This window comes from Apodemus sylvaticus, chromosome 3 (assembly GCF_947179515.1).
Source record: "Apodemus sylvaticus chromosome 3, mApoSyl1.1, whole genome shotgun sequence".
Lineage (NCBI taxonomy): Eukaryota > Metazoa > Chordata > Mammalia > Rodentia > Muridae > Apodemus > Apodemus sylvaticus.
In genome coordinates, this window is record NC_067474.1 from 118564554 (window position 1) to 118708732 (window position 144179).

At 41.9% G+C, this 144179-nt stretch overlaps 1 protein-coding gene across 3 annotated transcripts; it reads left to right on the forward strand.

Annotated features, from left to right (window-relative positions):
- Positions 1-13300: 13300 nt before the first annotated feature.
- Oma1 (OMA1 zinc metallopeptidase) lies at positions 13301-66079 on the forward strand. 3 transcript variants are annotated; one of them, XM_052176877.1, is made up of 10 exons: positions 13301-13376; positions 17658-18152; positions 20445-20673; positions 23444-23617; positions 23725-23832; positions 27203-27331; positions 29554-29628; positions 54318-54467; positions 59196-59299; positions 65636-65723. In XM_052176877.1, exons 2-9 carry the CDS (start codon positions 17677-17679, stop codon positions 59250-59252), a joined length of 1398 nt encoding a protein of 465 aa, XP_052032837.1. In that variant the 5' UTR covers positions 13301-13376; positions 17658-17676; the 3' UTR covers positions 59253-59299; positions 65636-65723. The 3 variants fall into 3 exon arrangements, with proteins under 3 accessions (XP_052032837.1, XP_052032835.1, XP_052032836.1); XM_052176875.1 differs by lacking the exon at positions 59196-59299 and having other exon boundaries at positions 65636-66079; XM_052176876.1 differs by lacking the exon at positions 59196-59299 and having other exon boundaries at positions 13335-13363; positions 65636-66079.
- Positions 66080-144179: the final 78100 nt, after the last annotated feature.

Below are 144179 nucleotides of genomic sequence, written 5' to 3' on the forward strand. Positions count from 1 at the left end.
CCAGCTAGTCCAATAGTAGTTATCTACCAATGGGAAATCCAATAATGCAGTAGGTGTTCAGTCCCCAAGGCTGGATGCTTCAGCTCATCTTCAGTATACACCATAATCTTGGAGACATGGGCTCTCATGTTATGAAGCAATGAACTTGCGGGTGAGATCAAGAGCAAGCAGGCAGAAAGCACCCAGCCTCTTGGGCTTTAGTTAATTCCAGATGTAGTCAAGCTTGACAACCAAGAATAGCTATCACAGTGCCCATGGCCTCTTTACATCTAGATGATACCACAGAGAACCATCCCTACTCTGGGAATCAGGCTGTAGACAGAGGGGGAGGTTACAGGTGTGTTGTGAAGGCTGACTCCATTGCCTGCAGCATCTGGACCTGGACACTTGCGGTTTCATCTGTTGCTTCCACCAGGGTTCATGAGTCTTGATCTGTCTGCCCTTCAGGGCCATCCCCTGGCAGGACCAAGGATTCAAAGGCTAGCTCTAATGGCATCAGAGATAAAAGTAAAGGGCAAAATAGCAGCAAAATAGACCCTAGCACTGTTCAGGGTCTGGATCTCCTGGGTTGTCCAGCTCTGGAGAGCAAGGGGCACAAATCAGGAGGGCAATGGATTCTCACTCCTCTCACCATTCTGATTAATTTTACTCTGCAATCCTCACTCTCCTCACCATTCTGATTAATTTTGCTCTGAACTCCTCACTCCTGTTTTGTGTGCCCTCGGAGAAAAGCAGAGGATCTAGGAGGAAACTAGAAGGTATGTGGATGAACTATTTGGCTCAAGTCCCTATGACTATCTGTCTGCACTACAGGCTCTCCCAAGCCAGAAACTCCCTGAGTAGGTGGGATTCTCACATCCCAGCAGGAACGCACAGATGTAGGATGAAGAAGGGATAGAAAAGTTATACTCATCACAGGGATGGAAAAGTTATACTCATCACAGGGATGGAAAAGTTATACTGAGAATTTTGCTAACAATGGTCAGGAAGGTTACATAGGCAAAGACAGAAAATCCTGCCCTATTTCTGAAAATTTCAGAAAGTTCACCAGCCTGAACTTCCGTCTAAGTATCAGGCTCTCCTGAGCTAACATTTCATCCATCACTTGGCTTCTGCCTGACATCCATAGAAAATTCAGTTGGGACCAAATCATTGTATTTGTCCATGGGTCAGAGTCTTCTCTGATAAACCTGAGAGGTGGAAGGACAGAGGCCAGACCTACTGACATGCAAATGCCAGGGCATTGCACTAACTAACAGGTGACTGTAACTAACAGCCTCCAGCTTATGTCCTGTAAGTAGTGTTGCGGAACCCATACACTAGAGAGCTCCTTGTTCTTATTTCCAAAGCAGGAAGGGGCCAACGACCAATTGAGGGTACCCAAGGAAATAGAGTGCCAGGAAACCAGAAAGGCAGCCTTATAGATCTCCCAAGATTTAACCTTGTTCCCCACAAAGAATAGAGATAAAATATTTCTTCTTTGTTTGACAAATATACTCTAATCTAATGAAATTGTGTCCTCTCTGCTCATGGTAACTATTCTCCAGCAATTATGAATCATTCTGTGCCGAAGACAACATGGATAAAACTTCATCTATTTCTAACGTTTTTCAAAATAACTGATTAGCAAATCTTGTGGCCATTTCATTTTTAATTTGTGTAATAAAATTACTATTTTGTCATGCTGGATTAAAGTCTCTCTCTCTCTCTCTCTCTCTCTCTCTCTGTGTGTGTGTGTGTGTGTGTGTGTGTATGAATGAAAGTGATTGGGGGATAGAGTAAAAGGCCTGAAACTTTTATAAACTTAGGCACTCTTAGCTTTCTAAAATCTTTCAAAATGGGGTCTATCAATAAGCTTTATGAAATCTTAATATCCTTAAATGCTACTTGTTTATTCAGAACATTCATCGAACTATAAGTGTTTAAAAATATTTTTAAAAATTGTTGTTAGGGGCTGGAGAGATGGCTCAGGGGTTAAGAGCATTGACTGCTCTTCAAGAGGTCCTGAGTTCAATTCCCAGCAACTACATGGTGGCTCACAACCATCTGTAATGAGATCGGATGCCCTCTTCTGGTGTGTCTGAAGACAGCTACAGTGTACTCATATACATAAAATAAATAAATAAATCTTAAAAAAAAATTGTTGTTAGTTATGCATGTGTACATGAATGGCCATAAAGACCAGAGGTGTCAGACAGACAACCTCCGGGATGTCCATTGTGAGTGTTGGGAATTGAATTTGGGTCCTATGTAAAAGCAGTTTGTGCTAGTAACATTGAGCCATCTCTCCAGCTCCATAATATGAAAGTTTTGCTAAGCAATAACAGATAGCATTAGCAGCATAATTTTGATAGGAATGTTCTCTCAAAATAGGCTCTAGAAAGAAACTAGATTTTTATTTCATTTAGGTGACAGAAAAACAAGAATATGTAAAACTGCTTTATGCTAATAAAATAACCCTAAGAAATGTACATTAAAATACTTTCATTAGATTAACAGTGACAGATTTTTCCAATAATATTCCTAATTTGTAAATGATAATTGTGAGATTTTTATTAATGCTGTAGCATACATGAAATGATGGATATATATGATTGTCAAATAACTTTATGATGATTTTTTCTTTGTATAATGAAAGTTACAGACAATAGGATCCCACTCAATTTCAAATAATGGATCTGGAATTTTAGAACAAAAATCCCCAGGGCTAGGCAGAAGCTAGATAAGCTTTTCTGTATGTGAAGGGAAAGAGTTGTGTTACGAGAGAGAGAGAGAGAGAGAGAGAGAGAGAGAGAGAGAGAGAGAGAGAGAGAGAGAGAGATTGAGAGAGAAAGACAGATAGAGACAGAGAGAGCCCTAACATCTTCAAGTCTAGGATAATTGTTAACTCGCAATTGTGATCTTAAGGCATAAGACTTATTGCCGATCTGCCTGAGCTGTCCTCTTTTAACAAAAGCCCAACGTTTTCAAGGATCTCCTCTTGTCTGATTTAAATCTAGAAAACCAGGTAGTTATTTTAAAGCTACGCTGTTGATGCCTGCCCACCATGTTAAGCACCAGAAGTAATCAGGTTAGGTGCAGTGTCTCTATGACCCAAAGCCTTCCACTTCATTTATATGAAGAGTCGTGGCTTTGGAAGTCCAGATATTGGATTAAGGATTGTGTAATGCTATTGAGAAAGTAATCAGATAACGGTCTAATTTAACATTGACAAATGAGGGGCTGGAGAGATGGCTCAGCAGTTAAGAACACTGGCTGCTCTTCCGGAGGACCCTGGTTCAATTCCTAACACCCACGTGGAAGCTTACAACTGTTTGCATATCTAGTTCCTGGACCCCTAATGTTGTCTGCAGGAACCAGGCATGTACACAGTACACATACACACATGCAGAGAAAAAGCCCATACAGATAAAAAGTAAGAGATTTTTAAAAACCTGACAAATAATAGATGTGAACAAAAGCTTCGAAGTCTTTGGTTCTTAAGTCTGTTCTTATGCCTGGTGTGGTGGTCTGAAAATGGCTCCCATAGACTCACAGAGAGTGGCACTAATGGAGGTGTGGTCTGTTGGAGTGGGTGTGGCCTGTTGAATGATGGATGTCACTGGGGATGGGCTTTGAGCTTTCCAAAGCTCAAGCCAGGCCTAGTAGCTCACTTTTTCTGTGCCTACCAATCTGGATGTAGAACGCTTAGCTACCTCTCCAGCACTGTGCCTTCCTATAAGCTGCCATGATGATAAGGGACCAAATCTCCGAAACTGTAAGCCAGTCCCAGTTAAATGCTTTCCTTTATAAGAGTTGCCTTGCTCACGGTGTCTCTTCACAGCAATAGGCACCCTAACAAAGACACATGGCTATGTGTTTGTATGTGTTGTCCTTCTGTGCTCACACTTACAAGTGAGCAGTCATGTCATACTACTTAGACCCAATTTCAAATAATGGATCTGGAATTTTATAACAAAAATCCCCAGCCCTGGCAGCTCCACAAGCTAAGACTCTCAGTTCCATTATGCCAATTAAGGAGACAATAATAACAAGGGACAGAGAAATAAATGTAATCAATGTGGGCATGATGGGGGTGGGAATACAGAGGTTTTATGATCCTCAGGTCTGTCTTTGGAATATGACAAGAAATTTACTTAATTACTTATTTGTTTATTTATTTTAAAATAAGTTACCCTAAAACCTAGTGATATTAAATAAGTTACCTGTTAAGTCTCAGGGTTCTATGGATTTCCTTAATGTTGTCCCTGAACTCTTTTTGTCGTGGAAAGTATACTGCAACACCATTAGGTTCCCAGAAATTAGTGAAAGTTCTTGTCTATAGCGTCAGCTCTTCTTCATGTATCCCATAAGCACTCAACGGACTTGTCTAGCATCCATCTACAACATCTCAAGATAGCAATGCTAAATGATGAAGGTAGAACCAGTTTGTGGTGGTGCACACCTTTAATCCCAGCACTGGGGAGGCAAAGGAGGGTGGATCTCTGTAGGAGGAATGGTGATGATCACCTATATGTAAACTTTGGGAGCTGTCCACTGGCAAAGGGATCTCTTACAGGAGGACCTAATTGAGGACTGCCCGAGAGACCAAGGATTGATGCAGACAATGCCAGCCAATTGGAACTGATGTTTAGAAGAGATGCTTTCTTGGGACCAATGGGGCGTGGGTGGAGGGTATTAAAGGAGCTTGCAACAGCTGTCGGATGAGCTTGCTGCAATGTTTCTCACCTGCTCCTGGAGTCTGTGTCACTGATTCTGAGGGTCAGCAGCAGCAAATAGTCCAGGGCACAGGCAGCAGATCTCCATGAATTTGAGGCCAGCCTGGTTTAAGCAAGTTCCAGAACAGTTAAGGATATATAGGAAACTCTGTCTTCAAAAAACAAAGCAAAACAACAAAAAAAGATGAAGGTGGAAACTGTAAGAGTTCTTCAGGCCAAACTCCAGAATAACCAATACCTCTGCCATACTCTGTCAGCTAAAACAAATAGCAAGGCCAACATGAAGTCACTGTCCTGACAGAACTGACTGGACCTCTGCAAGTAAGTAGCAGTGGCAGCCAGTGCAAAGAGATTTGGCTGGCAGGACATGACTGTGAAGGGAAGATGTTAAGATGTTTTTGTGTTAAGATGTCATTTGTGATAGTTTGACTTTGTATCTTTGGATTAATCTGACATGGATTTTAAATTTAAGAAGGAGGACATGGACAGCTACTGATTCAAAATATATTTTTGTTAAAAAGAAATATATTTTGTTCTCTTCAGAATGCAGGTGATATGGAGGGGCAAATAGACCAGTACATGGGGAAGGGGTGGGAAGAGAAGACAGGAAGATGTGGAGAAATGGATAATTAACATTAGGATACTTGAAAAATATGGAAACCTGGACAAATTTCTTAAATATGTGCTTAAATGGAGTTACCCAACACTGGAAATTTTCTTTCCAAAGTCACAAGTTGCCAAATAAGCCACTCTACTAGTACGGGGTATTCTCCTTGAGTGGTTGGACTTGGGACGCCCAGAGATCCCGCAAGTACATTGACATTGCTCTTGGTTTCTCACCAGAACTTGATGATAAGACCCTATTGCAAAAGATATCACATGTTTTGATGACAAAACTTGGAGAAATCAAACTGCATTGACCTAGAAATCCTTTCCTGTTGGTTACCTTTCATAGTCCTGGACTGCTGGGGGGAGAGAAGCCACCAACAATCTTGTGTGGCAAGTGGACCATGCCACCCGACAGAAGAACTGGTAAGGTTGAAGGAGGTTCAAAAACCCCAGGAAAGCTCATCACTGAGAACAGCAGGCAAGGAACCAGCTCCCAGCCAGGTTCTACCTGTCCTGGAACACATGACCATAACACCCTACTGAGAGGACCATTGCGTAGCATTAAAAATCTGGAGTTCTCCATGTGAATGAGGAATCTAGATAGGTACAAGTGTTCACCCATTGATCTTCCCTTCCTGGGCATTCCTTCCTGCAAAAGGCATTTAATCCTAGTTCACCCTGAGTAAGATGTATGCATTTGCATCTGCCTTAACAATCAAGCAGTTTGGACAACCAAGGACCAGCCTCCTTCATCAAGGATTGTCTCCTTCATTAAGGATCACAGGGGACTTGGGGGGGGGCTTCATTGTAAATAGCAGTGCCTAAATCTCTCAGAGAAGGCCTTCTCTCTTCCAGCCCCTCTGTACTCTCAGCACTCACTTAGAACCAGGCTCTCAAATACTCGAGGTCCCCAGTGGTGTCTGGGTTCACAGGAGATTGAGAACTGCAGCGTCCGTCCCAGACCGCCTCGTTTCTCTTTCAGGGAAACACCAAACACAGGCTGGGACCCCTATCATGCATAGGCTGTGTTCTGCCTCCTCTGAGCGGCTTGTTGGTGATACTCCCAGCACACAGCAGTAAGTCAGACTCACAGCCCAACACAATCTTACCCAGGTATGAGTCTGAAAGGCATAATAATGACCAGCCATGTGTACGACAGTGGCATGAATGTCATGGGGGCAACCAGTCTGATTGGATTTAAGGTCTATTGTACAGAAGAAAAGTCATGCCTCATACTATAAGCCTAACTGAAAAACCGGCTAAAGCGCTCATAGGCTCTAAAGGTGAACCTACCATTAATTGACATGCTATCAAACTGTCTTCTAATTACATTTCTCTAAACCTATAGATTAGGGCATCTGTCACTTCTAACCAGAGACGTGCCTGTGAGGTAGCCACCCACCTGGTTAAGACTCAATCTTGTTGCCTTTTTCTCCATTCTACTCTCCTGCCTCAATTCCCCACTGAGAGCTTCTAATGAAGCTAAAGGATGGTGAGTAGTGCTCTATAACTTCTTCCATTCTGATAAGTGGACCACAGAGCATCTTATTTTATTCGCCAGGGGAAGACAAGGCTTTGGATGACGTGTTGCTGGGACACCTGCATCATAGGAAGTTTGTTTGAAACGTTCACATATTAAAAGACGCACATGTCACAGATATTTTAAAGGGTCTAAGAAGCATTCACATCATCATAGCAAAAATTGTTCCATGAGAGGCAAGAACCAAGAAAGCCATGATTATTATTGCCCCAGAAGCCATCTTTGTCTGGCTTGTTCTGGGGATGAAATTCCTTGGATTCCTGGTGGGAAGAGGCATACTGAGGGTTATGTAATTGAGAATATGAAAAATCTGGGATAGAATAAGGAAAGGTAGTAATCATGAAATACCAAAAGTGCCCCCCAAAAGAGTAAGAAAACCAAAATGAGTGCCACGAACGGTCCCAGCCAGGAACTATCAGATCCAAGGGGGAACTCTGGATATCTGGAGAGGAACAGGTTCCAGCGAGTGACAAACAGACACAACCACAGAGGCAGTTTGAATCTGAATGTATTATTCTGGGCATCCCCTAGTCCAGTCAAGTTAACATCTCAAATTACGCATCACATTCATCTGTCAAAGCTTCGGTTTTCTCGGGCAGTACAGGGTGTTTGCCCATCATCCGGTTGGCCAATTGGTGCATGTGGTTAAACTGCTTCTTCATTGTGGCCCCTGCTGTCATCCTAGCCCGGGAGCTGGGGAAGGACAGCTCCTGCGCCTAGCCTCTCCAGCGAAAATGGCGGCATTGCAGAGCTTGGGAAGCCACCTAGGTCGTGCTATCCTCCCAAGAGCACCTCCACCTAGTCCATCTACTGCATTCTTCTCTGTGCCATGCCCAGGGCCGCTTTAGGCATCCGGTGTCCAGCTCCGGCTGCAGCCCCCTAGCCCCAGCCCGTAAACTAACTAGGGAGTATCTGTGAGTAAAAAGTATGAACTGTATCCTGAGTCACACCTGGATAAGCTAAAAATGTTTTTGTCAAAGACTCCCTAAGTGGGGTCTGTCAAAGTCTTTAACAGACATTGGATCTTTCTATCCAGGTAAGCCTGGGTGGAGACAGCCTGTCTGCTTAACAAACAAGGTCAAGAGTTAAAGGTGGAACAGGATTAGCTTGTTTATGGATGTCCCTGAGGTATCTAATTCAGTTGCAAATTAGCAACTCAGAAGCCTGGCCTCTGGGGTGGGGGAGGTAGCTTTGAGCTATGCACCAACTCAAATGTAAATTCTTTCTAATTTGCCCAACACCCACCAGTTTGGCAAGGACCTCTTATAAGGTTCCTCAAATGTAAATATCTTCTAATCTGAGCCTATTGCCCAAATCCACCAGTCTGGCTGGGACTTAGTATTAGGGTTGAATAACAAAAGGAACCTATAATTTTAGGATTCCTGGAAAATTCTACTGCCTGCTATTAATGCTTTTTATACCATATCTGGAGCCATATTTCATATATATCCTGTTGGGAGGTAAATATAATTACATAAACAATTGGAACAAAGCATTGCAGAATTTTTTGGCTACAAGATGGATTCGTTTACATCTTAATTTGTTTGGTTTTTCTAGGTCCTGGTTACTAGGAAGGAGGAGAGTTTTAGAAGTATAGTAAACTGCCAAGTGAGATTTTCGGCTTCTAAATAGAGGTGTTCCGCAAAATCCCAGGAGACATTTCTCGCCTCAGCCTGTAAAATTTTGTTTTGCAGGTTTCACTGTGGCCACTGCAGCAAATGAGAGGTGAAAAATACCGATCAATTTATAAAATAGGGTCCATCTTTGTATTTAAGAGGTTAAGACATCCTTTGTAAGACCCCCCAAAATTGAAAGTGCCCCAGCACCCCATGCCTCAGAAGGCGACACCCATATCACTCACGAGAAATGGTTTTGATGAAATAGCATGAGTATTTCTTCTATTCCAGAGCTCTGGGGTCCACAGCCGTACACTGCACAAGGGTAGAGGACTGTGGGACCATGTGCAACTGAAGTCAGGGGTATTTAAAGGGGGAAAATCACAAGACAAGGGTTGGAGGACACAATTCACAAGGCAGGGGGTGGAGGGCAAAATTTGTACGGAATGGGGAAGTACAGAATGAGGAAGTCAGGCAATAGCTTATGCCTTAAGGAAGGTTAGAGATTATCTGGAGCAAATGTCCTTGGGCATTGTATAGTTAAACTTTGGAACTAGAACTGGGTGGGCTATCTTTCTCAAGCTGAAAGCAGAAAAACAAGTTACTCTGTGCTGGGCTAGTTGTTTAGAGGTCTAAAAACATTGAGTTGGGGGTCTCTTACCTTTTGTTCCCTCAGAGGAAAAAAATGAATGGTTTTTAGCCTTTTGTTTCTATAGTCAGTCATGTCTTTAAGACTATGAGACTGTAACATTCAAAAGGGTAAGATTAGGTCTTTTGGGGGTCTTTTAATCTAGGTAGGACAGGTCTTTATTCACCCTGAGAAGTTGTCACAAACATCAGAAGATAGTTATAACTTTGACAAGACTCACCTATTAGCATTACTTTGGCTGCTATTTATTTCTAAACATCCTAAGTAGTACAGATTCTAATAGCCACACGTTATAGATCTGATCTGAAGAAGTAAGCTATGGGTCTGAATGATCCCTAACTTTTAGGTGAGGATTCCCAATGTTGTGCTTTGTTATAGGACCATGTATGGGACAATTCCCAAGCTGAGATCAACAACAATAAGTCTCTTTGTTCGGGGATATTTTATCCAACATTTCATGGATACATAGAAATATGAATGAACATACACGTTCATTTAATAAGGACTTAAGGGTTATTGATTCAGGCAGAGAACAAAGCCCTGATATTGGAAGAAAAATAACATTATTGACTGCTACGTCAAGAGTTACCCAAGGTCTACCATGGCTTGAGTGGGTGTTTTGTCAGGGTACCTCAGGCAGAATCAGTCTGTAATAGCAGCCGTCACTGAAGCTGAAGGCCCACTCTCCCTTTGGAAACCTGTGCTCTGTTCAGAGTACAGATTTTGTCAGACGTGAATGGGGACTTGTACATCATACCCCTTCCTCTAACATTCAGAAAATATCACCAAAGAGGAGGTGGGAGGATTGTACAAGTCAGAGGTCAGAGCAGACTAGAACAGTATCATCTAAATATGACAGGACTACTGTATTTACAGCAGCTGTAGGAGCCTACGTAAGACTTGCAGAAGGTCAAAGCCAGTCAATGGTCTTGCATGGAGTGGCAAGGGCTCAGATGAAGACCACTGACTCTGCATGGGAGCTATTAATGGCTGCTACTAGAGAAGGGAGAGACAGGTTTTATTTTTTCAGGGTAAGTGGAGGATGTTCCCTGGTAGGCCAGTCACTCATTGGGTTGCTCCCGCCCCATATGTACATATGGCCCACATTTATTAAACTCAGTGGATTACTGAAAAAAAAAGAGGGCATGAAATTGTGAAGGGAATATGGGGGTGGGATCTTGGATGAGTTTGGAGGGAAATGGAGGTGAATATAATATACATTATGGGCATATATGAAATTCTCAAATAACAAATCTTATAAAAAACAAAACCACCACCACCACCACCAACAACAACAAAATAGAGCTGAAGTCCTTTAAGAAAGATAAGCTTATGAAAGTGACCAATGTCAGGGCTGGAGAGATGGCACTGGTTAAGAGCACTGCTGCTCTTTCAGAAAGGCCCTGAGTTCAATTCCAAGCAACCACGTAGTAATTCACAGTTGATGCCTTCTTCCAGTGTGCAGACTTACACGTGTACAAAACACTTAGATAAGGAAATAAATATTGATAAAAGGGAAGTGACCAATATTAGATAAAGACTGGACCCTCATGTTCATCCATGACCAAGATCTACATGTGAGAAACGCAGCATGTAGCCGGGTGGTGGTGGCGCATGCCTGTAATCCCAGCACTCTGGGGGGCAGAGGCAGGCAGATTTCTGAGTTCAAGGCCAGCCTGGTCTACAGAGTGAACTCCAGGACATCCAGGGCAACACAGAGAAACCCTGTCTCAAAAAAACCAAATCCAAAAAAAAAAAAAAAAAAAAAAAAAAAAGAAAGAAACAAAAAAGAAAAAAAAAAAAGAAACACAGCATGTCTAACATATAAATGAAGCAGTTGGCAGGCTCATAAAATATTGCAACCAGGCATCACTGAGCTTCTGACCTGTCTGAGTCTCTCCCCTCTTTCTTGTTCTCCAGTTTTTTCCTTAATAAATCGCCCCTGTTTCTATTACTCACCATACATCTCTGGTTTAGTTCCTTGTTCTGGGACACATGAACCTAGAAATCCCAGAACATGCTCTCTGGTGTTCTATACTCACTGCTAACACTCAAGAGGTCTGATCATGACACAGATGCCACAGTCATTTATGCCCTACAAGTAACCCCTGTAATGACACTGGCCTACAAAAAAAGACTTGAGTGGAATAATTTTGCTTGTCTGTGATGGTCCTCACCATCCAAGAGGAGGCCCAGAATTGGACACCTCAGGAAAAGGCAGGTGTGATGGTTTGTATATGCTTGGCCAGGGAGTGGCACTATTTAGTGGTATGGCCTTTTTGGAGTAGGCATGTCACTGTGGGCGTGGTCTTAAGACCCCACCCCCAACCCTAGTTGTCTGGAAGTCAGTATTCTTCTGCCTGTAGCCTTCAGGAAGATGTAGAACTCTCAGCTTTTCCTGTACCATGCATGCCTGCCTGGATGCTGGCATGTTCCCACCTTGATAATAATGGACTGAACCTCTGAACCTGTAAGCCGGCCCCAGTTAAGTCTGTATAAGACTTGCCTTGGTCCTGGTGTCTGTTCACGGCAGTAAAACTCCAACTAAGATACCAGGCAATAACCTATAACTAAACTTGGTTCAAAGTTACCTTTTTTTTTTTTGTTTTAACCAAACTTTAAAATGCCAAATCAGGTCAACGTTGTTTGGTTCTTTGTTTTGAGGCATGGTTTACACACCCTTAGTTTGCCTGGAGCTTGCCTATGTAGTTATGCCTGGCCTTGAATTTGCTAAGTAGCCTTATCTGGCTTTGAATTTGCAGGCATATTCCTGCTCCAGTCTCCCGTGAGCTGGGACTAGAAGGGTGTGTATCATTATACCCAGAAAATATCACTATCTTTAAATGAATTTAAGTATTGGTAGGTTACTACTAATTATAGCATGCTGAATGCTTGCCCCAATCTCCTTCCCTTCCTTTTGGCTTTCTCTATCTAAGTTCTCATCTTATTTTTGTTGTGTTTTTTAGTTTTTGAGACAGAGTCTTACTCTGTAAATCATGCTGTCCTAGGATTGACCATGTTTTGAATTCAACATCACCTTCCGGTCTCAGCCTCTTAAATGGTGGGATTAAAGATACAAACCACCATGCCTCCTTTGAGTTTTAAAATGTTAAAGTTCTTTCCAAAGTTCTGTTTCCCAACTTCTATGTTCTCTTAACCCAACTACTCCTTTCCTCAATGGTATCAAAAGTCCGAGTCATCTCTTCCTTGCTGGTGATTCCTAGAGTTCTAGTCCCAGCTCCCATTGGCTTGTTGAACCATTTTCACTCTTATGACAGCTTATAAATATTTCCACAGCCCAGCTAGCAGATGTGACGAATTGAATAAGCCTGAACCTTCAGTGTAGCCATGCTCTGTCCACCTTTTCAAGCACTACTTCCTGATGTCTTCATTGCAGTAACTGTATGATATTGAACCACCATGAAGTGTCTGTCATACATGAGATAAATATTTATTGAATACATGAATAATATTTTTATCTTTGATGTGTCTCCTAGCGAGTCTATTAGAAAACCAGAATAATTCATATATTCACAAAGCATCAGTTTTTGGCTGTGATGGCTAGCTGCAGATCCCATGGAATCATGTCTACCAGTATCCACACTCCTTTGCAAAACATTCCCACAATGAAATCTGGTCTTAGGTCACTCCAGGAACTGTTAGCATGAATACTGTTGACTACTTAAAGTTTGGTGTCCTAAAGCGATCATGTTGAAACAGACTTTCGTATTTAGTCTTATTTTTATGTGCCCTTTTCACTCTAGGACTGAGGGATGATTGCCAATAAGTAATTGGAATGCTAGAATTAATGTTATACCTACAATCAAAACCATCAGCTCAGTGTAGCTTCAAATCAAGACATCTTATTTCTCTAGCATATCCTGGAATCGCTTTCTTTTTGGGCAGAACTGGTGTAGAAACTACAACTGGCACGGTTTTGCCTAGATCCAACACAGCCATGCCAAGAACCAAGGGAGTGTGTAGTTCCTGGCAGGTAGCTTAAACTTGGGCTATCCTCCTCCAACCACACGGGGGCGCGACGGCGCCACAGTCCGCACAGCCGCGGCTGACCAGGAACCGCTCTGGGATTGGGGAAGCCAACTAGCTCTCACAAGGGCGGGGCAAAAGGCGCCCGGGAGGTCCCAAGGGCAGGAAGTGAGGAGGCGGGGCTTGGAGAAGGTGTGCGTCTGCGCGAAGCCGGCTGCGGGATCCCGCTCGGGCTGCGGCTAGAGTGCGCGCTCACGGTGACGGCTCGGCGTTCTTCCAGAGCGGGGCGGGGAGGGCGGAGATGGGGAGCGGGGCCCGGGGCGTTCGGGGACCGCGGTGGGCGTGGGCCGTGCCGGAAGAGCGCGTACGGCCCGGCGGGTAGAGCTTTCTGGAAGTTTGCCTCCCGCCTCGGGTGGTGGGTTCCTCCTGAGCAGCGCTTCCTCCAGGCGTCGCGGGCCTGGACTGCGCGCGTCTCCCCTCCGCCTCGGCGCTCGTCCTTGTGCAGGGAGACACTTGCTCTCCCGCCCCAGCTCGCAGCGTCAGCGCGGTCGGAGCAGTTGGTTTCCTCAAAAACTTGTATTTAAGGACCACTTCTTATATTATTTACATACCGCCTGAGGTGTGACGGGGAGCAACTGTGCTGGGGCAAACCCCCGTCAGAAAGTCCCAGGAGATGAAAATCCCACTTTTGGAATTTAGTCGCCTCCTAGCGACTCTTAAGGTTTTGGAGCTCTCCTAAAAGGATTTAACTCCCTAGCCAAGATGCAGGGGTGCTGTGTGACATTTGGAAACTTGAGAGCCAACCCTGATAACTTACTTTTTTTTTTTTTTTTAAGAAGCCGTCCATCATGTGTACTTAGCTTGAATGATTATTTTAAAGTGCATGTCCTATTTTTGCCAGTCTGACAGCTGTTTCCATAGAAACTAGAGAAGAAATAGTAATTTTCAGTACGAGTTGTTAAAATGTCTTCTAGCCATCAGCTGTGAGTGCCAGTGAGCGCGCACGCACCACTTGCTCATTCTGAGATGGCACTTGAAGAACTAAGGGTTTGGAATGTTCTTAGAGGCTAGCAATCCAAATTGCTTAATTTTCTCACATTAATTTCCTAATTCCTCAAGTGTGCCAGCTAGGTTTGTTGGCCTGCCACAGTTCTTTGAAGAGCACACGTCAGCCCCTAGTCCTTTCTTAGGTGCTGTGTAGTGTAGTGACTGGCTCTTTGGAAATGTAGAAACAGATTTCTTTCTCCATTTAAAACAACAACAACAACAACGTTTTAAGGATGAATTAGTGATTACAGATTAACAATTACTGTCCTTGTTCTGGATGGCACTTGATTGTCAGTGGTGGAAATGATAACGATTTTAATTATGTGTCTAGTGTTTGGAGCTTTTGTTTTTACCTTCTATTGATAGACTGGAGTGAGCAGTTTCCTCATGAGCAGCTCTGAGCAGTGTGAATAGAGCGCGTGGGCCTTGGATGAGAGTTTATTTTCTGAGGGGGCTGTCTATAATAGATGTTCTGTAGTTTTGCAGTGGATGAAGGAGGCTTGGAGAAGGTGCCTGTGGGACTGGGAAGCTGGAAGCAACATTAGAAAGTTTATCGAAAGCCTCACAGAAAACCAGTGGAAATTATGGAAGAGTTTGCTTGGCTTAGGAGTCACAAAGTAACATACCCTGCAAACATTCAAATTGCCCAGACAGAGGAGATACTGGATCCCTCAGAAGCACCATTCTGCCCCCTAAACCACACGCAGGCCTTTTCTAAGGTTTACATCTGTATCTATTAGTGTGTTTTGTCTTTTCTAAATTTACAGAGCGGGCAGGCATTTTTTTTTGTTTGTTTTTTTTTTTGTTTTTTTGTCTTTTCTTGACTTTATATCTGCTACACAGAGTGGCATCCAACTTGTAGCATTCACTCATATAATGCATTAATGAATCAATGAGTAAAACAATCCTGAACCGATGAGATATGTGAATGTTTGGTTAAAGATAATCAAGTTTTATTAATTTGGTTGGCAACATTTTAAAATAGGTAAATTTTTGTTTTTTGTTTTTTGTTTTTTGTTTTTTTTGGTTTTTGTTTTGGTTTTTTTGAGAAAGGGTTTCTTTCTGTAGCCTTGGTTGTCTTGGAACTTCCTCTGTAGACCAGGCTGGCCTCGAACTCACAGGGATCCCCACTAGCTTTTGACTCCTAAGTGTTGGATGCCCCATCGATGCACCATTACCGCCCACCTGGTTGGATTTGCCTTTCTTAAGGATTGCTTTAGGTTCATTGGCGGAGGGGTTGGTAGTGGACTAAAGTGAGATAGTTAGAATGTAGTGATATCTACAACTCAGGGTCCCAGAACCAGGGTGGTCTGTGGTAGTAAGGAGAAAGATCAGTGGGACTGATTTAATGGGGTCTTTGATCTTTTGGATGTTAAAAATCCTAGGGCTAATTCAGTATAGTTTAGAATGTAGTCTGTAGAAGATTGGGAAGTTCGTGTAGGGGGATCCCTCAAATTGTTTCATGACAATTTAACATAGAAATATTAACTCACACTTGAACTTTTACAGCTGCCTACCATGAAAATGTCTTTGAGATCATTTATTTGTAAGATTTCTCTTCTGGGTGAAGAGAAGGAATTACTTTAGAGAGCTTACGAAACCCAGTCAGATGTGGAAAGCACAGTATGGTCTCAGAAACATGAAGGCCTTCAGGTTGCTTATGCATGAATTGGTTCTCAGTCTGTCTCAGCCCCGTCCCCTTCCTCTGCCCCCCACCCCCCACCCCACGCGCCTTTGCTTCCTCTTGCCCTCCCTGTGGTCTCTTACATATCATAGGTATATTCCATTATTCTTTCAGTGCAAACATGTGTGGAGCTTTTCCTCACAAGTCTAGCTTGCATGCCCATTGTTTGCTGCAGCACCAACTGTATATAGGCTCTACATACACGTCTTTATATTCATATGCTGGCTACGGCTTAATGTGAGATTTTCTCTGAGGTAGGTGTCTATTGCTGCCTTGAGAACAATGCCATTAGGGACTAACATGACCTCCTGGCCCATTTCCTAAGTTGAGGTCATGGCCCTGGAGAAGTGTCAAAGCTTTACAACAGTAAATCATCAGATTTGAAGGAAAGAAAATGTATTCATGTTTCTTTTAGGTTTCATTTCTAGTACAAGGGCTTAAATATACTTACCTATGTGAAACAATTCATTTTCTTTTTGTCTTTCTCCTACCCAATGGCATAAGAACAACTTTTGCCTTGTGTAACCAGCTAGCTCACTGCTTTAACACATGGAATAGAGTTATAATAACAACTCGAATATCCTTGTCTGCTAATACTGCCATTTGTATTAGTTAGGAGTCAGCTTCCTTTGATTAATATTTCTTCTCCCTGAGAATCTCATTTTCTGCTTGGTAATTTTAAATTGAGAATTATATGTTACTAAATTTTTGATTCTTGAGGTTTTTGGGTTTGTTTTTCTTTGTTTTTTGTTTTTGTTTGTTTTTTTGTTAAGAAATTCTAAGATGTGGCTCTTAGATGCAGCTCAATCATTTAGAGCACTGTCTTACCAAGTTGGCTCCTATCTGAAAGCTGAGAGGGTGCTTGCTGGGTGTTTGTTTTAGTCTTTGTTACTGGGGTTAGAGCAGCTCTCACATCCGTGCTGGAGTGCTGGACTCTTTGGAGTTCCACCCAATTTCTGTGAATTACAAATGAGAACCTTTCCCTCTTAGATCAAAGGGAGCAGATACAGAACCCTGCCCTGTGTATTGTGCCCAGAAATTCTGGTTCTTTCCAAGCCTCAGGGGGCTTTCTTCCCTGTGTGACCAGCTAGTACTCTGCAGAGTAGGGAGGGGCCTGCACAGACCTTGAGTTCTCTCTTTTGGGTTGTGTTCCCTTCTGCCCATAGCTGTAAATGCCTGTTCTAGGTGTGTCTAGCTTCCCACCTTCAGTTTAGGGCAGTTAGAGGCTTAGTCGTTCTCTTGTGTGTGGTTTGGAAACTCCCCAGGCAGTTCTCTGGGGCAGTTGTAGGTTGAGTCTTGTTTGCCGTCATTCAGTCCTTGATTGCCTACCCCCAAGTGTGTGGAAATCCTCATTTTATGCGTTCCCTTTAAAAGTCAATTTTAGGTGGTATTAAAGTCTCTCTCTCTACATCCTGATTCTAATCAAATGCCCCATGGGTTTATTGGAATGAGTAAATTAAAAATCTTAAAGATAACATTTTTTTTGAGTTAGGCTTTTCTATCCCATTATACTCCTCTTTCTGTCAACTGATACACATTTGTTGTTTTATCGAAGCTATTTCTTATTCCACCAAATGATTTTCTGATCAAATAGAGTCCCTGCAACTAAAATAAAATGTTTTTTCTTTAAATGAAGTGAAAAAATGCAAGCGTTGAAAATAAGCAGTGCGTTGTGGGCGGTGGCAACAGAAGCCCAGGCACTCACCCTGAGATGTTCAGCACGTGCTTCTTAACCATTACCTTCCAAGTCTGTAAATGCGTGTTCCCACAGGTGTTTATATCTTATTTGTGTGTGTGTGTGTTCTAGAGAACCAAGCAAAAGTAAGATGAGCCTCCTTTATGGACTGCAGTCTGCCAGGAGAAATCCATTTCTCACCGGAGTGAATAACCTGGCCAACAGGAGACAGTGGATCCCCCCAGCAAGCTGTCCACTTGCACCAAGACCCAGAGCAGTGAATGCATATTGGGGACTAAACACAGTCAGTCACTATCATTCAGTGACCTTACTGTCTGGAAACTTTCATTTCCGTAGGCCTCTCAATAACAAAAGATCAAGATGCCTCTCAAGTGCCCAAAACATGGAAATGGGGCTGCTTACTTACAGATGTACTGTGCAGGGTGATTCTTTTCGAAGACAAGTGGCTGGTGTTCCTGGGCTTGCAGCCTCCTGTTCCCAGAACTGTCCTGCTCTAAGAAAGGCCCAGAGTTTCCACACATCTGCACGGGCTCAGGCTGCCCCAGTCCCTCTCTTGCTGCTCATTCTGAAACCAGTGCAAAAGCTCCTTGCTATCATCGTGGGCAGGTAAATATACTTTGGGAGGAAAACAATGTTTGTTAAAGTTCTTGAAATTTTATGTTCACATTTGTATCAACTTATAAGAATTTTTAATAATTAAACTTGAGTATTTGTAAAACTACTTTTAAGGAAACCTTTCTCTATGCCATATTCAGCTCAAAATTTGAGTTTCTAAAGGTAAATTCTATCAGTCTTATGTGTATGATTTTAATAATCTTGAAATAATTTACTGCAAATTTATTGTACAGAAATTTGATCTTTACATTTTTGTCGGTTGAGATATCCCTAAAAGATTTCACATTTCTAATTATAGGGATAATGGGAAATGTTGACAACGGTTTGTGTAACAACAGCACTTAAGAACCTTGCCTTTTGATTTTGTGGAATTTTAGGCAGTCAACATGAAATGAAGGACGCCATTCATATAATTAGGGGCTCAGCCTTAGCCACATTAATAAAGTTTATCCCACCATTCTGGTTTCAGAGGATTTTTGTTACATTGCTCTTGGTAGTCCTTTATAACTGCATTTTATATCGAAGTGGCTGTTTCTCAACCTTTTTTCCTTATTTCATGAAGGGTGAAGAAAGCAAATCTGTCTCTTCATAAAGTTTTGTTTTGTTTGCTAAATATACTGACCCTCCTTGTCATCTGCTTCCTTCCATACTAGCAACCCAGTCTACTTGTATCAAATCCAAGAATTTTTCTGTAATATATTTAATTCTCTATGTTTGATGTTGACAGAAAATAGGTATCTACATTGGATGCTCAGTAACAGATGCATCCTCATTTGTAGGGATGATCACTTTGTGAGTTCTATTCCTATAAAATTGTTTGATTTTGCTGTTGAGTTTACCATTATAAATTTCCTCTTACAATATATTATACATATGTTACAGGTAAGTAGTAATGCTGTAAACATAATAGGAAAGGAGTATACTTCATTGTTTTATGGCCCTTCTGGTTCAGTCACTTTCTCTAAGGCATTTCACCCACGTCCCTGTATTAGACAGTCTCTAACACCGTGATGAAATACTTGAGATAATAAGGGAGCAAAGCTTTATTTAGGTTGATGCGTTCTGGGGTCTTGGTCCAAGGTGGCATAGACTGGGCTCACTCAGTGCATGATATGGGAATGCTGGTCCAGAGGAGACTTGTCCATTTCATGATGGTCAGGAAGGCAAAGACAGAAGCAGGTAGGGACTGGGCTTCTAATAGCCCCTCCAAGGACAGCTCTCCAGTGGCCCAACATTCTCTTACTAGTCCTGTTTCCCGTGGGTAATGCCACTTCTAGTAGTGCCACAGGCCAAGGGCCAAGCCTTTGATATTGAATACATAGACTTTTGGTAGATACTTCCAAAGATAGCAGGGACTTAGTAAAATTGTAACTTCACAAAATTGTTTTGTCTAATGAATTCTTGTCAAGGGAGATTTCTCATGTGTGTGTGTATGTGTGTATGATAAATTTTATTAAGACCTAAAAAAATGTATGCATAAGAAATATTTTGTCCTGCTGTTCAAAACATTGTTTTGTCAAAATGTTTGTGTACCTAGCCTGGCACTTGAGAGTACTACTGTCTACTACTGCCAGCTAGCAAACCCTCCCTGATGGCATCTGTAACAGCACCCATTTCATGCCTCTGATGCTTCTGATCTTCACCCCCTCCTACTCCCCCTAGATGATAGTGGAGCTGCTGTTTCTGTCTGAGCAGTGCTGCTTACTGAGGGTCCGTGCTGAGGGAGTGCCTCCTGTTCCTTGCTGGAGCACTGAGGGGCAGTGGGAAAGGCACAGTTTATCCTTATGATGCCAGGATGCTTGTCTGAGGACTTCATCCTTGCTAAGTGGTCAGTCTCAGGAATGGCTTTCCCCTACTACTGGGTTTTCCTCTTGCTACCTCTGAGGCCTTGGCTAGGTTGTTCTCTGTAACAAGGTGTTAGAAAGAGCAAATGAGGTGACACGTGCATTATGATTAGAACAGCACTTAACATATAGTAAATAGTAAGTGTTATTTGTAGGAGTTATAACAGCACTGTTCCTCATTCTTGCGATTGCCTTCACACTAGCTGAAGTGGGAAATTCAAGTGAGCTTAGGATTGTTAATTATAATTTTGTAGAGTTGATGACTTTCAATCCTCCAGCTAAGAATTTTCTAAGTTAGAAAGCTATGTGCGCAGAGAAATGTGCAAGAGAAGCATAACGGTAGAAGGGGTTGGTGACGTAAAATCCTAGCACATGGTCTTGAGTTTTAGTGAGGTGTGAACATGCATTTACCAGACAGGCCATTTCTGATTTGTCACAGGGGCATAAGGAAATGGTGGCAAGCACTTCCCCCTAACAAGAAGGAGCTCTTTAAAGAGAGCGTGAAGAAGAACAAGTGGAGGCTGCTCCTTGCTCTGACTGCATTTGGACTGCTGTTTGTAGTGTTTTATTTCACTCACCTGGAAGTGAGCCCTGTCACTGGAAGGAGCAAACTACTGTTGGTGGGCAAAGAGCACTTCAGACTCCTGTCAGACCTGGAATATGAAGTCGTAAGTAGGAAGAACTGTCCGTAACTACACTGCGCAAGCTAGCACGCAGAGTAGGAAGCTTTCTTAAATACGGAAGATGCATTGCTTTTGATTTTAGTTTTTGACACAGCATTAGTTATTTTCTCGAAGGTCTCATACTTGGGAAAGGTGTTTGCAGTGTCCTCCCAGGCAGCCAGCTCCTGCAGCTCAAGTTTGTGCTTCGCGGTGCCCCCGCTCAGGAACGCCTTCCTTGATGCTCAGGCTGGATCAGACTGTGACTCAGTCAGGCAGAGCTGAGAGCTGGACTTCTGTGACCCTGTTCATCTTTGGCAGGACTGTGGTTGGGTCCTAGCTTTTCTTCCCTTTGTTTTCTTTACATTATGGAACTTTCCATGGTCTGTGTCCCTCTCCCTTTTTAGGCTAAGCTCCGTGGGGCCAACATCTTTGTTGGTTTGTTTATTCTAGGATCTAACACCATGCAAACTAGTGCTTAGTTTTTATCGAAGGCGTAAACACACTAAGAATTTTTATACCTTGAAAGTCAGTACAAGTTAGTTGTTTCCCAAGCATCAGTTTTGACTGAAATTTTATTGTATTTCCTGCCATTTTTTTTCTTCTTAAAACAGAGTTTTGCAGTGTAGTCTGGGGTTGGCCCTCAACCTGTGGCCCTTAAGCCTCCTAAGCGATAAGCTCTATGGTATGTGTACCCATAATCACTTGTTTTCTGACTACAAAATAGTGGTGGGATTCAGAAATCTCAGCTCATGATGTATAGTAACTCAGGGAGAGACAGTATACAGTGTGTTCTCGTGTATCCTCAAGGATGGGACCATCATCGTATTTTAGTATTTACCACGTACAGGGAAGCGCTGGATGCCATTATTGACTAGGTAACGGCTTCAGGTCTTCATATGCTTGTATACAAATGCACACATGAACTTATCAAAGCAAGTTATTAATAGCAATGACTTTTTTGCTATAAATGTTAATCTTAGCTAAGATAATAATAGTCTCTTAGAAGAATACAAACAAATTTAAACTATGTATTAGAATTTAGTTTTAATAGGAAGATAGATTTGAGAAAAACATTTTGGCAAGATTGGAACAAACCTTGTAAAAAATTTTAATTATCTTCTATTCAGATAGTTTAAAATTTAAAATACAAGCATATATGAATGGATTTGCATATATAAGTGTGCTGTATATATACATATGGATCTGTATGCATATATAAGTGTGTTCATGTGAATAGACATTTATTTTTACTGCTTAATTTATTGGCCTGTGAATTTAAACATTCTTATAGAGCTGTTATAAAGTACTCTAATTACATAGGGTGCAAACTAGTGTGTTGTTAACTTGACACAAGCTAGAATCATCTGAGAGGTGGGAGCCTCAACTGAGAAAATGCCTGTATAAGATTGGCCTGTACATAGGCAGGGTGGGGCATTAATTAATGCTTGAAGTGCAAGGTCCCTGCTCATTGTAAGCGTGCTGCCCTTGGGTAGGTGGTCCTAGGGTATATAAGAAAACAAACTAGCAAGCCCTGGAGAACATAAGAGCATTCTTCCATGGTTTCTGTTTCAGGCTCTGCTTCCAAGTGCTTGCCTAGAGTTCCTTTGATGATGGTCTGTGGACTGAGAGTTGTAAGCTGGAATAATCCTTTTTCTCCCCAAGTGCCTTTTGGTTGTGGTGCCTATCACAGCAATAGATACCAAACTAAGATACAGATAAGAGTCTCTTGATTGTTTTAGAAGAGTTAATAGAGGGCCTTTGTTTATAACTGTTAAATTAGTCTTTAAAAATGATAATTGATGTAGTCTTTAGGTTCATATTCTATGAAGTCATATATTTTAATGCATCTTAAAAAGGTTATCAACTTGATTTGAATGTTAAACTATATATTTTATGAAAATTAAGTATTTGTAGACTATCCTTAATTTTCTCAGTATATATGAGAGAATCTCTCATAAAAAGCTCAGAAAAACTGTTTCCATGTAAGAGATGTCCAGCATTATGAGAGGAAGTGATTTGTTTATTTAAATTAGCATTATGTGAGGAAGTGATTTGTTTATTAACTCTGAGATTTTAGTGATTTTCTTTCAGTCTGTGTGGATCAAACACTTTAGAATTAGTGAGATATTGTCCCTTTCTATAAAAGCTTAAGTCTGTATTATGAATAGGGTATTCTTCATTTAGTGGATTATAAAAGTAATTAATTTTCTTTGACCCACCCACTCTCCCTCCCTCCCTCCCTCCCTCCCTCCCTCCCTCCCTCCCTCCCTCCCTCCCTCCGTCCCTCCATCCTGGTTACTGGTCTCCAGTGTTTGGATCACAAGGATGTCTAAGCACACTGGTCGTATGTAGTGTTGAGGATCGAACTGTGTTCTTGTACATGCTGTGAGAGTGAGTGAGCACTCTACCAATTGAGTTACAGTTTTTTTTTTTATATGAAAATTTTAAGATGAGATCTAGGCAGCTTTGTTTTCTGAAGTTCTTAGGAAAGTAGAAATAGTTCAGCATTTTACTTGCATATAGATTAATAGAACAGAATAAAACTTGGATTTAATCATGTTTATATAAAAATTATAATTTATTCCTCTGTGAGAAACCATACTGCTTTTCCATGAATAATTCAAATTACAGAAATTTGAGTGTTTAATATATGTAAATTTTTGCACAATTCAAGATTAAAATACTCAATACTCATCAGATACCCCTCCATGAGGCAGCATAAGCATTTTGTAGTGAAAAATCTCTTAAATAATACTTTTTTAAAAAAATATTCTAGTGGATGGAAGAATTTAAAAATGATCTGCTGCCTGAGAGAGACCCCCGGTACCTGACTGTTAAAGAAGTGGTTTGTCATCTGACACGGTGCAATCAAGACATCCCAGGAATCTCTGAGATCAACTGGGTGATTCATGTGGTCAATTCCCCAGTTGTCAATGCCTTTGTGCTTCCAGTAAGTAAATTCTTTATATACAGTTTTTTTTTCTTCTTTTTTGTTGCTAGCTTGAGTGTCCTTAGGTTTTACTGTGGGCTAATTGCTTGTATTCTCCTTATGTGCAGAATGGGCAAGTGTTTGTTTTCACTGGGCTTTTGAACAGTGTGACTGACATGCACCAACTCTCCTTCCTCCTGGGCCATGAGATTGCACATGCGATCCTGGGGCATGCCGTGAGTACCCATGATTTGCAGCTGTCGAGTGTTGCTTTGATATTAGCAAGTGGAATCCTTTAAGGAACACAGTCTTTTCTTCTCCTTTGAATTTTTTCTTCTTCTTTTAATGATGGACTGTAATTGCCTTATTCTGTACCTGAAAAAACGTGATTAGCTTATTTTGAGACTTTCTGCAGTCTTTAGTATATGATCCTGAATAATTAGTGTTTCTCTAAAATACTGTTTTTATCGCCTGTCTCTTTTGCTAAAAAGTAATTAGTTTCAGCCTCTAATTATTTCACTTTAAGTTTTAAATTTCCATAATTATTAACATACTTATAAACTAGTCAGAAAATTAATTGTTGAAAAGTGATACTACTATTTAAGTGGTAAATCAGTTTTGTTCTTACAATTTTCAAATGATGGCTTGGAATATTGTTGAAAGATGCCTGAATGATATGCAATATAGATTTAATGTGGAACAGTAATGACATGGCAAGAGTAGTTTACAAAACTTTATGTAATATGTTCCTTCTCATTCATAGCTTTAACTTATAGGTATGTATTTGTCATCCCTGGTTTTTAATATTAGGAAACTAACATCTGAAAAGACATAGGTCTTTAATAAAGATGTAAAAACGGATGTATTTTTGTACTCATTTTTGATTGCTATTCATTAAAAATATGAATGACTCTTTTCTGCATGTCACTTGAGATAAATATATTTTTTATTTTTTAATCAGAACATGCAGGTAAATATTTGTGAAGGGATTACTACATGCTAAATAATAAATGCAAACACTATTAACTTCAAATGAAAACTATAGTATTTATTATTAATCTTCCTCAAAGTCTTTTAAAATTCTACCTATTCCTTAGAGGAATAAAAGTGAGGTGGGCCACTGTTGGTTTATTTTGAAGCATCTCTGATTTCTTGTAATCTACTGGAAAAAGAAATGTTTCCTAAATAGATACAAGAATAAATCTAAGCTATAGAAATATCATCATTGTACTGTGTTCTAACTTCACTCACATAATGGTGTTATAAGGCATCAGTGATCTATTAATGAGTGACCCAGAGACTTTCTCTTTGTTTAACAAGCGTGGGCCCAAGATTGCTTTCTCCACTTCTTTCCCTGTGCGCATGCATGCATGTGTGCATGCGTGCGTGAGAGAGATCTATAGAGAGACCTATCTGTCCCTGTTACCTGTATGTGTTTGACTCTGTGCTTGTGTCTCTGTTTATGCCTGTCCATAACAAAGGACTTGGTTTGTATTGAACAATACAGAAAACACAGTAATCTTTAAACAGAAATCAATGGGTTCGCAAGAAGAGGTGACGTTAATGACCCGCAGTAGCAAGCACCCAGTGCTGCAATCAGGTGCTCCCATCCTATATCTGCATGTTGCTTTCAACATTTATAGGGCATATTTTGTTTAAGGATGCTTTCAACCTGTTGGCTGTTTTCAGCAAATGATCACCACAACACACACACACACACACACACACACACACACACACACACACACATTATTCTGGGTTTGGCATGGAAAGTAACAATTTAAGATTAAAGCTATACGTTAGTTTAGATTGTAAAAGCTGTATGCATTTTAAATTCAAGGCATAGTAAGTTTGGTTATATTGCTTATTTTTTAAAGGTAGATTAAACTTACACAGTAGGACAGCAGGTTAAGTACATAGTGTAGTGTTAAATGATCTTAAGGCATATTCTTTTATCAATTTGACTGTGAGATCTAGAAAAGTTCATTCTCCTTGGGGTCAAGAGATTAGCTTTGGCTGTTGTAGCTTTAAAAGGTGTTACCATACTGCTGACTTGATTTCTGGCATCCAGCCTGTGCCTGCTGTCAGTGGAAGGCCACCACTGCCATCACACAAGGTGGCAGTCTGTGAGGGAGGCAGGGAGCAACTTTAATGGAAAGCAGTTAACATTGCGATGACAAAGGGCTCATTGATCAATGCAGTGTTTTCTCTTTTGGAAATCCTAGTTTTGATTAAATCAGCTCTTACGCTGCTTCCTCTTTCTATAAATATACAGGTTTAAAATATTACTAGGCCAGGTGTTATAGCCATGCCTTTAATCCCAGCACTTAAGGAGGCAGAAGCAGGGAGATATACGTAAGTTAGAGTCCTGCCTGGTCTATAAATCAATTTCCAGGATAGCCAGGGCTACACAGAGAAATCCTGTCTCAAACAAACAAGCAAACAAAAAACCAGAACCAAAAAGTTTCTATTTTTGAAGGCTAATAGCAGTTATACTCTAAATAACTCAAAGCAAGGCATTTCTCTTCATAAACACTTTGTCATTTTGACTTCAGTCTTCTGTGGTAAAACAGTTCAATAATTATTTTACAGCTAACAGCTGTTTCTGTGTGATAGTTGGTTCTGTGAAAGGTTATATTGATAAGTCTGGTTTTGGTGTGCGGTGACTAAGCCCATGCATTTACCTTGTACAGACATTATTGTGCAGAATGCACTTTTTTACGTAGATCTTTACTGCTTAGTGCTGTGATTCTGCCTGAAACTCACAGAACTCAGCTCTCAGTGAGAAATACGAAACTTACAGAATCAAAAACTTGTATCAATGTATTATGCTTTTGTGTATTAAGTCATAAACCCAAAACACTTTTATGTAAAGTAAATTTGAAATCCTTTCTGATTTTTCATGTGTTAGGTGTATATATGTGTGTGTGTGTGTGTGTGTGTGTGTGGTTTTATGTAACAGTATAAATGCAATGAATACTTTTATTTGATTTGTAGAATATAGTGTTTGCATTAGATACCAAAATAGGCTTGTCTTGGATTTTTGTTCCTTTTAGTAATTAATAGCTGCATGGATTGGGACAATCATAAAATTCCCATTTCCATTATCTATGAGATGAGGTTTATTGAACCAGAAAAATTTTTGTATCTGCGAATATAAGAAACTATAGTTTATTGTCACTGTCTTTGACGATGAATAATTAGTTTGGCAAAAGTAGTAAAATGTCATAAGGGCATAAATGGCTCATAATGTGTAAGCAAAGAAAAGGGACTTTCCAGGAAATGGCTTGGACATGAGGGGAGAAATTTGGGTCTTTGGTTGCTGATATGGCTCACCAAGTAACCATGATGGCCCCGAGCCTGACAGATCTCTGGTCTCACACGTGGAAGCAGAGAACTTACTCTCACAAGTTGTCCTCTGACCTCTTTGTACTGTAGCATACCCATGTCCAAATACATGTACCACAAAAATACATATAATAATCTTTTTTAAAAAATTGCTCTTGGCTTGTGTTGGCCAGTTTAATATGATTAAATAGTGTTTAGAAAGTATAAATATTGTCTCCATTTACTAATTGTGGTTGTCATTATGTTGACTATTCTTAGGCAGAAAAGGCTAGCTTGGTTCATTTGCTGGATTTCCTTGGTATGATTTTTCTCACAATGATTTGGGCCATTTGTCCACGAGATAGCTTGGCAGTTCTGGGCCAGTGGATACAGTCAAAGTTACAGAAGGTAAGTCTGAGGTGGTGTGTGGTGAACATGCCACACTGTTCATGTAAAGCAGTATGTGTCCGAATTTGAAGTCTTTCCTAGTCAACAGTACTGAATTTAGTGTCTGTTTTACTCTTATAGGTGCTGTTCCCTTCTGCCATTTAATTAAGAAATACTACATTTGTGCAGTGATTTTTTTAAGGATTGATTAAAAGAGCTAGAGCTCCAACTTTGGAATAATAATTATTATTTTCTTAATTCATAGTTGTTGATATTACAGAAAGAAAACCTAGTCACTGCTCCATCTCTTTGTTCTGTCACTGTACTGTCAGTGGAGTTGATGGAGTTTCCCTTTATGTACAAGTAGATGCTTTTTAAAATAATAGAATCACAAGAGGTGATGATGACAAGGGCGATGTAGTCGTTTTTCTCTTGAAATTCTAAATGAGCCCCACCTCGTGAGCATGATTTTTCTATTTAATAATTTAAACTGAAGATAAACCAGGGATTCCTTTAGTGTGGATTCTTTTCTCCTGAACTGAGGCCCTCAGTGACTGTTGTCAGGAGATGCCTTTTTCTTTGCAAGCCCTGCTCATCAGGCTGTGGGAGCAGAGAGGGATGCTGGCAGCGCTGCACTGTGGAGTGGGAATTGCTCCTATTCCTTGCCATTCCCTTAGTTGCCGTGGCGACTGGATTATTATTGCTGTGTGGCTTTGTCCTGGTATTACAGGCTGCTCTCTTGCGTATACAGCCTCTACTCAGTAGATGCCCGTGGTTCTTGTTCTCCACAGTGTCTTGATGGCTCAGTGGTTTAGAGCCTGTGTTCTTCTTGCAGAGGACCTGGGTTCAGTTTGGTTCCCAGAACCCATATGACCATCTGGAGGCAGAGGATTATATGCCATCTTGACTTTCTTGTGTACCAGACATAATCACGGTATACTTACATGCAGGCAAAATCACTTATATGCATAAGATAAAATAAACCCGAAAGTAATAATTTAGATGAATGCCTGGGTGAGCTGCCATAGCGGTGCACATCTATAGTCCCAGCTGCCTGAGAAGCTAAGGCAGGAAGGAGGTTTGCTTGAGTTCATGAATTTGAGACAGCATGACCTTAAATGCCAAACACTTACAATTATGTTCAAGAGTTCAAAATCCACCTAGTCACCCACCTGCCCACCCATCCACCTGCTCACTCACCCCTCCTCCATTTACTCACTCACTCACACGGGATTGAGAGCCACTTTTTAAAAACATTTTGCATAGTACCTGGCACAAAGTAAGAACTCAGCTAATAGGGATGATTCTTTTTATTCTTGGCTCATGGATTACTCTGTACAGATTGCGGAGTTTGTTACTGTTCTTAGCCTCATTTTGCATATCCCCTTATGAGTTCTGTTGAAGCTGATGCTTTATTGTGTTAGCACGTTCAGTGGCACACTCAGCCTGCTCGCTGAGCGCTGACACTGCCATGCAGTGCTTCAGCTTACACAGATGTACTGAGCGGGAAGGACGTCATGTTCTGTGCTCACATACTGTGAACGGAGGTGCAGGTTGCTTGTATCCATAATGAGTATGTTGCTGGGTTTGAAAAGTTGCTCAGTGGATAAATAGCTCCTTTTTCAAAAGTTCTGCTTATTGATCCATCTCCTACAAAGTTTTAGTACTTACTGCAAATTAAAATTTAATTGGAAAACATACTCATAAATATAAGTAATTAGGAAAATTGAAGTTAGGATAGCTTTGTTTTAAAAAATTGAAGTCAGAAGAAAATTTTATTTTCCTAACTAAATCAATATTTAGAAAAGGAAATGAAGATAATTCATCACAGAAGAGCCTCTGCTCTGTGGTTAGTTTCCTGCTAGTGTTACTGGCTCTCATACACCTATATTTTCTTGATTTCCCTTTAGAGTTGTGAGATTAACGTTTCTTGGCAATAGTGAAGCTTGCACCAGTGTGTGCACTTAGGCAGAACTCTGTTCAGCCATGGAGACTATGAGTAGAAAAGGAAAGAAGCTAATGGCAGCCCAGGCTGTCAGGGAAGGCACGTGCCTCCCGTTCCCGATTGTCATGTTTAAAGTATGAGTCCATTGCAGAAATTTACACACATTTACATTTTATACTTGAGAGGACAGAGATTTCATACTAAATTTTTAGTGAAATTAATTTAACATTCATTTTTAAGTTCCTTTGATCATGAAATGAATTTGCTTAATTGAGTTTTCTATCCTGTTTCGTTTTAGTATATGTTTGATAGACCATACAGTAGAACATTGGAGGCTGAAGCTGACAAAATTGGACTACAGCTGGCTGCAAAGGTAAAGTGATTAGTAACTGGAAATACAGTGTTCCTGTTGTATTATATGTCAACATCCAATTGACAATAACGTGTGCTGTCTTAACATTCGGCAATGTTTGGTACAAGTGCAGGCCAAACATTAAGACATGTACTGTGTTGACTCATCTTTATAATACTATAACAAAATGCTGGATGTAGCTCAGGTATAATAAGAAGAGGTTTGTCCACAGGTGTGGAGATTCAGAGGCATGCTGATTGCCTGTGTTGGCTCAGCTGTAAGAATAGGAGAGGGTGGCACATGGCAAGACCGTGTGTAGAAGCAAATCAGTTACATCCAGACAAAGGGAGAGAAAAAGAGATTACAGTCACAGAGGTACAGTCTCCTTTCAAGGCATGTCCTCATAAGCAATCTCTTACTTAGCTCTACTTTTAATGGGTCTGCCATTTCCCATAGCACCATGTTGGGACTAGGCCTTTAATCACAATGGACCTTTAGGGGTTACTTAAATTTCACCAAGCCATAGTACTTTTTATGTAATTTTCATAAATCTATAATATTTGAAGATTGTATCTCTTAAAGGAATGGATGAATAACTGAAAATATTCATCAAATCTCTTCTTCATAGGAGGCTATAATTGGTACTATATATTAAGTCCTTTTTTTCAATAATTTAGTTTTGTATTCACTTACATCCCATTGCAGCCCCATTCTTCCTCTCCTCCCAGTCCCTCCCTTACAGATTCCTCTCCCCACTACCCTCTTCCCTTCTCCTCAGAGAAGGGGAAGCCCCCCTTAGGTACCACAGTACTCTGGGACTTCTAGTCCCAGGAGGACTAAGCACATTCTCTCCCTCTGATGTCCAACTAGGCAGTCCAGTTAGGGGAAGGGGATTCAGTGGCAGGCAGCAGAGTCAGAACAGCTCCTGCTCCAATTGTTAGGGGACCTTCATGATTACCAAGCTGCGCATCTGCAACAAATGTGTAGGGGAACTAGATCCAGTCCACATATGCTCTTTGGTTGGTAGTTCAGTCTCTAATGATCCCCAAGGGCCCAGGCTAATCGACTCTGTAGGCGTTCTTGTAGTGTTTTTGACCTCTCAGGTTTGTTCAATTCTATCCCCCACTCTTCCACAAGACTCCCTGAGCTCCCCTTGATGTTTGACTATAGGTCTCTCTGTATCTGTTTCCGTCCAATGCTGGATGAAACCTCTCAGGAGACAGTTACTCTCAGCTCCTGCCTGTAAGTATAGCAGAATATCATTAATAGTGTCAGGAGCTGGTTTCTCACATGGGATGGGTCTCAAGTTCAGCAGTCATTGGTTGGCTGTTTGTTCAGTTTCTGTTCCATCTTTATCCCTGCATGTCTTGTAGGCAAGACAAATTTTGGGTTAAAGGTTTTGTGTGTGGAAAAATTCTGTTTTCTCTGTGAACAGCTAATGAACTCAGCCCCTGTAAAACCTGTAATTCAATACCTGTAATTCCAGTACCTTGGAGGTGGAGGCAGGAGGAAAAAAGTTCATGCTAGCCTGAGCTACATTAGACCCTGTCTCAAAATTTTGCATGTATGAAACTTCCCTCCACTGGAAGTCATTTTTGGCTATAGGAGGTGATCACTTCAGACTCTCTTTTCATGCCTGTAGGAATCTCTCTCCCCAAAGCCTTCTGGTCCCAGGCCTCCAGCTAGTCCCAGAGATGCTACCACTGATATTCATTCTCCAAGCCCTCTTCCACACCTCAACATTGCCAAACTCAGTCTGTGAGACCACAGTCACCCTGATACCTAAACCACACAAAGACTCAATGACAAAAGAAAATTTCAGATCAATTTCTCTTATGAACATTGATGCAAAAATACTCAACAAAATACTTGCGAACTGATTCCAAGAACACATGAAAAAGAACATCCACCATAATCAAGTAGGCTTTATTCCAAGGATGCAGACATTATTCAGTATATGAAAATCCAATTATGTAATAAACCATATAAACAACTGAAAGGAAAGGATCACAAGATCATCTCATTAGACGCTAAAAAAGCCTTTGATATAGTTCAATACCCCTTCATGGCAAAAGTCTTGGAGAGATCAGGGATACAAGGTACATACCTAAACATAATAAAGGCGATAGCTAAAATCAAATTAAATGGAGAAAAACTTAAAGCAACTCCACTAAAATCAGGGATAAGACAAGGCTGCCCATTCCCTATCTCTTTAATATAGTACTTGAAGTTCTATTTAGAGCAATAAGACAACCAAAGGAGATCAAGGGGATACAAACTAGAAAGGAAGAAGTCAAAGTATCACTATTCACAGATGATGTGATAGTATATATAAGTGACCTCACAGAAATCTACCAGAGAACTCCTACAGCCGATAAATACCTTCAGCAAAGTGGCTGGATATAAAATTAATTCAGATCAGTAGCCCTTCTATATACAAGTGATAAATGGGCTGAGAAAGAAATTAGAGAGAGAATACCTTTCATAACAGGTCAAGTCATATAAACTCCCTTGGTGTAACTTTAACCAAGCGAGTGAAAGACATGGCGTGAACTGCATGACAAGACTTCAAGACTCGGAAGAAATTGAGGAAGATATTAGAAGATGGAAAGATCTCCCCTGCTCATGGATTGGTAGGTAGGATTAATATAGTGAAAATGGCCATCTTAGCAAAAACAAAATGCCATTCCCATCAATATTCCAACATGATTCTTTACAGACCTTGAAAGAGCAATTCTCAACTTCATATGGAAAAACAAAAAACCCAGGATAGCTAAAACAATCCTGTACAATAAAAGAACTTCTGGAGTTGTCACCATCCCTGATTCAAGCTATATATATATATATATACACCATAGAGCAATACTATAAAAACCACATGGCATTGGCATAAAAACAGACAGGTTGATCAATGGAATAAAATCAAAGACCCAGAAATAAGCCTACACACCGTTGGACACTTGATATTTGACAAAGAAGATGAAACCATATAACAGAGAAAGGGAAGATTCTTTAGTCAAAGTCTTAATCTTTATTAGAAATAATTCTTTTGCATGTATGAAATTTTTAGTTATAGAAATGAAGTATGCAAATTAAAACTTTAAAAAGATAATAGATATGTAATGTCTTCAGCCCTTTTTACTCTGTGTCCCTTCTGGGATGCCAGTGCTGCCTCTGTTCTGCAACCCTTGTTTCTGGAGCCTAAGGGGTTTTGAGAGAACAGGTCCATGTGTAGCTGTTTTCCCTCACTTGGAGAAGGTTAGACCTATTGTCCCTGTGCTGAGCATCTGAGTGTCTGCTACTGGGATGGGCTCTGGAGAGCAAGCAAGGTCTCGTGGAGCAGCTCTCTGTGAGCTCCAGAAATGGCTCTCGGGCTTCACAGGCTGAACGTTGTTTCTCTGTTGGAAGGATCCTTCCTATCTAGTTATTATTTTAACCACTTATGAGAGCTAAGTTATCAGTAGTAGTAGAACATTTTTTAAATGAGTAAAACTATAGTTTATATAGTAAATTAAAAAAACATTTGGCCTTTTGAGTTTCCAGTAGTTTTAATTATTAAAACTCACTATTTAAACTTCTCATTGTGAATATTAATGGATTTGGCTCTGTAAATAATATTACATATTTACAAAAGTTAAGTGTTTTTTAGTGTGTTAAGTAGGATCAAGTGAAGTATCAGGCTGCATCCATTAAGGAATTACCAAGTAAGGGACAAAAAGCCAGTATGTATGGGCTACTACTTTGAATGCACTGATCTGTCAAGTTTCCCTGTAAGCATGTTTAGTGCTGTGGTTAACAAAGTTTGATTTACCTTAATAAATTGCTTCTGTTTTATTTCTAAGAAACTTCATTATATTAGTTATTTTGTGTCACAAATAGAAGTGAACCATGTAATTCTGTTTTCTCTGAGAACATCTAATGAACTCAGCCCCTATAAAACCTGTAATTCAATACCTGTAATTCCAGTACCTTGGAGGTGGAGGCAGGAGGAAAAAGTTCATGCTAGCCTGAGCTACATTAGACCCTGTCTCAAAAAAGTTACTTTTGTCATAATAGTTGATTGCCACTTTGGAGATTTGCTCCCTTGTGACTAGTCATTCATCCACAGCCCATGATCCTTGTAGCTTTGTAATAGAGTTGGTACTATTGCCATAGCTCTGTTCTTTTCTTTTCTTTTTTTTTTTTTTTGAGTATGTATGATAAAGGTTTTATTAGTTTTTTTTTTTTTAACTGTTAAAAGAAATGGTATCGTCCTCAGCTGGTAGACATATCTGCTTTTGATTGTGTTTGACACAGTTTTCCTAACTTAGAGAGCAGTTATTTCCTGGACTTTATTCATGGAATGTTTAGTTTTATTAGGTAGTAAGTATTAATATGTTTTGAGCACTATCATGGGTTGTGACTGAAATATGTGTAGTTCTATGAAATATGTTCTCTAAAAAAAGAATAGTAATATTGTTGATGATGATAATCAAATAGATTATTTGTTCTTTTTTCTTTTTATTAAACTAATAAAATTTATTTTAAAATATACAACTCAGTATTGATATATTTTTAAGTCATCAAAATAATTTATAATAGCAAAATGCCTCTTAAATATACATGATATCTTCTGAAACTAAAAGTAATATCCACTCAACCAGTTTTTAAAATATATTTGGAATATTAAACATGATAGAAGTAGAAAAAAATCACTTATGAAGTCCTCAATGAAAGGAAATTGTAACAAGTTCCTGATTAGACAGAAACCAGTCCATCTCCAAGTGAGAATACCCAGCGTAATTGTAGCTTCATAGAATGAATTAGGTAGTGTTCCTTCTGTTTCTATTTTGTGGAATAGTTTGAAGAGTATTGGTGTTAGGTCTTCTTTGAAGGTCTAATAGAATTCTGCACTAAACCTATCTGGTCCTGGGCTTTTTTTGGTTGGGAGATTTTTTTTTCCCCCAAGACAGGAAAAAAATATTTTCCTCTGTATAGCCCTGGCTGCCCTGGAACTCACTCTGTAGACCAGGCTGGCCTTGAATTCAGAAATTCGCCCACTTCTGCCTCCCAAATGCTAGGATTAAAGGCGTGAGCCACCACCACCTGGCTGGTTGAGTGATTTTTAATGACTGCTTCTATTTGTTTAGGGGTTAAGGGACTGTTTAGATCTGATCCCGATTTATCTGTTTATCTGATCCTGATTTAACTTTGGCACCTGGTATCTGTCTAGAAATTTGTTCATTTCATCCCAGTTTTCCAGTTTTGTTGAGTATAGGCTTTTGTAGTAGGATCTGATGATTTGAATTTCCTCAGTTTCTGTTGTTATATCTCCTTTTTCATTTCTGATTTTGTTAATTTGAATACTATCTCTGTGCCCTCTGATTAGTCTGTCTAAGGGTTTATCTTGTTGATTTTCTCAAAGAACCAGCTCCTCGTTTTGTTGATTCTTTGTATAGTTCTTTTTGTTTTTACTTGGTTGATTTCAGGTTTTGTTGATTCTTTGTATAGTTCTTTTTGTTTCTACTTGGTTGATTTCAGCCCTGAGTTTGGTTATTTCCTGCTGTCTACTCCTCTTGGGTGTATTTGCTTCTTTTTGTTCTAGAGCTTTCAGGTGTACTGTCAAGCTGCTAAGGTATGCTCTCTCCAGTTTCTTTTTGAAGGCACTCAGAGCTATGAGTGTTTTGAACTTGGTTTTGTATATAAGGATTATACATATTTTGTCTGATTTATTGTTTGATGTTAAGATATAGTCATTTAAAAGATAACTTTCTTGCCTATAGAAATATAATTGACTTATGTTGACTACCTGTCTACCTTCTTCCCTCCTGCCATCCTCTCTTCCTTCTCAATCAGTGTTTCTCCATCTTATTATTAGTGTAATTTCCAGATCAATAAGCACAAGCTGACAGCAGGCAACTTTGTCTTCCCTATCTTATAAAGAGGAAATGTCTGCTTTTTTTCTTAGCTCTCATGGTTCTTGTAAGCTCTCTTGGAGGCTTCATTAGCTACTCTTCTGTTGCTGTGATAAACCATGATGACCAAGGCAGAAGGAATGGTGTATTTGGCTTATGGATTCAGAGAGAAAGGAGCCCAGCATTGCAGGGAAGCTTGCTAATGAGCAGCAGGCGTGGCATGGGCAGGACCCAAGAGAGTTACCAGGAATAGCTCCAGGCTTTTAATCTTAGAGCCCCCAGTGACACACTTTGTCTAGCAAGGCTGCAGTACCCAAACCTCCTTATACATGGGTCCCAGTTACAGAACTCAGGTCTTGAGTCTTGGCACCAAGGGCCTTTACTTACTGAGACATCTTGCCAGCCCATGGTTTTGGTTTTCTGAAATAGAGCCTCAGGCCATTCATGTCGGCCTCAAACTTCCTATGTGGCCAAAGTTATCCTTGGACTCTTGGCCCTCCTATCTCTATCTCCTGACTGTGTAAATCTCCTGTGTGCAAATGCCTGATATTCCTTATTCAAACCACCCTAGGGCCCATCAGATTGAATAGTCAGCCTTAAGTTCCTCATGGTTTGGGAAATGTTTTTTAATTATGAAAGAATATTGTATCTTGTCACATGCATTTGTTGAATTTATTGAGATGGTTATGTTATTCTCTTTTAATCTGTTAATGTGGAAAATTATATTTTTTTTAAATTAAGCTAACTGTATTAGTCAGGGTTCTCTAGAGTCACAGAACTATGGGTAGTCTCTATGTAGTTAGGGAATTTGTCAATGACTTACAGCTTGTAGTCCAACTCCAACAATGGTCAGCAGCAGCTATGGATGGAAGTTCAAGGATCTAGCAGTTGCTCAGTCCCTCGAGGCAAGCAGGCAAGGAAGAGTGAGAGTCTTCTTCCAATGTCCTTATGTAGTTCTCCAGCAGAGGGTGCAGTGTGGCCCAGATTAAAGGTGTGTGTGTGTCGTTCCCCCCCCCCCCCCTTTAATTCCAGATGACCTTGAACTCAGAGATCTCCTTGTCTCTTAATCTTCTGGAATTCATAGCCACTATGCTTTAAGATCTCCATGCCAAGATCTAGGTCAGAAACTTGTATCTCTGAGCCTCCAGATTAGGATCATAGGTGAGCCTTCCCATTCTTGATTGTAGTTCATTCTAGATATAGTCAAGTTGGCAACCAGGAATAGCCACTACAGCTAACCCTGTTTTTTTTTTTTTTTTTTTTAAGATTTATTTATTATTATATATAAGTACACTGTAGCTGTCTTCAGACACCAGATGAGGGTGTCAGATCTCATGGATGGTTGTGAGCAACCATGTGGGTGCTGGGATTTGAACTCAGGACCTTTGGAAGAGCAGTTGGTGCTCTTTTTTTTTTTTTAATTTATTGATAAATTTTTTACATTTCAAATGATTTCCCCTTTTCTGGACCCCTACTCCCTGAAAGTCCCATCAGTCCCCTTCCCTCCCCCTGTTTTCCCACCCAACCCTTCCCACTTCCCTGTTCTGATTTTGCTCTATACTGCTTCACTGAGTCTTTCCAGAAGAAGGGGCCACTTCTCCTTTCTTCCTGTACCTAATTTGATGTGTGGATTATGTTTTGGGTATTCCAGTTTTCTAGGTTAATATCCACTTATTAGTGAGTGCATACCATGATTCATCCTTTGAGTCTGGGTTACCTCACTTAGTATGATATTCTCCAGCTCCATCCATTTGCCTAAGAATTTCATGAATTCATTGTTTCTAATGGCTGAATAGTACTCCATTGTGTATATATACCACATTTTTTGCATCCACTCTTCTGTTGAGGGATACCTGGGTTCTTTCCAACTTTTGGCAATTATAAATAGGGCTGTTATGAACATAGTGGAACATGTATCCTTATTACATGCTGGGGAATCTATTGGGTATATGCCCAGGAGTGGTATAGCAGGATCTTCTGGAAGTGAGGTGCCCAGTTTTCGGAGGAACCGCGAGACTGATTTCCAGAGTGGTTGTACCAATTTGCAACCCCACCAGCGGTGGAGGAGTGTTCCTTTTTCTCCACACCCTCTCCAACACCTGCTGTCTCCTGAAGTTTTAATCTTAGCCATTCTGACTGGTGTAAGGTGAAATCTCAGGGTTGTTTTGATTTGCATTTCCCTAATGACTAATGAAGTTGAGCATTTTTTAAGATGTTTCTCCGCCATCCGAAGTTCTTCAGGTGAGAATTCTTTGTTTAACTCTGTACCCCATTTTTTAATAGGGTTGTTTGGTTTTCTGGAGTCTAACTTCTTGAGTTCTTTATATATATTGGATATTAGCCCTCTATCTGATGTAGGATTGGTGAAGATCTTTTCCCAATTTGTTAGTTGCCGATTTGTCCTATTCATGGTATCCTTTGCCTTACAGAAACTTTGTAATTTTATGAGGTCCCATTTGTCAATTCTTGATCTTAGAGTATACGCTATTGGTGTTCTGTTCAGAAACTTTTTCCCTGTACCGATGTCCTCAAGGGTCTTCCCTAGTTTCTTTTCTATTAGCTTCAGAGTGTCTGGCTTTATGTGGAGGTCCTTGATCCATTTGGATTTGAGCTTAGTACAAGGAGACAAGGATGGATCAATTCACATTCTTCTGCATGCTGACCTCCAGTTGAACCAGCACCATTTGTTGAAAGGGCTATCTTTTTTCCATTGGATGTTTTCAGCCCCTTTGTCCAGAATCAAGTGGCCATAGGTGTGTGGGTTCATTTCTGGATCTTCAATCCTGTTCCATTGATCTGCCTGCCTGTCAGTGTACCAATACCATGCAGTTTTTAACACTATTGCTCCGTAGTATTGCTTGAGGTCAGGGATACTGATTCCCCCAGAATTTCTTTTGTTGCTGAGAATAGTTTTAGCTATCCTGGGTTTTTTGTTATTCCAGATGAATTTGAGAATTGCTCTTTCTAACTCTTTGAAGAATTGAGTTGGGATTTTGATGGGTATTGCATTGAATCTGTATATTGCTTTTGGCAAAATGGCCATTTTAACTATATTGATCCTGCCGATCCATGAGCATGGGAGGCTTTCCCATTTTTTGAGGTCTTCTTCCATTTCCTTCTTCAGAGTCTTGAAGTTCTTGTCGTACAGATCTTTCACACGTTTGGTAAGAGTCACCCCAAGGTACTTTATACTGTTTGTGGCTATTGTGAAGGGGGTCATTTCCCTAATTTCTTTCTCAGCCTGCTTATCCTTTGAGTATAGGAAGGCCACTTATTTGCTTGAGTTGGTTTTATAATCTACCACTCTGCTGAAGTTGTTTATCAGCTGTAGGAGTTCTCTAGTGGAGTTTTTTGGGTCACTTAGGTAGACTATCATGTCATCTGCAAATAATGATAGTTTGACTTCTTCCTTTCCAATTTGTATCCCTTTGACCTCCTTATGTTGTCTAATTGCCCTAGCTAGTACCTCAAGTACAATATTGAAAAGATAAGGAGAAAGTGGGCAGCCCTGTCTAGTCCCTGATTTTAGTGGGATTGCTTCAAGTTTCTCTCCATTTGTTTTGATGCTGGCTACCGGTTTGCTGTATATTGCTTTAATGATGTTTAGGTATGGGCCTTGAATTCCTGTTCTTTCCAAGACTTTAAGCATGAAAGGATGCTCAATTTTGTCAAATGCTTTTTCAGCATCCAATGAAATGACCATGTGGTTTTTTTCTTTGAGTTTGTTTATGTAGTGGATTGCATTGACGGATTTCCATATATTGAACCAACCCTGCATCCCTGGGATAAAGCCTACTTGATCATGGTGGATGATCGTTTTGATGTGTTCTTGGATTCGGTTGGCAAGAATTTTATTGAGTATTTTTGCATCGATGTTCATAAGGGAGCTTGGTCTGAAGTTTTCTTTCTTTGTTGGAGCTTTGTGTGGTTTTGGTATCAGTGTTATTGTGGCTTCGTAGGAGGAATTGGGTAGGGTTCCTTCTGTTTGTATTTTGTGGAATAGTTTGAAGAGTATTGGTTTTAGGTCTTCTTTGAAGGTCTGATAAAATTCTGCACTGAAACCATCTGGTCCTGTGCTTTTTTTTCGTTGGAAGACTTTCTATGACCCCTTCTATTTCTTTAAGGGTTATGGGACTGTTTAGATGATCTATTTGGTCCTGATTTAATTTTGGTATTTGGTATCTGTCTAGGAAATTGTCCATTTCCTCCAGATTCTCCAGTTGTGTTGAGTATAGGCTTTTGTAGTAGGAACTGATGATTTTTTGGATTTCCTCAGTTTCTGTTGTAATATCTCCCTTTTCGTTTCTAATTTTGTTAATTTGGATGCTTTCTCTGTGCCCTTTGGTCAGTCTGGCTAAGGGTTTATCTATCTTGTTGATTTTCTCAAAGAACCAGCTCCTGGACTCGTTGATTCTTTGTATGGTTCTCTTTGTTTCCACTTGATTGATTTCAGTTCTGAGTTTGATGATTTCCTGTCTTCTACTCCTCCTGGGTGAAATAGCTTCTTTTTGTTCCAGGGCTTTTAGGTGTGTCATTAAGCTGCTAGTATATGCTCTCTCCATTTTCTTTTTGGAGGAACTTAGGGCTATGAGTTTTCCTCTTAGCACTGCTTTCATTGTGTCCCAAAGATTTGGGTATGTTGTGCCTTCATTTTCATTAAATTCTAAAAAGTCTCTGATTTCTTTCTTTATTTCTTCTTTGGCCAAGGTGTCATTGAGTAGAGTATTGTTCAGCCTCCATGTGTATGTGGGCTTTCTGTTGTTTTTGTTGCTATTGAAAACCACTCTTACACCATAGTGATCTGGTAGGAGGCATGGGATTAGTTCGATCTTCTTGTATTTGCTGAGGTCTGTCTTGTGACCAATTATATGGTCGATTTTGGAGAAGGTATGATGAGGTGCTGAGAAAAAGGTATATTCTTTTGCTTTAGGGTGAAATGTTCTATAAATATCAGTCAAATCCAATTGGTCCAAAGCTTCAATTAGTTTTACTGTGTCCCTGTTTAGTTTCTGTTTTCCTGATCGGTTCATTGAGGAGAGTGGAGTGTTGAAGTCCCCCACAATTATTGTGTTAGGTGCAATGTGTGCTTTGAGCTTTAGTAAAGTTTCTTTTACGAATGAGGTTGCCCTTGCATTTGGCGCATAGATGTTCAGAATTGAAAGTTCTTCTTGGTGGATTTTTCCTTTGACCAGCAAGAAGTGTCCCTCAGTGTCTCTTTTGATGATTTTAAGTTGAAAGTCAATTTTATCTGATATTAGAATGGCTACTCTGGCTTGTTTCCGGAGACCATTGGCTTATAAAATTGTCTTCCAGCCTTTTACTCTAAGGTAGTTTTTGTCTTTGACATTTAGGTGTGTTTCCTGTATGCAGCAAAATGTAGGGTCCTGTTTCCTTATCCAGTCTGTTACTCTGTGTCTTTTTATTGAGGAATTGAGTCCATTGATGTTAAGAGATATTAAGGAATAGAGATTATTACTTCCTGTCATTTTTGATGTTATTTTTATATTTGAGTGATTATCTTCTTTTGGGTTTGATAAAGGAAGGTTACTATCTTACTTTTTCCAGGGTGTAGTTTCCCTCCTTGTATTGGAGTTTTCCTCCTATTATTCTTTGTAGAGCTGGGTTTGTAGAAAGATATTGTGTAAATTTGGTTTTGCCATGGAATGTCTTGGTTTCTCCATCTGTTGTGATTGAGAGTTTTGCTGGGTATAGTAGTCTTGGCTGACATTTGTGTTCTCTTAGAGTCTGCATGAGATCTGCCCAGGATCTTCTAGCTTTCATGGTCTCTGGTGAGAAGTCTGGTGTGATTCTGATAGGTCTTCCTTTATATGTTACTTGGCCTTTTTCTCTTACTGCCTTTAATATTCTTTCTTTGTTTAGTGCATTTGGGGTTTTAATTATTATGTGGCGAGAAGTATTTCTGCTCAGATCCAGTCTGTTTGGAGTTCTGTAGGCTTCATGTATATTCATAGGCATTTCTCTCTTTAAGTTGGGAAAGTTTTCTTCCATAATTTTGTTGAAGATATTTGCTGGCCCTTTCAGTTGTAAATCTTCACTCTCATCTATACCTATAATCCTTAGGTTTGGTCTTCTCATTGTATCCTGGATTTCCTGGATGTTCTGGGATACAAGCTTTTTGCATTTTGCATTTTCTTTGACTGTTGAGTCAATGGTTTCTATGGTATCTTCGGCATCTGAAATGCTTTCTTCCATCTCTTGTATTCTGTTGTTTATATTTGCATCTATGGCCCCTGATTTCTTCTCAAGGTTTTCTATCTCCAAAGTTGTCTCCCTTTGTGATTTCTTAGTTGTTTCTACTTCTGTTTTTAGATCCAGGATGGTTTTGCTCAGTTCCATCATTTGTTTGTTTGTGTTTTCCTGTAATTCTTTAAGAGATTTTTGTGTTTCCTCTTTCATGACTTCTGCCTCTTGACTCAAGTTCTCCTGCATTTCTTTAATTTTTTTTTTTTTTTTTTTTTTTTTTTTTTTTTTTGCGTTTCTTCTTTATTGGCTTCTATCTCTTGGGCCTTATTCTCCTGCATTTCTTTAAGTGATTTTTGTGTTTCCATTATACGGGTTTCTAGCTTATTCATGTTCCCCTGTATTTCTTTAAGAGATTCATTTATGTCCTTTTTGTGTTCTTCTAGCAGCATCATGATCAGTGATTTTAAATCCAAATCTTGTTTCTCTGGTGTGTTGGCATAACCAGGACTTGCTGATGATGTTGGAGAGTTTGGTTCAGATGCTGCCATATTGCCTAGATTTCTGTTAGTAGTGTTCCTGCGTTTGCCCTTTGCCATCTTGTTCTCTGGAGTTAGTTGGTCTTGTTCCTGGCTGGTGTTTGGGCCTCTTGAGGGGCTCTTGGGCTATTACTGCAACACTATATGGCTGGGTTTCCCCTGTAGCAGATTGCTGATGTGCTGTCCTCCTCTTGGGTGCCCTTGCAGCTCTAGTGTGCTTTGCCCCAGATTGTGTCTGTGACCCAGATGGTGCCCATTTGCACCTTCAGGGAGTGCTGATGGTGTATGCTGCCAGTACCTTTTCTGCGTGCTGATCACTCTGCTGGGTAGCCGATCTCCCAACCGGGCCGCACAGGTTAGACATGTGGCGGACAAGCAGCCAGTGGTGGGAATGGGTGATTCCTGTTTGGTTTCAGAGTGTATTTTTACATACAAAAGCAGACCTGACCTCCAGATTCTCCCAACCTTTCTCAGTCCTGTCATGCCCTGCCCCCAACCCCAGAACTTTCCAGCCCAGGGGCTGGGCTGCCTTTCCTTAGGAGCTCTTCCCTTTATAATCCAGGCTCTGTCTTTGTTGTCTCCTCTTTTCTCTCTGCATGCACACCCTTTTCTCTCTTCCCCTTCCCTCCTGTTCCCACCCCTTTTTTCCATGGTGACTTACCTGGCCTTGGTCGAGTGAACTTGCTTACCCAAGAGCAGCTTCCTAGTAAACCTGCCTTTGATATAATCTAATCTGGTTTAAATTGGTTCATTTCACCCATGGCAGAGAAATAACCTATCTTTTCCAAGAAAGAGTGAGGAAGCCCAAATGTGGGAGAAGCATTTAACAAAAGTGTTAAAAAGCATACTTAAAGAGAGAAAGAAGAAAAGAAATTATGCTTTTCTGAATAGATTGGAAAAGCAGGCAGATTTGCAAAGCCACTGGATGAGGATAAGAATTCTCCTTAAAGGAACAATTATTCTGCTTATCTCTTTAACAAAGTGAGCCTACCTTTTTAGGGGTGATCCTTTGGCCAGGTGACTGAGCTGGGCCAACTGGAAGGAGGAACTTTTGTCTTGGTATTTTCCATGACTGTTGCAGGGGGTAGACTGTTTTTCTGGTTCTGTTGACTCAAGCCACAGTCAGATTTTAGCAATCTATGTGCACGTGCTGTCTCAACAGTTTTCTTTAGTAGGGGTATTGCTTCTATCACCACACTGCTTCCTGGAAACGGTCTTAGGTCTAGCCACTGCATCTTAGGCATTCATATATTGTTATGCATCAGGGGCATATATGGGTCACAAAGGTGAATTAGGGAATGTGGAAAAAAAATCAAAGTCGAGTTTTCAAATTAGCTTTAGTCCAAAGTGTAGCGAGAACTTAAAGGTCAGTGGATGCTAAACAGTTTTTCAGAAAAATCATCCCACAACCTTACCAGCTTCCTGTTTCTCCTCTTCATGCTAGAAGCCAGTGCGGGATCTGAGTTGAGGCAGCCTTAGTCCTGTTCTCTTGAGTGTAAGCATCCTGCATTAGCTTTTTGTCTTCCATCTGTGAACCCAGCGTGGTCATTGCTCCAGGAGCAGGGAGACACCTTGGGAACGGTTAATCTTATTTCTTCTATAGTTTTTCAGTGTTAAATTCTCTTCTGGCTTCTGGCTAATTTATAGTTTCCTATAATTGTTGAATAATAGCTACTCCTAATCAAGTTTTAAAGTTCTTCTCTGTTGTAATACTTGTGTGACCATCATCACTTCCTTTTCCATTTCTAAAAGCTGATATGGTTCTGAAGAATATATCTATGGGACACAGGTGTTTCTCTCCATTGGTTGGTGATGGCCTCTGGGCACTTTATAATTTAACCATCCTCTTTGAGATGCTACCCTTGCCGTCCGTTATTCACGATTGCTAAACTCACATTTTTGTCTTTTCTGTTGTTTGATGCAAACTCTCTACTTACTGTTTTCTTTGTATTTACTGTTCTGATTGTAGCTGGGTAATTTTCATCTGTTTGATAAATTCTCATTGATTACATTTTAGGATAAAACTGTTGCTCCATTGTTTTTCTCTTCTGTGTGTGATTACTTATTTTAGAGTGTCACCACCCTCTTCCCTTCCCTTTTGTTTTTGTAGTTTCTATGCTTGTCACACGAATGCTTTCTGTTTTAGCTCACTAATTGTATTCTCATATTCTTATCTATATCCATTCTATATTAAACTCACAAAATGCACTTTGTCGTGGGTGTCTTTATCCAGCAGAGTGCTGCTGTCTAGGACAGCCCCCTCCCCCAGCCCTGTCCCCAATGGTGTGTACTGCTGTTTTCTCCTCTAGACCTTGTCTCAGGAACAGCAGTCCTAAGCTTTATCTTCTGTTCTCATAGCACCGTCTCTATTTGTTTGGGGGTTGCTCTTTCTTTAACTTTTAAAATTTCTCTTTAAGAGTGTGCAGATGGTTTGGTGAACCTGTGCTGTCCTTGGATCTGTCTCCCTTGTCTGTTTTTGACCCTCAGTCTTCACCATTATGAGTTACAGACAAACACTATGCAGAGTAGACACCAGCTAACCCCTTTTCTTAGTTACCTCACTCCTGCATTCTCCATAAGCTTCCACAGTACGCAGTTTGGGAAGCTTACATGGAGGATGCAAGCTGTGCATGTTCATCATTGCCGGTTTCCTAATCAGCAGTAACAGAGGACAAAGTTCCTCCAGTGAGCCAGGCTCCAGGTCTTAGAATCAGTGCTAGGCATTCTTCCTCCCCAACAAACACTTTTGCTCTATTTTTACTGTCCCTCTTGTCCCCATGTTATTACCATTAATACATATTTGGATCACTTCTAGGAATTACTAATATTGTAAATAATTTTGGAAAAGACATTGTATTCATATATCCTTAAGCTCCATGAGTTTTCCCCTCCCTCCTCATTTCTTTCCTTCCTTTCTCTCTCATGGTTGCATTTTCCAAAGCGTACTAAATGTGTTGTGCAGTGTGAGACTTCCAGTTGTGATAATATGGTCTGTTTATGTCAAGCACAAAGAAATGTTGCTACAGATGTTAAATCTGTCTTTGTTATGAAACACTCAGGATGAAAAATGCCATCTCTAAAGTACAAGTATTTATTTCCTGTCAAAGAGAGAAGCAGTACGAAAGCTCCGGATACAGTATTTATACTGCTTTTATTCTGTGAAAGCATCCTTTGAGATAATGGCACCTCCAGCTCCAGGTACTGCTTCTCTGTCAGTCCTGCACTTGGTGCTTCAGCTGTGCTGCCTGCTCCTACTCTATGAAGTGCTTACTGCTGTCATCATCTGCTCCTCTTTGCAAGTGAAGGACGTGAAGCCCACACAGGTTGTGTTAGCTTCTTTGTAAAAAATACAATGGTAAAAGTTGTGATTCAAACAGCAATGGGATAGAGATTTGTTTATTTTTACCTATTCATTATGGAAACATGTATTCTGTTATGAGCTACAGTAGTCTGTTTTCTAGTTGCTGTGATTAGGTAGCCACCTAAGAGAGAGAGTTACGGGGCTTTTGGCTTATGGTTCGAGAGCATACAGTCGTGGTGGATAGGTAGGAACATGAGGCAGTTGATCTTGTTGTGTCCTCAGGCAGGAAGCAGACAGTGGATAGCAAGTGAGGCCAGGCTATAAAACCTCAATGTGCACACCTAATGACCTCCTTCTTTTAGTGATACCTTACTTCCTAAAGACTTCCTACTCTTCCCAGTCAGCACCACTAGCTGGAGACCAGTGTTTAAACATACACTTGGACTACAGTCTAAACTTTATACTGTTACCCTGTGTTTAGTTTTAGGCACTGGTGCTGTGGAGGAGCCAATGACATCAAGCAACTAGAGTCCTGACATCAGTATGGCAGCTGAGCTAGATCACCCACCTTTGGGACTCTGCTGTGCTGGGTAGCTGTGTAATCATGAACACAGTAGTTACTTTTACTTTTCTGCAGCAGCAGTTTTTCCCACCTGGTGATGGTGCTTGGACATTTCTCATTCAGTCAATGCAATTCAAATTCCTAGAGCACTAGGCGTCTACTTGGGCATGTCCCCAGTCAGCAAGGATCCCAGACGGAGGTATTCAGTACTGAATCCTGGAGGTTTACCTACCTATTTCTGATACCTTTTTCTGACAAACATTCCATTTTGTATTCAGTTGCTGTTTTAAATGCCTACAATCTGTTGTCATTCTTGCTCACTTAAGATTTGCATCTATCTTTCACCAAGTCCTGGCAGTTCCATGTATGAAATGAAATATGTCTCAGCATGTTTCCATGTCCAATGTTAGCATCTTTTACCAGAACGAACTTCTGCAACTTCGTGATAGCTTTCACTGACTGCATTCCAACTCCCTCTCACTCCACACCCCACCCAGCTACCTGACGCAGGTCTGGCAGGCCAGCATTGGCCTCTGGACTTGTATACAGCATCTGGGTTGACCGATGGCTTTTGTTTTCTTTTGACATTCCAGCAGTCTTACCCAGTCCTGCATGGCTGCCGTCCTCTACTACATGTTTTTCATTTGTTAACTGAACATGTATTTGTTGTATGCCTTGGTGTCAGCCAGGGAATTGGAAGTCACAATGTTAGCAGGACAGAGATATAACTGATTAATAATTTTAACAAAGTTTGGGGCATTGCGGTAAAGACATACAGACAGATTCCTCCCATGAAAGAATGAAGTAGAATGATAGGCCTTGTGTCTATGTTTGAATGACTGACAGCCCAGGAAGGGACTGAGAAGTGTTTAGAGCAGAGCTCCTTGAGATGAGTAGGGATTATCCTCGTGTGGTGCTGGAGGAGGTCTCAGGGAAGACTTGGGACAAAAAAGTTTGTTTAAAGGTGAGGAATACAAGGCCTGCTCTGGAATTGAAATCTCTCTGTGGCTAAAATATAGACAATTCAGGAGTGTCCATGGCAAGATGGGAAGGGAAAGGTAGGCCGAGACTTCGGTAGTGGTCTTAAGGACTAAGCCTTGACTGAGCTCATGGATGGAGACTGGGTATCACAGAGAGCTTGGAACTTTGATTTCCTACATGTTACATAGACCACAGGCATGTAGGTCACTTAACCTCTCTGTCCTGTCTGATGTTCCTGCTTGCACTGTTATCCTTGGTATCTTGGTCTTGATTCCTCTTGTGATGTGTACCCCGCCCATACCCTGTACCTGTTGGATGGTTACTGACCAGATGCTTTTGTGTATGTGTAGTTTCAGGTGCCTCACACTGTGAGAGAAGAAAGTCTCTGAGTTGAGCTAACTTCCCAGCCCTGGCCTGAAGTTCCCAACCCAGTGCCAATCTATGATTAGATTTGTCCATAACTATGATTTGTAGCTTAGCTTCCTTCATCGCCCACCTGTAAGAGAGCATATGTGCTAACCCAGGGACAGACACCCACACCCTGCATAGTGTGCCTGGCTGCTGTAAGTTGTCATTACATTCTGCATGGGACTTGTGAGTGTAATTAAGGGGAACGTTCTGTGAGGGATATGTTGCCCTCATGTGTTACCCCATGGGACTCATGAGCTTTGGAGGCCAAGGAGCAAACAGAACATACAAAGTTCCCTAAGTGCCTCATAAGCAATTTCCCAAAGCAGTAGCTCTGTCTCCTTAAGATTCTTTCTGCTTCTGCTCCACCACTGTGAAGACGTCAGTCAGTTTTACATGCTTACATTTTTATAGTTTACATTTTTATTTGGGAGATCTGTGAGTTATCATTATAAAAATGATCAGAATGCTTAATGTAGAATTAGTGATTAACTTGTAAGTCTACTATGGACTGAGCATAGAATGAGTGGTTCAAATCAGCTGGGCAAAAGATCTTTGTTTGATTCTTTTGATATGTATATTCATTCTCATTGTGAGGAAATTCTGACACTTGGCAGTCATTTGTAGAAATGACTCTATTTTTTAATTTCACAAGCAACCAAACCATCTATATTCATTTTTGAGTATCTGTACTGAAATCTAAAAAAAGAAAGCTAATTTTCTTTTAATGCTTCTAAATTGGGGGCAGGCTCCTTGGAGGGCATTATGTATGATTGCTTTTGATTATTACGGAGACTGGGAAGGTGTGGATGTGTTATTTGTTCAGTGGGTGGGAGGTAAGGATGATAAATACACTAGAGTGGTTTGAGAGACCTCCCTGGAAGAGATTGTCCAGCCCCAGAGCTGCTATGGACCCTTCTGGAAGCTTGCTGTTTTCTGCAAGTGACCCGAAATAGCTGTGCTCATAGCACCATCTAGTGAAGAAACTGGGTAACAGCAGAATCTCCTTTATCATAGAAATAAGAGCCCAAACTTAAAATTCCTGTAAAACAGTACATTATAGAACCATAAGCATTGGGACTAGGGAGGAAAACTGGAGCTAATTTAACTCAACTTCTCCTTTTACAGGCAGGGAAACTAGAGTCCAAAGTGGTGACGTGATTTATCTAATAGCATATTTGGTTAGTAACAAGACTCCTGGCCCTTGTCTTCCAGGTTAGTACTGAGTCTCATCACAGCGAACTGTCTTTGTGTTGTACTTGGATGAGTGTCTAGGTTCTTAGATTATCATTCAGGAACGAATAAACAGCAAATGAAAAAGTCTCGTTCCATAGACATGTTATATAGTAACTTGACAACACATACATTGTGCTCAGAGAATGAGTATTAATTTGATTTTTAATTGTTGGATTTGCATTGAGTACTGAGTCTTATGAAAAAACTACAAGAGACAAACGTTTCATTTAGGACTTTACCAGCTGTACCGACCGAAGAACCAGCACAGTGGCAGTCAGAAGATACAGAACGATTGGGCAAGGACTTGGAGTTATTGAACCATGAAATAACAACCCATTTCTCTTCTGTGTTGGCACACACTAATTGTTATTAATAAATACAATTTTCTATTGACAAATACTGAGAACGATTCAGCTGCAAGTATTTATATCACATTTGATTGTAAAAGAGCAGTTTTAAATTATTGCCTGGAAAAACTTGTTAAAGAACAAGTGACTTACAGAAGAAGATTGACTGTAGCAGGAGATGCAATAGGACAAGCTGATGTGTGCAGATGAAGGGAGCTGGCTTCCGGGAGATGCTGAGGACAGTGCAGGTGTGCCTTCAGTGCTGGGACACCTGAGCCCATGCACAGAGAAGGAACTGACTCGCTGTTGAAGACTGTGCAGGTGACACTGGCCATGGTGTTCAGTTAGTCTCAGTAATATTTACGTGTTGGGCCATGTCCTGAGTGGGTTATGTGTAGTAATTCCTGTACTCTTCGTTTCAGCCATTAAGGTACAGGTACTTTTATCTTCTTGGTTTTACAAATGAAACTGACTGACAGAAGTTAAGTGACACAGTGCATCTCTCACTGATGGGACGATTCTCCCTGTTCCAAGAGGATGTGCATTCCTGTGGGATGCAGGACTTCTTTCTAAGCTACTGGAAACAGCTTTTGTCTTCCATAGCATCACCTCTAAAAGAATGCCTATTCTTATACCTGTTTTGTTCCCTTTAAATATCACAGCATTCTTAGTGTATTTTCCCAGATCTTGGCCCTTCTGTAATAGTCCTTTGTACTACTGTCTCAGATTATTGACTTGCCTCCAACATGTCTGTCTGGAAAACAGGATGCTAGAACATCTGGTTCAGATGCACAATGCTACCAGCATTCAGAAAAGACTCAGAACTGTTCATCTTGGCTTTTCCTCTTGAGGGGATGGTGGCTAAGAGGAGTTGTGTTCAGGAGGCTAATGAGTAGAGTTACAAAGTTCAGAGCCCCTTTCAGTTCGTACGTGGTAGTGAGCATTTTGGGCATAGGTAGGATAGAGGTAGCATCAGCTTGGTCTTTCTCTAGTATGTTGGCGTTGGGAAATGTACAGGTTTTAAAGATAGTTCTTATAGTACTATATGCCTTATGGATATCATATCCTGTTGTTTATAATCAAATAGAAGAAATTCATTGTCAATTAATGTCTTTTACTGTATATTCATTAAAATTGTTAATATACTATGGACTTAACTAGATCCTTCATTATTTATGAATTTATAACACTGTCTCTTATGACTATACATAGCATCTTGTAATTATCATAGGCTCCTGGCTACCCAGGAAAGGTGGACAGAAACACTGCTCTGGGTTCTGGACTGGCTGCTTTTCATCCTGATGATCTGCAGCATTAAGTTTCAGAGGGTGAATCTGGTGGCCTTGGAGACTGAATTGTTGGTCCAGGGCACTAACTGGCTTCTGATTATTGGAGTTCAGATTGTGGCTCAGTCCCTCACTCTCCTCATCTGCTCTGTAAACTGATGTAAAATAGCATTACTCATCACCTAAAGTTGTTATGAAGACTGATGGAGTTAGCATAGTTAAAACTTGTAGTCTACTTATAGTTCACTGTTAATCAAATAAGTAGACGGGATTTCAGTCCCATGTCTTACTAGTTGTAAACCCTGTGGTCTTGACACTCCTCTAATTCTGCAGCCTTCTAGAACACATTACCCATCAACATCTGCCCTATGTTTCCTGGGACTTGTGATCAGCACCGGCTCTGTTTGAATAAGGAAAGGTAGTCTAGAAAGAGCCTTAGCTTTTCTTCAGATGCTCCTACAAACTTGGTAAATGGCTTCTCTTTTATTAGATAGTAATTTTAAAAAAGATTTTTATGAGCCACACACTTTTAAACCAGCACTTGGAGGCATAGACAGACAAAGCTCTCTAAGTCCAACCCCAGTCTGGTATATGGGCAAGTTCCTGGTCAGCCAGGATACATAGAGAGATCCTGTCTTTTTTAAAAAAGATTTTATTTGGTTTTATTTTGTTTTTGTTTGTTTGGGTTTTTTGTTTGTTTGTTTTTTGCTTTTTGTTTTTGTTTGTTTGAGACAAGGTTTCTTTGCATAGCACTGGCTGTCCTGGAACTCACTCTGTAGATCAGGCTGGCCTCTAACTCAGAAATCCCCCTGCCTCTGCCTCCCAAGCGCTGGGATTAAAGGCGTGCGGCACCACCGCCCAGCTTGTTTTTATTTTGTATATGTAACTTTTGCCTGTGTGTTCTCTATGCACCATGTCTGTGCAGTGCCCACACTGTTCAGAAGAGGGCACTGGATTCCCTGGAACTGGAATTGCGAGTAGTTTTGAGCCACCTTTTAGGTGGTGGGAATCGAACCTGAATCCTTTGTAAGAGCAACAAGTACTCTTAACCACCAAGCCATCTCTAGCCCATTAGGTTTGTTTGTTTATGTATCTGTTGTGCCTTTATTCATGCATGTTCTATGGTGCACATGTGGAGGTCAGAGAAGCCCTTGTAGGCATCAGTTCTCTTCTACCACACAATCTCTGGGGATTAAATTTACTTTATCAGGCTTGGTGACAAGTGCCTTCAGCCACTGAGCCTTCTTGCTGCTCCCTTCTCCTTTTTTTGTGGTAAAAATAACATAAGATCTGTTCAATTATACATTTAAATGTGTAATACAGAATGACTTCTGGGAACAGTGTCAGAGCAAGTATCTAGAACCTACTGTCCAGTGAACAGTGAACAGTGGCTTCTCATCTCCTCCTGCTGTGTCCCTCATCACAGCACTGCCCTGTCTGGGTTTACCTATTGTAGATGCCTCATGTACGTTGAGTTGGTACTGTTTATTCTGTACCCAGTTCATTTTTCTTAGCCTGGTATCTTCAGTGTTTATTCTGCTGTTGCAAGTGGCTTTGTTTTACGTATAGCACTGATTTGACTTTTGTTTCATATTATTACTTAACAGCTATATTTGATTTCGTATTTCAGTCTAAGTGATTTCCTTTGCAATTCCTGTAAGGTGAGGCTAGTGGTTGTGAACCCTTTTGCCTTTGAGACTGTCTTACTGTGTCTCCTTTCTACCTCATATGTGGTATTAGGTGCATGCCACTATACCCTAGTTGTTCTATAGCTTCCGTTTGTATGAGAAAGTTTTCATTTCTTCCTCATTTATGAAAGCACTGTAGGAAAAAAGCCTTTTAGTTGGCAATTATTTCATTTATCACTTGAATACGTTGTCATCTCTCTTTCTTTGCTGGGTTTCTGCTGAGAAATCTTCTGATAGGCAGTGTGGAAACAGCCTTTTAAAGAGCAATGTTTGTTCTCCTTTGGGTTGAATTTGACTGGTAACAGCTGTACTTCCCGTCCTCGAGTGATGACATCTGAAAGTTTCCAGCATCATTTTCTTAAATTCTTTTTCTAGTCCTTCTTTGTCTTCCTACACCTTCTATAATATGCATGTTTGCCCTCTCGGTGATGGCCCGTGGTTCACACAGGTGTCCTTTCTCAGCAGGTTTGTTCCTGTGGATAGTTTTGAATGTTGTCTTTTACCATACTCTCTTTGTCCCAGAAGAATAACCATCGAAGATTGTTGTTGAGTTTTCTAGTTTAGTTATTGTATTTTTATTTTCTAATTTTCTTTTTAAATTATCTTTGTATGCTAGACTTTTTTTTAAAAATTGTTAGCTCGATTTTACTTTTATTTTTTATTATTTACTGAACTTACTTATCAGTGTATCCTAAATTCAATTGTGAATCATTTTGTAGATCTTTATTTATTTGGGGTCCATTATTGTAATCTATCAAGTTTCTTTTCAAAGTACTATGGTATTCTTTGTTTGTTTGTTCTTTTTTTTCTTAACATAGGGTCTTATGTAGCTCAGGCTAGCCTCAAATTCAGTGTGTACCTAAGGATGACCTTGAGCTTCCTACCCTCCTGTGTCAGCTTCCCATGATACAGGATTGCAGGGATGGCCACTGTGTCCAGCTGTGAGCTGCTGGAGGTCACATCAGGCCTGCAGCTCTCTTGTGGCTGAGCTACAATCCCAGCCCATGATGCTCTTGGTCGTGGGTATACTTGCATCTCTCTGTCGATGTCTGGGTTTCGAGAAGCGATGATGTCTGTGTTTCTGAGAAGCATCCTCTCCTGGCTTTTTCAGTATTTTTTTTTTTTTAATGTACTCTGAGGGTCAGCTAGTGACAAACACAGTGGGTGAAGCTGTTTTTAGTTTGAAATACTTTTGTTAAGCACTGGGATAATTTTTTTCTCTCGTTCTACATATTAAATGTCTAGTTCTACATATTAAATATTGCCTTCAGTTATGTTACTTAGATTGAACAGGTTAATAGTTTACTTGTCTTTTTGTTAGCATTTGCAAGAAAATTGAACAGACTTCAAAAAAACCCCTCTAAGTCCTCTTATGGAGGATTTAAAAATAATTATTAGAAATACTTTAATATAGTTCAGAATTAAATCTTTACTTCCTTCCCACCTCAGACACTTGAGTTAGACATCCAGGACAGCTCCTGTTAACAGTTCTGAAGTAGCCTTCCACAGTGCTCTGTGTACTTACATGTATGTGTAACATGTGTCTGTGAGTTAATGATGGAATTATGTCCCCTTCTCTACTAGATCCATAGGCATCCTTTAAAAATAGTTTGTTTTGAATGGGCTAACTGTATATTTTTTTCTCTTGCATGTAGTTGAGAAAATTGGACAGCTTGATACACACTAAGTATTTTCTTCACCTTTATTAAAATCTTCCCAATAGCATCATTAAGTATAAAATTTCTTTAGTGAAGTTTAATAATAGATTATTTTTTGATAGAAACATTAATTTATATGGAAGATTTCCCCCTTAATACATGTTTTTAATGTCAACTGGCTTATTGAAAATGTTTGCAGGGTGGAGGTCAGGGTGTTGGGCTTCTGTCGCTGAAGTGCAGTTTGTTTGAGCTTCACTTTTCTCCTCCTTCTGCTTTGCAGGACTGGGATCAAAGCCAGGGCCTAGTGTGCTAGGTGCGTGTTGCTCCACTGCTGAGGAGCTTAATTCCCAGATTGAGGTTTTATTCTTTTAAGTAGTGAACATATACTACTCTTTTGTTACAAAGGTGGTAGAAAATTAGAATAATTTTGAAATGTGTGACACAAAAATAAACTTAATATTTCTTCTTCTCTCCCTCATCTTCCCTCTCCCTTCCTCTCTCTCCTACCTCCTCTTCCCTTTGATCTCCCTCCTTAGCCCTTTGAATACCTGACTGAGTTAAAGTTGAAGTAATTAAGCTTATTGTGTGTTTTATTAACTCTGTGTTTAGGCATGTGTGGACGTAAGAGCTAGTTCAGTGTTTTGGCAGCAGATGGAGTTCTCAGAGAGTCTTCTTGGCTACCCCAAGTTGCCAGAGTGGCTGTCGACACATCCTTCTCACGGGAACCGAGCTGAGTACTTGGACAGGCTCATTCCGCAGGTGAGCTAACCCCACTGATGCTGTTACTTCTCTGGTATAGAAAAAGTAAATTTCAGTGTGCAGTTATTTTGGTTACTATAATTATCGATTATTGGTTCCACAGAGTTGGGCTGAAAAAGAAAGTTCTATTTACCTATAAGCCTTGGGGAACAAATTGCTATGGACACTGAGTTTCCTAACTCTTGTGTCTGACTCTGAATTGTAACTAACTTGGTAATGTCTTAAAACCTGAGATGGCCTGGATGGGTTCAGTTGGTGAGTGCTTGCCTAGCATCCAGGAAACCCTGTATTGTACCTCAAGTACTTTGCAAACTGGGTGTGGTGATGAACACCAGTAACACCAGTGCTTGGGAGGTGGGGACAGGAAAATCAAGAGTTGAAGGACATCCCTGGCTCCACAGTGAGTTTGAGGTCATGAGATCTCATGAGACATAAGACCCTGTCTTAAAGAAAAAAACAAAGTAAAAATGGAAAAGAAGACAACTTTAGGCATTTTTTTTCAATATACTGAACATAATTTGGTCTTATTTGGTCTTCCTTTAATTTTTGGTTTTGGAAGAAATGGGTATTAACTCTTTGTGTTTTTTTTTCCTTTTTTTTTTTTTTTTTTGTTTTTTTTTGTTTGTTTTTTTTTTTGGTTTTTTTGTTTTGTTTTTCTTTTTGCCAAAGTCATACTACAAAGTAGTGGCTAGCTTGGAATTTACTATGTAGACAAACCTGGCCAAGAATTCACAGAGATCCTCCTGTTCTGCCTTGTCTCCCAAGTTCTTGGATTAAAGATGTGTTCCTTCATGTCTGGCTCTTGTTAGTTATTTTTTGTTTGTTTGTTTGTTTGTCTGAGACAGTCTTTATGAGCCTCAGCTGGCTGCAAACTTTTGTGTAACTGAGGCTGAGAGTTGAGAGTGTAGACCTGTACTATTTTACCTGGTTTTGTACAGGGCTGGGGATACAGCTCAGGCTTCATGAGTGCTAGACAGGAACTCTATCCTCTGATCTGCATTTCCATCTCTGGGTGGCTTAGAAATAGTGGGAATTTTCTTCTAAATTTAGAAACAGGAATTAGGAAATGCGGTCTAGAATGAGTTTGTTCATGCATCCATCCATCTATCCATCTATCCATCCTTTATTTATTGTTGTGTTTTTGGTTTTTTGTTTGTTTTTTTTTTTTTTTTGGAATTTTTTTTTTTTTTTCTTTTTCAAGACGGGGTTTCTCGGTGTAGCCCTGGCTGTTCTGAAGCTCACTCTGTGGACCAGGCTGGCCTTGAACTCAGAAATCTGCCTGCCTCTGCCTCCCAGAGTGCTGGAATTACAGGCGTGTACCACCACCGCCCGGATATTGTTGTGTTTTAAGTCAGAGTCTCACCATGCAGCTGAAGGTGGTTTTGAACTTGAGATCTTTCTACCTCAGTTTCCCCAGTGTTGGACTACATGCATGAACCCCTATGCTAGGACTTTTGATAAGAGCATCTTTTAGTAAGGCATTAATCTTGTTGGTGAGGGGTCAACTTTCATGGCCTGATTATACCTCAAAGGCTTCATTTTATAAGAATATCAAATTGATGTAGATTTTAACATGTGGATTTTGAAAGGCACAAACTTTGAGTAGCATCTTTTATCTGACTCAAATATTATTTAGATCCTTAACATGAAGGAAAAATATAACAAAAATAGTAGTAAAGTTTACCTGATATAATCTGTAGTAAATTACTCACCTAAACAGGGCAGTATATATATGTGTCACCAGTCATAGATTCTACTGAGGGCCAACGAGGACCCTGGATGTTAAATGCCCCAGAGAGGCCCTGGCTTGTCTCTAAAGTCACAACTCACAGAAGTTCATTTTATTTTAATTCAGTGCAATTTTAAACAACGTGGCTTGTTTAAATTAGATAATGAATTCTACTAGCCAGCTGTGATTTGAAGCCTACCCAAAATTCTAAAGTTATCTTTTCACCAAATCACTGAGGATCTTCAGACAGGTTTTAAAACGGTTCTTTAGGGAGGTCTGTGAAATAGTCATGAGTTGCTTAGAGAGCACAGGAACATGGCTGGAGAAAGCAAATGCTATTTGGGAGCCAGTGAAGAAGGAAAACAGGGCAGGCTTTTTTTTTTTTCTTCTTCTAAAAATAAACCATCCCAGTTCAGAAATTTAATTTGAAAACTGCAGGTAAATTTCTTATATTTTCCCCCCAAGTGATTAAATTCAATTTGAAAGCAATAAAACTCTACTGCAACTTTGGGAATAATTCAGTAGTTGAAGTGAGAATGATAGTTAGTACAAGGGTATACTGTTAATTAGAACACACAGTCGTAAAGATTGAAACATGCTGTTCTCCTAGGCCTGATTTCTGTAATGGAAGAAAGCAGCCATATATGTAAGGTGTGCGTGTACATGCCACAGAAGACTACATTCTTAACACGATCATTTACTTGGCATGTTTTCTAAAACAAGTCCAGGGTTGAATTTTACTAATGGCTTCTCTCCACCGACATGTGGTTAGTCAGACACCCTGTGCATTTCTGAGGTCTAGAGCTCAAACTGGCTTTAGCAGACACAGGGCTTTCAGAGTTTGCTCTCCAGAGGCAAAGTGATGAAACTGGCAAGTTCACCTAGGAACTGAGAAGAGAACCAAGGGAAGGGCGAATTTGTCCTTCATAGGGACCCTCTGCTTAGTTGTAGGGAGCATAGAGCCTGCTGTGGATCAGATGTGTGGGGAGAAGACCAAGAAAGAAAGACTGTGTGGCTCTGTGATAGGAACATAAATATTGGTGTCTTTAATTTTTAATTTCATGTGCTAAGGATTATAAGTATTTTATCAGATTCTTTGAATGCCATTATAAAATATATTTCTTACTATAGCTTGTTAACATTAAAGATATTTAAATGTGTTATACATTCAACAGATGCTGAATCACTTACTATATTGTAGGTTTTGTGGTGGCAAGTTCAGAGAGATCCATATCTTCATCAAGCTTATTCTCCAGTGCAGGAGATGGACAAGAGGGGAGGCTTTCTGGAGTCTGTCCTTGCTAAGACTCTAGTCCTGTTGGATAAGGATCCCATACTTAGGACCCAGTTTATCCTTAATTACTTCCTTGTAAACTCTGTCCCTAAATTTGCGTATGTTGGGGGTTAAGGCTTAAATAATCTATTTGTGGGTGTACAGTCACTGTGTGAGCAAAGATGGAAGGGCTGTTGGGAAAGCAGTTGAAACAGGAATGGCTAGGCTTGGGAGATAGTTTAGTGAGTCATGAGTTTGGATCTCTAGAACCTATGTAAAACTGGGCATGGTCTCTAATCCCAGCATTCCTACGGTGAAATTGGAGGTGGAGAATCCGCAGAAACTCAGGTCAGCTAGCCTGGTGTATACAACAGTGAACAAGAAATTGTTCACTTTCTCTGTTTTAAAAAGTGGTGATAACCAACACCTGAAAATGTCCTCTGACCTCCAGGTGGCACCTCCGTCTGTCTGCATTTACAAACATCGAAACGCAGACACACACACACACACACACACACACACACACACACACACTCACTCTCTCTCTCTCTCTCTCTCTCTCTCTCTCTCTCTCTCTCTCTCTCTCTCTCTCTCACACACACACACACACACACACACACACACATTAAAAGAAGAAACTAAAATTGGATGATGAGAAAAAGTGGTCCCAGTGATCTCTCTGACTGTTCAGGGATGGGGCGTTAATTGAGGGTTCTGAGCAGAGACTGTAGTTGTGTCCTGACTTGAACATTCACTTTATTTTGGAGGAATATGGTATAGTATATTGTTCAGAGAATAGCTGCTTCCTTTCTTGTTTTGTTTTTTGTTTTTGTTTTTAAGATAGAGTCCCTCTATGAAGTCCTGACTCTCTTGGAACTCACTCTGTAGACCAGGCTGGCCTCAAACTCAAAGATCCCCTTTCCCCCCTCCCCTTTGCTTTTCAAGTACTGGGATCAAAGGCACATGCCACCATGATGGCTTCTTATTTTATTTTTAAATAAAGATAGAATCCCCAAATTAGGGGAAAAATACCCTTACTAATTTTTATGTGAATTCTGGGGAAAAGCAACATGCATAAATATAATTGTGTGATCCACTAGTATTTGAAAATGATAAATACAGGTTTGTAGTAATAATATTATTTGTGTTGATAAGCTGATATGATATAATTTTATTTACTTGAAATAATCAGTTAGATTTAGGAAACATACTCCACATATTTTGGTTACCATAACAACTTGAGTGAAAAACTGAAGAGCAGATGTTGTACCAACCTGTTGATGTTTCATAGCGTGGGCTTCAGAATTAACAATTATGCTGTTTAGACTTTGAGTTTATGTACATCATAATTTGTCCTTGAAAGAAATACCTTATTTAAGTATTTTATAAAATATGAATTACTGTGAATAACAAATTTTGTTGAAAGGTTTATTTTGAAATCAAAAGCCTTCAGATGATTTTTTTCTGTCTTCTCACTGGTTTTCTTGCTCCCTGCTGTTGCTCTTCATGAGGGCGCGAGGGGTGGGCAATGGTAACAGAGTGGAAACATTTAATCTGGAATTGTTGTGTAAGGTTATATAATTATAATCATAATTTGAATGGAATTTGTTTCTAAGTATTTCATTTGTAAACAACATTCCATCTCTAGGCATGAGAGTCACTTGGTAGCAGGCTGTAAATGCATTAATTTTAACCTCATTTTGTTTTTAATCCTTTAAACTTTCAGGCAGCTGGGAAGTTGAACTCATGTGTAAATCATTCTTATGCATTTGTAATTGGATAAAACAAATGAATAAATCATTAATATTGTGCATCTCAGGAACACAGAATGTAAGTGTTAGAATTACCGTGAAATGTCACTGTTGGCCATGTGTAAGAACATACACTGCTCACCTCACTAACTCTCGTTCTGTCTGGCATGGAGGGTGCTGGGGAGTGAACAGCAGCTACCGTAATTGAATCGGCCTCTGAATCATATGAAGCCAGAAAGCCTGACAGCAACATTGTGTAAAGCCTTAAAAAACACTGTGGCTGAAATGAATGGACCATTAGAAAAAAATTGCTCGTACGAATAAGGCAAGAAAGAGTAGTGATTTATGTTTAAAATGGAGGTGACCCTCTACCCCGCCCTGCACCAATATCTTCCTTTCTGTTTTCAGCAGAAGCTTTTAATCTGATCACCAAGCCCTCTGCATTTCTCCTTCTTTCTTTCACTCAGTTATCATTTATATTTTATGAATAAGTAATTTCTGTTTTACTTGATGTAGCATGTAGAAAAATCTGAGTGTATGCTAGCAGTTGGTTCATATTTAGTTGTTACTAGAAATAAATGCAGCCAGTGCCTTAAAAAAACACATGTGCTCATTGCTCATTCCTTTTAACCTTTTGAAATATTGTTTATGGGCTACAACATGATGCGTGATGTTTGTACACATCGTGGAATGGTCAGGTCAAGCTAACAAGCAGACCCATTGCCTCAGAGTTCTGGAGGGTGACAGCCCATGCCCTCACTCTTGACAGTTTCACGTGTGCACTGTTACTGGTGCTCTTGCTGACTGCACAGTGGCACTCAGAACTTCCTTCTTTCACCTCACTGAAATGTCGCTCCCTGACTAGCCTCTCCCCGTCTCTTCTTTCCCTGGTGGTCACCATGTCCTCTGCTTCTATGAGCTGCTTTATTAGGTTCCCATGTGACAGCACACTGTGCCCTTCGGACTCATCGGTGTTGGGCAGACTACCAGGCTGTATCACTCTTGGCTTTGTTTCTGGACCTGTGCTCTGTAGAGGAGGCTGATCCTGATCTAGAGGCAGGACCCCTGACGCTGCATTCTGAGGGCTGGGGTCACAGGCCTGTGCCACACGGCCTAGCTAGGAGTTTCTCATTCTTCTGGCACAAGGGGCTGACGATAGAAAGTTTTATTCAAAAACCTTGCCTTCCTTCTCATTCCCAAGAGTAACGTACCTATGTTGAAGCAGCCTTTTAGCTGCCTTTGTTTATTTACTGAAATTTCTGAGTTACTTGTATTTCCTAATGGATAGCTATCTCAAAGACTAGTCAGACTTCAGCTTATAGCTTGTAGTTTTTGAAAAGAAATAAATTATTTGCAAGATAAATATTTTTGAGAAGTGTAATCCTGATTCATATAAGTATTTTTTAATATTTACTTTATGTATGAGTGCTCTATCTGCATATACACCTGCATGCCAGAAGAGGGCATCATATCCTAGGATAGATGGTTGTGAGCCACATGTGGTTGCCGGGAATTGAACTCAGGACATCTGGAAGAGCAGCCAGTGGTCTTAGCTGCTAAGCCATCTCTCCAGCCCATCATATAAATATTTAATGAACCTACCTAAGTATTTATTTAAATCATTAACTAATGAGGAAAATGGTAAATGTTATAACTAGTATAAAGTAATTCAGCAACCATAATGTAAAATAAGAGCTTCTATATGAGATGGAGGCCCGTTAAATCCAAACACTGTTATATAGACTTGCAGATGGAGGAACACATCTCTACCCAAGTGAAGGAAAGTGAGCTTGGATTTATCTAATCCAGTAATAGGACCTGCCACCAAATAGGCTGGTCAGAAATTCTGTGAATCCATGGGACTGTTCAGGCCAAAACAAAAAAAATTCTTGCTCTAGAATTTCTCAAACCTTGAAAGATACTGTTAGGTTTCAGAAAATTGTTCCCTCTGGCATATTCAGTTTTTGACGTGATCTTCCTTCTGCCAGTAGACCCCAAGATTCAGGAAAGGATCCATTCATATCTCTCTCTCTCTCTCTCTCTCTCTCTCTCTCTCTTTCTCTCTCTCTCTCTCGTTTCTTCTCCTTCCCTTTCTCTCCCTACCACTCTTTAGCCATTCTGCAGCCATTTTGATATGTATTAATAGGTATATAATCAATAAGAAACATAACCAGCTGTAAAAATAGCTCTACTTGTAGGGCAATAAGCAGTTACTTCCCACCAGGCATGGTTTGCCTTCATTTCCATGGACAAATATAATTTCATTATTATTACTTTTAAAATAACTAAAAGAAGGCAAATATTTGGTGATTTTTTTTTAGCCAAATGATATTAGTTAATAACTCATGTTAAAATCAGAGTTAAAATGTGTATATAGACATGAAGCCTAGTTTCAAAAAAAAATGTGTGTTGTGTGTATGTATGTTTATATATGGACTAACACATTAGGTTCAGCAAACTGTAAGAACTGCAGTATGCTACAATGAACCTCCTTAGGCTAACTTTAGAAAGAGGTAAGATGTCAATAAGTCAAATAAAAATTAATTTTAGAAACTTGAAGAGTCATAGCAAATTAGCCAAGTAAAGGGCTCCAGGCCATTGTGAGGCTTCACCTGAGTCTTTGTCCACAAGCACAAAGAACAGTTACCTAGTGACCAATTAATTCTAGCATCAAAATATCAAAAGGGACATCAACTATCTGATTCATTTTATGAGCATGGATGATTTTGTTTCAACAATTTGATTAAAATGTCTCTAAAAATTTATGAACTGGGATCATTCATCAGCAAACAAGGCAGGGATGTATCACAGTTATTATTTACAAGCAACTAAATTGTTCTCACATTCATAGGTGGCATCTTAAAGGCACATGAGAGCAGAACTTGCCTTGGCCTCTGCATCTTGTCCATGTCAGTCTGTGGGCTTCCTCTGTGGTGCATTTAGAACCTCCATGGTCCTTCACCATGGCCATTACCTAGGACAAGCCACCATCATCTCTCCTAGCTCCTGCAAGTCTCTCCCTTTCCGGCTCCCTGGTTCTTTGTTTCTGTTAGTGACTTGTTTCTACCATGTAAACAGAATGATCTTTTCAAGGTTATTTTCATGCCTAAAACCTTCCAGTGTTCTTTCACGGAGTATAGAATAAGAAACTACCCTGTGGTAGCTACTTCCTGTTGCAGTGATGAAACATTGGTCAAGCCAGTTTTGGGGAGCAGTGGGCTTATTTAGGTCACAGCCATCACTAAAGGGAGACATAACAGGAATCTAGAGTCAGGGACCGAAATATGTGTTGGGGGAGGGCTGGGGAGGTGGGGTGTAGGTGCCGCTTGCTTACTTGCTTATCGTCCTTGTTCAGCTTGCTTTCCTATATAATCCAGGACCAGGAGTGTAAAAGTGGTTCTGTCCACAGTCACCGAACCTTTCTGTAGCAATCATTAATCAAGAAAGTGCCCCCACAGACATACTTACAGGCTAATATGATGGATATAATTCTGCATTTGACGTTCTCTCTTGCACAGCGACTCTAGAAAAATGACAAAAACTAGCCAGCCAGTCCCATAGTCATCCAGTCACATGACTTGATACCGTCCATCTTGCTTATGCCTATCATGCTCCAAGGTTTTCCTTGGCTCCGGTCATTTCACACGAGGCTTGTTTTCTTCTTGAGAGCCTCTTGTTGTGGATTTCTCTGTTCTAGGTATCACCTCCCCAAAGAAGTGTTTTCTGGCCCCTCTGTGTCAAATAGCCTGTCTCCCATGCAGTCATCCTCCCTGTTCAAACTAGAGTGATCTTGTTTACTGTTGATTGACAGTCTTCTACCTTGAAATACATGGCCCCTGTTCCCTGTGGTCTCCCTGGTAGCGCCCACAGTGTCTGAGATGCCTAGTGAATACTTAAATGACCCTAGGATACAGAATAATAATACATAATAGCTAAAAACAGGACACTTTGCAGTAGAACCGAGTAGTGCTTGCACTGCTTAGGTGATACTATCTGTAAGAAATTACTGCCAGTAATGAGAAAAAGATGCTCACAGCAAGCAGCAGTGTAGAAATAGCGGTGAGCTTAGGAGCTTAGGAGTCTTTGCTTTAATTCTGCCCAGGTGACCTTACTTTGCGGAGGTCTCACCTTTGCTTTTTTCCATACCTTGTTAGGTTAGCAGACTCTTCAAAGTTCTGCTTTATGAACTTGTATGTCTGTGGGTAAAGGCCTTACTCTTCCCTACTCACTTCTTTGACACTTGAATAAAAAGTAGTTTGCATTGTGACACATGCTTAGATAATGTTTGTAAATTACTGGTGCGGAGTAAGGAACAGAATGAACAGTGGCTGCCTGTGGCTCTCCCAGCTGTTGGGATCTTTGAGGCTGGCCAGTTTCACACTTATCTTCAGCCTTCCCCAGGATTCTGAGCTGTCTGTTCTTGCTATTGGATTATCTTTCTGTTTTCTCAAAAATTGTAGGCTCTGTATAACATTTTTACAGCATTTATTAAAATTATTATTTAGTTTAGAATCCAGCCTGCATTTATGAAGTGGCCCTTATGTGCAATAGTGCATAGTATCAGATAGAAAAGAAAGGCAGTGGAAGGCATATTCTAGGTACACATGGGAAAAGTCTTATTCTTAAAGAAATGTGAAGATTTATGTAATAGGATAGATTTGAATTTATTGAAGAGAAAAGATGTCAGCATACTGAAATGTAATGAAACATACAGGAAGATAGCCAAAAATCTAGAAATTCAGAAGATTTTGCATATATGTGTATAATATATATGTATAATAGATGACCTATAATATAATTTTTCTTGGGAGGAAGTGGAATGGAGTAGTCCACACATGAGGAAGCCGTGATAGGAAATCTTTATGAAGAATACAGGTTTTCTGGCGATTAAGGAAACAGCTCCAACATTTTCGAAGCACATGTATTCAGTAGAAAGTCCATTCAAAGAAGCATGTGGTACAAAATTCATTAACATAAAAGAATACTAGACAAAAGCAAAAGTTTCAACCTTTTTATTTCCAACCTAACTCTACTTTTAAATAGACATTTTAAAAGGATTTTATTTTATTTTATTTATATGAGTACACTGTAGCTATTTTCAGACACACCAGAAGAGGACATCAGATCCATTACAGATGGTTGTGAGCCACCATATGGGTACTGGGAATTGAACTCAAGACCTCTGGAAGAGTAGTCAGTACTCTTAACTGCTGAGCCATCTCTCCAGCCTCTAACTGTACTTGTAAAAAAAAAAATAGATTTTTTTTTGTTGTTTTTAGTGAAATTTTAGGCATAAATTTAAAAAAACATTTGAGATAGGACCTTATCTAACCCAGACCAGCCTCAAACTCATTCTATAGTTGAGGATAACCCTGAAATTCCGAGGCTACTTCCTAAGTGATTTGGTTATAGGCATTTACCTCCACACGTGGCTCATCCACGGGGTTATACAGTCTGTACATCTGGACATGTGCTGTGGTATGTTTCCAGCTTTATAGTAGATAGACTTCCTCTCTGTCCTGACACTCCATGCCTGTTTTTCTGTCTTCCTCCTTCTATACCATAATGGACACTTTGGTATAGAGCTAGGTTGTTCCTGGGGCTGGTTATGTGGAGCATAAGTCAGAGACCCTGCCCCATTACAGTAGCAACTCTCTGTATGCCGTTCCATGCTGTTTTGGGTTTTCCCAGCATATGTAAATTACATGCTTATGCTGCTGTTTCCTAAAGTTCCAGTTTTAAGCCTTCTATTTTTTTCCACTGCAGAGAACTAGATCAGCCTTTCTTCTCACCACTGTCAACGCCCCCCCCACCTCACCCCCCATGCTTCTCTCTTCTTCCCCAAGTGATGAAATTGTAATTTGGGTTGATTCAAGATTTGATATTTTAAACTATAAACACTAGTTACAACCAACTTCCACAGTGTGTTACAATTACTCTTCCTTTCCCCACAACATTTATTCTCCCTAGAGTTAAAAATTGTTGTGATCTTGATTTTTCTGCTTTTTCTCTGTCATTAGCAGCAATTTAACCCTAGAAGGTCACAGCTGTGAGTAACTTGGTTGCTGGTTTTCTTCAGTGTGTCCAGACATGGACACATTCTATTATTTTTCTTGTGTTGGAGAGTCTGGAGACTCTCTTAGTCTTCAGAGCCCTGTTAGTCTGACACTGTACTTAGGATCAGCTAAGGGTGCTGTTCTCTCTGAGATGTTTACACCAACATGTGGCTATTGCACATATGTCTGCTGTATAAAAGTAATGGTTATGGGTCAGACCATGGAAAGTGATTACATGTGCTGCTTCTTCCTGTGCTGTGCTCACGTTAACTTCTGTTCAAATGCACAGGAATGTTCTTTAACTTATGGCTGTCTATATGCAGACCATGTGAGGAACTGCGTTGTCTGCTTCTTTGTAGGCTCTCAAACTTCGGGAGGTCTGCAATTGCCCACCACTCTCTGGACCAGACCCTCGGCTACTGTTTAAACTTACTGTGAAGCGTTTTCTTGAAGACTCAGAGAAAGAGCACCTAAACATCACTGTCAAAAAGCAGAAATCGGATGCTCTCCCCATTCAGAAGCAGGAGCAGATACCACTGACATACGTACTTGAGAAAAGAACTGCAGGTTGAACTGAAGTGAATGAATCTTGGGTTCCGTGAGGAGCTCAGTGAGCCTTTTCATTCTTATGCAACTCTTAAAAATGATGTTTTCAAGAAAAAAATGGATATTCAAATGATATTACAGATATTATCTGGATTTTTCTAGATTTTTACCTTTCATGAAATATTGATGTGTTTCAACCTATTTTAAAATACTGCCAACGAGGAAAAAGTCACAGAATAAATTGATGTTATACATTTCACTGTCATCTGTTCTTGCCTTAGTTTGTAGTGATTACTATAAAGAGCTTCCTGCTCAGCCTAAAGTGGGTTTTGGAGTCTGTATGGTTATGAAATAGGAACTGACAGTCTGATGACCGAGCCGTGTAGAAAATGTGAATTATTAGTTTTATTTTTACTCTCAAATTTGTGAACATAGGTTTCATCTTTTAGAGGGATGGTTTTCTTGAAAGATATTAAATAGATAATTTGGTTAGAGAATTAGAGGTGCAAGAAAATACTTTTTATGAGTAACTGCTATGGGCTGAGCTCTTAAAACATTTGTTTTACTTTTAATTATGTATATGAGTGGGAATTATAACCAACTTCATGTGATGTCCAAGGAGACCAGAAAGAGTATTAGATCCCTAGAGCTGGAGTTATAGGCTGTTGTGAGCCACCTGATGTGGGTTCTGAGAACTGGGCCTGGGTCTTCTGATTGTGTGATAAGTATTCTTAACTACTGAGCCATTTCTCTAGTCCCCGAGCTAACCTCTTTTTATCTCAATTATTTCAAAATCAGAAGAGGTAAGTTTGATTTTCATTTTATGTTTATAAATGGGCTTGGAGAAGCTTAGCAATGTGTCCACTTACCTGAAAGAACAAAATTGTATCTCTGCTTCCAGTTTGCCCATTTGAACAACTCTCAGGTACCAAAGGCAAGCTATAAAAGGACAAGGATCAAATTGCAATCTTGTTTATCTGTTAGCTTCAATATAGGTGAACATCGTATAAGTATAAAATCAGAGAGCACTTCGTTGTCTGCAGGATGGCTTTCTAAGTCGCCTTAGATCCTTCTGTCAATTTTCATGAAAACCTTGGGGTAGGATAAAGTGGCACAGCAGGTCCCTACCACTAAAGCTTGTGAAGTCTCACTTGGGGTGTCTCCTGATTCTTAGTTGTCAAATATGAGCCAATTTATGTCTTGTTTATAAAGTTTTTTTTTTTTTTTTTTTTGGATTTGGTTTTTTTGAGAAAAGGTTTCTCTGTATAGCCCTGGCTGTCCTGGAACTCACTCTGTAGACCAGGCTAGCCTTGAACTCAGAGATCCACCTGCCTCTGCCTCCCAAGTGCTGGGATTAAAGGTGTGCGCCACCACTACCCGGCCTAACTCTCCATCTTCCCTTTTCATATGTTTTTTTGAGGAGAGTTGTTGAAGGCAGAGTTTCTCTGTGTAGCCCTGTCTATCCTAAAACTCATTTTATAGAACAGGCTGGCTTCAAATTCACAGAGATCCACCTACCTCTGCCTTTTGAATGCTGGAATTAAGAGTGCTGCGATTACAGGCATGCACCACCACTGCCCGGCTTATAAAGTGTTTCTTGATCTGCACACAAAACAGCAGCTGAAAGAGTAGTTTCACAGTAGCTGTTACCTGTGTTGCCATTTTTTACACTACTGTAAAGTTTTGTAAAAGCCATCCCATGATGTGCAAAGATGTTGGAAAAATATCATCCACAGGTAAATAGTAAAGCATACCATTCAATTTCCCAGAAAATTTTCGAAAATACAGTATACCACAGTCCCTAGTCTTAGCTTTTCTTCTGTCTCCCTGAAAAAGCTAATTGTACTGTTCAGAATTCTTAGAAATTGCATACAAATTGACATTATACCAGAAAGAACATAGATAAATTAAGGGTAACATCTTTTGATATATATGAAATCAGAAAAACATTTGATTTCATCTTAGGATGTCCTGTAGTCTCTTAGGAGAAATTAAATAGCCATTAACTGTAAGATACATTCAAGTTCTTAAGTGTTATGTACTTTTCATTGTATAATTTTTGTTACTGACTGTGCTTTTTCCTGTGAATATAACATGTAGATACTGGGCAGTTAGCTCAGCTGTTAGGATTAGGAAGACAATAGTTCCCAGGTACAAACTTAATCTAACTTCTCCTGTAATCCAGATGTATGTATTTACCACTATATGTTTATGCCTAATACTGCTTGGTACATTATAGGCATCCAGTTCATATTTTATTTCCATTATATGATCAATATAAATAATTTGTTCAAAAAGATTATTTTTTAAGATTTTTATTTTATTTTATTTCATTTTATTTTATTTTGGTTTTTCGAGACAGGGTTTCTCTATATAGCCCTGGATGTTCTGCACCTCACTCTGTAGACCAGTGTCCCGACCCGCAGGACAGTCAACAGGGTTCCTTTAAGCCACCTAGAGGAAAGGCGATGGGGCGACAAGACACAAGAGAGAGGCAGGACAGCCTGTCTAGTTCTGATCAAGCTGTCAAACTTTAATTTTCAGACAAGTCAATATAAAGGGAAGCATACAAGGTTTGGGAGGGGTAAAGGGGGGAACAATCTCAGGGGGTTGGCATCATTTCTAAGAAACAGTTTCTCATAATTTCTGGTAAAGTTATTGCTGTTGGAATGTTGGCATGATAAAAGGGGGGTCATGAGGCGGTGAAGTGGAAAGGGGTTGCTACAGTAACCTATCTACAGATGAACTTCAAAAGGAGGGGGTTTTGAGATTTACGTAGGAATAGTTCCTGGCATGGAGATCTAAGTGAGAATGACTCCTGGTATCGAGGTCTCTTGGCATTGAGAGCCAGGTGGGGATGGCTCCTGGTATGGAGAGTTCTTGGCATTGAGTTCTGAGGATGGCTCCCGGCAGACCAGGCTGGCTTTGAACTCAGAAATCTACCTGTCTCTGCCTCCCAAGTGCTGGGATTAAAGGCGTGCACCACCACTGCCCGGCCAAAAAGATTATTTTTAAAGAAGGAACCATACTTTGTGAAGTTTCTGCTTAATACCCAAGAAGTACCTGTGGGTGCCAAGAAATTTTCTCATTTCTTCATTGGTAAAGCAGGCACTGTAAATCCTGACTCTAAAGCAGTGCTGAAAGCACTCTTGACCTCATTGCAACCTCATGCCACGCCCATTCCCACGGTGGATCAAGAAGCTGACGTTTAGACGGATAATGAAAACTCATTTAGATTAAACCATTAATAGATTAGGAACTTTTTTTCCTAGTAAGAACAGACAAATAAACTCAAATTCTATCAAGAAAATATATTTTCTCACCTAATAAAACTTCCCAGAAGATACTAATTTGGGATACAGTTTAATACAGGGCATCATGAGGTCATCAAAGTCGCTCATTTTCTTCAGTTTCTCTGAACTCTGGCTCGGATGATATCTAGATGGCTGCCAGCGACTCCCGGGGCCGCATGCTTTACCAGTGTGAAGGGTGACTGCCCCTGCAGCCCTTGAAGCACATTCAACACAACTGTCTGCTGAAACAGTCACTATGGTAGCAGCTGGGATCATCCTAACTTCCCTGGACCTCAGACATAGCATCCAACATTGCGATTGAGAATGGATGTGGTCTCCAGCACCCAAACAGAATCACGTCACAGGGTTGGAGCTTTGCAGCCACAGTGCATCTAGATTGGTCAGTGAGTAGCAAGCCTAGAATTGAACTCTGATGTGTTTGGTCTCTTTTAGCAGGCAAAGATACAAGCTCATTTTTTTAAAAGTTGGCCAAAAATGGTTAATCTGAGCAGTAACGGTGTAGACTACATGCCACATTGCTATGATGGTAAGTTTGCAGTTGTATACTTGCTCGACTATGCTAGGTTTGTTTTCATCTGAATCATGCCTTTGAAACCAGCCTTCGAGATTGAAAGGATAAATGCTCCTGATTTATAAGAAGAAAAAAGCTTGCAGGAACTAGGTAAGTTGTCTAGCATCACCTTCAAGAAGAGAGCTGAGCTGGGGTTGGAATAAAAGGGCTGCTGATTTGTAAGCCATTGTCCTTTCTGTAGTACTGCATTCTCATGTGGAGCGGTATTGCTTTTCTTTTTAAATCTAGGATGCCAAACTGGAAGGTATTAAGCGGTGTGTGTCCAGCACTGCTTGCTTGTTGATGGCACAGCTGTGAGTCCAACCTTCATCTTCTGACTCCGAAAAGTGCCTCTCATCCATGTTGCCACTTCCCTTGGTGGACTTCATAAAGCCAGAAAGGGTGGGAAGTGTTTCTGTTCTACAAATGAGAAAACTAGAGATTAAGAAAAGTTATTAATTAATTGACATATGTCATACATTAGTACATGGGAAGGCTTCAATGCCTGTCGCCCTAAGCCTAAAGTCTTCTTGCCACTTGTTCTGCTAGGGTCAGTCCAAGGTCCAGGAATTATATACCAGGGACAACTGTTCTGGTCAAGCAAATAAAATATCTCAACACTGGGCAGTTTGATAGAGTGAGGAAATTCTCAGTTATTGTAACTTTCTAAGTAAAGACAAGACAACCATCTGTCAGGGTTGCTGGCAGAGAGACTCAGGCTCTAAAGGCAAAGGAAATAAAGATAGCCTATGACTGAGAGGCAAGCACCCCATAAGTAAGTGTGTTCTGGAATGGAGCCAAATGAGCTCAAAGAAGAGAAGAAAATGATGATGCTGTCTTAGTTACTGTTCAATTGCTGTGAAGAGATACCATGACCAATGCTACTTATAAAAGAAAACATCAAATTGGGACCTTGCTTACAGTTGCAGAGGATGAACCCATGACTATCCCGGCAGGGAACATGGTAGCATGCATGCAGGCATGATGCTGTATCAGCATATATCAGAGTTTAAATCTTTTTTTTTATTTTTTATTTACATTTCACATGATTTCCCCTTTTCTAGCCCCCCACTCCCCGAAAGTCCCGTAAGCCCCCTTCTCTCCCCCTGTCCTCCCACCCACCCCTTCCCAATTCCCCGTTCTGGTTTTGCCAAATACTGCTTCACTGAGTCTTTCCAGAACAAGGGGCCACTCCTCCTTTCTTCTTGTACCTTATTTGATGTGTGGATTATGTTTTGGGTATTCCAGTTTTCTAGGTTAATATCCACTTATTAGTGAGTGCATACCATGATTCACCTTTTGAGTCTGGGTTACCTCACTTAGTATGATGTTCTCTAGCTCCATCCATTTGCCTAAGAATTTCATGAATTCATTGTTTCTAATGGCTGAATAGTACTCCATTGTGTAGATATACCACATTTTTTTGCATCCACTCTTCTGTTGAGGGATACCTGGGTTCTTTCCAGCATCTGGCAATTGTAAATAGGGCTGCTATGAACATAGTAGAGCATGTATCCTTATTACATGGTGGGGAATCCTCTGGGTATATGCCCAGGAGTGGTATAGCAGGGTCTTCTGGAAGTGAGGTGCCCAGTTTTCGGAGGAACCGCCAGACTGATTTCCAGAGTGGTTGTATCAATTTGCAACCCCACCAGTGGTGGAGGAGTGTTCCTCTTTCTCCACACCCTCTCCAACACCTGCTGTCTCCTGAAGTTTTAATCTTAGCCATTCTGACTGGTGTAAGGTGAAATCTCAGGGTTGTTTTGATTTGCATTTCCCTAATGACTAATGAAGTTCAGCATTTTTTAAGATGCTTCTCTGCCATCCGAATTTCTTCAGGTGAGAATTCTTTAACTCTGTACCCCATTTTTTAATAGGGTTGTTTGGTTTTCTGGAGTCTAACTTCTTGAGTTCTTTATATATATTGGATATTAGCCCTCTATCTGATATAGGATTGGTGAAGATCTTTTCCCAATTTGTTGGTTGCCGATTTGTCCTCTTGATGGTGTCCTTTGCCTTGCAGAAACTTTGTAATTTTATGAGGTCCCATTTGTCAATTCTTGATCTTAGAGCATACGCTATTGGTGTTCTGTTCAGAAACTTTCTCCCTGTACCAATGTCCTCAAGGGTCTTCCCCAGTTTCTTTTCTATTAGCTTCAGAGTGTCTGGCTTTATGTGGAGGTCCTTGATCCATTTGGATTTGAGCTTAGTACAAGGAGACAAGGATGGATCAATTTGCATTCTTCTGCATGCTGACCTCCAGTTGAACCAGCACCATTTGTTGAAAAGGCTATCTTTTTTCCACTGGATGTTTACAGCCTCTTTGTCGAGGATCAAGTGGCCATAGGTGTGTGGGTTCATTTTTGGATCTTTAATCCTGTTCCATTGATCCTCCTGCCTGTCACCAGAGTTTAAATCTTATCCACAGGTGGCAGAAGGGGGGTTGGAGAGCCCCCTGATTGAAACCTTAAAGCTCACCCCCTGTGAGACACCTCCAGTAATCCTACAGTAAGGCCTTATTTCCTAATCCTTCCTAAACAGTCCACTGACTGGACTAAATAGATGAACCTTTAGGGGCATTCTCATTCAAACCCTCACAGCTGTAGACTTGGCAAAGCAGAGTTTTGGCATGATGGCAATCAGTTCAGGCATCTGAAACATGAGATGGGTCTGATGGCTCTGCTGCTCGACCACAGAGGGCAATGAAATCATGAATGTAAGCTTCAGTCTGGGTCTCCATTAAAGTGCCACATTAGCTACTTCCTCGCTGCAAACCTTGGCTTCCCTCCTCGCCAAATGGGGAGATAGCCTCAATGTATTTTGCAGCCCCACTGTGAAGAGTATGAGATGTTTGCATACTGCCAAAGGTATGTGTTGGTGACCTATTATGTGCCGTAGCTTTCTGTTCACACCTTGTGAGCTGGAAAATACTCCCCATATTAAAAATACTTAGTCTTTGTTTAGAAGAGTTTCCAAGTCTTCTTTCCCTCCTACCCAGGAAGGGAACAAGGAAAAACATCCGTAGGATGTCATCTATCTATTTTGAAATAAATTGAACTCTTACCTAGGGAAGTAGAAGAAATGACTCCAATGGACAGAGTTTCTAGCAAGACAAATCCCCCAATGTCCTCTCTCTGCCACTGCTCAATAATGGTGTTTGCTATAAATCAGAGAGCTTCTTTATCAAGTGCCTTGGAAGCACTTGGGACCGATTTAGTCCTGGAGTGAGATTAATCACAAATGCTGCTTTAGCAAGAGCGATGGGTGTGAATGAGAAGGTTTGGTGATTCACTAGTTGTGATAGCTGAAGTTTACAGAACCAAAGCTTTAAGTTTTTTAGGCATTTCTCAGCTTGAGAAAAATGATCCCTTCCAAGAATACACTCTTTTATCCTCAACATGGCTTAGTGCAATGGGAAACAACTGATGTTTTTGAAAACACCTACTATGTGTTTAAAGGCTTCTATAATTCATAGAATATGTCTGAGTTAAGTTTTGATTAGCTTTGCTTTGCATATGAGAAAAGCGAGGCTCATCAGTGAAGTGACATGTCAGGGTTGTATAGTAGCTAAGTGGCTGAGACAGTGGGATGCAGATCTATTTGATTTCAATGCTTTACCATAAAGTTTCTAGAAATGACCATAGATCCTTGGCAGCTGAACCCTATGTAGATACCAGTAAATGGATGGAACTGAGTTGTTGTGTTGTTGTTCCTACAACTGATGGCTGATATATTCTATTATAACTTCATTTTAGTGACACTATTCTGTGCAAATTTTCTCCGACTTATCATCTTAACGTGTGTGTATGTATATATATATATATATATATACATATATATATGTATATATATATAATGAATAAATGAATGACACCTAGGAAAAGTAAATTTCTTTTTTTAATATTTTATTTTCTATATTCTTTGTTTACATTCCAAATGATTTCCCCTTTCCCGGATCCCCCCTTTCCATATGTCCCATAAACCTTCTTCTCTTCATCCCTTCTCCAATCACCTCCCTCCTTTTTCTCTGTCCTTATATTTTTTTCCAATGCTAGATCAATCCTTTCCAGGATCAGGACCCTCTCCATACTTCTTCATGGGAGTCATTTGTTATGCAATTTGTGCCTTGGGTATTCAGTGCTTCTGGGCTAATTAATATCCACTTATCAGAGATTGCATTCCATGTGTATTCTTTTGTGATTGGGTTACCTCACTTAGGATGATATTTTCCAGATCAACATTTGCCTAAAAATTTTGTGAATTCATTGTTTCTAATTGCTGAGTAGTATTCCATTGTGTAAATATACAACGTTTTCTGTATCCATTCCTCCTTTGAGGGGCATCTGGGTTCTTTCCAGCTGTTGGCTATTATAAATAAGGCTGCTATGAACATAATGGAGCATGTGTTTTTATTGCATGCTGGGGAATTCTTTGGGTATATGCCCAGGAGAGGTATAGTAGGGTCCTCTGGAAGGCTCATGTCCAGTTTTCTGAGGAACTTCCAGACTGATTTCCACAGTGATTGTACCATCTTACAGCCCCACCAGCAGTGGAGGAGTGTTCCTCTTTCTCCACATCCTCGCCAACACCTGCTGTCTCCTGAGTTTTTGACCTTAGCCATTCTGACTGGTGTAAGGTGAAATCTCTGGGTTGTTTTGATCTGCATTTCCCTAATGACTAATGATGTTGAGCACTTCTTAAGGTGCCTCTCAGCCATCCGAATTTCTTCAGGTGAAAATTCTTTGTTTAGATCTGTATCCCATTTTTTAATAGGGTTATTTGGTTCCCTGGGGTCTAACTTCTTGAGTTCTTTGTATATATTGGATATTAGCCCTCTATCAGATGTGGGGTTGGTGAATATCCTTTCCCAATTTGATGGTTGCTGTTTTGTCCTTTTAACAGTGTCCTTTGCCTTACAGAAACTTTGTAATTTTATGAGGTCACATTTGTCAATTCTTGATCTTAAAGCATAAGCTATTGGTGATCTGTTCAGGAACTTTTCCCCTGTGCCCATGTCCTCAAGGGTCTTCCCCAGTTTCTTTTCCATTAGTTTCAGTGTGTCTGGTTTTACATGGAGGTCCTTGATTCACTTGGTGTGACGTTTAGTACATGGAGATAAGAATGGATCAATTCGCATTCTTCTGCATGCTGACCTCCAATTGAACCAGCACCATTTGTTGAAAAGGCTATCTTTTTTCCACTGGATGTTTTTGGCTCCTTTGTCGAAGATCAAGTGACCATAAGTGTGTAGATTCATTTCTGGATCTTCAATTCTATTCCATTGGTCCATTTGTCTGTCACTGTGCCAATACCATGCAGTTTTTAACACTATTGCTCTGTAGTATTGCTTGAAGTCAGGGATACTGATTCCCCCAGAATTTCTTTTGTTGTTGAGAATAGTTTTAGCTATCCTGGGTTTCTTGTTATTCCAGATGAATTTGAGAATTGCCTTTTCTAACTCTGTGAAGAACTGAGTTGGGATTTTGATGGGGATTGCATTGAATCTGTATATTGATTTTGGTAAGATGGCCATTTTAACTGTATTAATCCTGCCAATCCATGAACATGGCAGATTTTTCCATTTTCTGAGATCTTCTTCGATTTCCTTCTTCACAGACCTGAAGTTCTTGTCATATAGATCTTTCACTTGTTTGGTTAGAGTCACACCAAGATACTTTATATTGTTTTTGGCTATTTTGAAGGGTGTCATTTCCCTAACTTCTTTCTCAGCCTGCTTATCCTTTGAGTATAGGAAGGCAACTGATTTGCTTGAATTGATTTTATAACCAGCCACTCTGCTGAAGTTGTTTATCAGCTGTAGGAGTTCTCTGGTGGAGGTTTTCGGGTCACTTAAGTAGACTATCATGTCATCTGCAAATAGTAATAATTTGACTTCTTCCTTTCCAATTTGTATCCCCTTGACCTCCTTATGTTGTCTAACTGCTCTAGCTAGAACTTCAGGGACTATATTGAAAAGATATGAAGAGAGAGGACAGCCCTGTCTAGTCCCTGATTTTAGTGGGATTGCTTCAAGTTTGATGTTTGCTACCGGTTTGCTGTATATTGCTTTAACGATGTTAAGGTATGGGCCTTGAATTCCTGTTCTTTCCAATACTTTTAGCATTAAAGGATGCTGGATTTTGTCAAATGCTTTTCTGCATCTAATGAGATGATCATATGGTTTTTTTCTTTGATTTTGTTTATGTAGTGGATTGCATTGATGGACTTCCTTATATTGAACCATCCCTGCATCCCTGGGATGAAGCCTACTTGATCATGGTGGATGATCGTTTTGATGTGTTCTTGGATTCCGTTGGCAAGAATTTTATTAAGTATTTTTGCATCAATATTCCTAAGAGAAATTGGCCTGGAGTTCTTTTTCTTTGTTGGATCTTTGTGTGGCTTTGGTATCAGCGTAATTGTGGCTTCTTAGAACGAGTTGGGTAGAGTTCCTTCTGTTTCTATTTTGTGGAATAGTTTAAAGAGTATTGGTGTTAGGTCTTCTATGAAGGTCTGATAGAACTCTGCACTGAAGCCATCTGGTCCCGTGCTTTTTTTGGTTGGGAGACTTTCTATGACCCTTTTTATTTCTTCAGGTGTTATGGGACTGTTTAGTTGATCTATTTGATCCTGATTTAGTTTTGGTGTCGGATATCTGTCTAGGAAACTGTCCATTTCCTGCCTTCTACTCCTCCTGGGTGAAATAGCTTCTTTTTGTTCCAGGGCTTTCAGGTGTGTCATTAAACTGTTTGTGTATGCTCTCTCCATTTTCTTTTTGGAGGCACTCAGGGCTATGAGTTTTCCTCTTAGCACTGCTTTCATTGTGTCCCATAGATTTGGGTATGCTGTATCTTCATTTTCATTATGTTCTAAAAAGTCTTTAATTTCTTTCTTTATTTCTTCCTTGACCAAGGTATCATTGAGTAGAATATTGTTCAGTTTCCACGTGTATGTGGGTTTTCTGTTGTTTTTGTTGCTATTGAAGATCACTTTTACTCCATAATGATCTGATAGGAGGCATGGAATTAGTTCGATCTTCTTATATTTGTTGAGGTCTGTCTTGTGACCAATTATATGGTCGATTTTGGAGAAGGTACCATGAGGTGCTGAGTAAAAGGTATATTCTTTTGCTTTAGGATAGAATGTTCTATATATATCTGTTAAATCTAATTGGTCCAAAGCTTCAATTAGTTTCATAGTGTCCCTGTTTAGTTTCTGTTTTCCTGATCGGTCCATTGAGGAAAGTGCAGTGTTGAAGTCACCCACAATTATTGTGTTAGGTGCAATATGTGCTTTGAGCTTTAATAAAGTTTCTTTTATGAATGAGGGTGCCCTTGCATTTGGAGCATATATGTTCAGGATTGAGAGTTCTTCTTGTTGTATTTTTCCTTTGACCAGCAAGAAGTGTCCCTCAGAGTCTCTTTTGATGACTTTGGGTTGAAAGTCAATTTTATGTGATATTAAAATGGCTACTCCAACTTGTTTCCTGAGACCATTTGCTTGTAAAATTGTCTTCCAGCCTTTTACTCTAAGGTAGTGTTTGTCTTTGACCCTGAGGTGTGTTTCCTGTATGCAGCAAAATGTAGGGTCCTGTTTACGTATCCAATTGGTTAGTCTATGTCGTTTTATTGGGGCATTGAGTCCATTGATGTTAAGAGATATTAAGGAATAGTGATTGTTACTTCCTGTCATTTTTGACGTTATTTTTTTAAATTTGATTGGTTAACTTCTTTTGGGTTTGATGAAAGGTTACTATCTTGCTTTTTCCAGGGTGAAGTTTCCCTCCTTGTATTGGTGTTGTCCTCGTATTATCCTTTTGTAGGGCTGGGTTTGTGGATAGATATTGGGTAAACTTGGTTTTGTCATGGAATATCTTAGTTTCTCCATCTATGGTGATTGAAAGTTTTGCTGGATATAGTAGTTTTGGCTGGCATTTGTGTTCTCTTAGAGTCTGCATGAGATCTGCCCAAGATCTTTTAGCCTTCATAGTCTCAGGTGAAAAGTCTGCTGTGATTCTGATAGGTCTTCCTTTATATGTTACTTGGCCTTTTTCTCTTACTGCCTTTAATATTCTTTCTTTGTTTAGTACATTTGGTGTTTTTATTATTATGTAACGGAAAGTATTTCCGTTCTGGTCCAGTCTGTTTGGAGTTCTGTAGGCTTCTTGTATATTCATGGGCATCTCTCTCTTTAGGTTAGGGAAGTTTTCTTCCATAATTTTATTGAAAATATTTGCTGGCCCTTTAAGTTGTAAATCTTCACTCTCATCTATGCCTATAATCCTTAGGTTTGGTCTTCTCATTGTGTCCTGGATTTCCTGGATATTTTGGGTTACAAGCTTTTTGCATTTTGCATTTTCTTTAACTGTTGAGTCCATGGTTTCTATGGTATCTTCAGCATCTGAGATTCTTTCTTCTATCTCTTGTATTCTGTTGTTGATATTTGCATCTATGTCCTTTGATTTCTTCCCAAGGCTTTCTATCTCCAAAGTTGTCTCCCTTTGAGTTTTCTTAGTTGTTTCTACTTCTGATTTTAGATCCTGGATGGTTTTGCTTAGCTCCTTCACTTGCTTGTTTGTGCTTTCCTGTAATTCTTTAAGAGATTTTTGTGTTTCCTCTTTCATGACCTCAGCCTGTTGACCAAAGTTCTCCTGTATTTCTTTAAGTGTTTTTTGCGTTTCCTCCTTATTGGCTTTTGTATTCTCCTGAATTTCTTTCAAAGATTTTTGTGTTTCCCTTGCAAGGGCTTCTAACTTTTGATCCATTTTCTCCTGAATTTCTTTAAGTATGTCCTTCATGTGTTCCTGTACCAGCATCATGACCAGTGATTTTAAATCCAAATCTTGTTTTACTGGTGTGATGTGGTATCCAGGACATGCTGGTAAAGGAGAATTGGGTTCAGATGTTGCCATATTGCCTTGATTTCTGTTAGTGACGTTCCTGCGTTTGCCTTTTGCCATCTAGTTCTCACTGGTGTTAGTTGGTATTGTCAATGCTGGACTCACCAGTGCAAGCTGCCTCTTCCCAGGTGGCCTCTGGTGCACAGCTTACCTCCTGCACTGCCTGGAGACAGGGTGCTGTTGCCCTGGCTGTTCAGATCCCGAAGCAGACACCTGAAGGCTCCCACTGGGGCCCGCTGGGTTCACCAGAGCACACTGACTTCTCCCAGCTGGTCTCCCAGAAGCCCCTCTTGCCTCCAGTAGTACCTGGAGATGTGGCGCCGCCGCCCAGGCTGATCTGGATCTGGAAGCGGAGAGATCTGAGGGCTCCAGCCAGAGGCCTCAGGACTGGAACCTAAGCTCCGTGCCACCGGAACAAGCCATGCACTCCGGGTGCACACCAGGTCTCCTGCAGTTCCTGGAGACTGAGCGCTATGGCAGAGGCTGTTCAGATCCCAAAGTAGACACCTGAAGGCTCCTGCCGGGGCCCACTGTGTTCACCAGAGCACACTGACTTCTCCCAACCGGCCTCCTGGAAAGGAAAAGTAAATTTCTGTTTCCTCTGCTCACAGCAGGGCAGCTGTGAAGTGATATGATAGGGTCACTCTTCAGGAGACCTATAGGGCAGTAGTCTATGAATGCCCCATCAGCTACACTTTTGATCCTCTACGGTGCTTTATCTGAGTGGCTTTCAGCTAGAGGCAGGGTATAGCTGTTGAACAGTCACTGTAATGAAGGGTTGTTTACTTGTAGACTACTGAGCACCTTGACTGACATCCATGCCATAGAGATTTAGCAGTCAGCAGCTCCTTCTTGTCTGTACTTCTTTCCTACTCTCCTACCATACATGTCAGGTCCACAACTTGGTCTGAAGTTCACCTCCTCAACCTCTTTCATTATTTGTAAGAGTTTCTCCAACAGGTATTTGACACACAAAATTCCACCTTGGCATCTGCACCTGGGAGATACTAAAAGACAGACGTAGTGGTTCTGTTACCGAAAATAAATATTTATCATCAGGAAAGCAGACCAATGCTGTAATGCTACCAAATAAAAATATGGCCAAGAACACGAATAAATTAGAGATTAATGGAAATACATCTCAAGAACAAAATGGGCAATAACTGAAGTTCAGTATTAATAGTTAATCAGTATCTAAACAACTTAATGCAGGGTATCAGCTGTCAATACACACATGTTAATAAAAGCGTGACATACAATAGGGAAAATAAACATGAAATTCAGTAGAGAGGTTATCACTGAATAGAGCAAAAGTGGTAAAAGGTTTGGTACTTAATGCTATATGATTGACATACAATTGCTTATTGTACCTATGCTTTTTAATGTGCCATAAGTTTTTCAGAATAAAAGACAAACCATATTAAACCATATACAACAAAATACTTCTGGTGAAAAGCAGTGAAATGATTTGGGAATGTTGGGGACATTTAAATCTATGTTGTCATACTCTAGCCCTTTGGTCTTTGTCTGTTGCGGGCTTTACTGCACAGAGTAGCAATGACTTCTTTACACTTGTCTCTATTCTCTTTCCCTGTCTCTGACCGCCACTGGAGCATAAGCTCTACAAAAGAAGACTCTTCATTTCTGAATTCCCCGTGGCTATGGTGGCTACAGAACAGCAGTGTGCGCTTACTGTGGTTTTAATAAGCAGTAGACGAGAAAATGGACTGGGAAGAAGATGGAAGGCAGAACATAAGTAACTATTTCCAGAATAGCCAGAAAGGGAGAGGCTCTGTCCTTTAGTGCTATACATTTGAGTGATAGGTCTGCTGTGGGTGGCTGAGGCCAACTTGGAATGACTGATACCTTTGAATTCCTGTTTCTGTGTCTGCTACTTAAAAAATACTACATATGATTTTTGCACTGCCACTTAAGACTTAGACACTGTCCTTTTTACAGATATTTAAACTGGAACTCAACAAACCTGTGAGCAACCAAAATCACTGACCCAATGCCAGAGCCAAGTTCATGTGACATTCTCTCTTAAGGGCCTGTATCCAGGGATAAGGCTACTCGTATGTTTACTAGTGTACACAAGGCTTCTTACATCACAAGGTTCCTGCCTCAGTGACTTGAGTACAGTGATAAAATGTACAGGTTAAGACCCATCGTCGAATATGCCTTAGATAGCTGGAGGTACAGGTACAGTGCTTTGATGAGGTGTGATCATTAATCTTCATCATCATCTTGCCTGAATTTAGAATTACTTAGGAGAGGCTTCTGTGCACAGTGTAAATATGTTTTTTGAACTCTAACTGAAGAGTGAAGACCAAGCCTGAGTGTGGGCAGCACAAGCTCAGGTCAGGATCCTTGGCTACATCAAGAAACGAAGAGAAAGCAGATTGGGTGCCAGCATTCATCTTTTTCTGGTTCTTGACTGAAGACACAATGTGACCAGCTGTGACCATCCAGTCACCTCACACTCAAGCTGCTACGTATGCCTTCCAGTGACCATGGACTGTCCTTGATTAAATTTGGGCCAAAATAAATAATTTTTCTCTTAAGTTGTCTTCATCAGATGTTTTGCCACAGAAATTAGAAAAGACCCCACTCATCAAAGACTTCAGCTTTTAAAAATACAGTTCATTCCAAAGGAAGGAGACCAAACAGAATGCCTCTGAAAGAGTTTCCCACTGGAAAACAAGTATGTAATGTAGGGAAGGTTTTGGTTTTTTTTTTTTTTTTTTTTTTTTTTTTTTTTTTTTTTTGGCTAGGTTCAGCAATGAAGGTGAACCACTATAGTTGTGGTAGATGGGGCCCAGATTGCATCTCAAGCTGACAGCAGAATTTGGCATAGTCTGCATGGTACTACTTTTCCAGGCATGCAAAATCCAATAATTAGAGAGTCATGGAGACTTTTTCAAAGACTCTAGAAAGCCTCCAGGACCACATGATGTGGCAGTGTTGAATTTCCTTCTAGAGGCCCTGAAAATGGTAACAGTGAAGCCTCCATTGCAGTGGAGACCCCATGGTATTAGAAATGTAGAGCATGAGATATTGACTGGGTAAAGGAGCAGGCACAGAGTGATCCAGGCCAAGAGAGGCCATATGTGCTCCATGGCAGGCATGCAGGGGTGGGGCTACTGAAGGCTTTGAGTCCAGACGATACCACCAAGAGTCCTAGATGCCAGACACAGAGCTTCAGAAGTTGCTCTTTTCCCTGTTGAGTTTTGTTTTTCTTTGACCTCATATTTTCTTGCTATGCCTTATATTCCCCATTTTTAGACTGGTGAGGTTTATCTATGTTATGTGTAGGAAGTATGTAACCTACTGTATTAATTACTATTTTATTTATTAATTGTTTTTGTGACAGTACCTGACCACAAGCAACTTAAAGATGGGTTCATTTGGACTTCCTATTTGAGAGTTCAGTTCATTATGACATATGTATTAGTTTTTTGTATCATTGCTGTGATGAAATACTAAGAGCATCTTAGGGAAGAATGGGTTTGCTTTGATTCACAGTTGGAGGTTCCTATCTGTCATGGCAGGGGAGACGTGGTGGTAGGAGCAAGAGGCAGCGGTCACATTGATTCCTCAGAAACAGATGAATGTGGCTACTCAGTCCTGGAACTTGCTCTTAGGCCAGCTTGGCCTTGAACTGACAGATTCTCCTTCCTCTACCTCCCAAGTGTTGGGATTAAAGGTATGCCTCACCACTGCCTCCTCTCTCCCTTCTTTCCTCTTTTCCTTTCCCTTCCTTCCTCCCTCCCTTTCTTTCTAGCCTAAGACCCTAGTTTAATGAAATGATACTGTCCATATTGAGAGTGAGTCTTCGAAGTTTAGTTAATCTAATGTAGAAATTTTACAGGTATGCCTCAGGCTTGCCTCTTAGGTGATTAGAGATCCTGCCATTGTGACAGTTCTTGTTAGCCATCACAAGTCTACATGTCAACTTGATATCCAAATATATTTTTTTTATCCAAATATATTTTAAAGCCACAATCCTCCATACCTTCTTGATATAGACTAATGATCATCTCTTATTATAAAATGGGATCAATCTAACATCAAAAGTCCCTAAAGTCTTTAACATTTCCTACCTTCTTTTAAAATGTCCAAAGTCTAAGTCTCATCTGAGAATCAAGACAATCTGTTTGTTTTTCAAGCCAGGGTCTTACTATGTGGTCCTGGCTGTCCTGGATCTAGCTATGTAGACTAGGTTGGCCTCAAACTCACAGAGATCCTCCTGCCTCTGCCTCCTGAGGGCTAGGATTGAAGGTGTATGCCACCTCCACTCAGCTTCAAGGTAATCTTTTAACTGTGGGCTCCTATAAAATATAAAACAAACTTCTAATTTACAGTGGCTCTCAATAAATTTCCCCTTCCAAAATTGAAGCAGAGGGCACAACAAGGAAGGATCAGACCAGAGCAAGACCAACACCCAGCAGGGACTGTGCCAAATCCTACAGCTCCATGTTTGCTATCAGGCCCATCATGGAATCATCTGAACTGTAAAGGTCTTGGGAAGTCTTGCCTCCTGACCTCTGCCAACCACAGCACACATAGCTTCTTCCTTCTTGGCCTGGCTCCTTTCTACACCCGTAGCTCTATCCAGCTGATGTCCCATGGGCTTTACAGCCCTAACAGTTTGATGTCTTCATTGCAACTTCAGCTTCATTTTCACAGCTTCATTCTGCATCCCCTCTGGGCTTCCTTGAGGAAACCCAACCCTATCATACATTGCCTGGCTTTGTTGCCTCTCTGGAAATGTGACACAAGCCTCCATGACAGGATGCCCCTCTCCATGATACCCACTCCCATACTGCAACTTTGATTCCTTTAAAACCAGTACTATGTGGCTCATGCTACCAAGTTCTTTTGCCAACTTGGGATGAGAGTGTGGTGCCACCTTTTCCTTGGGCCACATTTACAGCAGCATGTGTTAACCTTGGGGAGGCTTCACTGGGCTGTTGCTTTCCAGGAGCAGGAAACCCTTTCAATAATGTTCTCAGTTCAGGTTCTCTCCTTCCCAACGAATGCACACTTTCCCAAGTCGGAGTCTTCAATTGGTGGACACCTTTTTTAAAATATTGTCCCAGGCTTTAATAGCTGTGGCCTCCTTTTCATTACCTTCCTTTCAGCAACTTTAAATTTTATCCTGCAGTGGTAAAATTGTTTATTTATTCCTCACCAGACTATAGTTTAACAAATACTGTTTGTCCCATTGCTGCTTTTTCTCATGTAGACCTTGACAAGAGTTGTGAGCGGTAGCCATGACCAGCCTGAATACTGTCTTGCCTTGAAATTTCCTCTGACAAATACATTAGATTTAAAATCTATCTGTGCTCAAGTTCTCAGGACACAAGCAGAGCAGCATACAACCAGAATTATTTGTCTGAATATAACCTGGTTATGAACTGTAGTCCAGTTCCCAATAGATCCTTGTTTCCTCCTGAAACCCGTGAGTTGAGCCTTTGTGTCTGCACTCAGATGACCTTCCGTACCCCTTCCCATACGGTTGCTCATTAAGCTCTGCTCATGTAAGCATTTGAGAGACTTTCTAGTTCATTCCTACAACAAGTTGCAAAGGCCTTAGAAGTGCAGGGCCAGGTTTATCACAGCAGTAGCCCCATCTCTTGGTATCATTTTAATGAATTAGTTACTTTCTCACTCTTATGATAAAAAATGGTGGTTAAAAGCAACGTAGGGAAGGGAGATTTACTTTAGTTCGTATGTGGAAGTTACAGTCTGCCATGGCAGGAAAGGCCTGGTGACAGGAACCTGAGGCAGCTGGTCACAGTGCAGGGAGGAAAGAGAGATGAATCCTACACAGCCCTTCCCTGATTCCACCCCCAAACCTGACCCATAACATTATAGTGTTTCTCTTTAGAGTGAATAGTCCCTAAAGTCATTAACTTTCTTTAGGTAATTCTCACAGATGCACTCAGAGGCGTTTCTAGTCTGTGTAATCTCTCAGAGGCACACTGAGGGGCTTGCCTCTGGTCTATAGTATAACCTATCAAGTGGACAATGTTACCTAGAATTGAGAAATTCTGACCTGTGGGCAAACATGTGAACCATTTTCTTGATTGATGATTGATGTGAGGGTCCCAGATCACTGTGAACAGTGCTACCCCTGGGCTGGTGGTCCATCGAGCTTATAAGGAAGTGAGATGTGCAGGCTTTGCTTTAGTTCCTGCCTTGAGTTTCTGCCCTGACTTCTCTGTATGGTAAACTTACAGGATGAAGTAAGCCCTTCCTACCCAAGTTATTTTTGGTCCTGATGTTTATCATAGCCATATAGAACTTAAGTAAAGCAATCTTTATCCCTACTCCTGTTGTTTGGCAAACATACCTAAAACACCCAGTACTCTTGATTCTACACCTATATTTTTGCATCAGTTCTGACTGTGAAGCCTGGTTTAGGGTCCTCTGTTTCCCACAGAAAGTTTCATAGGGATTTGTTACAGGATTTTCTTTGCAATGGATGTCATTGCTTTTCAGAGACACAGTTTCTTTCGATGTTTTTGAAGTTGGCACACAGTTCTGTTGACTGCTGCCTTTATAGTATGCGGCCTGAAGGCTGGCTTCTGCCCTGGGATAGGCTACTCTCTAGTCATGCAGAACAGCTGCCTGAGAGGTGAGTGGGGTGCAGTCTGGCTGGGATGCTGCATGCGGAGTTCCATACTCAGGACTGTACTTGCACAAAGGAGGCACTGGGCTAATTTGAGTCCATACAGTGTTTCCAGCAGCCCACCAGCGTGGGCAACACTGGACTGTCCCTCTCTAGAAGAGGGTTCATTTTATATCTGACAAAGGTTCTTGGCAGCAGCTGTGTCAATTATTTCAGCTCAGACACCACACAAATGCATGGCTTTTTGCTTTTTGCTGTTCCTTCCGTGAGCTTTGGTAAGGGCTGTGGGTGTGCTTAAATCAATCTCTTCTGCCTTAGTGAAGTTAGAGGTTGGGTTTCTGTTTCTCTAAGGTCCCCTCCTGTCCCCACGTTCAGAGATGTAAAGGAACTGGTGTTTGGGCACTGCCACGCTGCCACACAGAGCTCAGGAGCAGCGCATCCTCTCTGCTCTTGGTGCAGTCTTGCTATCATGCATGTCCATGTCACCTCCTCACGGAGCCTGCCTAAGATGCTCACATCTAGTAAGTTTGCTTTGTATTTGGTGCTTTACCAGATGATGTCACACACTTCCCCTTCAGTCTCCACAATGGCCCTGTAATACTGTTAGTTCAGAGCTGAGAGGAAGGAGATTTGCTTACAGAGGTAACTTGCTAAGAGCATACAGGGCACAAGAGAGTTCAGGCTTGAACAGGAATCTAGACAATTGAATTCTTATGCCCCCTTTGTTATCTTGTTGTTTTCCCTGCATCGTGTATTTTCCTATCTTTGCTCCCACACTGAATTTCAAGGAAAAGAGGGCAGGGTTCACCTCATTTCTGTTTGTGCTGGCTTGTTTTATATCAATTTAACACAGGCCAGAGTCATTGGAAAGGAAGGAACCTCAAGTGAGAAAATGGCTCCATAGATTGAACTGCAGGCAAGCTTCTAGGGCATTTTCTTAGCAATTGATCTAGTAGGGCTCAGCCCATTTTCTTAGCGATTGATCGAGTAGGGCTCAGTCCATTGTAGATGGTATCATCACTGGGTCCTGAGTTGGATAGAAAAGTAAGCTGAACAAGCTATAAGGAGCAAGCCTATAAGCAGCATCCCTCCCTGGCCTCTGATCAGTTCCTACCTCCAGGTTCCTGACCAGTTTGATGCCTTGCCTTGGCTCCCGTCAGTGGACTGTGACTTAGGATACATAATACAAATAAACCCTTTCTCCAAGCTGCTTTTGGTTATGATGTTTCATCACAGCAATACTAACATCCCTTCCAAACACTTTATACATATGGTAAGTGCTGTTTAAATTCTAAGTAAAAGCTATGTCCTTGAGATTCAGCCACTTCATACACTCAACCCTGGGAGAGGCCTGTGTAAACATAGATGGTTGTGTATATATGGCAGCACACATGTTGTTATGCCCTATGCACACTGTTGATGTAGCTGATGGGCAGCTTTAAGAAGGCATCTGGGATGGGGCTGAGGTTTCTGCCTCTGCTTAGGACTCCTGGGCAGTTGTAGACTTACTGGGCAGAAGGCTCTGCTTCTCATTTGTGTACTGTGTTTTCTCTGCCCTCCAATTCCCTTCCTCAGGTTCACACTGGGTACCTCCTATTTTTAGTATGTGATCCCTGACCTCTCTGTCTCTGAATACAGGAACCACTTGCTTTTTCATCTCTTCTGGTTCTGGTCTATTCACTTTTGATCTCTGAGACCCAGCCCACCATTGATGCCAGCAGGCAGCTCCCCCCCTCCCACTGCCTTTCCAGTCGCAGTTTCCTGATCAATATTGACATATATTGATAATTATATATAACAATTAGGTATAGAGACCCTCATGGATCAGTGAAGCTGTGGATTTTCCCCCTTGGGAGCACATAGCCATTCACATACCCAGGAGCAAGGAACCAAGTCTAAACTTGCATTTGGGTCCATTTTAGCAGACACTGTATATGATCCATTTGCATTTTGCCTACATCATGTGTTCAGATGCACAGATACATGCACATACAACTGTCAAGAGTACATATAACTTATGTGTGTGATGCTAAGTTTGTGACCTGTGAATGCAAGCAGACACAGCACTATGTGTCATGTGAGAGTAGCAATCATTCAAGCCAACATGGTGGCATTATTCTCTCTACCCAGGGTGCCACACAAGAATAGGATTTTGGGCTTTCAGAGACACAAGATCATACCTCTTTGGAGCCAGTGCTTTCTTTGTGAAGATGTCTGGCCCTTCAAAGGTTCCAGAGCATGTGGCTTAGGCTTCCCTGGGTGTCTGCCTATGGACAGAATAGCCTGTCACCTCCACATTCAGCCCTTCCACTCCTTAGGAGCTCTCTGCTCTCAGCGGGGGAAGGCACTAAGGCTCAAGGTAATTAAATCTCTCTCTCCACTTCAGCAGCATTGATCTGTACAGGGACACAGTCTGACTCCAAAGGAACAAAGCTTTTAATTTCTCAGCTGGAATACACTGTTCTTAGACATGTTTCATATGTGAGTTAGTAAGACTGAAAATTACAGTGTGTGTTCCCATCCTCAGAGCATGCTGTAACCCTTTCATACCATTTGATTGGGATCTCACAAACAACCCATGGGACAGGACTGCCCCCATTAGACGGGAGAGGGAACGGGGCTCACAGCCGCTGTCACCATTTCCTACAGGCTCCATCCACAGTGATTGTGAGCTTCAATACTTTAGATCCCATCGTGACCCAGAGAGGTAAGTGTATCTGTGTTTCCCCCGTAGAAGAGGAATCTATAAAACTTCAGTGCAAGTTAACAGGCTGAGGCTACATACTTAAGAAGCACTCTGGGTAACTTATGCTCTATGAAATTAAGGGCCTTAGGAGATCATGTAAGGAAAAGTCTAAACCAGGCTCTCCCATATTATTTTCCAAAATAGTAGAAGTTTCTTTTGCTGTGCAAAATCCGTGTTACTGATTTTTTTTGCATGTAGCACATGCATGTGTGTACATATATGTCTGCAGATGCGCATGTGTACAGAAGTCATGTTCCTCTATTGCTCTCCACCTTGGCTTTTGAGAAAGGGTCTCTCACTAACCAGAATTTGCTAATTAAGCTAGATTGGCTTGCTGGTTAAGGTCCCAAGAGCCTCCTGTCACTGCCTGCCAGTGATGGGTTGATGGGACTTCTTGTCATGGCCAGCTGCTTATGTAGGGCCAGGGATCCAAACTCAGGCTCTTGTCCCTGCTCAGCGAGCACTTCACCCACTAGCCATCTCCCCAGCCTGCTGTGTAATGTCTTTCTTTTCTTTTTTTTCTTTTCTTTTCTTTCCTTTTTATTTTCTATATTCTTTGTTTACATTCCGAATGTTTTCCCCTTTCCCGGTTCCCCCCTCCCCATATGTCCCATAAGCCACCCATTCTCCAATCACCTCCCTCCTTTTTCTCTGTCCTGGTACTCCCCTACAATGTTGTATCAAGCCTTTCCAGGATCAGGGGCCTCTCCTTACTTCTTCATGGAGTCATTTGTTATGCTAATTGTGTCTTGAGTATTCAGAGCTTCTGGGCTAATTAATATCCACTTATCAGAGATTGCATTCCATTTGTATTCTTTTGTGATTGGGTTACCTCACTTAGGATGATATTTTCCAGTTCCAACTATTTGCCTAAAAATGTCATGAATTCATTGTTGTTAATTGCTGAGTAGTATTCCATTGTGTAAATATACCACATTTTCTGTATCCATTCCTCCATTGAGGAATGGGTTCTTTCCAGCTTCTGGCTATTATAAATAAGGTTGCTATGAACATAATGGAGCATGTGTCCTTACTGCATGCCAGGGAATCCTCTGGGTATATGCCCAGGAGAGGTATAGCAGGGTCTTCCGGAAGTGTCATGTCCAGTTTTCTGAGGAACCACCAGACTGATTTCCAGAGTGGTTGTACCATCTTACAATCCCACAAGCAGTGGGGGAGTGTTCCTCTTTCTCCACATCTTCGCCAACACCCGCTGTCTCCTGAGTTTTTACCTTAGCCATTCTGACTGGTGTGAAGTGAAATCTCAGGATTGTTTTGATTTGCATTTCCCTAATGACTAATGATGTTGAGCCTTTCTTAAGGTGCTTCTCGAGAAGCATTCCACAGTGACCGGAAGCTGCCTTTGAGGTCCCTCCCATCGTATAACTCCTCCATCACACACAGATGCCAAGACTGCTGTACCCAGACAGGTAGGGTCATGGAGGGAGAGAAGGTTCAGGGGTGTCCAGTGGGAGGTATCATGGACAAGAGCTTCCATAGAAGACTCTCAGTTCTGTTCCTGCTTTGTGTCTTATAACTCAAGCATAGGAACACATCTAACTGTAAGCCAGGAGCAGAGGAAGGAAGCCACAGCTCCACCAGCTCGGGTCTGAAGGGCTTCCAAGCTTTCCTCTTAGCTCTCTGTATTCCAACCACTGGTGAGTATATTACATATATAATTTTCATCCACAATTAACTCTTGAAGGAGTTTATGCAGTAAAACCTCTGAATTTATTAAGAGATAACCCGTGTTGTGCCATTTGGATGAGACTCTTAAAAGTTTTGTGTAATGCTCCGTGGGTTAAGATGCCAAGGGACTGAGTATCCAAACTAGAGATTCTTAGGATATAGAACCTCTGAATTTATTAAGAGATAACCCATGTTGTGCCATTTGGATGTGACTCTTAAAAGTTTTGTGGAACACTCCATGGGTTAAGATGCCAACGGACTGAGTATCTGAGCTAGAGATTCTTAGGATATAGAAGTGATCTTCCAATCCAAATCCTGGCTCTGCCATTAATCCCATGGGTAAGTCACAATATCCCCTCCGCAATTTGCTATGACGCAATGAAAGATGGCAAGAGTCTGACTGAGTGTGTAGCAACACAACTGACGGGTGATACATCAGAACACGGTAGAGCCGGCAGAAGACTAGGAAACCAGTGACATGAACTGTGAACTGTATGTCAGCATTCTATCTGCCTGGAGACAGGGTGAACATCAGCACATTTCTCATCAGGACAGAAAATAAAAACAGGAAAACCCAGAGCCTTTTTGGAATAACTCAGGCACGGAGACATCAGTGTGGTTGGTGGTTTTCTCCTGTACTAATCTAGTGCTCATCTCGATGCTAGCTCTGCATGTTGGATATGCAGCTTTCTGCTTTTGACCTCTTTGCAGCTTGGCTGGGGACGATTTTAGGTCTTCCTTGGATATGCGCTATCAGAGCTGGCTCTGCTGCTCTCTCCTTGACATTCTCTGAGTAGTCACTGTTGATTCTCCAAAGCTTCTGCCTCTAGACTCCTCCCTCCATCGTTACTCTCTCCTCTCATCCATCTCTGCCTTTCCTTTGTGTTTAATTGCTCTAGAAGAATGAACACAAGACTTAGCCTGATGGCAACCACTGGGCTCCCAGCAGTGGTCTTTGATCGTATGCTTCCACAGTGGATAGATGATTTCAGATTCTAGTATCCGTATATACCCGTCTCTATTAAAATGAATTGCATCATTATTTTCAAATTAACACTTCATGTATAAAACATACACGATGGAGTTCTTAAGAAGCATCAGAGATAAAATTATTTTAAAATAACTTATTAATGAGATACATGCTTGCTCACACTAAAATACCTTTAAGACCTTACTTTACTTTCTGAAATAGTTATTCAAATATCTAATCTGAAATTCAGTTTATAACAGAAATTGACTTTATTTCCTTGGCTCTAGGAGTTCATCAATAGTTTCTTCACAGAAAAAGTCAGAACCTTTTTTTTTTTTTAAAGCAGTACCTACCTACCTATCACACTTTCATTTAAGATGGCTCTTTTAAACACACAGCCAAATGAAACTGTTTGTGATGCTTATAGATTTTCATCATAGCTTCTCAACAGTGCTGGTCTGGTGATGCTGACGTGTGACTGCACCTTCCTGTGCACACATCGGTTAGCAGACATTGCCAGGAAGTGTCAAGAGCCAAAACCTAGTGAGCACTCCTTGATTTACCTTGTGCACTGTGGGCTCTTGTGCTTTTCTCAGTATCTCTCACAGACAGTTGGTGACAAACACTGGGTGGGACAGTCAGTGACATTATACATGCTGCATACAGTCTTAGTAAACAGTAATATTCTTTTGTTTGTCTGCTACAGGGTCTTGACAGTTAGCTCTGGCTCAAAATGAACTCGCTATGTTGACCAGGATGGCTTTGAACTCATACTTACTCCAGCCTCCGTCCCCTGTGTGTTTGGATTACGGCACGCACCTCCATATTAGGCTTTTAAATTCTTTGATTTTAATGTATACATAGGAAGGCCAGCATGCCTCTCCACCCCTGGAGTTCCCAATAATCATTGCCCATATTATCTGAATAAATCAACCTCATTTTGGATTCTGGGTCTTCAGAACTACAGACAGCTACTTAGATATGTGGAGGCTTCCCTATTTCTAATAATGTACTTTGATTCTGATAAAACAGTTACCAGGAGTATTTAAATGGCTTCCCCTTCCTCCTCTCCCCTCCTTCTCTCCCCTTTTCCCTCCTGTCCTCTCCCCTTTCCTCTCCATCCCTCTCTCCTTCTCTCTTCTTTTTCTCTTCCTCCATCCCTCCTTTCCTTTTCCTTCTCCACTGTTCAACCTGTTATTAAGTGAAGGGAGGGAGATGGGAATCCACAGCAGACATTTTAGGTAGAAGTAAAACATATGGACTTGGAAATGTTTCTAAGTAGACGTGTTTCTGGTTCCTTCTTCTCCAAAGACTATATCCCTTTTGGGAGAAAGGCTGCATACACACTGATCCATATCTTATTATCTTGTGCCTTATTTCCTGCCCCTCCCCCAACACTGCTGCTGATCTGTCATAATAGTGACACATTCCCATACAGGAGCAGACTTCTTGAGGTCTTCCTGGTATGATCCAAAGCTCCTGGGTAGTAAATTGCCATTCCTATGCTTGGGTTTTGTGCTTTCAACTCTGAGCTGTTCATCAATAGACAGATCAATGCTGAAGAGAGCTCTGGCCACGATACCCATTTGTACGGTAGCTTTAGCACATTGTCACAAACACTTTGATAGTCCTCCTCTCAAGGTGTGGGTATTAACTCTTCTCTCTCGACTATAAGCTGGGCATAGAGAGTTTCTTCTCTTTTAGAGTATATTTATTTTATGTCCTATCTTTTATTGATAAACAGTGTTTCACAAGTATTAGTGATGTTTGACTTAGGATATATATATTATATAATATATATGTATCATATATATGACAGGATATATATATATCCTAAGTCAAGCTAAATTATGTATGCTTTACCTTACATAGTTATGCAGTCATTTCAGTGGTGGTTATGTTCTTTGTTTTAAAGACTTGCTTCATTTTTAATTTTGTGTGTGTGTGTGTGTGTGTGTGTGTGTGTGTGTACCATGTCTCTTCGGGTGCTCATGGAGGCCAGAAGAGGGCATCAGTTTCCTTGGAACTGGAATTACAAGTAGTTATGGGCTGCCTGTCATAGATTCTGGGAACTGAACTCTGGTCTTCTGCAAGAGCATCAAGTACTCTTTACCACTGAGCTATTTCTCTAGCTCTCACTCCCCTCAACTATATTCTTAATCCTGTATAAGGCAATGTTCAAAGATTAGTGAATTCCCTTTAATGAGTACAATGAATGGCCATGAATGAATGAATGAATGAATGCCATGCTAATGAATATCAAGTGACAGAATAGTGTGTGAAATTCTATTATAAAAGGATGGTGTGATTCTTTCTCCCCCTGCCCCCCACATCCCAGCCTCCAGCCCTTCCTCCTTCTTGGAGAAAGCCAATACCATGTCTTAAGAAATCTCAAGGAACCTTGTAAGAGAAACTAACCATCCTGCTGATTACCTCACCACTGCATCCTCTTGCTGCGACCCTCTGACTTGATCTGGTGAAACCTGCAGATAATGCAGCTGCAGAGAAAGGCTTGACTGCAGTCTGGTGAGACCCTGATCATGACCACACAGCTTCTCAATTTCTCACCCTTGGAAACTGGGTAATATTTGTCATTTTAGTTATTATGTAACAATAGTTAAACAACAGCGCTCAAAATCCTTAGCTCACTCTTCTTGGGACCACTAAGATTAATGTTTGCTTTCTCGAGTTTCCCAAACAAATCACTTCATCCCATTTCTGGTTCTAATATGCTGCTATTTCTCTATTTCTCTATCTCTCTCTCTATTTCTCTATTTCTCTATTTCTCTCCCCCCCCCCTCTCTCTCAGTTTATTTTAAGCTCAGCTTCTTTATTTAAGCTTCCACACAGCACAAGGTTGACACCATGATGTCCACAGGTATTAAATTACCACACACCTATAAGGACACGAAGGGTCCATGTATTCTCATATGATGAGGAAGAGGATCAGAGAGGCTGACAGCTGGCCCTGTATGTGTGTTTCAGCGTGGGTGTGTCACCCTGCTTATAAGCACATTGCTACCCATGCTTTAAATTTTCCAATCTTTCATTGACAGGTCTGGGACTGGGACAAATGTGACTTTAAATTCTGTCTTCATGCTGACCAGTTGACCACTGTTTTCTCTATATGGGGAAACCCACACCCACTCTGTGAGGAACAGAGACAAGCACATATAGAAAGTACGCCTGTCTGAATAGACTACTGCTCTTGGAAGGAATACTTTGTGGTGAGAGAAAAGGCTCCTGTCTACCCAGTACACAAGCTGCAGCTCATAGCATGGCTTGAATGCTTGAAATGTGGCCAGTAACACTGGGCACCTTATTGTATTCAACTTAAGTTTAAATTGAAGATGCCACATGAGGCCAGTGCTATCATTTCTGAGGGCGGCTGCTGACTGATTGTCAGGGAGGCAGGGACCACACCTGCTTGGCATAGTGGAGCACAAACAGCCTTGAGCACAGTATCTGGCACAGAGGAGGCATCCACTTTGAATTACTGAATGAGGCACATACGAAAGAGTGAGTATGTGATCCATCTTGGGCACCAAATGCATAGCTTCTGTCTGCTAGGCAGTGTATTGATCTGAGTGGACCCTTCTTGCCCCCTTCCAACCCCTGCAGCCCCTTCCAACTGCAGCCAATTATCCTCGCCTGCAGAAATGTCATTTGAGCTTCAGGAATTGGACAGAGACTAGATTTCAGGGAACGGAGGGACAGACACAAAGAAGGCCCCTACCTTTAATGGGCCACAGAAGACAAGACTCACCTTCCACCATCCAAGACTGACTAGAAAGTTAGTAACAGAGACAGTTAAATTAATGATGAGGCTCAGTGACAGGGAGGCCAGGGAAGCTTCTTAAATGTCACCTTCGTTATTTTTCAAGCCAGCAGGATGACTGCCTTCCCCCTGGCTTCCATGTTGTTATTGTTATGCCTCGGGGTGGAGGGACTTTTCCCCCTAATCCCTACAACATGAGCTGTGTAAGTTCAGCGAGGGCAGGAGGAGAGATAGCACAGGAGGCTTAATAAGGGGCTTGCCTGTCACTGAGCCCGAATGATTGTACAGATATGAAGAGGTGGTGGGAGGGGGTGACCTGCTGGGGCTCTTGCCTCTCCTAACATGGCATCTGTCTTTCTAGTCTGGGGAGTAAGGGAGCACTGTCTGTCTCTCGATTGCTTTCTGCACTTCTCCAGATCAATATTCCAGTCTACTACAAAACGTGGCCTGGCTGTGAGCAGTGAATTCTGGCTATAGAGTCTGGACTCTACACTGCCAGTGTGAGTCCTTTCAGTTCATTTTCCTGCCTCAGCACCTCCATCTTCTTTCCTGTGAAAGGACAAGGGACTGGCTGGCAGGCTTTAAGACCCTGCTTTAAGCTCTATACTTGCCTAGTAGCTGAGAGACGATCTCACAGCCTGTGAAATTGTAGCCTTGGTTCTGCTTCTCCCTTAGAAAACACATTCAGCTAATTAACACACACATGCACACGTTTGTGTGTGCACACACACGTGTGTGTGTATGCATACGTATGCAAGCATGTGTGTGTGTGGTCGTGTGCCTGAATGCTCACATATGCACAGTGTGAAGACAGAGGTCAGAGGAAAACATGCAGGAGCCAGTTTTCTTCCACCATGTGGGTCCTAGGAGCTGAACTCTGGTGTTTGGCTTGGCAAGACTCTGCTCCCTCTCCCTGGCTTATGGCTCTGCTACCTCTGAGCTTTCATTTAGCATCTCTGAGACAACAATGATAAATGCCTGGGTGCTGGATGATGGGAGATAATGAATTCCAGTGGGTGGAGCAATTACCATTATCTGGATGCTTTAAAAACAAATCCCTGTTTCCACGTGTAACTCCATTGTCTTAGGGTTTTATTGCTAAGAAGAGACACCATGACCAAGACAACCCTTATAAAGAAAACATTTAATTGGGGCTGGCTTACAGTTTTAGAGATTCAATCCATTATTACCATGGTGGGAAGTGTGGCATCATGCAACCTGGCTTGGTGCTGGAGGTGCCAAGAGTTCCACATCTTGATTCAAAGGCATCCAGGAAAAGACTGTCTTGAGCATGCAGCCAGGCGGAGGAGGGCCTCTTCTACCCTGCCTGAGCATAGGAGCCTCAAAGCCCACCCCCACAATGATACAAGCCCTCCGAGAAGTCCACACCTATTCCAGCAAAGCTACACCTCCCAGTAGTGCCACTCCCTTGGCCAAACATATTCAGACCATCACACACTAGAAATACTGACTTTTGTCTGCAGTGACATCTGAGATCTGTTCCTTTCACTTGCCTCTGAATCATGTTAAGGTCTAATTGCAGGGGGGAAAGGCTGCTTATATACAGCAGAGCCTATATCCATTGTTGGGTAACCCAATTAATTAAAATAAATATATTGAAAATGAGGGGGCATGCACACGTGTGTGCATATGTGTGTGTGTTTAGGTCAGAGGTCATGTAGTAAGAGTTGCTTCTTTCCTTTTACCGCCCATTGGCAACTACTTTAATGATCGGATTTTGTCACCTCCTCCCTGTGGTTTGGGTTCTGAGTCTAAGTTACACAGTATAAAAATGGCCCTACACTTGAAAAGTGCAAAACCTGGAGAATTCTTATTGTCCCTTCACCTGTCCTTATGTCCTCCACCTGCATATCCCTTCATGGTGGGTGCTCTTCAGTTCACTCCTGCCCATGCCCACTCTGCTATGACCATCATTATCACCTCCTGGGTTTTTCCTGTAGACTCTACTGTATCACGTTGCCACCTCCATTATATGTGGCACACTCTCTCCACAGTCAAGTCAGAGAAACAACGATTATGAATATGTGTGTAGACCCCATAGGCAGAGTTCTAATGGCAGTGGAGGCAACTACTAGCTATGGATAACTTAAGAAATATATTTTACATTTGTAATTGGCATAGAAAATTTTATACATTTATAGGGCACAAGACAGAATTACATATATAATACATATAAATACACATACACAAGACAGAAATACATATAAATAATGTATAGTGACCTGGTCAGGTTAAGTAGCACATACATTTCCTCAGATACCTGCCACTGCTTTCATTGGGGGCATGAAATATCACTACTAGATCTTCTGAAATATAGATGTAAATGTAATTTATAAATGTTATGAATAGTAACTACAGCCATCCTGCAGTGCTATAGAACTGTAAAGTTAGTTTCTGTCCAGCTGCACCTTGGGTTCATTAGCCATCTTGGGGTCATTAGTTGTCCACTTCCTCCTGGGTTCTACTTTCTACCCCTTGGCACCTATGGTTGGGAAGCAGAGAGATAGATGCTGGTGCTTTTTTTCTTTTGTTCTGTTTACAACTCAAACTCGTGCAGTGACACTACCCACATTCAGGGTAGGTTTTTTTTTTAATCATCATTAACACGATCTAGAAACTCACAGAAACTCTCAGGAAGTAGTTATCTCCTAGATGATTATAAAGAGCCTATCAAGTTACTGATGATCAGTATGATCGATCACAAATCCACACCTTTTCAACTTTACACTCAAACATATTGCTATTAAGTCATAATCTTCCACCTTTGTCCCTCTAGGCTCATGGCTATGTCTTAATTTTCTAGGGGACCTGATGATTGGAATCTTACCTTTGGGACACTTTCTAACACAGAATACAGGTTCCTCTTTAACAATGTCAATCTCTTTAAAACTTATAGTTGCTTTAGTACTTACTTTGCAACTTTATCATGCCCTCTTCTGCAGGCAAATGGCACATTGTAAATATCCTTCTGCTTTTTGTTCTCTTACTGATAGTAGTGAAGAATATCTAAGACAGCATGAATGCTAGCCTATTTTGAGATTTCCTGTCTGATACTTTAAAGCCCAGGCTCATTCAGGTTCTTAGGATATGGGCAGTATGCAATCAGATTAGGTGCTGGTCTACAATATTGATGGCTCCATTCCCAATAGAGCTCTTCTTCTCCTCTGAAATCTCACCAAATGGTTCCCCACAGTCTGCATTTCTCTAAGTATTCTGATCTTTCAGATTCCCACCAGAATGGTCCATTAATCTTTACATTCAAGGGGTTTTTAGCCCAAAGGTCCAAACTCTTTCACATCTCATCAACTAGTTCTGAAGTTCTAAGAACCACATGGTCATGTTTATTACAGCAACTGCTCTACATTTTTGGTACCAATTTTCTGTCTTAATTGCTTTTCTCATTGTTGTGACAAAACACTTCACAACTATAACTTAGGGAAAGAAGGATTCATTTTGACTCACAGTTTGAGGGTACTGCCCATCATGGTGGTAGGGACAATGGACACCTGCTCATATTGTATTCAGGCAGAGGGTGCTGAATGCCAGTGTGTAACTCATTCTCTTCCTTGTAGTTAGTCCATGCCTCAAGCCCATGTAATGGTGCCCCCTATATTTAAGGTGTGCCTTTCCACTTGGGTGAACCTCTAGAACTCAAGAAACATCCTCACATATATGTCTAGAATTTTGTCTCCAGGTGATTTTAGAGCCTGTCAAATTGACAATATTAACTATAACAACAATATTCTTCTGCTTGGACCTCACAGCTGTGTGAGGGGTGTTGGTAGCTTGAAGAGGAAAAAGGGGGAGAAAGAAATAATCTTACTATTCAGCCACAGCATTAGAATCAGTTTTCCAGCAGGTGGCAGATGTTAAATTAAGGGATTGGATTCATTTTTGGCTTTTTGTTATTTAAGAAGGGCGCTTAAGTAACCAACCTGGGATACTAGAATACTTAGAAAAAATTTAAAACAATAGCATTCATTCACTCCTTCTTCTATATCACTTACAGATACAAGAGATGAGTAGCCAATTCCTGGGGATCTCTGAATGAATGGAGCAGAATTCATAGGAGTTTGCTCAGCTATGATTTCCTTCCCCTCCTTGTGCCGATTTGACTTTCGCATGTGCCAAGTCTACCGTCTAATGTTACATGCCATTTCTAATGAGTTCCTCTTACTATGACAGTCCCTTTTGATTGTCTGGGGGTAGACCAGTAGTCCTAGGGAACTAAGCCCTATAGCCAAGTATACTTCGACTAATGGTAAAGGAGATTGGCGTATGAGTACTACAGCTCTGGTGGGTGTAGAAGCAGGTGCTTTCATTCCTGGAATCCATAGTAGTATGACATTCCGTTGCCCCAAGCTCCTCAGGTTTTTACTGCATTTTATTTTGGTTGCTCCCTTCTATCCCCAGGTTACCCCCACAGGAATTCCTAGTTTCTCTTCTCTTTAAAATGCTTGCTTTCTCAGAGCAGGTTCTGGAGGAATCCAGAAGCACATTCGTCTTATAATGGTACTAGGCAGTGAGAAAGCAGGTGGAAAGGACACTGTCCCTCTGAGGAAACTGGTTTAGTGAGGGGGTAACAGCAGGTATGGTTTAGGACCATGGGTCAGGTTGTAGAGGGAGCACAGGGGAGGCTGGAAGCTCTGTTTTCAAGGTGGGAGAAGAAGGGCGAAAACCTTCGTTTTATGAAAGGTACGGAGAGCTTGCTTTTGCCACAGCCCCTGGCATAAGCAGCCCATAGGCTTCACTTGCGTGACAACATGTCTTGTTCTCAAAAGGGAGGAAAGCCCTTGACTACACAAACTGAGTCAGAACAACTGTCTGACCTGAGGATTCATAACAGCAGTATCTAGGAGAAGCCTGTGACAGGGAGCTATATACAGCTTCCCACCAGGACCTGGTAAGGATGAGGTACCCTCAAAACATGGGGCTGTGGCCTAGAGGCCAGCCTTCTCTCTGCTGTCTTTGAGTGCCCTTCCTCCTAAGCTCCACCTTACCAGTCTCTTCATCTCTTCCCAAAGCTGTTCTATGCAGCTGCCCCACCTCAAGTTCAAGGAGAACTTATGAGTCTGGGTCAGCCCCTTCTCTAGGCATCTGGTACAACTTCTCTGGGCATTTGGTACATGCGATCATCAACATCATCATCATCATCATCATCATCATCATCATCATCATTATTATTAATGCTGTTGTCATAAAATAATGGCTTTGTTTATGAGACTTTTAGACTCTGTTCTTTTCTTCTTCATCCCCACTGACTTCCTCCATCCCTACTCATTTTTCTCCCCCAAACAGTTCCTGGTCTGCTTTGTCTTCTCTCTTTCCTTCACTCCTCCCTTCCCCCCTTTGTCTCTCTAAATCCCGCATATGAGAGAAAAATGTGACATTTAACCTTTTAGTTTTTAAAGGTTTTGTTTAAGTAAATATTGTAAGTTGACTACATCTCCCTGCCCCATTCTCTTTTTTGTTCCTTCTCCTTCTCTTGGTTCCTTTTGTCCCCATAGGTAGCTTCCCTTCTTCTTTTATGCCATACTTACATACATGATTTTATATATCTATATAAAGCCTGATATAAATAAAATATTTCTGAGATCACTTAACTCACTTAATTCAATTGCTTCCAGTGTTTGTATTTTCTCACAAACAGCACATCTTCATTCTTCTTTATGGTTAACAATGCCCATTGAGCACATATACCACACAGTCCTTATCCATTCAGTCCTCTGTTGATAGACACTATCTCTAAGATGTAGAATGTGAAAAGTGAGGTGAAACGTCAGGATCTTTTAGAGATGGTGAAACAATCCTTCCTACATGGATGCTCCTTAAGACAGGAACAACTCAAAAGAGCCCCAGGAAGTCCCTGAAACTGACCAGATTCACTAGACCCTTCCTTCGCCAAGAGTATATGAGCAATCAAGACTATTAAGAGTTCCTCTCAGAACACAAAAGAACACACATGGTATGCACTCACTGATAAGTGGATATTAGCCCAGAAGCTTGAAATACCCAAGATACAATTCACATATAAAATGATGCTCAAGAAGAAGGGAGAACAATGTATGGATACTCTGGTTCTTCTTAGAAGGGGGAACAAAATACCCATAGAAGGGGATGCAGAGACAAAGTGTGGAGCAGAGATTGAGAGAAAGACCATCCAGAGACTACCCCACCTAGTGATCTATTCCATATACAGTTATAAAACCCAGACACTATTTTTGGTGCCCACAAGTACTTGCTGACTGGAGCTGGATATAGCTGTCACCTGGGAGGTTCTGCTAGTGCATGACAAATACAGAGGGGGACACTCTCAGCAAGCCATTGAATTGAGCACAGGGTCCCCAATGGGGAAATTGGAGAAAGGACCCAAGGAGCTGAAGGGGTTTGCAGCGCCATAGGAGGAACAATGATACGAGCCACCCAGTACTCCCAGAGCTCCCAGGGACAAAAACATAACCAGAGAGTGCACATGGAGTTACCCATGGCTCGAGACTCATAGGCAGCAGAGGATGGCCTGTTGGACACCAAAGGGAGGAGACGCCCCTGATCCTGGAAAGGCTTGATGCACCAGTGTAGGGGAATGCCAGGACAGGGAAGCGGGGGGTGGGGTGGGGTTGACTGGGGAACAAGGGGAAGGGGATATGGCTTATGGGACTTTGTGGGGGGGAGGGGCGGCGAGGAAAGGGGAAATCATTTGAAATGTAAATAAAGAATATATATATATATATTTTTTTAAAAAAAGAGTTCCTCTCAGACAAGTAAAGCTCCAAAGGGGATGCTTGGACTAGCATCTTTTTTTTTTCCCAGTAATTTATTTTTTTAATTCATTTTACATTCCTATTACAGCCCTCCCTCTTCCTCTTCTTCTAGTCCTACCCTTACAAATCCTTTCCCTCATTGCCCCTTCCCATTCTCCTCAGAGAATCGGGGAGCCCCCATGGGTACCACCCCACTCTGGGATATCTAGTCCCAGCAAGACTAGGCACATCATCTCCCACTGAGGCCCAACCAGGCAGTCCAGGTAGGGGAAAGGGGACTCAGCGTTAGGGAACACAAACCAAGACAGCCACTGCTCCACTTCTTAGGAGACCCACATGAAGACCAAGTTGCACATTTGCTACAGATATGTAGGGGCTCATGTCTAGTCCCTGCATGCTCCCTGGTTGGTGGCCCTAGCTGAGATTTTTGAACAAGGCTGAGACTGAACAGCTTTAAAGAGAATAAGATCAGCCAAGCAGTCTATAAGAAGCAGAGACCAGCCAAGTTGCAAAGAAAAGGCTGATGGAACCACCTGAAAAGGAGGCTCTCCAACCTGTTGTGCTGCCGAAACACTGTGCAGTATGCTCCAGGTTGCCAGCTTGTGCAAGCTGTCACGTGCTATGGTAGGCTTTGGTGATGCGGTTGTCTGAGTTATTTCTGCTCTAGGTAACTCCTCACCTAGTTACCTTTAAGTAAGCCCAATAAAAATCACTGGTTCATTAGCAAGTTGGACTGTGGTGATTTCTATATGTTGTCAACAGTTTCTATTTGAGGAGAGTTTGTTCATGTCTCCTTAGGAACAGTGTCACACAACAGTTTGATCCCTGGGATCCACATGGTAGAAGGAGAAAACCGCTCCCACAGATTGTCCTCTGACCCTCATGTATAATCATAAACATGCATATACATACAACAGATAAATAATTAAATAAATAAGCATACAGGCAAATAAATAAATAAATAAATAAATAAATAAATAAATAAATAAGTAAATGCCTTACACCAAGGGTCCTTGTCAGAGGTCTCACACCTTGTTTGGAAAGGGCAGAAAGGTATCAGAGGCTGCCTTTGTAGCCCATCTGGAAATGGGTGAAGCTCAGAGCCGAAAGAATTGGGGCATGAGATCCACAACTGACCTCAGAACCTGCAATCTGCCCTCTTTTCTTCTGGATTTCAGCCATTAGGCATGTCCCTCTGTCGGTAGTTTGTTCATTCATGCCTTTGTCAGAATAAAACTGTAGCCTCAGGGTCAACCCATGGCCCCTGGTGAAATCGACATTACCCAGGAAGTCAGAGCAGGGTTCTCTTGATGACTGTTGACAGCCACCACCACGAGAGACTCTGCCAGAGCCATAAGTCTTCGAAAACACACAGAGAGGCCACTGTAGCCTTCTATCAAAAAAATATTTCTGCAAAGCCATCTGCCCTGCAACTGAGCAACTGACAATCTAGTTAATCACTGTGGCTCAGGACTCGTGTTTCAGAACCCCGGACACAGTCCTCTTGAGTTTCAACTTTAAATCTTCTCTTGCCTTGGGCTCTTTGATACACTCACAGTTTACTACGACACACAACCCCACTACAGTGTTTTACTCTTCTTTTTGCATTGCTCTGGTTCCCTCAAAGAATTACTTATTTCTTTAGAGAAGCTGTCTCTGTCTCTTCACTTTTAGATTGACCCATGATGCAAGAATGCATCCCACATGAGTTCTATGACCCTGACTTCCGGGTCACTATTTGCTGAAAATCTTCTATCAAGCTGCCCTCATCCCTGTTGTCTGATTGTTCCTTCCTTGTTTCTTTCGAGCATTCCTCCTTCTTTTCTGCTTGTGAATGTGAATGGCTCACCTCTGAACTGTTCTCATGGTCCACCCTGTTCCTACCTCCTCCTGCCTTCAGTCTACTGGCTATCAGATCTGCTGCTGAGAAGGAAGAGGAATACAAAGGTTTGCCAATCCCTTTGTAGGGTGTCGGTGGATCAATTGGAGTAGCTGACTGTTTCCCCTGGTTTCAGAGACCCTAATGGGATCCAAAGTTACAGTCATTTTTTCCCCCACTTATGTTTCCTGTCCAAACATTTCTTCTTGGAAATGCACGTGGGCCTTCTTGTTCCCACTTTCTTTTCTTCTCCTATAATTGGGCTTCTTTGTAAATGAGCTCAGCACAAGGACCAGCCCTACGTCATCTTGGGTAAGACAAAGCACCAACCCCCTACTGGTTTGGCATAGTTCTCTGTACTTCAAGCAGAGAAAAAGTATGAATTTGGGGTCAGATCATTGGTGATCCAGACTGTAACTTCATGAGACAGGTTATATAACCCCTCCCCCCACTTCAATTTTTTATAGTAAAACTAGTGGGAAAATTCCTGGCTTTCACCTTGCTACACAATCCCATTTTAGTTCAGATCTTATTAATCACAAACTTCTGGGGAGGGGGTTGAAGCCACTAGAGAGTTAATCATGATCAAGATGATCATGCTAGTTCATTTCATTGTCTTGATGTTTGGTTAGGTGTAGTCGTTAGAATCCTAGCCAATGAGATGATAGGGAGGCTGTCTGAGTGGGAGGTGTTTGGAAACAAGTTCTTCAATAGGAAAGGAGGGAGGGGAGCATTTTCTCCCACCAAATACTGGCTTTTCTTGGAGCCTGGAGCTGCAGTGGCCATCCACTGCGCCAAAAAGAAAAGCCCACACTGTGAGAGGGAATTAAGGCAGAAAGCTGAAAATCCTGGTTCCAGATGACATTCTTAAGCTACTTTACCCGGCTTGGACTTGCCTTCTCAGCCTTCTCATTTCATGAGATTGCCTTCTTTTGCATGATTTGTTTTGGTTGAGCTTGCAAAGCAGGACATCCATATGCAGTGTGTTCTAATGGGTCTCTTACAAGGTTCAAACGAGAGGCTTTCTGCCCTTCTGTAGTTCTCAATCCAAACAAAAGAGTCTCCTGACTGCCATACTTGTTCCTACTACCCTGTGATACATTTGCCACTAGCATATATACCTTTCCTTCATTTCTTTCATGGGACTTGCCAGGATGCTTAATTATTCACAGTCTCAAGGTGTTCTAGAAGGTCTTTGAAGGTACATCATGTTTCCTTGCTAGCTCTTGTGTCTGGCAGAATATCTAGTATGTAGTCATCCTCCCGCCACCCATAAAGAGCTGTTGACAGAGAGAATGGACTAATATGAGCCTATGCATCCAAGAGCCATTTAGTCATGGGGACAGTTTCTGAGACGGGGATCAGAACATCACTTAGTGTTGCCACATGAACTGAATGGCATGCATAGCCTAGTGCCTAGGCTATGTGGAATATAAACTCTGTTGGGGGACACGTGGCCTGTCATGCACCGAAAGTCATTGGGTATCACATGACTAGGTAAGGAGGAACATGACACATAGCAGGAAAGTTTACCTTTCTGTCTTTTCTAAGATTGAAGAGTTGATAAACTCTTCTGTTTCTCATTTTGATAAATGACTGTGTATCCAATCACTGGCTGATGTATTTCAAAACAATTTTGAACTTGTTTTGAAAGGCACCATTATTTTGTCCCCAGTGGAGCAGGTGCTGTTTCAACACCCCAACCCTTGCTGCTATTCTTTAGCATTTGTGACAGCTAAGAAAGCCCCTTCTTTGATTTTTCTTCCTCTATAGATGCCAGGCGACTGATCAGTCATTACCTGTGATTAATGACTATGGAGTCTGCTGAAGCTGCTAAGAGTCTGGGTCCCTTACCGCTGAGTACTCAGCTTTCGGCCAGTAGTGCAGAGTTGTCCCTGTCAACCTCCTCTTGCAATGTCCAGGTTTGTTTTCTACTCTTCAGTATGAATCATGGTGTTCATGAGCAGAGGATGGTATTGAGACTTGGGAGGAACTCTGACTGGCTTTTGATGCCCTGGGAGCATTTTGGAAGCAAGCCAGAGCACCGTGGTGATTCATTTTTATGATGTGTTAGTTTGCATGGAGAGTGAAAGTCTGGGAGCTCAGAGAGTCAGAGCAGCAATGAGACGTGGAGCTCTCCCTTAGCAGTTATGACTGACCAGGGACCAATCACAACATCCACAACCACAGAAAACCCTGTTGGCTCAGAGGAGAAGAGCAATGGACCAAGTAGCGAGGACCCATGCCCAGGGGTCTAGTCCAGCCTCCCTCAAATGACAGCGTGCAGAGTGGAAGTCCCCTAAATGCCTGTTGCAAAATGGATCCAGGCATCCATTATTCAGAAACAGTTAGCACTGGCTGCCATTTCGTCATTGTTTGCTCTCCAGTCTTGTGATGGTCCTGCGCTCAGCAAAATCAAGAGAAGACGAAGAAAAACAAGAAAACTGACTGCCCCTGTTTAACCACAGTGTTCTGGTGCTTGCTCATTTCTCAGGAATCCCATGTTTGGTTTGTGCCTGCAGTGCATCTTGAAGGAAAGTATTTGTAAAATGCTGATTTGACCAAAGGTGGTTACTGTGTACTCTTAAGCATATAACATTTACTGAACAATTCGTTCTTCCAGGAAAGTTTTATTGAAAGGCTACTTTGTATGGGCTGTCAACCCAGAGTATGGATTTGACTGATGCCTGCCTGAAGCTAGCAGTATAGTGAACAGGCTTTTCCTGGAATTTGCAATTCCAAAGAGCTGGTTCTTGCAGGTGAATAATGGTGAGCCTTAGTATCTGCCAGGGCTATAGGGTCTTCAGCTGGAAGAGAGGAGTATTGATATTTATTCCATCCAATTCTTGGGCTCTGATAATATTGATATGTCTAGATTTTAATGAAGTTACTGTGTACTTATAATAACCTATATTTAAGCTTCACAACAGGACAGCTTATTATCTTCCATCATAGAAATGGGATGGACTAAGAGGATTGCCAGGGTATGGTGAACAACCCTTCTGGTTTGTCAGAATTAAATATTCTTTATCCTGAGCAATCCCTGGGTGTTTGGTTAAGGTAGAATCTCACACAATTAAGTGGTAGAGCTAGGCTATATTAAGGTAGATTATTTGTTAATAAAAACACAACCAACAACAATGAATATTGTAGTATGTATATTGTGATTGTGACAGTTAGCGGCAGTTGTTAAATTGACACATTGAGAGTCCCCTGGGAAGGAGTAACCTTAAATGAGGAATTGCCTTCATCAGGTTAGCCTGTGGGTTACTTTTGTAATTGTTAATTGATGAGGATGCAGTCCACTGTGGGCAATGTACCCTGTGCAGGTGTTTCTGGGTTGTAAAAAAAGGTCATTGAGCAAGCTATGGAGACCAAGCTAATAAGCTGTGTTCTTCTATAGCCTCTGGTTCAGTTCTTGCCTCCCTTCCTGTCTTGGCTTCACTTGACAGTGACAGTAAACTGTAAGCCAAATATACTCCTTTCTTCCCTGTCACAATTTAAATAAAAATGGATGAATAGGTCCATAGGAAGTGTTACTTGTAGAAGGTGTGGCTTGTTGGAGGTGTTACTAAGGGGTGGGCTTTGAGGTCTCAGAAGCTCAAGTCAGGCGTAGAGGCTCACTTTCCCTTCCTGTTGCCTGTCCCTTTTGGTGCAGAATAGAGACAGGTTTCTAGTAGTCTCTGCTACTTATGGCTAAGAGTACAGAGTCCAGACCCAGAGCACCCTGTTTATGTACAGCTCTCATATGAAAGGCTGTGTGCTCTTGGCTGAGCAGCCTAACTTCTCAGAATCCTGGTTTCCTTAGCTCTTAAAGGAAGAATTCTGCGGGCGGTGGACTGCGTGTAGCTGTGCAGTGGTGGTGCATGCCTTTAATCCCAGTACTTGGGAGGCAGAGGCAGGAAGATTTCTGAGTTTGAGGCCAGGCTGGTCTACAGAGTGAGTTCCAGGACAGCCAGAGCTACACAGAGAAACCCTGTCTTGAACAACCCCCCCCCCAAAAAAAAGGGAAGAATTCCTACCTCCCACTGTTGTAAAAGGCACACAACACTCTTATATCTGATGGCACCAACTTCACAGCTGATACTTTACCTCCTCCAGCTGGACTTTGTCTCTTGTGTGGTTTGATGATGTATTCCAAAGGTTCTCAAGTGGCCAGGGAAGATGGCTTTTGGTATCATGCAATGAACCAGAGTCCAGAAATACTGAGCATTCTTTTCAGTGTTACACGAGTCTTCCCCCACCTCCCCAGACAGGGTTTCTCTGTGTAGCCCCAGCTGTCCTAGGACTCACTCTGTAGATCAGGCTGGCCTCAAACTCAGAAATCTTCCTGCCTCTGCCTCCCAAGTGCTGGGATTAAAGGTGTGCACCACCGCTGCACAGCTACATGCAGTCTTACCATTGACCTTGACAAGGGCCGACTGAGGGTAAGAACACCAAGCCAGCACTGACTGGGCGCAGCTGCACCTCATTTCACCTTTATAACAAGTAAAGTCCTCTTTTTCACAAGTACAGAAATGGTGAGAAAAGAGGGGAAATAAAGTTAGTAGCCCTAGAGGCTGGTGAGATGACCCAGTAGTTAATAGCACTTGTTGCTTTGGCAAAGGACCTAGGTTCAGGTCCAAGCACTGATATCAGGAGCTCACAACAGCCTGCAACTCCAGTGCCAGGAAATCTGACATACTCTTCTGGCTTTCATAGGCTCCTGTACTTGAATGGTGTCCATTCAGGCAGATACATAGAATAAAACGAATGAATAAACTTGAGAGAAAAAGTTGGTAGCATTAGATGAAAGATAGAAATTAGGACTGGGGCGAAGTTCAGTGGTCCAGTATGTGACTCATATGCTGAGGACCAGGCCTAGTCTTTAGCACAAAAGCCAACAAGCAAACAAATACATGAGATGAGATCTTTAAGATGAACAACTATTTAGTAGCAGAATGGTAACCATGGTTACTACATTGTAAACAACAAAAGGCTGATTATTTCTTTTTAGAAGCATAAACATGATCATTTGTTTGTTCACTGAAGTGTTGCATGATGTTTTATACTTTTTAAAAATGAAATGAATTTGTATTTTAGAATGACTAGACTTATAGACAGATCTCAGAGGAGAATACATGATGTTTTATAATTTTTTACAAAGATCTATTTATGTAAGTATGCTGTAGCTATCTTCAGACACACCAGAAGAGGGTATCAGATCTCATGATGGTTGTAAGCCTCCATGTGGTTGCTGGGATTTGAACTCAGGACCTTCAGAAGAGCAGTCAGTGCTCTTAACCACTGAGCCATCTCTCCAACCCCTACTTTTTTTTTTTTTTAATGAAATGAACTCGTATTTTAGAATGATTATTAGACTTAAAGATGGATCTCAGCTGGTGCAGAGAGCTCACAAAGTCCTGCTATCCCTTACCTTACTATTTCTGTTTGTGAAAACTGAGAGGTGAATATTGTACAGCTGTTAGCTCCACTTCTCACCAGTTCTCTCACCTTTGTCCACCCTAGGATCCATCTGGATATGGCTGGGTTTAAACTGAAAGAAGTTTGGGTGCTGCCAGGGAAGCATGCATGCTAGTGGAAGAATCTGGAAGGGCATAAGCATAGGTGGCACCTTTATACATTCAGAATTCTAGCCCTCTTGCTACATTGACTGGGAAATAAATAATATATAAAATATTATAACAGGAAGTCCCCTGTGCTGTGGAGGTTGGCATCATTCAACCCAAACTAGGCTTATGTCACTTTCTGCAAGCATTCAGAATGGGTGTGGAGCAGGACCAAGGAGAAGCAGAGTCATTGTCATCACAGCACTGGAGGACCGGGGAACAGGGAGGGGCTAGATGTATTTGAGGCCTCTGTTGCTTGTCTTATTGCATTAGAGCTTGTATGAGTCCCATGTTGTGGCAGTTTGAATGTAATTGGCCTCCATAGGCCCATAGGGAGTGCCACTAGTAGGAGATGTGGCCTTGTTAGAGGAAGCGTATCACTGTGGAGGTGGACTTTGAGGTCTCCTATATGGCCAAGCCAGGCCCAGTGGGACAGTCTCTGCTGGCTACCTGTAGATTAAGATGTAGAACTCTCAGCTCCAGCGTCATGTCTGCCTTTATGCTGCCACGTTTGCTGCCATGATAATGGACTGAGCACCTGAAACTGTAAGCCAGCCCCAATGAAATGTTTTCTTTATAAGAGATGCTGTCGTTATGATGTGTCTTCACATCAACAAAACCTTAACTAAGACACATGTTAAAGATCTCTATTCACTTTTTAAAGCTCAAAAGAGAGATCAGTGAAGCTAAGTGATTTGCTCATGAACACACAGCTTGTCAGTGTAGTGTAGAAGAGGGATTAAAATCCAAGTTATCCTGACTTAATTGTATATATATATGTGTATACACACACACACACACACATATACATACACACACATTTCCTAAAATATATATATATATAGCCTAACAACAACATCAAGAAAACACCATTGGAATTTGGTGCCCACGGGAGGTCATAACAGTCTGCTAGACATTAAGGGGCTTAAGGCACACTCTGGGGAGGGAAGGTTTAGGGGACAGTAGGATTTTATGCCTGTGCTGACATGGCTGTTGGGTGTATGTTGTTGAGCACCAAGGAGAGATTTCAGGTTCTCTTCTTGCTCTGTCCTCCACAGGGCACTAATAAGAAGCCTGTGTGGACCCTTGGAGGCAAGGCAGCATTTGTGTGGATAAGCTGTCTCCACAAGCCTCCAGACTTGTTCAGGGGTCCCTAGAAATTGGCCAAGTCTTGTTTCCTCCTAAGCCAGATGCTTGGAGAATCCCCAAGTTGGTGTTGGAGGGTACTCTTACACAACAAAACAAAGTACAGGAAGTCAGAGACAAAGATGGGAGGCTCCCTGGCGTGCCCTATTTACAAACTGCTGCAGCTCCTTCTGGGTGGTATTTGATTTTCTACTTCACCGAGAAATGGGGAAGCATCAGAGTGACTTACTTGCCAAAGAGAGGACCCCAGGCCATCCTTCAGCCTCCCTGGCCCCTGAGTCCCCTTCATGTGACAGGATGCCCTCAATTACTCTCTCTGGGGGGGGTCCCAGTCTGAAAGAAGATGGAGCCAACCATCTGTTACTGACTCCTGTGAGCAATTTAATCTTCTCTTGTTCCCAATGAGGAGGATCTTGTGAGAACATAAATTCCCATCAGTCCTGGTTAATCAGGAGCCTGCTCTTTGAAGGGGGTGGAGACCTTGACAGGAGAGACGCCTACTGGCTGGGCCACAAGGAGGGCACCACGCATGATGAGAGAAACAAAGGTCACTGAAGAAGCTTTGTGGGCAATCACCCAATCCAATTTTCCTTTTCCAAACAAAGATCTTGGTGCTAGAAGGAGGCTATGATCTGCATGGTGACCCAGGGCAGCAGAATTAACAAAGGAGCCCCAATTTCCAACCTACCTCTTTCCAACACAACAATGCATGACTTGAGTACTGGTGTGTCTGTAAAGGAGGGGGCCAGAGCACAGTAGCCACAATGGCACTGGCAACTACAGCAGGAGCCATGCTTGATAGGACCGGCTCTGTTGCAGTGTAGAGTTTATAGAGAAGGCTCTAGATTCTCACTGCCAGTGCTTAAATCTTGGTTTCTCCACTTAATAGCTGTGTGACCATGGGTGAGTTGTCTGACCTCTAGAGTCTATAGGTGACATTCAGGTTTTGAGACCTACCTTTGTAGGCCCTTCTGGTTCACATACAGTCCTGCTCACCTTTCTATGTGACCAGCTTCAGCTTTAGGGAGGACTGCCCTTGGGTCTCCAGAATTCCCTTTATCAGTAGGCCCAGAGTTTCCTGGGGGGCAGTTGTCAGCTAAAGACTGATACAAAGGGGTACCAATGTTCCACTCCCTTATCAACCCTGGACTGAGGTAACATACTTTTTCCAGAGGTCCCCTACAAGTTTAGGTAGAGGCTAGCTTCATAATGAGCTCCTTGACTGCCTTCTCTTTCCCCAATGTCCCCTGTGTATTTTGCATCTCTCCATACACTGTTCGCATTTGAGTCCCTGCCTTAGGTCTGCCTCTGCTCAGTTCTTTCAGTCTAAGACAGTGTCTCAGTTCTTCTGTTGATCAGTTGTGTCTTTTAGGATATGAATGCAAAGAACACTTGATTGCAGGCTAGGAAGATACTGGGTTGGTGAGGTGGCTTCTGTGCAAGCTTGAGGACCTGAGGCCTGTCCTCAGAGCTCCCATGAAAATGGACTTGGTGGCACATGCATGTAGTCTCAGCACAGGGGAAGCAGTGACAGGTGGGTCCATAAAGCTTGCTGGTGAGCTGGCCTAGCAGAATCGGCAAAGACCCTGGTTCAGTGACCAAACTTATCTCAAAAAATGAAGTGAATATCCTACTTCCATTTCTGTTCCTGCAATAAACTACCCTGACAAAAGAAACTTAAGGGAGAAAGGTGCTGATATTCTCTACAATTCCAGGCTATACATTGTTACTGTGGGCAAGTGAAGGCAGGAACTACAAATAAACAAATCTAGTCAGAGCACATGTGCAGTCAAGGGTAGAGAGAAAGGCACTCGTATATGCTCGATTGTTGTATTCATTTAGATTTATCCATTCTCACACAGTTCAAGGCCTCCTGCCTAGAGAATAGTCCCACCCACAGTGGACTGGGTTTTCATACACCAATTAACTTGATGGAGACAGCTCCCCCACCCCCCCGCAAGATGTACCCACCAGCCAACTCAGTGTAGACAATCCCTCAGTGAGAGCCTCTTCCCAGCTGACCCTAGGTTATGTTGACAGAGTCAACATCACAGAGAATAAATGAAGAAGATACCTGCTCTGCTTGTTTATTTTCTACTTCTTTGATAAACTACCCTGAAAAAGGCAACTTAAAGGAGAAAGGATTTATTTTCACTTATTCCTGAGAGGATACAGTCCACCTGGGTGGGCTAGGCATCTAGATGAGCACTTGAGGCCAGTTTGGTACGATGCACTTCAGAAACAGAGCTGGAAGCAGGCCAGGTTATAATACCTCAGAGACCACCCCCAGAGACATACTTCTTCCAGCAAATCTCCTTCCTAGTTTCTGTAACCTCCCCAAAGAGCTCACCAGCTGGGGACATAGATGCATGTTCAGACACATGCATCGATGGTGGGGTGTCCCACATCAATCCAGGGTCATTTCTTTCCTCCACGTGCACACACATATATTCATGTATGTATATTCATGAACATGCACACACACACACACACATACATACACATACAACCTCAACTTAGTGAGAATTCAACAAATGCTCACTATGTGCCTGGTAAGCACTTATCTCATTAAGCTCCCTCTGTATGTCCTGTTGCTCTCATTGTATAAATAGCATAATACAAGCTCTGAGAAGTTAATTTCCTCAAAGTCATGCAGCTTAATAAGGATGGAAATGCAAATCCATCTTTGAAGCTTTTTTTTTCCTTGATGTTGCTTCTGCCAGTTTTTCTCTACACTCTTAATCTGGATAAAGGGTGTCTCTTTTTGCACTGCCACAACTGTCATCACAGAGCCGGTTCAGTATTGAAATTGCTTTATTTCTTGTACTTTGCTTGAGGCCATAGACTCTCTGAAACCCATGATTTTGCCTTGAGCGTCACTGTAAGGTCAGCTTGTGGCCTGGTGCCCAGCACACAGTGGGCTTCTGGTGAGTAATGAACACTGTGGTCTCCCTTTATTTTAATACTACCTTTTTCATTTTCAATTATAGATCATATAACAACATATATCTCCAAATAGCCAATTAAAATTCTAGAAATAAACACGTTATAGGTTTACAGTGCACATTAATCCTAGCTGTACAATGGAGTCTCTTGCTGTCCCTCGCTTTCCCACTTGGAATATGACTTGCCCCTCTACCTGGTGTGTCCACATTATATGTCATACCTGCTTATTATTCACCTAGTAATTTGTCTTGGTTATGAGTTAAACCTTGTATTATGATGCTGTGTTCAAAACACTACCCCTACCCCCCAGCACAAGGATAATGATACTAAGAGAGTAACAGGGCTTAAAGGAGAGAATGACAAGTTAACTCTGCTTCTGTGGACCTTGCAGGGCACAAAGGAAAAATCTTAGAGCACGGTACATAGGCTTTCCTTACATTCCAGGCATCCAGTGGGGAGCATAGCCCATGATGAATGAGAACACAAACTCGGGCAGCAGGGAGCATCTTGGAAAACTCCCCAGGAAATACGCCTCTCTTTGCATCCTGCTGCAGAGAAGATTCATAAATGAAGCTAATCTGCCTCTCCAGGGTTCAAAGATTTATCCTCCCAAAAGTCTTGTCAGAAAGACAAGAGCTGGGAGCCCAAGGGATGGCTCAGGGGAAAAAGCACTTGCTGCTCTACCAGGGAACTTGAGTTTATTTTCAAGCACCCATGTTGGGCAGCTCACAGCTGCCTATAACTCTAGCTCCAGAAGATCTGATATCCTCTTCTGAACTCTATGGGTATATATTACATGTATATGTGTACATGTTACACATGTAACATACATGCACACAGTCATACATGTATATACATAAATGAAAACAAATCTTTAAAAGAAAACAACAGCAATCTCTCAGGTACTACACAAGTAGAGGAGTCACAGTCATTGCCCCATTGTAATGTCATGTGAACTGTGATTGACAGAGGCACTTTCCCAGACTGACAGAGTGTGGGAAAAATGGCAAAAGATAGTAAGAGGGCCCACCAGGCTAGAGGTACCGATCTCAAGAGAGTGGCCATTGCAATTGTGCTAGCTAGTTTTACGTCAACTTGACACAGGCTAGAGCCATTTGAGAGATGGGAACCTCACCTGAGAAAACGCCTCCATAATACTGTGCTGTAGGCGAGCCTGTAGGGCATTTTCTTAATTAGTAGTTGATGAAGGAGGGTCCAGTCCATTGTGGGTGGGACAGATTTGTGGTCCTGGGGTCTATAAGAAAGCAAACTGGACAAGCCATGAGGAGAAAATCAGTAAGTAGCATCCATCCATGGCCTCGACATCAGCTCCTACCTCCAGTTTTCTGCCCTGAGTCCTGCCTTCAATGATGAACTATGACATGTAAGTTAAGCGAATCTGAATCCTTTCTTTCCCAGCTTGCTCTTGGTTATGGTGTTTCATCATAGCAAGAGTAACACTAACTAGGACAGAAAAGCCAAGGACACTGCTCATTGGGAATGCAGGGGTCACTATTGTGAGAGGTGGCATTTTTCAGGGTAGAGAGGTTTCAAGGGTGAGGGATCTCATGCTGCTCTAAAGGAACTGAAGTGAGTCCTCAGGCCTAGTTCTGATGACTCCTCCTTCCCTCTCTCCTTATTTCACAGTTGAGGATAAGTTTCAGATTGAATGGAAATGCTTGGTAATTGTTAAAAATGCAGATTCCCAGATCTCTCCCAAGCCTCACAGACTCAGAAACTCTAGGGCAAGATTTGAGAACCTGTGCTATCTCAAGTTCTCTGTGGACTCATGCGTGTTCAGGTTTGTAGCTTCAGAGACAATGGGAGCCACAGAGGCAAGAAGAGCAAGAGTCCAGAAAAAAGCAAGGCTGCAGCCTTAGGTGGTGGAACCACAGGCAGTGGCCGGGATGTGTTAGAAGAAACTGGTGACCAGCAGGGTGGAAGTGAAGGGAAGGGACATACAAGAGCTCCCCAAGCTCTCCCTTTGATGTCTGCAGTGGCACCATGCACTCACATGGAATGTTCACATCACTACCTGGCAGGTCTCGTTTCATACAACACCAAGCTCGCTACACCAAGGGGTGATGTTAGAGTCACTCATTGCACTGTTGCCATTGGATACCACATGGCAGGTAAATGCAAAATATCCTTTCTCTTTTTCTTTCTTCTTTTCCTGCTACTTCTTCTGGAAGGGACCTGTATCAAACACTTGGTTTCCTTACTTCTGTTTCTGTGATTCCTTTGCCAGGGGGAGGTACAGAGAAGGAGCTGATATCTTCCATGTGACATTGACTTAGAGACGGGGGACTAATAATGGAGGGTGGAGAGGTTTGAATGAGACGGTCCATAGGCTTCCATATTTGAATACTTGGTCCGTGTTTGTATTTAGTGGTGCTGTTTCGGGTGGTGCAAGCAGTGTGGCCTTGCCGAGGAAGCACATTACTGGGGTGGGCTCTCAGAGCTGAAATCCTCTTGCTACTTCCAGTTTGGCTCTCTCTGCTTCATGCTTGCTGTTGAGGATGTGAACTCTCAGCAGCACGCTCCAGCCACTATGCCCATTTCCCTGTCGTTATGGGCTCCTATCCCCGTGGAACCATAAGCCGAAAAGAATTGTTCTGTAAGTAGCTTTGTGTCTTAGTTAGGTTTTATTGCTGTGAAGAGACAACATAAACGAGGCAATTCTTGATAAAGGAAAATGTTTAATTGGGGCTGGTTAACAGTATCAGAAGTTTAGTCCATTATCATCGTGGTGGGAAGCTCGGGGGGCATGCAGGCAGACATGGTGCTGGAGGAGGTGAGAGTTCTACATCCTGATCCTCATGCAGCAAAAAGACTTGTCGTACACTGGGCATAGCGTGAGAATTTAAGACCTCAAAGCCTGGCCTTCACAGTGACACACTTCCTCCAAGAAGGCCACACTTCCTCCAGTAATGCCACACCTCCTAATAGTGCCACTCCCTATGGCTAAGCATTCAAACACATGAGTCTATGAGGGCGATATGTATTCAAACCACCCCACTCAGTCATGGTATTTTATCTCAACAATAGAAAAGTACTAAAATAGAGAGTTCAGAGTTCAAGGATTAAAAATATGGTGCCAGGACTTACTTCTAACTGAGGACCTTGAATGAAGCTTACTGCTATTGGGATGGTTTCCATTTCTTTGCACTCAAGCATAATTCTATTATAATAAGGGATAATATATCCTTATATTCCTTCATTCTATTTCCAAACTCCACTGTCCTACTTGTGTCTGAAACACAAACAGCAAATACAGGGATACAAGAATTTGATGCAACATTTGTAAAATTGTTGGGACCCATGCATTTTCACCATAAAGGACTGGGCTGGTATCATCAACCTCATCTTATAGAAGAGACTTACCCTACCTGAGATCACACAGCAGAGGTAAAGATCTGGTGTTAACATGTGACCAGTTGGGTTCTAAAGTTTTATGAGTTTTCCCATTGGTCGATGAGGGTTAAACCTTTAAGGTTGTCAAGACCTCAGGTGGGAGTTAGGAATGGTTCTCTCCTGAGGAGGAGGACCACAGCTAATGTGAACATAGAAATCTAATCCTATCCTTATCCTGGCCCTCAGGCCTGGGGCTGCAGCTCCCAGGCTCATCAGTGACCAAATCAAACTTCCTCTCTCTTACATCCACTCAACGGCTCAGACACGCTGAGGCTATCTGTCTTATAAATCATGGATCAGATTAGCTGAGCTGGACCTGTAGCATAATTCTCTTCCAGTGACAGGACAGAAGTCCAGAACAAACCATAAGAATGACAGAGGGGACCATCTTCTTCTGTAGGCTAGGAGGAAAGTAGGTGAGACAGGGATAGGCAGGAGGGAGACACGCCCTGTTTTTTTCTATCACTGCACATCCAGAGCCTGAGAAGTCCTGCTGGGACCCACCTCCCCTGGAGTGCTTCATCTTTCTTCCAGTACAGTCAATGACCGGATTCAACGCCTGCATTTCCTTGTGTGTCCTCATGTTTTGATCTCAGAATACCAAGAACAACCTCCCCCCCCCCCCCCCCCCCCGCCCCCCATCGTAGTTCATCGTGGCTACCCTCCTGTTGGGAAGGACAGAAATACCCAGTCTGCTCTTCCCCTAACAGAGTATACTCCTAATCTTGAGGTCAACTTTCTGTTTGGCAAATGACTGCTGGGTACTGAGGTCATCCCAACTGCTCCAAAGTGTGTAGCAGGGAGAGGAGCAAGGGCAGGAGCCAAAGGATTTCCACAGTATTCTCTCAAGAGCTGTGAGCGGGGGCAGGTGGAGACAGCAAGGCACCCTCCTTCTGGGCTCGGAGGGAAGGTCAAGTGGGAAGAATTTCTAGCTCATGCCTGTTCTTTCCCTCCATGGCCATGCTTTCCCCTTAGTCAGTGGATATTTAATGAAGGCCACACATGAGCAGGAAGGTTCTGGGTAAAAGCAAAACAATACACATTTTCTTTGAGTTGAAAGACCTTTGAGGCACAAGAGCCTCGATAAGGAAGCAAGAACAAACAAGCAAATGTAAAACTAATTTTTTTTTTTTTTGGTCGTTATTGTTTAAGGCTATGACGAAAGCCAGCAGGGTCTTTAGTTGGCTGTTTGTGGGAAGCTTACTTTAGACCTCAAGGGAGGGAGCAGCAGGAGGGGAGAATGATGGAAGGCAGGCAGAGAGACAGGAGTGTGTGTTGAGGTCAGAGGACAGCAGGAGGACTGCAGAGCTGACTTGGTCTAGCGTGGCCCAGAGGCTTTTGGATGTTCTTCATACTGTAGCTGATATCTGGGCATTAGCCCTGCTTCACCCCACACCAATCCTCAGGCCCTTGGCCGGTGGTTCCACAGGCTAACTTCGACTTCTCGCAAATGTCCTCCTCAGCAAGCCCCACGTCAGCCTTCCTCAGCACCTCTGTCCCAAACATCATGTCCCCAGGAGCCTTCCCTAAAGCGGCACAACTGAGGACCACACTGTCCGCTGGGTTCCCTGCCTGGAATGCCACTCAGCCAGGCTGGGAAGGCTTTGTGTCTGTAGAGCTGTGCCTTCAACCAGGCAGAGCGGACCGGGGCAGCGTCCAAAGGAAGGAAGGAGACAAGGAAGGAATGAAGAAGGGAATAGTTAGCTTCTTAGAAACATCGCATTTAACACTATGAAAGTGTGTATTCAGGTCCTTGAAGACCCAGGTCCTAGTGACTGTCCAAGTAGAATCTGTTATATTTGTCATTGAAATTCTCTATTATTTATCTAGTGTGTGTGTGTCTCAGAGTGGTACATGTATGGAAGGCAGAGGGAGGAGGGAGTCTGCTCTCTCCTTACACCAGGCAGGTTCTGGGGCTCGAACTCAGGTCATCAGGCTTGGCAGCAAACACCTTCACTTGCTGAGCCATCTTGCCAACCTGCCGTAGAATGTTTCTCAAATCATTGTCGCCTAGACTCTGTCATCCTTTTCTCCCCCTTATCACTAGCATCAACCCTTTGTCTTCTTTTGTCCACAGAGAACCCATTTTTGGTCCATTTTCAGTTTCACTTTTTGAGAGTTACCTTGTCAACTTCAAAGGCCATACTGCGAAGGGAATATGCTTGAACATGCTCACCAGCAAAGCACATGGCTCTTCAAAACCAAACTAATGATGCTGCAACATGACAAATCACCACGTGTCACAGACCTCACAGGTCCCTGGGGATTCCTGTGAATTTGGTGAGGAATGTTAATGGTGCCTACCCTCACCTGTGAGGTGTGTGGGCCTCTGGGAAGGACTTGGTGATGAGATTCTAGTCCTCATTCCAGATGTGACTCACTCTCATTCATGCGGGGCCATGGGTTTAGCTAAGTACCCCGTTACTAAGGAAACCCAAGTCGTCAGTCCTGAGCCATATAGGATTAATGGTGATTTATTTAGGGAAAGCGAGGTTTGTCACTTTAAGCTTACTGCTACAAAATTGCTTTTTGATTACCTCCCGCCTTATTGCATTGTCTTGTCACAATAAACTACAGAGACAAGTGGCAAGGTTAATAATTATGGGCTCCATTCTTGTCAGTCTCAGGGCCCAGCAAGGTCACAGTTGCAGCCCCAGTGTCACAGGCAGGCTGCTCTAAGCTCCTGCCCTGTAGAAGAGAGCTTCATGGAAAGTACAGGATGCTCATGCCTCTTACAGGGCCCTGGACTCCAGACTGCCTCTGGGCAATTCTGGGGCCAGAGTTCCTGCAAATCAGCCTTCCTATTCTTCATTATTGACTTTACACTGAGATGCTTTATCGCCTTTAAAATCCCCCCCCCCCCTTAGGCTTCACCATTCTGAAATGCATCGCATCCTTTGATCTCTAGCTCACATCTCCCTTCTCTTCAGATCATCCCTGTCTTCCTTTCTTGCCCTTCAAGTCCTTACCTCACACCACCAGGCAATGCAGCTCTGGAGCCTCTACCATGTACCACACCCTTCTTCACTAGACTCTTCCTGTGTATCAACTAAGTTTCTTCTCAGAATCACCACAAGGTGGTCTGAGGCTGAGTGCACACCAGCTTTGTGACTTCCACCCACGAGTCCCATTTGGAATCTTAACCTTGAGGTAGGTCATACTAGGAAGTGGGACCTGCTTGACTAAGGCATGAGGATAGAGTCCTGAGGGATGGGAATAGTGCCCTCATATGAGGCCACAGAGAGACTCTCTGCCCTGTGAAGCAACACTGAAAGAACCCAGGTATGTATTCTTTATGTTACCTACTAATGGAAGACTGGTTCTCAGTAAACCCACCTGCTGGAGCCTTCATCTCAGACTTCCTAGCCTCTGTACTGCAAGGAATGAATTTCCATAGATTACACACTGTCTAGCGTATACAATTTTGTGACTCAAGCAGACTTTCTTAGGTCTCAATTGCTATGATAAAACACCATGACTGAAAGCAACTTGAGGGAGAAAAGTTTTATTTTAGTATATAGCTCTCAGCTCACAGTCTGTCACTGATAGAAGTCACAGTGGCAGGAACTCAAGGCAGGAGCTGGTGCAGAGGCCATGGGGGATCACTGCTTCCTGGCTTGCTCCTCTTGGTTTTCTCAGTCTGCTTTCTTTTATCCCTCAGAACCAACTGGCAAGGTGGCAGCACCTATAGGGAACTAGGTCCTCCCACATCAATCAAGCAAATGTCCCTACAGGCTTGCCCACAGACCAATCTGCTGGGGGCATTTTCTCAAGTGAGATTCTTTCTTTCCCAAATGACTCTAGCTTGAGTCAAGTAGACAACACCACCACCAACAAACAAAAAATAACCAAGACACAAAACCAAAGATTTCTAGGATGCATGCTTTACACTAAGACGCCAGTGCTCAGGAAATGGGCTCCTTGCCCTTGGACATAGTGAGAGGCAAGTGAGAGGTACAGATTGCAGCACGCCACAGTCAGGCCCGGTCTGCTCTACTCCTCGCTCTTCTTGGTGTCCTTGAAGAGTGGCCACACTAAGCCCTCTCTATGGCTCCCTGCACACGCCCCCAACAGGGGCTTCTCGAGGGATGTAGATACTGCCTTCTATTGTCTATTTGCATCTTCTGTGCTCCTTAAGGTCGAAGGACACCACAGCACGGTCCTTGGTCCCCACTTTGACCATCTCATTGAGTTTGGCATGTTCTGAGGACATTTATGTGACAGACATTCCCCTGCTTCCTTTAGAAAAAGAGGTATAATTTTATATATAGTAGAATGTGCCGATCGTGTAGCTTTATAACTCTTTATATGATTACAAATGTGTATGGGAGTATATGGTTGAGCTTCAGAAGGTTCCTATTGATCCAGAACTTTCCCCTGTGCCTCTTAATTGTCAACAGTGCCTCTCCTCACGGAGTCCCTTTTATCAGATTTTGTTAGTCTTTGAATTTCTTATACATACTCATTTGGATCTGGTTTATCATATAAGTTTCCAAGGATATCATTTATTTTGCTGATAACTGTTTTTTTTAAAACTGGAGAAAATATTTAAATTTCTAATATGCAAATGCTTTGAGAAAGGTCCAATCAGTGGTCATGTTGCCTCATTCAATCCCACCCCCCATCCCCCCACCTCTCCCCACCCCCCACCCCTGCAAAGGGAATCTCAGAAAGAACACTGCTTGAAATGTAACTATTGTGACATGTATTTGTAAAAATTAAAATCTTTTTCTTCAATGTGTATATACCATAGTATTATTACACCTGAAGCCAGTGAAAACTCAGTATTTGAAAATACCCACTCAGTTGTTTGTTTGGATCTGTTCCATCTTTAGATGGAAAACTTGGTTGGTAGACAGTCATTCGTTCCCATAATTTATGAGCACTTCTATCTTCTCTCTCCTCTCTCTCCTCTCTCCTCATCTCCTCCTCTCTCCTCCTCTCCTCCTCTCTCCTCTCTTCCTCTCTCCTCCTCTCCTCTCTGTCTCTGTCTCTCTGTCTCTCTGTCTCTGTCTCTCTCTATTTCTGGTTTTGAAAAATTGTTTTTTTTTCTACGAAGGTTTTGAGTTCTTCACTAATTTAATCCATCTCATATCTTTGAACAATCCTTCTGTTTCTGCCATGTCCTGGAAGGTGGTAAGTAGATGCTGACACTCAACTACAGTCTCTTTCTGACTTTTTAGGGGACAAGGATGCTTCATAGCTGCTGTTAGGAGGCACATAATGCCCATGCTGGCTTTGTTGGCATGATGGTTGCCCTCTGGGACCCATAGCTCTTTAGACACAATCATTCATCCCTATTGTGCCTTCAGAACTTATCAGAGTGCATCTATAAGAGAGACTTTCTGTAATCAACCATTGATTACCTAGAAGTATAATTCATATGGGAAAAGTAATTTAAATACTTAATGATTTTTTCTCTTATTTACCAGTGTTTTTTTTTTAAATTTGCTAGTTTAGAATAATGAGTTTATTCTTTAGTGTCCTCAAAGGGGCCAGCACTATTCTTTTCATTATCTTTGTGAATGGATGGAATTTAAAACAGTCTATGCATGCCAATACACTGCAGGTGATCTCATTGGGTGAACTGTCCCTTATTTGCTAGTAGGGACCTCTTCTTCTTGGCTGCCCTGAGGACCCTCACATTTTAATTTTTATTTCAACCTCTTTCCTGAATTCAGGACTCACATGAACAATGTACCTTTCATATGAATCCAGTCCATAGTCTCCTAATTGTTCTTCACGGCCCCACCCATCCCCCCCTCCCCTTGCACGCATTTGTTCTCAGTATGGTGGCCACAGTTGTAGTGTGAAACCCGCAGTCAGTTCATGACCACACCACCCTGGCTGCCATACTCCACTCCACCTTACTCAACACACCCCTCTCCTTGCACTGTACCCCATGCCATGTCCTTCAAGTCACCTCATCTTATTAATCCCCCTTCCCTTCCCAATTGCATTGCCGTACTTTAGCCACTCCCCATATCCTACCACACTCTACCCTGCTCCAACTTCTTTTCTCACCCTATTGCTTCCTACTTTACTCTGTTCCTCACTCCACTGTACCTCTCCCCATCCTTATCCGCGTTCACTTAGCTTCCTTACATGCCGTGCACAATGGCCTTATCTCTTCCCTGTAGCTTCATTACCCATCATGTACCTACTTTTCTCATTCCATCTCTGTCCACTCAACCTCATTCCATGCTATGTATGTTTGATACCCTGACATTCCTGGAATCCTCCTAGCATATAGTCACCTCATGGCCTTTCTCCTTGTCCCACAGAGTCCCAGTGCCTATTTCCTTGCAAGATCTTTTACAGTCCTGTTTAGTTTTTTGTTTCCTCAACAAAAACTTCTCTTTCATTAAAAAAGTTTTTGTTATTCATTTGAATGTGTGTGCTTACATGAGTTTATGTGTACCATGTACACGCAGGAGGTCTCAGAGTCCTGAAGAGGGCACCAGATTTCCTGGAACTGGAGTTGTAGGTGGCTGTGAGCTGCCCCACAGGTACTGGGAACCTAACCTAGAACCTCTGCAAGAGAAGTAAGCGCTTTTAACTTCTGAGCCCTCTTTTCTTTTAAAGACAGATTTTTTTTTTTATGGTGATGTAGAACAATAAGTAAAGGCCACAAAGCCTGATGACCAGAGTTTGAGCTGTGGGACCCAAATGGTGGAAGTAGAGAACTGATTCCTGCAGGTTGTCCTTTGACTTTCAAATGCATACTGTGGGACATATGTGTTCCATGAAGAAATACATGAAATTAGATTTTTAAAAGTTCTATCTATCTATCTATCTATCTATCTATCTATCTATCTATCTATGAACACATGCAAAGGCCAAAAGTGGGTATTGGGGGGATACTTATCCATCATTTCCTGCCTAATCCTTTGAGGCAGGGTTTCTTCCAGAACTTAGGACTCACATTTTCTTTGCTAAGCTGACAGCCATCAAGCCTTGATAATCCTCCTGACTCTGCCTATCTTACATCTAGAGTCACAGGTGAGCATAGAATGCTTGACTTGTTATGTGGAGGCTGGGATCCAATTCTGGTCCTCATAATTACATAACAATCATCTTTAACTACTGAGTCATATCTCTATCCCCCTTTAAGGATGTGCAAGCCCCAGACTCCAGCAGTCCAAATTTTGTCCTTCATTTTCTTTGTAGCATTTGCCATCGTGTGTAAGTAGTGATCATTTCACATTTTGCATTTATTCTGAAGCATGCTCAGTGCTATCTATATCTTCAGGTCCAAAACAGATTCTGGCTCGAGTTCAATGGATGTAGGAATACAATGTGGTATCTTGTTTCTCTTTGTTCCTTGGTAGTATGTAATGCCCACAAAGGCAGATTTTTCTGCCTGTTTCCTGCTGCCTCCATGGTTTTCTGCCCAGCCTATAGCAGGGACTTAATAAATGTTTTTACTGAATGACCCTCACAGCTCAGCATAATATCTGGTATATGATTCCTGTCCTAAGAATGGGTTAATTCTCATTTCTCTTCCTTATTATTTGTTAATTTCAGGGCTAAGATCTGCTTCAACCTGAAAAGCAAGAAAAACATAGAGTAGATTGTCCCGACCTGCAGGATAGTTAACAGGGTCCTGGAGTGGCTCCTGGCAGTAGATAAAAAGGAGCACCAGACATGAATTCAAAGATCGCTTAGTCTGAAGTATACCATTTATCACAGGACCTTGAATCAATCTCGGAACATCATGAACTTCAAGCTCATTGATGCAAAATGGGTTGAGAATGATATCCCCAAGAACCACAGCAGAAGTACACTGAAGGAAAAGAAAATATATGTGGGGTGCTTTGCAAACTGTAGGCTCCAGCTCTGTGGCTTGGACCTTCTCCCCAGAGGATTCCTTTATTACCTTCTACCCACATGTAGGCAAGCGTCAGATGTAACCTCTTACCTAACTCCTCATACATGCACCCCAATATTATCTCTGTATCTTCCTGTCTTTTCTACTTTATCTCATCTCTACTTTATCTCCAGAAGGTGGGGCTGGAGCCTTCTGTCCCCATCACTCAGCCTGTGAAATAGAATGACTATTCACCACCGTCTCACCATGCTTGATTGTTGACCAATTCTTTGAGTGTCTTTGTAGTTAAAAAAAAAACAAAAAACAAAAAACAAAAACCAAAAAGCTCCAATCTCCCAATCTCCTTCCTAGGTATTTTTCTACTTTTGAAAAAGTTAATTTTTTTTTTTGAGTGAAGGTCTTGCCATGTATCTCAGCCCGTCTGAAACACAGGAACCTCTTGCGTCTGCACCGGAGTGCTTCGACTGCAGAGCACCGTTCAGTCTGCTCATGCTTCTTATTAAGATTCTGTTTCTGGCTCTTTTCATTTTCATCTTATACTGTTGTTCTCAGTAACATCTTTGTCCTCAGGACTCTGGATACTGTTTATTTCTCTACAGAGGTCCTTAGATCTTCACCTGGCCTTGATTTTTCTTCTAAGTTTCAGATCCCACAAAGCCCAGTGGCAAATGCCCAACAAAGACTCAGTTCCACAGTGTTCATCTTGCACTCCCTAAAGGAGCATGAATTGCAGTCTTGGTCCCCAGGAACCAATGAGATGTAGAGGGAATGTTCAGAGACAGAGCCTGGTGGAGGGCGTCTGGTCATCTCTTTCTATTTTGTTCGTTGTTTAAGGTGAGAAGCCTTGTTTGCTTCATCATGCAAACCTTACTGTACTGCGCAGTCTCAGTAAGGGCTCCAAATGAAGCAGGGTCAAATGATGGTGGACCAGAACCTCAAGACAGTGAGCCAAAAGAAGCCTACTTCCTTGTAAGTTCATTTATTTCAGGTATTTATAACAATAATGGGACAGTGTCTCTGGTATTTGTAACAGTGGCTATATTTGAACTCGGACATAAGCTTTTTCCTGCAATTAAATTAAAAAGAGTGAGTTCCAGCACAGCCAGGGCTATATATAGAAACCCTGTCTTTAAAAACCAAAACAAACAAACAAACAAAACCCCCCAAAACCAAAAAACCCAAACAACTTGATCCAATGCAATAGCATTATGGATGGAAAACCTACTTGCATTTAGACTGTAATTAATCTGTTGTCTTTCCTGGCTCCCAGGACCTTTCACATTGAACATTTTGGGAGTTGTCAGACTCCATAATCATGTAAGCCAATTCTTTATATCATACCCTGATCCACACACATACAAACTCATTCTGATTGTCTGAAGTTTGACTGACAGGAATATGCTATGCCTCCTTTCTATGTCTGAAGCAGCCATGCTCACTGGCATCTTTATGGAACTGTTCAGTAACACTGCATAAAGAGTTTGCTTTGGGTTTTTGGGCACAGATTCTGCAGTGTCAAATAAGAAGGGTCTCTTCCTCCTGAAAGGGAAATTTAAAAGACATTTCCATTGGAACTGACAGCACCTAGGATGGGGCTGGGTGAGGATGCAGTATAATGAAAAAAAAAAAAAAAAAAGAACCAGGATCTAGAGTTCCAGAGACAAAGAACAGCATTTTGATAGTAGCCAAGCATCAAAAAGCTTGAGTTAGTATCTCAGGACTGAACTTGGAATGAGTTTATTGGCAAAGCCCTGGCCACAGGCAGGGTGGGAGGGAAATGGGGTAGGCTATTCTTGGCCATGTCCTTACAAATGATTCTATGTAGACCCATGCCGGGTGTCCACAGCATCTTTTTCTTTATGTGATTCTAACTTCAGGGTACTTTTATTTCCTCAGTTCATTCTTTTATTAACCTTTTAAGGTCTGAATCAAATGACTTGTATCTGGGTGCAGGGTAGAGTGGAGGTTGTACAAACTGTGTTAGGGAGGACATGGTGTGAAGCATCCTTTCCAGTTTCATCAGGTAGTGTGTTTGGTGTGTTCAAGCTGAAACAGCAGTGATGCTCTGAGCATTCCCTCTGTTGCAGGCACAGTTTGAAATGCTTTGAAACACAGTTATTTAATCCTCAGAGACTATCTTATGGGGTTCATCTTACCACTTATCGCTATGGTTTAGGTATGGGCCTTGAATTCCTGTTCTTTCTAAGACTTTAAGCATGAAAGGATGCTGAATTTTGTCAAATGCTTTTTCAGCATCCAATGAAATGACCATGTGGTTTTTTTCTTTGAGTTTGTTTATGTAGTGGATTGCATTGATGGATTTCCGTATATTGAACCAACCCTGCATTCCCGGGATAAAGCCTACTTGATCATGGTGGATGATCGTTTTGATGTGTTCTTGGATTCGGTTGGCAAGAATTTTATTGAGTATTTTTGCATCGATGTTCATAAGGGAAATCGGTCTGAAGTTCTCTTTCTTTGTTGGATCTTTGTGTGGTTTTGGTATCAGCGTAATTGTGGCTTCGTAGAAGGAATTGGGTAGTGTTCCTTCTGTTTCTATTTTGTGGAATAGTTTGAAGAGTATTGGTGTTAATTCTTCTTTGAAGGTCTGATAGAATTCTGCACTGAAACCATCTGGTCCTGTGCTTTTTTTGGTTGGAAGACTTTCTATGACTCCTTCTATTTCTTTAGGCATTATGGGACTGTTTAGATGATCTATATATATCTGTTAAAACTAATTGGTCCAAAGCTTCAATTAGTTTCAGTGTGTCCCTGTTTAGTTTCTGTTTTCCTGATCGGTCCATTGAGGAAAGTGCAGTGTTGAAGTCACCCACAATTATTGTGTTAGGTGCAATGTGTGCTTTGAGCTTTAATAAAGTTTCTTTTATGAAAGAGGGTGCCCTTGCATTTGGAGCATAGATGTTCAGGATTGAGAGTTCTTCTTGTTGTATTTTTCCTTTGACCAGCAAGAAGTGTCCCTCAGAGTCTCTTTTGATGACTTTGGGTTGAAAGTCAATTTTATCTGATATTAAAATGGCTACTCCAGCTTGTTTCCTGAGACCATTTGCTTGTAAAATGGCTGGAAGACATTCCAGCCTTTTACTCCAAGGTAGTGTTTGTCTTTGACCCTGAGGTGTGTTTCCTGTAAGCAGCAAAATGTAGGATCCTGTTTACGTATCCAGTCAGTTAGTCCATGTCTTTTTATTGGGGCATTAAGTCCATTGATGTTAAGAGATATTAAGGAATAGTGATTGTTACTTCCTGTCATTTTTGACGTTATTTTTTAAATTTGATTGCTTAACTTCTTTTGGGTTTGATGAAAGGTTACTATCTTGCTTTTTCCAGGGTGATGTTTCCCTCCTTGTATTGGTGTTTTCCTCCTATTTTCCTTTGTAGGGCTGGGTTTGTAGATAGATATTGGGTAAACTTGGTTTTGTCATGGAATATCTTAGTTTCTCCGTCGACGGTGATTGAGAGTTTTGCTGGATATAGTAGTTTTGGCTGGCATTTGTGTTCTCTTAGAGTCTGCATGAGATCTGCCCAGGACCTTCTAGCCTTCATAGTCTCAGGTGAAAAGTCTGCTGTGATTCTGATAGGTCTTCCTTTATATGTTACTTGGCCTTTTTTTCTTACTGCCTTCAATATTCTTTCTTTGTTTAGTACATTTGGTGTTTTGATTATTATGTGACAGGAAGTATTTCTGCTCTGGTCCAGTCTGTTTGGAGTTCTGTAGGCTTCTTGCATATTCATGGGCATCTCTCTCTTTAGGTTAGGGAAGTTTTCTTCCATAATTTTATTGAAGATATTTGCTGGCCCTTTAAGTTGTAAATCTTCACTCTCATCTATGCCTATAATTTTTAGGTTTGGTCTTCTCATTGTGTCCTGGATTTCCTGGATATTTTGGGTTACAAGCTTTTTGCATTTTGCATTTTCTTTAACTGTTGAGTCCATGGTTTCTATGGAATCTTCAGCATCTGAGATTCTTTCTTCTATCTCTTGTATTCTGTTGTTGATATTTGCATCTCTGTCCCCTGATTTCTTCCCAAGGCTTTCTATCTCCAAAGTTGTCTCCCTTTAAGATTTCTTAGTTGTTTCTACTTCTGATTTTAGATCCTGGATGGTTTTGCTTAGCTCCTTCACTTGCTTGTTTGTGCTTTCCTGTAATTCTTTAAGAGATTTTTGTGTTTCCTCTTTCATGAGCTCAGCCTGTTGACCAAAGTTCTCCTGTATTTCTTTAAGTGTTTTTTGCGTTTCCTCCTTATTGGCTTTTGTATTCTCCTGGATTTCTTTCAATGATTTCTGTGTTTCCCTTGCAAGGGCTTCTAACTTTTGATCCATTCTCTCCTGAATTTCTTTAAGTATGTCCTTCATGTGTTTCTGTACCAGCATCATGACCAGTGATTTTAAATCCAAATCTTGTTTTACTGGTGTGATGGGGTGTCCAGGACATGCTGGTAAAGGAGAATTGGGTTCAGATGTTGCCATATTGCCTTGATTTCTGTTAGTGATGTTCCTGAGTTTGCCTTTTGCCATCTAGTTCTCACTGGTGTTAGTTGGTCTTGTCAATGCTGGACTCACCAGTGCAAGCTGCCCCTTCCCAGGTGGCCTGTGGTGCACAGCTTACCTCCTGCACTGCCTGGAGACAGGGTGCTGTTGCCCAGGCTGTTCAGATCCTGAAGCAGACACCTGAAGGCTCCCGCTGGTGCCCACTGGATTCACCGGAGCACACCGACTTCTTCCCGCTGGCTGCCCGGAAGCCCCTCTTGCCTCTTGCAGGACCTGGAGATATGGTGTTACCGCCCAGGCTGATCTGGATCTGGAAGCAGAGAGATGTGAGTGCTCTCACCAGAGGCCTCAGGACTCGGATATCCAATCTTGACATTGTGCTTAGCAACTGATATCTCCCTTGCCCATTTGTGTACTGTGCTGAATTCTGTTGCTATTTCAACTACCTAGAGTGAATGTTTTCCTCTGCAGCTGAATCTCACACAAAAGGAATGGCCACAATAGTAATGATGCTAGCTGACAGCAGACATCTATGCTATACCCAGTGTCCCACGAAATTTACACAAATTATTCTTTTTCTTAATTCATATGAACACCCTATGTTAAATATATAAAATTAACTTTTGTTTTCTGAGCAAGGAGTCTGGGGTCCACTAACCTGCCTGATGCCTTGGGTCTAAATGGTGTGAGAAGTTTGCGATGCAGTCTCTGAGTTTAACTGTTTAATTTTACTGGACTAGAATCCAGAATTCCAGATATTAATTTATTGATGTTATTATTGAGAACCTAGTAAATGCAATGTAAAGGAGAAACAGAAGTCTACAGATACTGTTCCCCTGCCCCACCCAAGGGTCTGAGAGTAGCAAATGGCTGAGCTGGGATCTGACTTTGGAATTTATGCTGTTGTCATCTTAGCAGTCAGCTCCTTCCGTCACATGACACATGTCACAGTGGTCCCATCCGAGGCACTTTCTCCCTTGCCAGGGCAGCATGTTGGCTGAGTACACTCAGGGCACCTGTATGAGCCCTCCTTCTAGCCAGGTTTCCCTCCTGCAGTGTGTACGTATCTCTCTTCCAGTCCATCACATGGGCAGACCTTGGAACTGTGTGTGTCTGCCAAGCATAACAAAACACCAGGATGACATTTTTTTTCCATCTCAGTCCATCTTGGAGTGGAGAGGTACGAACCTCTCTTGTTCCTCCACCTTGCCCAGAAATGCCTTCCCTGATAGGACCTGTCACACTGCCTTCAAGGAAAACGTGACATATGTATTTTTGCAACAATTAAGAGCTTTTATTTTCTGTTCCGGACAGTTTAAGCAGGAGAGTGTGAACAGCTCTTCTGATTCCAAGCTGGAGTGGACTTTTAAGGAGTTATTTATGGGAGGAATGCTAATTACTCAACTACAAATATGTAAATACTTTGAGAATAAATTCATCACAATATATTAGGCATCACATTGTAATTAAGCTCAATTAGGTATTATTAGCAGTATTAATGTCATGTTGCTTGTGCCTGTTCCTAATGAATATATTAACCCAGTCTAGCTGCCACCATCTACGTGGGTACATTATGATGATGGCAATAATAGACACATAATTAGAGCATTATTGCTTTGCTTGCAAATTGTGCAGAGAAATATGTCAGTGTCTTTGGAATCTGAATGACTGGCTTGTCTGTGGACATGTTAGATTTGGCCTAGGATTGGATGATCTGACGATTAAGAGTTAGCCTCTCAGTGGGTGTCTTGGTTTGTAGTCCTTGCAAGAAAGTGCTTTCTTGTTTCCTTTCATGAGTTAGATACGAGCAATTGGAGTGGGGCATGGGGCAGGGACCAGTGTAGGATGATTTATTCCACTGTCAAGGGAGAAGAGTGGTTGGTACCTTAGATGGTTTCCTTTAGAAGGAAGGGAATGTGACTTTTTTTTTTTATTTGCTGGGGCCTTCCAGAACAATATTTGTGAAAACACAGGCCACTGCATCTTGGTGTATCTTGTGGTAGAACTGAGTGGGGGAGTTCATTGTTTTACCACAGAGAAAAGAGGCTGTTTGCACCATGGAAACAGGCTAGAATGATGTAAGGGTAGACATGCGCTTGCAGTGAGGCCAGGGTCCAAGGACAGGAGACATGAGAACCTGCTTCCCGTGGAGGGACATATTGGATTTGCAAGGTGGGCAGTGTATTAGAGAGAGACATTCACTAATTATTCCCCAGCTCATCAACAGAAAAGCTAGAATTTGATTCATGTTTTCTGACAAGAGGTTACAAAAGGGTAACCTTTTGTCAGGGCACTCTAAAACTGGAGAGACAAACAGACCCGTGGAATGTAAAACCGATACTGAGAGTTTTCGGTGAACTCTTGTCCTGGGTCAGGCAATCTGAAGACTCTACAAACATACTGCTCCAAGACGTGCATAAGTCTGTCTCTAGAGAGAAGAAAAAAAAGATCAGAGGGGCCAATGGGGAGCAGAGAATGAGAGGAGCCGGATTAGGAGCAACTTAGCATCAGAGAGTTCAGTTCTGAATATCGCTGGTGAGGCTGGTTCTTGATTTTGGTTTTGAGCAAATGAATGGAGCTAGAGAGAATGTTAAGGTGGAGGGAAGGAGCCTGGCAGGGAAGTGGGCGGGGTCACTGAGGAACTCCTTAGCAGCAGTAACAAGTCCCTGAACTTAATTAATAAGCTTGCCAACCTTTGTCCTTTCTTAATAGTGAAAGAATTCACCCATGGTGCTGCCCAGGGCTCAGGAACTAAAACCACCTCAGGGACATCTTTGAATAGAGGGAATGGACACACAGGTAGTGGAAGGGCCAAGAAGAAGCCTAACAGGGAAGAAGAGGCAAGCAGAGGCTGGCTTTGGTCTCTGATGTGCTCTTGTGGGTATCAGTTACCAGACTCCCTGGTAACCCTCTCAGTCTCCTTCCTTTGAGCAGAATATTTGAGAGAATGGGTGCCCTTGTGGTATACACACCTGGGACGAAGTGCCAGAAGGATCCCCTGGGGTCCTTCACACCACTGCTGTGTGTATTGAGGATACTTTTGCATACACAGGAAGAAGTTGCTGACCAGGAAGTGTAATTGGGGCTAATGTGATGCGGGTGTGTAAAACCATCTTCTCTTTTTCTTTTAACAGGAGGCATCATGCCTGAAGTTAAGCTCCCTTCCTGACAGAAGCGTTTTTGCTGAATTAGCAATTCCTGAACCATTAGGCTCAGGAGCTCTCTGTATATTACAGCTTTTGATTTTTTTTTTTTTAAATAAATTTCAACAGCAAAGCTACTAAAGTGCACAGGAGAGCAAGGAGGCAGGAAGAGTCCAGAGGAGGGTTGGAGAAGTGTGAGGTACTAAAGCAGGTAGCAGGGTCCAGGCAGGAGGAGCAGCTGCAGCTGAGCCCAGTCAGCACCTTGCATCACTAGGGGGGCCAGCCACCAGGAGCACAAGAATAGGAGTGAATAAGGCTGTGGTCACTTTCTAAAAGAAGGAGGGAATTGACAGACTGACACTCTGCTGCTATTTTCTGGTTGAGGAAACTGGAGCCCACCAAGGCAGAACAATTTCTTTTGAAGCTCCAAGTCAAATTTAGGGTCAGGGTCACACTCTGCTGCATTCCTTGTTCTATTCCTATGCACCGACAGCACCAAGGCCATTGTTCTACATGGTTAGCCTGCCCAAGATGCAAGCTGTCCCCTTCAGGACTAGCATTTGGTTGGTCCTTCCCTCAGAGCTGGCACCATGCACTGGAAGCCAGCCTCCTTTATGAATCTGGGAGCCATGCTCCCTTCCCCTCCAATCCCTCCCATGCATAGGTTAGCCAGTGAGCCAAGCTGGGCAACTAGACTACAACTCCTTAGAGACCATTCATCTGAGGGAAAGTGTGGACTTAGAATCTTGTTGCTGACACCATGACCAGGTCATTTCCCAAACTTTCTACACAGTTTTACCTGTTTTCTCACATTCATCACCTGGTTAAGAATATTGAAACTGACTCTCCCCCCTTTTTTAATTTTTTATTTTTTTATTTTTCGGTTTTTAGGATTTTTTTTTCCGACACAGGGTTTCTCTGTGTAGCCCTGGCTGTCCTGGAACTCTGTAAACCAGGCTGGCCTCGAACTCAGAAATTTGCCTGCCTCTGCCTCCCAGAGTGCTGGGATTACAGGCGTGTGCCACCACCACCCGGCCCCCCTTTTTTCCTATTTGTAACTAAAGCACCAGAAAGAATCCAACCAGAGCAGGTGGGTGTGTCTCCATTAATAAGGCACGAAGATGGGAAGATGAAGGAGGGACTCTCTGTTCCCGTAGGTGGGATCACATCGAGTCAATAGAATAGTCAAAAATGTGTGAGTAGAAGTGACAATTACTTTATACTTTGTTTATAAGCAAACATCTCCAAAAGATAATTTCAACATATGACCTGATACAGAAAATGGAAGATGAGATTCCTTTCATACTCTTATTCTGTCTGCAAGACCCTGTGTATATTTCACACTGTTACATTCCAAATGGGACTCCATAGTTTCATCAGAAATACTCTTTCTGCATTGACATTGTATAAAACAGGCAGCTGAAAAAGTAGACTCACAAACCCACACTGTAAACACTTGGGAGTTTCCCAACTTAGGGTTCATTTTTAAACATAAATTTCACTTAGCTAAAATTGCCTTCAGCTGAAGTCTGTCCCCATTTGCACTAACCAAGTGTGCATTGCCACCTACAGTTAGCCTGTTATAGTCAGCCCCACTTGCAAAAATCTCACTTCTCCTGGGGGCCCCCTCAGTGGGAGGGAAGAGTTGTGACTCTCAGTAATGCTGTCTGTGATCCCCGTCATCAGCACCATTATGATACTTTGGATGGTTAGTGTCAACTGGCAACTTGATAAGATATGGAGTCATCTAGAAGACAAGCCCTTGGCACAAGCAGGTGGTCATTTAGAATAAGTCAGCCCCCAGGAAGGCCTGTGAAGGATTAGTTTGATGAGGATAATTGAGGTGGAAAGCCCCATTCGAAAGGAGGGTGGTACCATTCCCAGGGTTGGGTCCTGGACTGTTAGAAAGGAGTAATAGAGCTAAGCATGAACATTCTTTGTCCTTTTCTTCCTGACTGCAGATGCCACGTGACCAGCTGCTTCAAACTTCTGCCACGTGACCAGCTGCTTCAAACTTCTGCCACGTGACCAGCTGCTTCAAACTTCTGCCACGTGACCAGCTGCTTCAAACTTCTGCCACGTGACCAGCTGCTTCAAACTTCTGCCATCTTGTTTCCTGCCACGACGAGCTGAACCTTCACACTTTAAGCCTCTAAACTCTTCCTTCTTTAAGTTGTTTATACCACAGCCACAAGAAAAGGGGTTGATGCAGTGCCCATTCCACAGACGAGGACGTGAGGATGCAGAGCTTACGTTTCTTCATGGGGACACATCCAGGAAAGGGGTGGGTTCTGAGCTTGACCCAGGTCTGTAACTAGCAATGCCAGGACAGGACCTGTCGAGGCACTCACAAATAGGGACGACTTTGGGTCACAGAACGAGTGACCCTGAGAGGTGAGTGCAGTCTCTGAGCTCACTTGCCCGGTCGTGAAACAAGATGGTGCGGTTGTTTCTGATTGCTTTTGTGCTCTTCTCATTCTGTTCTGAAGTGACAGGGTGGAGAACTTGCTTTGTCACTGCTGTGGGCCCATGCCTGACAGCAGTTGGTATTCAGGAACTGTTGGCTGAAGGAGTGAATGGGCAGGTTCGAGGGAGAGCCGTTCTGATGCTCTGGAGGTTTTGAAAGCTTTTAGCCTCTGGGGTGTTTCACAGTGCAAGGGCGTAGTTTTGCGTGCTAAATACATACATTTCTGAAGTGAAGAAATGACTTCTGCCTGCTGTGTTTGTCCTGCCCTCTCTAGCACACGCTTGCGTCCCCAAGGGTGGTTGGTAAGTGCAAAAGCCCAGTAGAGCTTGCACCTAAGTGAAATGGATTTTCCTTTACTCAACACGATAAAAATGAAGTCATGAGTGGTGATGCCAACTGTTTCAGGCAGATTTAGCTGCCTGACAGAATGCCATCAAAGTCAGCTTCAAAACTGAAATTTATACACCCCTCTGTGGAGGCTCTAAGCCTGGAGACTAGAGGGAAGCAGGGCGGGTTCTGGGTTCCGGGGAGGACTGTGTTTCTGGTATGCAGAGAACAGCCTTCTTTCATGTTCTTATATGCCTTATAAGGGCATTCCTTGGTGTGTACCCAGAGAGAGAAGGAAGGAAAGAAAGAAGAAAGGAAGGGAGCAAGAAAGCTCTGCTTATAAGGCATGAGTCAATCCTTCATAACCCCATCTGAGTATGGGTCACCTGCCCACATTACCTTGGCAGGATTACCTACCAAATGCTTTTAACATTGTCACGTAGAGATTAATGCTCTAACCTGTGAATTTGGTGAGACCACAAACCCTCAGACCTTAACACCAAGCTCTAGGGTCAGAACTACTGCACAGATCTATTATTTAAACATTTTCTATTAAAAAAGATTGTGGGACTGGAGAGATGCTCAGCGGTTAAGAGCACGGGATGCTCTTGTAGAGAACCTGCATTCAATTTCCAGAACCCACGTGGAAGCTCAACCATCCATGACTCCAGTCCCAGGGAACCTGACATCTTTTGTTTTAGCCTCCTCTGGCACCAGGTACGCACATGCAGGCACAACACATGCACATAAAATAAAAAATGAGTTGCTTTTATTATTTGAATGTATGTATGTATGTATGTATGTATGTATGTATGTATGTATGCATGTTGTATGTATGCAGATATGTACATATAAGAGTTCAGGTGCCTATACAGGCCAGAAGAGGGTGTCAAGATCCTCTGGAGCTGGAGTTATAGGCTGTCATAAACTTCCAAGATAGATGCTGAGACAAAGCTAAGGTTCTCTGCAAAGAAAACAAGCAATATGTGCTTTTAACCACTGAGCCATCTCTCCAGCCCCAACATTTTCAACATTTGAAGTGCTTCTTTTCCTTAGCTTGCTTGTTTGGGTATAACTAGCTCAGTAGTTTATCGTAACAGTAAGCCTCAAATAGAAAACCAAATTATTCCCTTTTTGTCATATATTTTTTGTGATTTTTGAGTGAGTTTCTTTGGGTCTCTGATCTTCTTTTTAAAAATAATTTTTAAAAATACAAAGAAGACCTGAAAGGCCTCCTTGTCCGTGACTGGCAGCCATTCTCTGATTTCTCTAATGTGGAGTCACGGAAATCAAATATTGCTGCTTGCATATGATTTGAATATATTTCCTTCATTCCTTCAGCACACTCACATGCCAGGCATCACTATAGGCACCAGATACAGAAATGGAAACAAAGGAGCTGGGTGTGGAGGCTCACTCCTGTGATGTCAGTAATTGAGAAACGGAGGCAGAAAGCTAGCCATGAGTTTGGGGCCAGTCTGGGTTACTTGGTGAGTTCCAGAACAGCCTAGACTATACAGTAAGATCATGTCAACAGACACAGACACACAGACACAGATACACACACACACACACACACACACACACACACAGACACACACACACCAAAATCAAAATTAAAACAAACATAAAGAACCCCCCCAAACCTCCAAACAAATATAAACTAAGCCTACCTCCCCAAGGAGAAGCTAAGTAGAAACAGGACCATCACCCCAAGGTAGACTCTACAATGGTGCAGAGAAAGGGTGTGTTGCAGCAATGTGTTGCATGGTCTGGGAGTGAGAGGAGTTTCAGTGACTTTGAGTCAGGCAAAGGCTTTGAGGAAGGCATTAGAGGAAGACATGCACAAACCTGGCAGGGCTGAGAGATTCTCAATGGCTTGACCCACACAGGGAAGGTGGGAAGCCAGCCAAGGCCAGTGATCCCAGGTCCTCAAGCTGAATGGCAGTGTTGGGACTCAGTGATCAAGTGACTATGGACTCTTGCAATGCAGCGCAGACTGTGATCCAGAGGATATCTCCAGAAGTGGTAAGACCAGTGAGAAGCTTGTAATAGCTGTGCAGTGCAGAGGCAGCCATGACTAGCAAAGAGCTGCCGGGCTGAGGGTGGTTGTGGGAGTGGAGCCTGTAGCAGGATGATGGCTCTGAGCATCTAGGGATCAGCTCAGAGGGGACAAGATGTTTCCCATTAAGCAGAAGGCCCATGACTCTGCAGGGTGGAGGGAACAGGTTCTTAGCAGCCTGGTGGTTCTGTTTGGGGGGGTGTTCCCATTCCATTTAGCTTCCGAATATGCTCTATATTAAATACCATCAGTGTAATTGCAGAATGCGACACACTGTAATTATGCCCCATAATTGCATTTTCTTCCATTAGCAACGTGGCATTCCTGCTCGGCGCAGGCCCCCCAGCACCCAGGACTATTATTGTGGTCAGGAGCAGATACAGCTTCTCTTTGCTCCACCCCCTTGACAAGTGACATAGTGGGATTTGGAGATGTGTAGCACAGTGGGTAAGACAGGGCCATCAGGTTTGAATCAATCTTGCCATCAGGTTTGAATCATAGACCTTACCACTAAGTAGCTGCGGAGCTCAGGCATGTTACCGTCTCTCAGTCTCTTTGGTTTAGAAAGAGGCTGATAGAGTCTACTTCAGAGAGTCATTTGAAAGAATAACACAGTATATGCTAATTAGCTAGTGTAATGATTATTCCTACTTATTTCTTTACTCTTTCTCTCCCTGCTTCTTTCTCTTTGTGTGTCCATGTGTGCACCAGAGTCAGAGGGAAAACTTACAGGAGTCAGTTCTCTACAACTTGTGGGACCCACGGATCAAACTCAGACTGTCAGGCTTTGGGGAGCTAGATGTTACCCACTGTCCCATCTTGATGACCTGTGATGGTTAATCTTGTCAACATGATCGCCTAGGAGCTTAGTGAAACACTTCTCACAGTGAATCAATCAGCATGTTGCCAAGGACAGTTAGATCACAGAGACTCTAACCAAGGACCTAAATCCATTGATGGATTGAAAAAGGTTTATGGGACATATGGGGAGGGGGGATCCGGGAAAGGGGAAATCATTTGGAATGTAAACAAAGAATGTAGAAAATAAAAATATTTAAAAAAAAACCATGAATACATTTAAAAAAAAAAAGAAAGGGTGAATAGACCATTAGTAGGTGGTAGGCGGGGTCTGATTGGAGGAAAGGGGCTGCGGGGGTGTGCTCTGAAAGGGACATGCACCTGGTTATACGTTGTCGTATTGGTATATTGACCTGGCGCCTTCCTATCTCCTCTGTCCTGCCTGCTCATCACAAGGCAGAGTGACACCTCACTTCATGGACACCCACTGACATGGAAATGGAACGTGCCAAGTGCTAAGCTACACAGAATCAGGGAGTGTTCTCAATGTCGCCTGTCTGCATCCCCACGAGGGACCTCCAGCCTGCCGTGGAGATTGTTTCTCAGTCGCTCTGACCTCCCAGGACTGGTCCCTTATGTAAAGAGGACTGTTTTCATAATACACAGGAAAATCCTTTTGTGTTCCATTCATGATGACCTTAGCAAATATTGATATCATTGCCTAGAGAGAGTAAAGAGGTATAGAGCTGTGATGAGGGGCGACTGTGGCTTTCACAAGGACACCGTGGAGAGAAATGTGAGACGTGGTGGTTGACTGTTGTCTACTGCTCCCTGGGTCTCTTCATGCTTACTCATTTTTCTTCCACAGTCATTTACTGAGTGACCTCTCTGACATGGATAGTGTCTGTCATGCACACTGTGGGGGAGGGGCATTCCAGGCTTGCCTGCATGTAGGGGGTTTCCTCTTAGGTGTCAAGTAGGATCACAACATGGAAGGCAGGCAGTGATATCCACCACGGTGCTATTGCAAACCTGAGTGTGCTGTGCTGAATGTGCAGGGACTATGCTTCTGGATGGAATAGGTGTATAGGTTTGTGCGAGAAGGTCCCCCACAGAGTCACACACCTGGACGCTTGCTCAGTTGGTGGTGCTGTTTTCATAGTTTGTGGACTCTGTAAGAGTTTCTGGAAAGACACACTGGAAAAAGTGTTGTCTCTGGGGACCTGAGGATTTATTTCCTTCATTTCTTCAGCATACTCACTCCATGCTACGTATAGAAATGGAAACAAAGGAGCGGGCTATGGTGGCTCACTCCTGGGATGCCAGTAATTGAGTGGCATAGACAGGAGGATAGCTATGAGTTTGGGGCCAGTCTGGGGCACTTGGTAAGTTCTAGGACAACCTGGACTATACAGGCTGTAGAGATCAAGTCTATATGAATACACACACACACACACACACACACACACACACATCACACACCACACACACACACACACACACATACATCACACACCACACACACACCACACACACACACACACACACACACGCACACGCACATGCACATGCACATACACACGCATACACACACATGCACATGCACACACACATGCACATGCACATACACATGCATACACACACATGCACACACACACATGCACATGCACATGCACATACACATGCATACACACACACAGACACACACACACACAAATACAACAAAACAAACAAACCTAAAACAAGCCCCCAAACCTCCAAACCAATATAAACAAATACAAGCCTCATCCCACACGGCCCAGGGAACAGGCTTTGAAGTGTTATAGTAAAGCTCCCTTCCTATCCTTTCCTTTCCTGGTGATGGAGACAGTGTCTACACCTTCACTGCTGTGATGGACTATATTCCTCCTTAAGCATGAACCAAAAGAATCCCTTCCTTAAATTGATTTATTTTGGTGTTTGATCATAGCAACGAGAAAAGAAACTCACCTACCTTGCCATACAGATTATCAACAGTTTGTAATTTTTGATGGGGACAAAGGACCAGAATAAGAATTTGACGCAGATATTTTTCAATTAAAGTGACAAAAGTCCCATTCAAAGCACTTGGAGGAAGAACAAGAGGACAGGTTGGTGACCTGGATGAGCAGTTTATGAAGCCTGCCACCCAACTGAAGAGTTCACAGAGGCAGCCACTCCAAACAGTGTCTATCCAAGGATCCAACAGCATTGCCTCTGCCTCTTGCACCCTGAGGCTCCACTCTTCTGTCCTTGGCAAGTGACTTCAGAAGGATCCTTTGTGGGACAGGAAAGATATCCTCCAGCCCAAACTCATGTCTTTCTGGGAGTAGCAAGGACCTAGAGATGCAAATTAGAAACTAAAAGGGGGACTCTGCAAGACTCTCTGGATTCTGTGGGCAGCTGTGAGGGCAGGCAGTGGGTGTGGGGCATGGCCAGGATTGGCATGAGCTCACCTGGTCATTCTAAAATGGATGCCTGACAAGAATTTAGGTTAGGTGGCATGAGAAGATGGTAATGGGAACACTGCATCCCTGGCACCCAGGATGAGTAACAAACAGTCTTGGAGAGATGGCCTGTGTGTGCAAAGCTATGATTCCTGTTGCTAGACAGGTGACTGGTACAGAATCAAGAAGCAAATTTGCAAAAGTTGGGGCCAAATTGTCCAACATTGAGCCTCGGACAGAAAGACTTTCCCACAACGTGGCTCTCTGTAAAGGGCGTGGCTAGCTCAGGTGGTTCCCTTGCCTGCCCCCCCCCCCAGCTTCACTAAAATCTTACAATTTTGGAATATTCTATGCCTTCTTTTGTTCTCAGCAGAGCATCTGAAACTTAATTCCCCCCTCTGGCGTTGAACTATGTGGCTTTTATACCTCAGTAGAGATCATTGCCTCTGAGCAGTCCTCCTCAGCAACCACCTCAAACAGAAAGATGCTCCTGGAAGCATTCTGTGCTGCAGGTGCCTGCCTGCTTATCCCTGTCACTAGCTCCCAGATAGCAGAGCTTACAGTCAGCCACCTTGCAATGTTCTTTTTTTTAGTTAATTTATTATTTTGTTTTATTTTAATTTTATTTTTCTATATTCTTTGTTTACATTCCAAATGATTTTCCCTGTCCCGGTTTCCCCTAAGTCCCATAAGTCTTCTTCCCTCCACCAGTTCCCCAATCAACCCCCTCCCACTCACTCCTCTGTCCTGGCAATCCCCTACAATGCTGCATCAAGCCTTTCCAGGACCCAAGCCCTCTCCTTCCTTCTTCTTGGGAATGATTTGATATGTGGGTTGTGATCTTGCAATGTTCTTATTCCAGGTTTTCAGGTAGGAAATTGAGCCAAAATGGGGTGAGTTTTTGCTGAAGTGCTAATGCTAATCTCAGGCAGTCTGATTTCAATCTATGATCATATTCAGGATTGTATCTCCTGGGTTAATATCATGTCTATATCATAAGCATCTGTTGTTAGACAAAGAAGGTAAGTAAAAGAAAAATGAATCAGAAAGGTGGTGTTATTCATGCACAGGGCCAAGGGCTGTTCATGCTGATAGAGCTTAGAGTACTTAGTTTGATTAGTTTCCTACCGAGACTGATGTTTCTCTCTTTATGGTCATGGTCATCCATAGGGGTAGTAGCTTTGGGTGTGAAATATCACATAAAGTGGGTTACAGAGATTTAGCATACTATTGGCCTTGGGAACAGGAAGAAGATAAAACTTGGCTCTCATCATAACATCCCAATTGCAGTTTAATCCCTGGGCATCAATACGAGGAGTCCATCTCACCCAACCCTGACTTACTTCTGAGCTTAGGAATACAGATGAGGCCATAGCAATCTTTCGAGCACTGAAATGTATGTGGGAAGATACCTCTGACTCGAGGTCACTAGAGTGCCTCCAGCTCTGTTAGGAGTCTCAGTTTCCTCAAAAGGGACTCCTGATAGCTTCCCAGAATCCACCCATGCTCTCTATGAGCATGATAGGAGTTGGTGGGTTTTGAAGATATTAAGCCCAGTGTGTGTGTGTGTGTGTATGTATGTGTGTGTGTGTGTGTGTGTGTGTGTGTGTACTATTGCTTTAGGCAGCAGAGTCATTGGTTCAGCTCCCTCCCCTCCCCTCCCCACTTTCCTGAATTCTCTGTGCAAGGGCTGTGAAGAGGGGGGCAAAGAAAAAGACCTCATCAGGAAAAGAACAGAGCCACAGATTCTAATCCCAGAACTTAACAGACTAGAAGAAGATGGGAGGTCATTCATCAAAACTCAAAAGCTACCCTCAGCACAGAAAGCATCCTTACGTGGTTTATATGGGATGTCATAAAGCTATGTGACTTCTTTGCAAGTCCTTCCTAAGCCAAGAGTGCCCACTGCCCAGCATGCTGATGTAAGCAGTGGCCAAGAAGGAGAGTTCTGGGATAAAGGAATTCTGGGAATTTTGGAATAATTCTGAAGCATTGCTGGAATTCTAATAAAATGAAGGTGTGTGTGTGTGTGTGTGTGTGTGTGTGTGTGTGTGTGTGTGTGAATTCTGGAATAATTCTGAAGCATTACTGGAATTCTAATAAAAGGAAGGTGTGTGTGTGTGTTGGACAGTATGTAGAAGTTGTTCCCAAAGGAAGGTTCTCAAGTGACTATGAGAACAACTCCAGATGATTTGCTACTTGGAATTTGTGGCAGGTTTGTTTGTAGCTAGCTGGAGACATCACTAGAAGAAAATGGTCCCCAACTCCCAGGTCCAACTGTCAGGTCCTCTGTGAGGGTTGCCATATTCTAGCCTAGTCTTCTGTGCTGTCTTCAGGACTTCCCTTTAAAGCTGGGAACATCAGGAGAGAGGACTGGAGAGAACTTTGTTGGTCATGTGACCTTGGGGAACGTGGAATGAAGTCTGGAGAGAATGAGGGTGCTGTGGATAACCAGGAAAAGAATGCTAGAACCTCACACCTCAAAACTGCACTGTCAGCTTACTCTATTTCTCTTCACAGAAACCATGGTGATTTCCCACACCAGCAACTGTCAGGCCCCTATGTGACCACAGGGTAACAGAGGGTCTGAAAACTCTGCAGATACCTCTTTGCTTCCTAAATGGCTGCAAAGCTCTTACTGCATATGGGAAAACTAGGCCCCATGTCATGTGGGAGGGGATGGCACAGTGGAATGACCATGGTAACACATTTGTTCTCTAATTATTCTTGTACTTTTTTAGTTCCAAGGGCTCTGGCACCTTGTGTGATTGCCTTCACCTCCTGGAGGTTCATTTGCTTTCTTATCAGCACAGAGAAGATTCTGATACAACATAGCCTAGGAATGTTGTAAGAATGGAGCAAGTATTCCTAGAGAAAAGGCTATCTTTTTTCCACTGGATGTTTTCAGCCCCTTTGTCGAAGATCAAGTGGCCATAGGTGTGTGGGTTCATTTCTGGATCTTCAATCCTATTCCATTGATCTGTCTGCCTGTCATTTTACCAATGCCATGCAGTTTTTTTAAACACTATTGCTCTGGAGTATTGCTTGAGGTCAGGGATACTGATTCCCCCAGAATTTCTTTTGTTGTTGAGAATAGTTTTAGCTATCCTGGGTTTTTTGTTATTCCAGATAAATTTGAGAATTGGTCTTTCTAACTCTTTGAAGAATTGAGTTGGGATTCTGATGGGTGTTGCATTGAATCTGTATATTGCTTTTGGCAAGATGACCCTTTTAACTATATTAATCCTGCCAATCCACGACCATGACAAATTTTTCCATTTTCTGAGGTCTTCTTCTATTTCCTGCTTCAGAGACTTGAAGTTCTTGTCATGCAGATCTTTCAATTGTTTGGTCAGAGTCACACCAAGGTACTTTATACTGTTTGTGGCTATTGTGAAGGGTGTCATTTCCCTACTTCCTTTCTCAGCCTGCTTATCCTTTGAGTATAGGAAGGCTACTGATTTGCTTGAGTTGATTTTACAGCCTGCCACTTTGCTGAAGTTGTTTATCAGCTGTAGGAGTTCTCTGGTGGAGTTTTTTGGGTCACTTAGGTAGACTCTCATATCATCTGCAAATAGTGATAGTTTGACTTCTTCCTTTCCAATTTGTATCCCTTTGACCTCCTTATGTTGTCGAATTGCCTGAGCTAGTACCTCAAGTACAATATTGAAAAGATAAGGAGAGAGGGGGCAGCCTTGTCTAGTCCCTGATTTTAGTGGGATAGCTTCAAGTTTCCCTCCATTTAGTTTGATATTGGCTACTGGCTTGCTGTATATTGCTTTTACTATGTTTAGGTATGGGCCTTGAATTCCTGTTCTTTCCAAGACTTTAAGCATGAAAGGATGCTGAATTTTGTCAAATACTTTTTCATCATCCAATGAAATGACCATGTGGTTTTTTTTCTTTGAGTTTGTTTATGTAGTGGATTGCATTGATGGATTTCCTTGTATTGAACCATCCCTGCATCACTGGGATGAAGCCTTCTTTATCATGGTGAATGATCGTTTTGATGTGTTCTTGGATTCAGTTGGCAAGGATTTTATTGATTATTTTTGCATTGATGTTCATAAGGGAAATTGGTCTGAAGTTCTCTTTGTTGGATCTTTGTGTGGTTTTGGTATCAGTGTAATTGTGGCTTCGTAGAAGGAGTTGGGTAGTGTTCCTTCTGTTCCTATTTTGTGGAATACCTTGAAGAGTATTGGTGTTAGGTCTTCTTTGAAGGTCTTATAGAATTCTGCACTGAAACCCATATGGTGCTGGTTCAACTGGAGGTCAGCATGCAGAAGAATGCGAATTGATCCATCCTTATCTCCTTGTACTAAGCTCAACTCCAAATGGATCAAGGACCTCCACACAAAGCCAGACACACTGAAGCTAATAGAAAAGAAACTGGGCAAGA

Excerpts from the sequence above, each read along its gene's own strand:
- Oma1 (XM_052176875.1), top strand. The coding sequence starts at position 17,677 with ATGAGCCTCCTTTATGGACTGCAGTCTGCCAGGAGAAATCCATTTCTC. Across the intron at positions 18,153-20,444 it reads CTTGCTATCATCGTGGGCAG|GGGCATAAGGAAATGGTGGC; the intron begins GTAAATATACTT and ends GATTTGTCACAG. Across the intron at positions 29,629-54,317 it reads GACTACAGCTGGCTGCAAAG|GCATGTGTGGACGTAAGAGC; the intron begins GTAAAGTGATTA and ends CTCTGTGTTTAG.